Below are 138,110 nucleotides of genomic sequence, written 5' to 3'. Positions count from 1 at the left end.
GACATGTTAGTGGCTTTTGTACATACCAATTTTGATTAAAATCATCTATGATGTGTTTGATTGATTAACCTACTTTTACAAATTGAGGTTGACCGTTTTTGATGTAAATTAGAATACAAACATCTTAAAATATAAAAAAAAATGTTCGATAAAAAGAATCAAAGGTATTTTAAACTAGTTATAAATACAGTGTTTATTTGAACAATCGCATAACTATATTCGAACATGAATTTCATCTTTTTATAGTTGTATGAGAGTTATTGTCAAACAAACAAAATACCATGTTAACAATTCAACAATTTCACACATTAAGTTTGTTTGCAAAGAAACAGTAGTCAGAAACAGCTTCTTTTAAGTTTTGAATTATGTACCGCGGTTAACCGTGTTACTTATTTTATATTTGGCATTTGCGCGTTTCACATTTAGATTTATTAATGCATTTGAATGCGTTTGCCAGACATTATTATTTTTGTTGTTATTATAATTATTTATGTATATGAATATATAATCATGACTGTTGAATTGTTAAAGAGAAACATTGTCATTTTATCATGATATAAAACATGACATTTTAACAACTGCTTAATTGATTCCTACTTAAACATTTATAGATGTAATAATATCCGATTATTACATGGCATTTTTCATATCGCATATATTATCAGCCCTAGGTTTAATATCAGCCCAAGAGCCGCATGTCTCGAGGGCTTATATTGACCGAGGGCTGATAATACATGCGATATGAAAAATGACATGTTATGATCTTTTTATCATATGCTTCAATAGTAAAGAAAAATAACAGATAAATGTATTTATCCTTTTACGTAGTTCCCGACGTTTAAAGAGTAAAAACGTTCACGGACGTCGGGACCAAATTTTGATATATTCATAATGAAATTTTTCTATAATATGCCTCAACAGAGAGAAATAAAACAACAGTTTACCTATAATATAAACGAATCGACAAAAAAAAATATTTCCACAATATACATGTAATTGGAAAAGTCAATTTTTTTAAAGAAACTTTCTAAATGATGTTTCAGAAAAAAATAAAAAAATGCATTTATTTAATTATTTGTTTGTTTATGAATTATTTTTATTATTTTTTTTATTTTACACGAGATACTTTCCATTATAATTGTTTTGTACACCACTTTGTAATGTTTTTCACTGAAAACGTAGCATTGAGATGTATTTTCCGGAATCGGCCGAGTATCACCGGAATGCCATGCGATGACGTTACGGAAAGGCATGTGATAACAATCGAAGCATGTGATAAACTTTTCATATCAGCCCGCTAAGCACCAATTCGAAAAATATGAAATTTACGTCAATTAAATGCTATTATCATACAGTAAAATGTATATGTTATTTAGTCTAAGTATATGATAATATTATTAATTCGTATATTTTAACAAATTTGATTCGTTTAGGGATAGTCACATGTTAAACTATATTTTCGAAGGTAGAGAGAAAACGGCGGATAGCAAAAAGCATATTGACCTGCAAAAAGCATATCGCACGGTTATTTTTAGAATATCTAAAAACCGATATACTTTGTGACGTCATGTAATGATTTTCAGGATATTGTTTAACGTTTTGAAACAAATGATATCTGTGATCGATTATTTGACGAAAAAAAATCTTCAAATACATAAGATGTCCAAAAAAAAAGTAAATGAAATAACAACTAATATGTTGTTATTGTCAAGGAAATAATGTAATATCTATAAAGTTCCAATAAACCTAAATGACGATTTTGATACAAACATGTTCGGAAATTAATAATATAACAAATATAGCCTTTGTATGAGGTCAATACAGGATATATCGACCCAAAGAAGTATATCGACCTCGGACTTCGTCCTCAGTCAATATACTTCTTTCAGGTCAATATATCCTTGTATCGACCTCATACAAAGGCTGTATTTGTATAATATACATTTATGGCCCGTTGAAAAGGTGAATATCCAACATAGTCAACACGAAAAGGTTATTTCAGTGAGGGCACAGTCCGAGGTAAAATAACGTTTGAGGGTTGACAATTTTGGATATTCATCGATTCTAAGGGGCCACAATTGTTTTATTATACCGAACAAACAGTGGAAAGGCCTTTCGTACACTTTCTAAAATTTTAAAACTTTACATAAAAAAGTCATAGACAATCTGATGTGTGTGCTATAATTTCTAGAATGTACAACAAAGGTAAAATATTTTTGTAAAATATTGATGGCCCTGAGAAAGAACCGTTACTATAAAAAGAGCTATCATGAGCTGCTAGCACTATTTTCATGTCCGATGCCTTATTTCCTCGTCTATCGGTGGTCTTCTAGTGTAACGTAAACGCTGCCATTTTGTTTATTTACATCTGTGACGTCATTATTATGGGAGATAACTTAAATACAAATCCACAATCTAAAAAAAGTTATTCGCCGGTGAATAATAGGGTTATTCACCGCTGATGGAAATGTTGAGGGATAATTCGTCCTTCTTTGCAATTGAATTTAAAACAACTGAATTATTTCATGTCACGTGATAACGTTTCACCCAATAGTTTAAATTGTTTAAAATATATGTAAGGTATAATAATAAATGTTGTACTTCATTATAACACATAAGGCAAATATTTATGCTGTTGTTGTATTTCTTGCAAGAGTATATACGATTTTGTGTGAATGGAAGTAATTATAAAGCTATGGCCACGTTATGTAATGTTAAACATTAAACAGGGTTTTGTTTTATATATTTCGATGAATTGATGGTCAAATTTAATATCTTCTTTGTAATTAACTGCACTCTGTAGGTGTTTTGAATTCACTTGTCGCCTTTGTCCAAACATGTAAAGTCAGAATGTTCGATTTGTCTTTCATCATTTATTTTTTGCATTAATTTCGCTTTACGTTTCATCTTACGCATTACTTCGTCTGACAGACGACAAATCAAATTCACGTCAATACAAATTTATGTACACGTAACCTCAAACATTGATGTGTTCGCAAAAGTAAAAACATGATTGCATCCAAGCATGAAAATATAAAAACAATGCTAACTTTCAACCTATAGACTGATGATTTTAGTATTTCATTTACTGTTTAATCCATTCTATGATGAACACTTATTAGCTGAAACTGTAGATACATTTATTTTTGTCGGTATCATTTTCGCGTTTTCAGAGATATTTGATTCCATGGTTTTGCCAACGTTTGCAGACCAGCTTTTTATTAAACTTGTCATTTGTTGAACATTTAAATTCGTGGTTCATCTGTTCTTACGAAATCTACAAAAATATGTTTTCAACGAATATTAATTAATCAACAGTATGTAAATTTTATTACTTGAAAAGATGTAGTTTACAGTTTCTCGATAGAATTCTTTCGGTAAATAATGTTTTTTTTTATATATTTTGAGCATACATTATAAATTGTATGCTCAAAATATATAACAACAAAAAAAACATTTGATACAACGTTTCCGTACTTTTTACATAGCTGAAATGACTGACTCAAAGCTATAACGTATCAAGTTTCCGTCCTTGTTCGTGACTTCATTTTGTAGTGTTTATTCAATTTTGTAGTCCGTTTCGTAAGTTAAGGTTCCATTTCGCATCTATCCCATCGAATTGGAGATAACGGATACTACAGATACAGTTAAGTCGGCTTCATATCTTGACTTACATCTAGAAATTGACAATGAGGGTCGGTTGAAGACAAAACATTACGACAGAATAGATGATTTCAGCTTTCCAATTGTGAACTTTCCATTTCTAAGTAGCAACATTCCAGCAGCACCTGCATACGGGGTATATATCTCCCAATTGATACGATATTCCCGTGCTTGCATTTCCTATCATGATTTTTTTGATAGAGGGTTACTGCTCACAAAGAAGCTATTAAACCAAGAGTTTCAAATGGTGAAGTTGAAATCATCCCTTCGTAAATTTTACGGACGCCATCAATAGTTGGTTGACCGTTATGGAATAACCGTTTCAAAAATAATCGGATATGTTCCTTACGTCGTAACTACAATCCCCTTCCCTTTCATGAATTTGACCTACCGAATTAGACTATTTACCGGATTTGTAATCACATGAGCAACACGACGGGTGCCGCATGTGGAGCAGGATCTGCTTGCCCTTCCGGAGCACCTCAGATCACCCCTGGTTTTTGGTGGGGTTCGTGTTGTTTATTCTTTAGTTTTCTATGTTGTGTCATGTGTACTATTGTTTTTCTGTTTGTCTTTTTCATTTTTAGCCATGGCGTTGTCAGTTTGTTTTAGATTTACGAGTTTGACTGTCCCTTTGGTATCTTTCGTCCTCCTTTACATATCTATTTACGTTTCGTCTACAAAGAAAACACATTTTTATAAGAGGGCTGGCAACAACCATTCACTATGGATGCAATGACAAAATTAATGGTGTAAATATTTTCTCTAGGTGAAGTACTGCTAAAAAATTACGATTGTTTAACAATTCTGCAAGATGAAATAGAAGTCCTGGTCACCTAATTTATACACCGCTCGACGTCTGTTAGGGTTGTTCAAAAGCTGTTATACATACAGGCTACATTGAAGACCTGTTGGTGACCTTCTGCTGTTGTTTTTTTTATTTGGTCGGGTTGTTGTCTCTTTGACACATTCCCCATTTTCATTCTCAATTTTATGACATACACCATATCAGACATAAAATATATTCAACCAGGTTCAACCCACCATTTTAAGAATTATTTCTTTAAATGGTCTGTACCAAGTCAGAAAAAATGCCATTGTTGTATTATAGTTCGTTAATGTGTGTGCTACATTTTAACAATGTGTTTTTGTTGTGTACTTGTTCTCCTCTTATATTTGATACGTTTCTAAACTAAAGTTTTTCTATCCGATCAATTGTGAAAAGAACACCAGGTCACGTATGGATAATGTTGAGGACTTTGAAAGTAAATGGATTAAAGTACCAGCCAGACAAACTAAAACTGAAATGTTTTTAATAGACTAAAGCTATTCGACCATGAATACAGAAACGTAATCCGAAACTACGATTTACTATAAACTCAAGTATTTCTTATAGTTTAAGAACAAAGGTTGTGGAGGTTTTATCCTCTTTGCTTGACTAAAGTATCGTTTTTCCATCAGATGAGGCCTCCAATATTACTGTATGTGCAAAGAAACCCCATTATTTGCAATGAATATGGAGTAAACAGCGCAACTGATAATCTACATATTCTTTAACTTTACTTACAAAGAATGTATTTAGCAAAACACAAATCTTTCCTCTATATTTTTAATATTAACATCAAAGAAAACAAAGAAACACTATTGCCATTATACTGGATGCACCAAATTACTGAAAAAACGATGCATAACTGAATCATCGATATGCTCGTCTAAACATCTTTCTAAAGAGTTGACTACTAATCTTTCTACAGTAAAACATAAAAAAATAATGTGATGAGATGTATTCAATCCATCAGATTTGAATTTTAAAAATTTCTAAAAATCTACTGCTTAATCACTATCTCAGCTATATTGCGGCATCAGTTTTACCTTTGATAATGATACGTTATACATGTACACTACTTATCCCTATGCATGCTCAATTGAAAGATCGATTACACAATATCGTTAAACAGCGAATTTTCATTATAAATGGGAATCGTCGACATCTTTTTTTTTCTGTTTTAGGTTACGTTAATTCTTATTTTGTGAAGAACCGTATCGGTCTATCAGAAAATAAAATGAAGATGATTTTATCAATTACTGGACTTAATATTCAACAGTATATTTATATGATATAGTCTGGGAAATTGCTATTTCAACATATACATGGTATTGCAATGTGAACTAACTATGCAACCTTTACGTCCGACTTGTTTTTATACTCGTATGAAGCAGACTCATAACCTTCTTGGAGACAAAACAAAACCACTTAGAAAATTTCCTTTTTTTTATTAATTATGTCATATTAGTGAATAACCTATATCACAGTCAATATTTGTATCTTATATACCACAGTGAATTTCATTTTACGGATTCTAAATATTGACACATATTGACGACTTCACTCTAAAATCTATGACAAACGGGATGATTTCAACTTCCCTATTATCCTATCCCAATTCTCAGTGGTTACATACTCTCTGCTCTGTCGTGTAGTATTTATATATATATCGATTGATACGATATGCTGAAGTACGTTCCCACTACACATAAATGAACATCAATTTCAGGAGTGTGCTCCGTCGGTAGGAACTGCCCCAAAAAAGTTATAAGGGCGAACTATTAAATGTTACACTCCGTAAATTGTATGAATACCAGGACATTGGTTGATCTCTACGATGTGTCTGTGTCTTAACTAACTATTGATTTATAGCTTTTAAAGAAATATATACCTTACACAAATACAGCAATAAAAACATTTTTACCGCGTCTAAGATAGTGGTTTAACACCTACAAAAGTAAATGTGACACTCCGTAAATTGTATGAATACTATGACAATGGTTGATCTCTTCGATGTGTCTGTGTCTTAACTAACTATTGATTTATAGCTTTTAAAGAAATATATACTTTACAGAAATACAGCAATAAAAACATTTTTACCGCGTCTAAGATAGTGGGTTAACACCTACACAAGTAAAAGTGACACTCCGTAAATTGTATGAACAACATGACAATGGTTGATCTCTACGATGTGTCTGTGTCTTAACTAACTATTGATTTATAGCTTTTAAAGAAATATATATTTTTACCGCGTCTTAGATAGTGGTTTAACACCTACAAAAGTAAATGTGACACTCCGTAAATTGTATGAACAACATGACAATGGTTGATCTCTACGATGTGTCTGTGTCTTAACTAACTATTGATTTATAGCTTTTAAAGAAATATATATTTTTACCGCGTCTTAGATAGTGGTTTAACACCTACAAAAGTAAATGTGACACTCCGTAAATTGTATGAACAACATGACAATGGTTGATCTCTACGATGTGTCTGTGTCTTAACTAACTATTGATTTATAGCTTTTAAAGAAATATATATTTTTACCGCGTCTTAGATAGTGGTTTAACACCTACACAAGTAAAAGTGACACTCCGTAAATTGTATGAACAACATGACAATGGTTGATCTCTACGATGTGTCTGTGTCTTAACTAACTATTGATTTATAGCTTTTAAAGAAATATATATTTTTACCGCGTCTTAGATAGTGGTTTAACACCTACACAAGTAAAAGTGACACTCCGTAAATTGTATGAACAACATGACAATGGTTGATCTCGACGACGTGTCTGTGTCTTAACTAACTATTGACATTGTTACAGCGTCTAAGATCGTGCATTAACACCTGCAAATGTATGTTGTCTGTCTGCAAACAACAACACGGGACCTTTTCCCGAAAAAGGTTTGTATGTTGTGTTAACTTTTATATTTTCATATCTGTTTCATTTCTCTTTGATGCGCGTTTTTTCGTGAGTATGTGCTGTATTTCTGTCAGGTATATATTTCTGTATAAGCTATAAAACCAATAATTTATCATATAAATGTCAGGAATATGGCAGTTTTTATCAAATAGTTTGATTTTATGAAGGTTGGCATTTGCTTTATTGTATATTCAGTTTTCTTCTTAAAGGTGACGTGCTTTCGTTTGGTTTGTGTTTGCCTTTTAAGATACTGGAAATCAGCAAAGCCTCTAAATAATGTTTTGTTCGAAAAGTTTATGTGTTGGTGATTTTCACTTCCTTGTGGACTTGTATCAATGCTTTTAAAAGAGCATACAGTTATATCAGAAAATGTATGTGTATTTCACATTGCAAAGAGGCAAATTATCGACACATGTAACCGATTTATTCGTGTTAGCAATGGTTAACATAAAGAGATATAAGAGGTAAAATAAGCAGAAAAAATGTCATGATAAAAACATATCCAAATAAAGAAAAACAAATAATATCAAATGCAGATTATTTAATTCGTATCATCGCTAACATATTCGTTATCTGTCTGTTTGTTCTATGGCTGGTTTCTGTCTACAATAAACAAAAATATAATAAGATGTGTCTACAATAATAAAAAAATAACTGAAAGACCTAAATCAATGCTTCAAATACTTTTGGACTATTTATGAATCCTTTAGAATATTTTAATTTGAAACAAATGTGATCTCACCAATTTTAAAAAAAGATGATTGTTTAGGACCACGCTTGAACTGTTGTTCAACTTGTTTTACGAAATTTTCACTTAATTTTTTGGCTGCCAGCTTTTATTACGTCTTACTTCATAACTAACTTTTTACCGACACATTTAAATCTCTATGACTTAGACTGATATAGTTTCTTTTTTATTTTGTGATGTGTCTTTTGAAGGCAGATTGTTTTGTGCGTTTGTTTAGCTTTTATTATCGTCATGTTGCATATCCCGTTAACTTTAAGCACAGCAACTGAGATATGCTTCAAAAATTCCTCGATACGAGAAAGTTTCCTAAAAATGTCAATGTTGACAGACAAGTGAACAGCTATGACCACGTGGTCACCGAGGTTATTTTGACCAATCAGAATTCTTCGTCTGGTAACAAGAGCTTGTGACTGATATGATATCAATTCTACATTTAAATGGTGATTTTCTTTATCAAGATAGAGAATCGAACACATCAACTATATAGAGTGGAATACAAATCTTTAGTCTGCAACTCTTTCAGTGAGAATGAGTTCATAAATTATTTGCGTCTTTGGAGCCATTTGGGAAGGGGGTATACCATCACGTGGTGAAGATTGGTATATATCACGTGTTTGATTAATGTAAATATAGAACGACAAACAATGCATACTACGATGTTTGTTCTGTTCTGATCTATAATTTATTAGGATGTTTGTCGTTCAAATGTTTTAAGTTAGATCAATAATTATATTGAATTATAATCAGACCAACTCTGTAAAGTTATCAACTGTTGAACATATAAAAAATTTCATTTGTGTAATTGGAATGAACTTGATATTTAAAATTTTTTTTTTTTTTTTTGGCATTGCACATGTCTTCTTTGACTATTAATGACGTTAAAATACTAAATCCCTGTGATGTGTTTAGTCGATTTTAGTCTCTGATGCATGATTTTTTACTATTAAATGGTTTTGGCTTTTAACTAGCTGTCAGTAACTGCGAGTACTCTCAAATAGTATTTTCTTGTTAATTCGACCTAGCTGTTGATACTGTTTATAATGCTTTTTTGTTATTTTTTATTTATATGGATCTTGTCTGTACACCAGCTTTGATTATTTGTAATATCTTCAATTTTTCACTTATTCTTACAACATTTGTATAAACTTCAAGATTATAAAAAAACGGTTTTTTTCTATAGTGCGCATTGATTGGTTGAATATTTCTCAGTGATGTCCTGTGTTTGAATTTGTTTTTTAGCTTTTTGGTCATGAATGTTTGTCTCCAATATTTAATTAACTGTGCATTTGTATTCATATATCGCAGATCAAATTTATTCGTTCATTGTGTAATCATACGTTTTTTGATTGAGTTAAGTCTGCCAATTGATATTTTATCGTATGTTTTTCTATGTTGTGATGTTATGCTATTGTTTCAGAAAAAAGGGAGAAGGTTTGGATCCATTAAAACGTTTAATCCCGCTGCAAATGTTTGTACCTGTCCTAAGTAAGGAATCTGATGTACAGTAGTTGTCGTTTGTTTATGTAATATATACGTGTTTCTCGTTTCTCGTTTTGTTTATATAGATTAGACCGTTGGTTTTTCCGTTTGAATGGTTTTACACTAGTAATTTTGGGGCCCTTTATAGCTTATTGTTCGGTGTGAGCCAAGGCTCCGTGTTGAAGGCCGTACTTTAACCTATAATGGTTTACTTTTTAAATTGTTATTTGGATGGAGAGTTGTCTCACTGGCACTCACATCACATCTTCCTATATCTATTTAACGTTGTTTTTGTCAATTTCATTTGAATGGAGATAACAATATTGTATTTTAAGCTCCGACAGCATCAATTTGGGATTTGATGGTGTAAAATACCCGTTTACTGCTAACGCGTCGCCAGTAAACTTAATTTGCGACCATCAAATCCCAAATTGATGCCGTCGGAGCTTAAAATATAATACAGTTATCTCCAAATTCTCGCATGTACAAGTTTGAAAGTAAGATAATTATCAATATACCTAATATAAACAACTCTAACGCTACTCTTTATGCATGCAAAATGTAAATTTAAATATCAATTATTTGCTTAAATGCAGTCATGTGAGATTATCCATTTCGTTTCCGTCTGTGTATTTGTAAATCAGGCTTTTTTTAAATACATACGACCCCAATTTTTTTTAAATCGTGTTTCGTATATATGAGTTTCTTTATAGAAGTACATGATTGATGTTTTTAACAAGCATATGCACCAGCGAACAAGTATAAAAGTTACCAACACTTCAGATAATAACATACTTATTTTGTTATTCTTACCTTTCATATCTAAGCACCTTTTGGTGGAAGTCTACTTCGTCCCATACCGGGATATATAGGGTCTTGTTGGTAAGGCAATGCTCCACCGTACATAGATCCAGGGTCACTCATTTGGGGGTCTTGCTGGTAAGGTGATGTTCCACCGTACATAGACCCAGGATAACTTTGAGGGTACTGAGAATAAGGTGATCCTCCATAACCACGATACATAGATGATGTTTGATAATTTCTTAGATATTTACAACATGATCTCCAGTATCTGGGGTAAAATGGTAGCATACATGTGTATCTAAAAGTCCATTCACTATAACGACAGCTCCGACGACAAGTACACCATAGTCGCCCTAAAATGAACAGAAAGAGATTGAAGAAAGGTAATAATGAAAATAATGAATTATTTCATTTTTCCAAATACACATTATTGTGTTGCAAGAGTCATATCAACTTTTGAAAGGTAGTGAGCACATGTTTCAGGTTAATTAATCATTTGGAATAGTTTTGTCAATTCTAATATGAGGTGCTTTTTTAGCATTTTAAAAAATAACGTGCGATGAATCTCCATTTATCTCTCCTTTACGCAGATTCAGAGATTTGCATAATACAGGTAATACTGACTGAAGAAATTTACCTCTCACGTAAAAAGTATAATAACAAAAATACTGTACTCAGAGGAAAATCCTATCAGGAAGTCAATAATCAGATGGCAAATTCAAATGACAAAAAAATCTAAAATCGAATGGACAAGAACCGTCATATTCCTGACTTGGTACCTGCATTTGTAAATGTAGAAAATGATGGATTAAACCTGGTTTTATAGCGATTATCCTCTCACTTTGTTGTGTCTCGTCAACTTCCGTTCTATTTACATTGGTGCGTGAACTGAACAGACATAATAAATAATATAATCAAAACAAGGGTACAGCAGTCTCCATCGTGTAAATCCACTAGTATTGTTACCTATGTCCAAACGCTATAAAACAACTAAAAAAATTAATTCATAAATGTTTTTGGCGCATATGCATCATTCGATTAGCGGATGATTATTTCGTTACGTGTACACTCTTATATCGCCTCAAAATTCAGTTAATCGGTAGACGTTACATTTTTTATTCTTTCGCATTTTTCGCACGTTTATTATGGTTCACTCCTGCGTTCTGACATGTAAATATTTTTTTTATAGGAAACCTATTTAACTGAAAAACGATACATACCAGAGCTTGAGCCGTAGCTGGAACCATAACCTTGACTCTGTCCGCCTGTATAGTCCTCATTAGGATACATGCCAGCTCCGACTGGGTCACCACCAATACCCATGGATTGTCCCATGCGACTAAAGTACTCAGGTGTGGTACCTTGGATGATTGGTAAGACTGCAAAAACAAACAAAAGAAGAGTTGGGAGTCCCATGATGATTGCTACGTAAAGAGACTTGTTGATAACCCGAGTGAATATATGGCCAAGTGTACCGCAATTGGTCTACTTGTAACTGTATATATACCCAAAACTTCTCAACTTGATGGAGAACAGGCGTGTAAGTGAATTGAATATAATAATTTTGATGGAAATTGTCTCTGATCTACTTGATTGATTAACCTACTTTTACGAATTGAGGTTGACCAAATTTGATGTTAATCAAGATATGTACATAGTTTTATGTTAAAAAAAAAGTTCGATAAAAAGAATCAAAGGTATTTGAAACTATTGTTAAATACAGTGTTTATTTGAAATATAACATAACTTGAATCCAACATGAATTGTATGTTTCCATTGTTATGACACAGTCATTTATAATATTGTTACGATTTGAAAGTCGACAGTTTTACTAAAGTTTTACATATGTAAAGATTTGTTTACATTATCACTGTAGTCTCTGTTTTACCCTTGCGACATGCAGGTGTCTGTTGTTGTGTTCTGATTCGTATTTTACAGAGGAATTAAAAAAAAAAGCTTTCATTGACCCATATTTATATACTGACTCAATTTATCTATAGATCGACTTAAATTTATGTGTGTTATTGATAATGAGTAGGCAGATAACAAGGAATCAGTGGTACAAGTCGAGTAGGCAAAGTATTAGAAATCAGTGGTACATGTCGAGTAGGCAGAGTATTAGAAATCAGTGGTACATGTCGAGTAGGCAGAGTATTAGACATCAGTGGTACAAGTCGAGTAGGCAGAGTATTAGAAATCAGTGGTACATGTCGAGTAGGCAGAGTATTAGAAATCAGTGGTACAAGTCGAGTAGGCAAAGTATAAGAAATCAGTGGTACATGTCGAGTAGTCAGAGAATTAGAAATCAGTGGTACATGTCGAGTAGGCAGAGTATTAGAAATCAGTGGTACATGTCGAGTAGGCAGAGTATTAGAAATCATGGTACATGTCGAGTAGGCAAAGTATAAGAAATCAGTGGTACAAGTCGAGTAGGCAGAATATTAGAAGTTAGTGGTACAAGTCCAGTAGGCAGCGTATTAGAAATCAGTGGTACAAATCGATAGGCAGAGTATAAGAAATCAGTGGTACAAGGTGAGTAGGCAGAGTATTAGAAATCAGTGGTACAAGTCGAGTAGGCAGAGTATTAAAAATCAATGGTACAAGTCGAGTAGGCAGAGTTTAGGTACATGTCGAGTAGGCAGAGTATAAGAAATCAATGGTACATGTCGAGTAGGCAGAGTATTAGAAATCAGTGGTACGTATCGATAGGCAAAGTATTAGAAATCAGTGGTACAAGTCGAGTAGGCAGAGTATTAAAAATCAGTGGTACAAGTCGAGTAGGCAGATTATTAGAAATCAGTGGTACAAGTCGATAGGCAGAGTATTAAAAATCAGTGCTAAAAGTCGATAGGCAAAGTATAAGAAATCAGTGGTACAAGTCGAGTAGGCAGAATATAAGAAATCAGTGGTACAAGTTGAGTAGGCAGAGTATTAGAAGTCAGTGGTACAAGTCGAGTGGGCAGAATATTAGAACTCAGTGGTACAAGTCGAGTAGACAGAGTATTAGTATTTGATTGCCGTGTCTCAAGTAGATCTTCTTCAGAAATAATACATTTAATGAACTTTTATTTTGATTTGTATTAGTACTTCCTTCACCAGAGGCCAACATACGTAACGACAGGTATCCTGACGAGAACTGCCTGGATCATTAAGATTTTATGTCTATAATTCCAAACGTAGGACAAGAATTTTCCAGACTTTACTGGAAGGATCATAGCAGTAACCGTTATGAAGAGCAGTCATACAATACAAATTAAATAGTTATTTAGGAAATGACCATTGGCATAAATGCCCAGTACCAAGACACATATTGGTTTTTCGAATTCTTCCAAAAAACTATTGTTAAATCAATTGTTTCTCCCTTATTGCCAAGGGCCAAGTGCCAATAAGGTGATGCATTTTCAAGATATGAAAAAAAATATGTATTATTATAAAGATGTGACGACGGGGTCGAAGGTCGATCTCCTGGAAAATAATGGTATAGGAAAGATGATTGGCCTTGTACAATGAGTTGTTCATAAAATGCTTAAATTACAATGAGCGTGACGGAGGACAAAACTTATTAGAAATAAAACAGAACTGTCATGATTTTGATATGAGGACACACCTGGAATGACTTTTCAATATCTAGTCATTGGCATAAAAAAGCGGCCGAATAATTGTTATATCTGCCTATGCAGTCACTTACGGATCATACACAAAATTGCTTCAGAGTCTATAAATTTTGAAAGATACCACCAGAAATATTTCGTTATGTTCTTGCAAACCAAAATCATTGTAGCTGACTTTTAAGATATGTGGTCTGGAATTTGCTCATTGTTGAAGGTTCTGCAGTAACCTATCGTTGAAAATATCTGCTTCATTTGCTTTCTTGTGAAGAGTTGTTCCATTGGCAATCATACCACATCTTACTGTTATAAACACCAATGTCTGATGTAAGGGAAGATTGGGCGCCCGCCCCATTCTGTATGTGGCAGACTTAAGTCAGGAGCCTGTTATTCAGTGGTTATCATTTGTTGCTTTTACATTTTTGTTGATTGTTTATTTTTTTTACATTAACTAGGCCGTTGTTTTTCTCGTTTGAATTGTTTTCAGTCGTCAATTCGGGCCCTTTATTGCTGGTTATAAAGTAAGGGCTTTGCTGATTGTTGAAGGCTGTACGGTTTTATTAATGTATGTGTTATTTGTGGTCTTTTTGTGGAGGTTTGTCTAATTGGCAATCATACCACATATTTTTTGGATAATAGTTTTAAGGCAGTCATCAGCCAAATCTCAATAACTGTTGTACTATTTGACATAAACATGATAAAGACTTTGGACAATACCAATACAATCTATCTGATCAGGGGTGTACTGGTTTTTCATTAAGGAATATCACACACTCAGCTAGAGTTTACAGTTTTGTTGACTTTCAAATGAGAGTGCATTGTAATCATTATCCATTTGAAAAAAAAATGTTATCTTCTTACCAGGCAAAATATTTATCATAGAGGTTGGAAAACATTGTAAAGATAGAAATAATTTGAAATTTTGAACGATCGTAAACAGCTTTTCACATGGTTTTTTTCCGCAAAATACCATATATGTAAACAAATGTGACTGGCAAACTATACGACAACGAAAATGCTTTTTTCTTCCTTCGAAACAGATCATCATGTATACTTTCTATTAGTATTTGAAAACATTATTTAATAAATTTGAAGTACTGATCTGAAGCAAATTATTCTTAATTTCATCCAGTAGTTAACAATAAATGTTGAATGCTGAAGCGGCTTATCCTTGAAGTTATTTATGAAAAGTAAACCCACCGCTGGATGGTCTGCCTGATCATTTGCGTCATTTAAAACAATGTCGGCACGCTTAAATGACTTATCATGCCTTAATTGCTTAGCTTGTTTGTATGACTTTTGTCTTCAGAATAGACATTTTTACCAGTCATGTTAATGCCATGAAGCTTGTTCAAAATAGTGTTGATTCATCATTATACGCATGTTTTTTTTTCTCACAAATTAAAATGCTTGAAAATGTTTTCTTCTGGAAATGTAAAGGTTAGATAAAACGATCTAAGCAACAACTTGGCGCGTTCTTATTATTTAATGGATTTACCGCTGACAATTATTTTCCGATTTTTTTCTGATGTGTTCCAAAGTGGTTTGAAATAAGTATTTTCGAAAAACAAGAATAAAGCACCTCAAAAATTATAAACCTTAGCAACTGTACTTTTTCAAGCATACAGACACAACTATTGATACAAATATATATTCCCTTTTAAAATTGAAGAACAAGCATTTTTAATTCATTGCAGTTCATATGACAGGGGAGAATAGAAAAGTGGAACGTTACATGACTTATCGAGGTGACAATTGAGTAGTAATACTGCTATATGATGAGTTTTATTATAATACTTGTTGAGGTTGATTTGTATGGTCTATCATACTTTTATTTATCAAAACGTCTTAACTATTGGTTGTTCTACTTTCTTTTTTGGTGAGCATTTACTTTTGGTGATATATACAAGAGATGTAATATACTTTGACAGACGATAAGATTGGAAAAAATGTTACATACATTTGAAAATCGTACAATTTAGTCAAATTATATGTTCACATGATATTAAAGTTTGCTGTCAAATATAAGCTGATATATTACTCTTTCATCTGATACCAATTTGTGGATGATATCTTTATTCGGAAATTTATTATAAGCGTTCCCGTATTTGAAAATGAAATAAAAAACGAAAATCACACTTTAACGCGATTTTACAAAAAAAAATGCACCGTGGAAAAAACTTTACGACAGGGCTTAAATGGAAGTATAATGTTTACTTTATCTTCATGTGAATTTTCAACCGTGAGGTATTCCGGTCCATTAAATTCGTTAAATAAACGACGTTTTTCCGATTTGTCACACCACTAATTGTAATTGACTGCTTTTGAAAATGTTCGATAGAACCATCTAAGTTTTAAATTTACTTTGCACTTTTGTGGGTTTTGTGAATGCACATGCCACCGTTATCCATACATGTATAGTTAAAAGCAGGTAATTTATTGCATAACTCCCGCCTCCGTTTTGTCATACGCATTACAACGTCGGACTAAGACGTACGACAGTTGGTCCGAGAACACCATTGTCGTCCCTTGATTTTCGTTGTTCACAAATATAGTGCCTAGTGTTAACAGTGGGTTACTTGCCATTAATTGTTATACCCCTTACAAATTTATTTCTCCATGTGTAATGCCTCAAATTGCAAGTAGGGGGATGAAATTACACTATAAAAAAATTCGGGTCCAGAATTTTAAAGGAAAGTAGTGATTTGGTCCAGCTGAAAAATGTTAAAAATGAGCACTTCGGAAGCTGTCAGAAGATTTCAAGACGCTCTAAACATAAAATTGTCCATATTTCTATAATTTTGATATAATTTGTCCCAAAAGTAGTACAGCACACTGTAATGGTTTCTTTGAGAAAGCGCAGGTGGGATTTTTTTAATTTTCATTTATGTTCTACAAGAAATGCACTACGAATTAACTGTGTTCTCGGACTAGTTCAAATTCACGTCACTACAAATTTATGTAAACGTAATCACAAACATTGATGTGTTCGCTACAGTAAAAACATGATTACATCCTCGCATGAAAATACGAAGTCATTGTTAACATACGCACTTTCGACCGATTTTTTTAGTATTTTACTTCCTGCTTAATCACCTTACATGATGTACACTTACTACAGTTTGTAGCTGAAACAATAATTACAGGAACTATATATTGTAACATATGGTTTGCGATAAACTCGCGTTTTCAAAGAAATTTAATTCCATGATTTTGCCGATGTTTGTAGACGAGCTTTTTGTTGACTCTTTAATTCTTGGTACATATGTTCTCACGAAACCCACAAAAATATGTATCCAACGAATTTTAATTAATCCACAGTATAAACATTCTATTACTAGAAAAGGTATAATGTACAGTTTCCCGATAGAACTTAGTTCAGTAAATAGTATATGCATCAATTTATCATGTATATGTCGTGTACAAGTTGCGATTTTGTACAGGTTATAACATGTACAAAAATATTGTACATGTTATAACTTGTATAATGCAAAAATACAAGTTATAACATGTACAAAAGTACCTCGTACATGTTATAACCTGTACAAAATATTGCTTAAAAATGGTTAGTATTATACTCAAAATATTTAAAAAGATTCGATACAACGTTTCCTAACTTTTTACAAAGCTGACTGACTTAAAGCTATAAAGTATTAATCATTCCCTATGGATGCAATGACAAAATTGGTGTAAATATTTTCCCAAGGCCCTGGTGAAGTACTGTCAATTAATTACAATTGTTTAACTATTCTGCTAGATGAAATAGAAGTCCTGGTCACAGAAATTAAACACCGCCCGTCGTCTGTTATGGTTTTTCAAAAGCTTGTATACATACACCATATCAGAAATAAAGTATTTCCAACCAGGTTCAACCCACCATTTTAAGAATTATTTTTTTAAACATGTTAAATGTCTTGTACCAAGTCAGGAAAATGACATTGTTTTTTATAGTTTGTTTCTGTGTGTGCTACATTTTAATGTTGTGTTTTTGTAGTGTAGTTGTTCTCCTCTTATATTTGATGCGTTTCCAAACTAACCAAAACTATCCAAACTATAGATTTCTCCAGCCGATCAATTACACAACTAACCACAGGCTACGTATTGATAAAAATGTGGAATTCGCTAGAAAAGGGGTAAAGTACCAACCAGACAGTCAGAACTGGACATTTTTGAAAGGATCAAAGCTATTCGATCATGAATGCAGAAACGCAATCCGAAACTACGATTTACTATGAGCTCAAGTGTTTCGAACCCATTCAAGAACAAAGATTGTTAATGTTTTATACTCTGTGCCTGACTAATGTATCGTTTTTCTACAGATGGAGCCTCCAATATTATTGTCTGTGTATGCAAAACCCATTATTTGCAATGTCTAACAAATGAACTTTAAATAAACAGCACAACTGGTTATCAGAAAATATATTCTTCAACTTTATTTACAAATGATGATATTTTAGTATTAACATCAAAGCAAACGAAGGGAATCTAGTGTAATACTGGATGCCAAAACTGCACAAAATTCCGGATTTCAACGATAAATAGCTGGACCATTGATATGCTAGTTTAAACCTCTTTCTAAAGTGTTGACTTCTATTCTTTCTACAGTAAAAGATGACCTTAAAAAAATGTGAGGAGATATATTCAATCAATGGTGTCAATCAGATTTGAATTTTAAAAATTTCTAAAGATCTACCGCTTACTCTTGGATCACGATCTCAGCTATATTGCAGCAACATTTGGTCCTTTGATAATGCTACGCTCTACATGTACACTACCGTCTCCGTGCTCAATTGAAAAATTGGAAAATTGCTATTTCAACATGTAATCGGTATTCCAATGTGTACTTACTATGCAACCCCTTTTTTATACTCGTATGAAGCAGACTTCACTCAAAACCTTCTTGGAGACAAAACAAAAGCATCTAGCAATTTTCATTTTTTATTGATTATGTCCTATTACTGAATAACCAATATGTCAGTCAGTATTTGCATCTTATGTATCACAGTGAACTTGAAATTAAGGATTTTGAATATTAACACAGATTGACGACTTCACACTAAAATCTATGACAAACGGGCTGATTTCAACTTACCTATTATTATATCCCAATTCTCAGTAGTTACATACTCTCTGTTCTGTCGTGTGGTATTTACAGATCTCAATTCATATGATATGCTGACGTATGTTTCCACTATACATACATTAATTTCAAGCGTGTGCTTCTTCGGCTGGAACTGCTCCAACAAAGCTATAAGGGACCCCTGCTAAATGTGTCATGTGTTCGTAAATTGTATGAAAACCATGACAATGGTTGATCTCTACGAAGTATTTGTGTCTAAACTAATTATTGACATTTTCACCGCATCTAAAATTGTGGTTTAACAACCAAGTATGTTGTCTGTCACAAAAAATACGTGATCTATCCTTGAATATGGTTTGCATGTTGTGTTAACTATTAAATTGATTATTTGTTCATTTCTCAGTGATGGGTGGGTTTTTTTCTTGAGTTCGTGCTGTATATCTGTCATGTATGTATATATTTTCTAAAAAGCTATAAAACCAACAATTTATCATATAAATGTCGGTAATATGGCAGTTTTTATCAAATAATTTGATTTTGTGTATGTTGGCCTTTGCTTTGTTGTATATTCAATTTTCCTCTTCAAGGTGACGTGCTTCCTTTGATTTCTGTTTGCCTCTATAGATACTGAATATTATCAAGGCCTCTAAATAATGTTTCATTCCATTAATTTGTGCTGTTTGGGATCTTCATTTCCTTTTGGACTTTTATCAATGCTTTCAGCACACACAATTATATCAGAACATTTATGTGTAAATCACATTGCAAACAGACACATGTTAACGATGTATGCGTGTTAGCAACAGTTAACATTTAGATATATACTAGTAATAGGTAAAATAAGCAGAAAAAATGTCATGATACAAGCATATCCAAATAAAGAGAAACAAATAATATAGAATGCAGATTATTTAATTGGTATCATCACACTAATATATTCTTATCTGTCTGTTCGTTCTATGGCTGGTTTCTGCCTACAATGAAACAAATAATAATTAGTATCGGCTTAAATTAATGTTTGAAATAGCTTTGAACTATTTATAAATCCTTTATGATATGTTTATTTGACACACACGTGCTCTTATCAATTTTATTGTACAGAATGGTTTTAGGACAATGGTTGTACTGGTGCATGGTGAACGTGTTTCACTACATTTTCACTAATATGTTTGGCTAAACCATTCCTTAGGTCTTAATTCATGCCAAACATTTTACAAACACATTTCAATAGCTATGTCTTAGTTGGCTATAGCTTTTGTTTTATTGTATAATGTTGCTTTTTATGGCCAATTATTTTGTACGATCATGTTGTTGTAATTATCGTCACGTTGAATATCCCGTTGACTTCAAGAAAAAAAAAGAAAATGGTTCCAAAGTTCCTCGATACGAGAAAGTGTCCTCAAAATGTAAAAGTTGAATTACAAATGATAATTTATGACCACGTGGTTACTGGGGTTCATTTTGTCCAATCAGTTTCTTTGTATGGTAGCAAGAGTTTGTAACTGATACGATATCATTTCTACACTAAAATTGTGATTTTCTTTATTACGATAGACAATGAAACACATCAACTATATAGAGCGCAATTTTAATCATATGTCTGCAACTCTATCAGGAAGAATGATTTTATAAATTGTTTACTTCTTTGGAGACATTTTGGGGAGGGCGTATGGCATCACATGGTGAAGATTGGTAGCTATCACGTGTTGGATTAATGTAAAATTAGGACGACAAGTGATGCATACTGAGATATTGATTCATGTTCTCATCTTTAATTTATTAGGGAGTTAATACTTTAAATAATTACAACGTACACCTATGTTTAGTTACTAATTCAAATTCTCACATGTGCAAGTTTGAAAGTAAGATAGTAATCAATATACTTTATATAACCAACTTTAACGCTACTCGTTATGCATCCTAATGTAAGTTTTAATAGGAATTATTTGCTTAAATGCAGTAATGTGAGATTAACCATTCCATTTCCGTCTGTTTATGTTTAAATAATGCATCAGCGAACAACTATCAAAATAAACAACAATTCTGATAAGAACATACTTAATGTGTAAGTATTCTTACCTTTTATATCTAAACACCTTTTGGTGGAAGTCTACCTCGTTCCATATCGGGATATATAGGGTCTTGTTGGTAAGGCAAAGCTCCACCGTACATAGATCCAGGATCACTCATTTTGGGGTCTTGTTGGTAAGGTGATGTTCTACGGTAACTTTGAGGGTACTGAGAATAAGGTGATCCACCATAACCACGGTACATAGATGATGTTTGATAATTTCTTAGATATTTACAGCATGTTCTCCAGTATCTGGGGTTAAATGGCACCGTACATGTGTATCTGAAAGTCCATTCACTGTAACGACAGCGTCGACGACAAGTACACCATATTCGCCCTAAAACGAACAGGAACTGATTTTAGAAGTTCCGTATATACTGTTTATAGGTAGCGAGTCCATATTTGAGGTTAATTACTCACTTTGAATAGCTTTTCAATTCTGATATGAGGTGCGTCTTTTGCTTTTTAAAATACAGAGTGCTATGATTCTCCGTATATCTCTACTTTACGCAGACTTAGAGATTTACATAGTAATGACTGTAATAATGTACCTCTAACGTATTGTTACCTTTGTGCAAACACTATGAAACAACTGAAAATTTAAAACAAAATCCGCAATATTTCATGAATGATCTTGGCGCATCAGTTGAATAGCTGAAGATTATTTCGTTACGTGTACTATCTGTATTCGGATAATATCACATCAAAATTCAGTTATCCAGTAGATATTGTTACATTTTTTATTTTTTCGCATTTTTTGCAAGTTCATTGAGGCTCGCTCCTGCCTTAGGACAAAAAATATTTAACTGAAAACGATACATACCAGAGCTTGAGCCGTAGCTGGAGCCATAACCTTGACTGTTACTGCCAGTATAATCATCACTAGGATACATGCCAGCTCCCGCTGGGTCACCACCAATACCCATCTGTTGTCCTATGCTTCTAAAGTATTCAGGTGTGGTACCTTGAATGAATGGTAAGACAACAATGACAAACAAAACAAGAAGAGATGGAAGTCCCATGTTGAAGGCTACGTCAAGTGACTTAAGGTGCAAATATGGCCAAGTGTAACGTTCTTGGATTACTAGTAATTGTATATATACCATAAACTATTTATCTTGATGGAGAACAGACATGTAAGAAGCCAATTTATATAATAATTTTGATGGAAATCATCTTTGATCAGCTTGATTGATTAACCTACTTTTACGAATTGAGGTTGACCATATTTGATGTAAATTAAAATACAAACATATTAATAAGTACAAAAACAATGTTCGGTAAAAAGAATCAAAGGTATTTGAAAATATTTAACTACAGTCACTGTGTTTATTTGAAGAATCACATGAACATATTCGAACATGAATTTTATGTTTGCGTATTTGAATGAGAGGTATAGTCACACAAAAATACCATGTTAACAATTCAAAATTGTCAGACGTTACGATCGTATGCAAAGGAACAGAAGTCAGAAGGCGAAACGATTTTTAGAATTAAAGGCTTCTTTTAATGTGGTATGGGAGTCTAAAACAGAAATGATAGAATTTGTTCATACTTTGCCAAAACGTAGAATCTATTGATATATTATGTTACAAAATATAATAAAAAGGATAGGTCACCGTGCATTTTTTTCAAGCTACAGGCGGTGACAAAATGACACAGTTTGTATAGATCATACAGGAAAATGCACCATTTTTTTATATGAAACTAAACTAAATTAGCAAAAGATAGCTTGCATACAATGCTTTGAGAAAATCAAAAGAAAAAATAGGGTCACCATACGTTTTTTTCCGGCTAAAATACTAAATGGGAAAATTCGATGTAGAATCCTTCAGAAACTGTACTGTTTAAGAGTTACCTCCCCTGAAAAATGCCAATATAAAAACATTTAAATAACAACTAAAAATAATCAACACTTGTAATAATACTAATAGTTTTAAGTTATATTCTTATTAATTGGTTCTTTTAAACAAAAATTCACCATAAATACTTGCATTCTGCTCATTTTTTACAAAATCTAGACCTTAGATTCTCTTTTTTTAAAATACAAGATGGCGGAAGACACCCATACCACCTTAAGTTTTGATTTATGTAATTTGCTTAACCATGTTACTTTTTTCATATTTGGCATTTGCGCGTGTCACATTCAAAATTTATATTATTAATGCATTTGAATGCGTTTGCCAGAAATTATTTTCTGTTATTATTATAATTATATTATTATTATAAACATATAACCATTATTGTTAAATTGTTAAAGAGATATTATGATATAAAACATGACAATTGAACAACTGTGTGATTGATTCCAACTTAAACAACTATAATAAATGTAATAATGATTTGTTTAATTCATTATAACACATTAGTGCAATACGTATATTGTTCTTGTGTTTCTTGCAATAGTATATACAGTTATATTTTGGCAATTGTTGTGTGAATCAAAGTAATTGAAAAACTATGACCACCTAATGTTTTGTTTAATATTGAAAAAGGTTTTGTTTTATATATTATGATCAATCGGTGGTCACTTTAATATATTTTTTGTAATTAACGGCACTCTGTTAGTTTTTTGAAAGCACATATCACCGTTGTCCAAACATGTATAATTAAAATGTTCGATTTGTCTTCCATCAGTTTATTTATTGCACAACTTCCGCTTTACGTTTCATCATACGCATAACTACGTCGGACTAAGACGGACGACAGCTCAAATGCACGTCACTACAAATGTGTGAACACGTAATCTCAAACATTGATGTGTTAGTTTAAGTATAAACATGACTGCATGCACGCATGAAAATATAAAACCAAAGTTAATATACGCACTATAGACCGATGATTTTAGTATTCCATTTACTGCATAATCACCTAACATGATGTACTCTTACTAGCGGAAACAATAATGATAGGATCTTTATATTCATTTATTGTTGTCGGTAGCATGTTTGTGGTTTGGGAAAAACTCGCGTTTTCAGAGATATTCAATTCCATGGTTTTGCCAACGTTTGCATTATTAACTTTTTATTTAATTTGTCATTTTTTTAATATTTAAATTCGTGGTTCATCTGTTCTAACGAAACCCACAAAAAATATGCATCCAACGAATATAAATTAATCCACAGCATGTAAATTTTATTACTTGAAAAGATATAGTTTACAGTTTCCCGATAGAAATTCGTTCAGTAAATATTATATGCATCAATTTATCATGTATACATAATAGTATTATACTCAAAATATATAAAAAGATACAATACAACGTACCATGGATTTTGGTTTATGAGAAGAAAGATGTATAACGTTTCCGTACTTTTTACAATGCTCAAATGACTGACCAACAGCTATGAAGTATCAAATGTTTTTCCTTGTTCTTGACTTGATTTTGTAGTGTTTATTCAATCTTGTAGTCCGTTAGTTAAAGTTCCTTTTTACGTATCAATAAAAGTTATGGAAAGAGTTGTGTTTAAGCACTTATACAATCGTTTAAAAGCTAACAAAATAATTGATGCGTATCTATCATGATTTCTCCCTAAAAATTCAACTGTCCATCAACACTTAGAAATATATAATTGCATATTAAACTCCTTGGAAAAAAGGATATAAATTGTGTTGTATTCTGTGACCTCTGTATAGCTTTCAACAAAGTTTGGCATAGGGGCCTTATATGTAAAATGAAAGCTTATGGTATTGACGGAAACGGTTTCAGGACTATCTACACGACAGAAAACAGAGAGTAGTATAACATAACTCGTCTTCTTCCTTCTGTAATGTTTCAGCTGGTGTTTCCTAGGTTTCAGTTCTGGGCCATCTTCTCTTTGTCTTATATATTAATGGTATTGCTGATAAGCTTACTTCAGTGTGTCGACTATTTGCGGACGACATCATTCAATTATTCTGGAAACGACGGAGATTAGATTACATCTCTTATCGATCGCAACCTGAAATAGCTGGATATTTGGTTTCCTAAGTGGCTATTGTGTCATTTAACCCCGATAAAACCGAAATTATGTTTTGTTTTCAAATATTAAGACTCCAGACCTTAGCTTTTCCTTAAACGGTAAGAACATACATTTAAGCACCATACCTTGAATTTCATTGGTGACACAAAATGGAACAATCACATTGAAAGTATAATTACAAGTATAAAGAAACACTTAAAAGTTTTACGTAAACTTTAAATATCAATTATCTTGAAAAAATTAAGAAAAGTTATACTTAGTTTTTATTTCAAATATCCCACGGAGGTGTTGGGTAATTATGGAAAGGGCTACTCACATGAATTAGAAAATCAGCAATTAGAGGCCGCACGAATAGTAACAGGTCTATCAATATTTACAAAAAAATGAAACTTAATATTATGAGGTTGGCTTAGAAGAATGAGAAGAAAATTACAGATGTTTTATAACATGAACCAAAAGCATGCACCAGAGTACCTATACAATCTTGTAGGCCGTACATTGACCTATAATGGTTTTATTTTTAATTGTTGTTTTCGATGGAGAGTTGTCTCATTGGCACTCACACCACATATTCCTATATCTATTGTATCTCCTTGTGTACAAAGTACAACCAACTTCCCGTTGCAAAATGGCCATGCTATTATTGTTCCATTTTGTAGACATTCGCTAACTACTGAATCGTAAATTCCCTCTAAAATACGTGAATGGAATAAACTTGAACCAAAAGATCGCAGTGTTGACTCTATTTATAAATTAAAGAAATAATTAACTTAAACTATTAATTTACGTATCGTCTACAAAGAAAAAAACTTTTGGATAAAACAGTTGGTAACAATCATTCACTACGGATGCAATGAGAAAAATTGATGGTGTAAAGTACTGTGAATAAATTACAATTGTTTAACAATTCTGCTCGATGCAATAGAAGTCATGGACACAGAAAAAATAAAAACACAAGAATACTGAACTCCGAGGAAAATTCAAAAAGGAAAGTCCAAAATCAAAAGGCAAAATCAAAAGTCCGAACACATCAAACGAATGGATAACAACTGTCATATTCCTGACTTGGTACAGGCATTTTCTAATGAATATTCATTATATAAATTATACACCATTGCCTGTTATGATCCTATCAAAAACATTCACCATATCAGAAATAAATGATACTTCATTATATTATCTAAACTCTATTTATCAAATTTATTGATTCAAGATGCCCATTATTTTTCCTTTATTGATGCTAATTCTGCTTCGTAAATATTATTTGTAATATTAAATTAAAATATGAATAACCATGGTCATTGCTATTAGCAGCCAAAGAGAATTCCAACCCGTAACAGCTATTTCTAAAACTGAGGAAAAACGTTTTGTTTTTTTTTAAAGTAGAATTCGCCAAGGAAGTTTTAGATGCCTTCAATCTGAACAATATATTTCATCGGAAAGCTGTTCTAAAAACTAGAAAATAAAGAACACTCTTACTTCATACGATACGAGAGTTTTGGGTTTCTTTAACTTTATAGATGTGAAATCCAAACCTTTGGATTGCTCATATGAATCGTCAAATACAGTTTAAGTCTAGCTGGGGATGTTATTACTAATGATCTCGGCATTGTTTCTATTAATCAACTATGAAAATTGTTAGCCAATGAACCAATCTATAGAAATCTGCAGCCGATCAATTGTAAAAAAGAACAACAGGTTACGTATGTATAAAGTTGATGACTTTGCTAGAAATATGTAAAGTACCTCCCAGGTAAACTAGAACTGGACATATTTTGAATGGAACAAAGCTATTCGATCATGAATGCAGAAACGTTATCCGAAACTACGATTTATTATAACTCGAACATTTCTTACAGTTTAAGAACAAAGATTGTTTTAAATGTTTTATACTCTGTGCTTAACTATCAAATGTATCGTTGTTCCACAGATGGAGCCTCCAATAATATTGTCTGTGCATGCAAATCCCATTATTAGCAATCTCTTACAAATGAATTTTGAATAAACAGCACAACTGGTTATCAGAAAATATATTCTTCAACTTTACTTACAAAGATACTATTTAACAAAATCACAAATCTGTCCTTCTTTCTTTTTGGTATTTATATCAAAGAAAACGAAGAATATCTATTGTAATACTGGATGCCAAAACTGCACAAACTTCCGGATAAAAGCGATAAAAAAACTAGATTATCGTTATGCTCGACTAACATCTTTCTAAAGTGTTGACTACTATTCTTTCTACAGTAAAAGATGACCTTTAAATAATGTGATGAACTTTATTCAATCAATGGTGTCAATCAGATATTGATTTTAAAAATTTCTAAAGATCTACCGCTTACTCTTGGATCACGATCTCAGCTATATTGCAGCAACATTTGGTCCTTTGATAATGCTACGCTCTACATGTACACTACTATTCCCCATGTACAATTGAAAGATCGACTACATGATATCGTTAAACAGATGTTTTTATGCCCAGCCTACGATAGTAGAGGGGCATTATGCGTTCTAGTCTGTGCGTCTGTTCGTTCGTTTGTCTGTCCCGCTTCAGTTTAAAGTTTTTGGTCGAGGTAGTTTTTGATGAAGTTGAAGTCCAATCCACCTGAAACTTATTATACATGTTCCTTATGGTATGATCTTTCTAATTTTAATGCCAAATTAGAGTTTTTATCAAAATTTCACGGTCAACTGAACATAAAAAATGATAGTGCGATAGGGCATCTGTGTACTGGGGACACATTCTTGTTCAACATTAATAGGAATCGCAGACTTATTTTTGTTTTGTTTTGGGTTATGTTTATTCTTATTTTGTGAAAAACTGTATAGGTCTATCAGAAAATAAAATGAAACTGGTATTAACAAAATGCAGGACTTTAAAATAAACGGTATATGCATATGGTATAGTTTGGAAAAATGCTATTTCAACATGTAGTCGGTATTCCAATGTGTACTTACTATGGAACCCTAATGTCAGACTTGATTATACTCGTATGAAGCGGACTTCAATCGAAACCTTCTTGGGGACAAAGCAAAAGCACCTAGCAATTTTCCTTTATCTATTTTTTAAGATATATTGAGTATGTCCTACTACTGGATAACCCATATTACAGTCATTATTTGCATCTCATATATCACGATGAACTCAATATTGACATAAATTGACGACTTCACACTACATTATATGACAAACAGGATGATTTCAACTTCTCTGTTATCATATCCCAATTATCAGTGGTATCATAATCTCTGCTCTGTCGTGTGGTATTTACATTTATCATATATTTAGTATAAAATACAGCTATTTTGTATATCTAATAAAGGTTCGTTTTTCCAGTCTGTATCACCTACCCTGTATCGCATACCCCGTATCGCATGGCTAAACCCGTATCGCATACCCCGTATCGCATGGTAAAACCCGTATCGCATACCTTTTTTTTTTTTTTTTTTTTTTAATTTTTAATACATGAAGTAATTTTTTGGGGTGGGGTTTTTTTTTTTTGGCTAAAGAATTTTTTTTCTCAAAATAGGTCAATTTTTTTAATGACGTCATTGTTTGGTATGTAACGTCACGAACGTCGAGTTTTCATATTATATGTGACGTCAAATTTTCACAACATATTTTTTGGCACACATAATTCAACTATTTAAAATACAAAACACTCAAATAAATACAATAATAAACAAAATATTTTTAAAACAACAGATTGTAAGGTAACCCAGTTGCTTCGTATAAATAATTGAGCAGTTATTTTAAGGCTTTGAAACAATACAAAAGCAGAACTGAAGGTAACCCAGTGCTATGGATCAGAAAACAGTTCATAAAATATAATACTCTTCTGTTGAAATATATGATAAAGCGTATAATACATGGCAAAATCCGTATCACATGCCGTATCACCCTCGACCAATATCATCCCTCGGGCCTAAGGGCCCTTGGGCTGATATTGATGTCTCGGGATGATACGACATATGATACGGATTTTGCCATGTATTATTCTCTATATATCGATTGATACGATATGCTGGCAAATGTTCCCACTATGCATACGTCAATTTAAGGAGTATGCTCCTTCGGCAGGAACTGCTCCAACAGAGTTATAAGGGGAACTATTAAATTGGACACTTCGTAAATTGTATGAACACCATGACAATGGTTGATCTCTACAATTTTTCTGTGTCTAAACTAATTATTGTCATGTTTATCGCGTCTAAGATTGTGTTTACACCTACTAATGTATTTTGTCCGTCTGCAAAGAACAAAACATGACCTATTCCCGAACACCTACAAATGTATTTTGTCCGTCTGAAAGAACAAAACATGACCTATTCCCGAATATGGTTTGCATGTTGTTATATTATATTGTATATTTGTTCATAACTCTGTGATGAGGTTTTTTTTCGTGAGTGTGTGCTATATTTCTGTCACGTATATATTTATTAAACAGCTATAAAACCAACAATTTATCATATAAATGTCAGGAATATGGCAGTTTGTATCAAATAGTTTGATTTTATGTATGTAGGCATGTGCTTTATTGTATATTCAGTTTTCCTCTTAAAGGTGACGTGCTTCCTTTGGTTTGTGTTTGCCACTATAGATACTGAAAATCATCAAGGAATTATATCAGAACATTTATGTGTAATTCACATTGCAAAGAGACACATGTAAACGATGTATTCGTGTTAGCAACAGCTAACATCAAGAGAAATAAGAGGTAAAATAAGCAGAAAAATGTCATGATAAAAGCATATCCAAATAACGAAAAATAAATAATATCAAATGCAGATTATTTAATTCGTATCATCACTAATATATATTTGTTATATGTCTGTTCATTCCAGGGCTGGTTTCTGTCTGTCTATATATAATAAGATGTGTCTATAATAGAAAAAAAATACCTGTAAGACCTAAATCAATGTTTCAAATACTTTTGAACTATTTCTAAATTCATTAGAATATGTTAATTTGACACAAATGTGATCTCACCAATTTCCTTAGAGACGATTGTTTAGGACCACGGTTGTACTAATGTTCAACTTGTTTCATGAAATTTTCACTTACATTTTTGGCTTACAGCTTTTATTACGTCTAACTTCATAACTATTTTTTTACCGACACATTTACATCTCTATGATTGACTGGATTAGTTTCTGTTTTATTTTGTGATGTTGCATTTGATGGCAAATTGTTGTGTTCGTTTGTTTAGCTTGAACTTTTGTCATGTTGAATATCCCATTGACTTTAAGCACAAAAACTGAAACCTGGTTCAAAAGTTCCACAATACGAGAAAGTTTCCTAAAAATGTCAACATTGACAGACAAGCGAACAATTATGACCACGTTATTACCAAGGTTATTTTGTCCAATCTGAATTCCTTGTCTGGTAACAAGAGTCTGTGACTGATATGCTATCAATTCTACATTTAAATTGTAATTTTCTTTATCAAAATAGAGAATCGAACACATCAAATATATAGAGAGCAATTTAAATCATTAGTCTGCAATTCTATTAGGCAGAATGAGTTTATAAATTGTTTGCTTCTTTAGAGACATTTTGGAGAGGGGGTAAGCCATCATATGGTAAAATTAGTGGCTATCACGTGTTAGATTAATGTAAACATAGAACGACAAACAATGCATACTACGATGTTTAATCTATAATGTATTAGGATGTTTGTCGTTCAAATGTTTACTCACATTCTAATAGAACAATGTTTGTAACGTTCTGTTTGATTGGATTACGTCACTTTTTTACATGGCATCAATTGACAATTGATGATAAGGGACGTACGCGCAAGCGCAAACGGCATTTGACAGATTTTAATTACATGTTTTAACGTTGTTTTTGTCAATTTCATTAGAATGGAGATAACAATATTGTATGTTAAGCTCCGACGGCATCAAATGAGGATTTGATGGTGGCAAATACCCGTTTATTGTCTCCGCTAACGCGTCGCCAGTAAACTTAATTTGCGACCATCAAATCGCAAATTGATGTAGTCGGAGCTTAACATACAATACAGTTATCTCCCAATTCTCACATGTGCAAGTTTGAAAGTAAGATAATTATCAATATACTTAATATAAACAACTCTAACGCTACTCTTTATGCATGTAAAATGTAAATTTAAATATCAATTATTTGCTCAAATGCAGTCATGTGAGATTATCCACTTCATGTCCGTCTGTGTATGTTTAAATAAGGATTATTTGAAATGCATACCACGCCAACTTTTTTTAAATCGAGTTTTGTATATATTACATTCTATTTAGAAGTACATTATTGATGTTTTTATTAAGTATATGCACCAGCGAACAACTATCAAAATTATCATATCTAAGCACCTTTTGGTGGAAGTCTACCTCGTCCCATACCGGCATATATAGGGTCTTGAAGGTAAGGCAAAGTTCCAGCGTACATAGATCCAGGGGCACTCATTTGAGGGTCTTGTTGGTAAGGTGATGTTCCACGGTACATAGATCTAGGATAATTTTGAGGGTACTGAGAATAAGGTGATCTTCCATAACCACGATACATAGATGACGTTTGATAATTTCTTAGATATTTACAACATGTTCTCCAGTATCTAGGATTAAATGGCACCGCACATGTGTATCTGAAAGTCCATTCACTATAACGACATCGCCGACGACAAGTACACCATATTCGAGTGTGTTTGGGATAGACAAGTACCATTGCACGTCTTATCGCAATGTGAATTTACACTCAAAAATAAGAGAAAACAAACTACGCAACGTTTAAATGTAACACACACAGAAACGGGTAATGTTATTTTTAAAAAAAATATTTAACTGAAAAAATAATACATACCAGAACTTGAGCCGTATCTGGAGCCGTAACCTTGACTTTGTCCGCCTGTATAGTCCTCATTAGGATCCATGCCAGCTCCGGCTGGGTCACCATCAATACCCATGGGTTGTCCAATGCGACTAAAGTATTCAGGTGTGGTACCTTGGACAAATGGTAAGACTGCAAAAGCACACAAAAGAAGAAGAGTTGGAAGTCCCATTCTGAAGGCTACGTAAAGTGACTTGTTGATGACCCGATTGAATATATGGCCAAGTGTATCGTAATTGGTCTACTTGTAACGGTATATATACCCAAAACTTATTAACTTGACGGAGAACAGGCGTGTACGTGGCCAATGTATATAATAATTTTGATGGAAACCATCTCTGATCAGCTTGATTGATTAACCTACTTTTACGAACTGAGGTTGAACAAATTTGATGTTAATCAATATATGTACATTTGTATATGTACAAAAAAAAATGTTCGGTTAAAAGAATCAAAGGTATTTGAAACTATTGTTAAATACAGTTTTAATTTGAAATATAACATAACTTGATTCGAACAAGAATTGTATGTTCTCATTGTTATTACACATTCATTTATAATATTGTTAAGATTTGAAAGTCAACATTTTACTAAGTTTAACTTGTGTAAATAAGATAGATTTATTTACATTATCACTGTAGTCTCTGTTTTACCCTTGCTACATGCAGGTGTCTGTTGTTGTGGTCTGGTTCGTATTTTACAGAGGAATTAAAAAAATAGCTTTCATTGACCCATATTTATATACTGACTCAATTTGTCTATAGATCTACTTAAATGTATGTGTGTAATTGATAATGAGTAGGCAGATAATAAGAAATCAGTGGTACAAGTCGAGTAGGCAGAGTATTAGAAATCAGTGGTACAAGTCGAGTAGGCAGAATATTAGAAATCAGTGGATCCAATCGTTTAGGCAGAGTATTAGAAATCAGTGGTACATGTCGAGTAGGCAGAATATTAGAACTCAGTGGTACAAGTCGAGTAGGCAGCATATAAGAAATCAGTGGTACAAGTCGAGTCGGCAGAGTATTAGAAGTCAGTGGCACAAGTCGAGTAGGAAGAATATTAGAACTCAGTGGTACAAGTCGAGTAGGCAGCATATAAGAAATCAGTGGTACAAGTCGAGTAGGCAGAATATTAGAACTCAGTGGTACAAGTCGAGTAGGCAGCATATAAGAAATCAGTGGTACAAGTCGAGTAGGCAGAGTATTAGAAATCAGTGGTACAAGTCGAGTAGGCAGAGTATAAGAAATCAGTGGATCAAATCGAGTATGCGGCGTATTAGAAATCAGTGGTACATGTCGATAGGCAATGTATAAGAAATCAGTGGTACAAGTCGAGTAGGAAGAATATTAGAAATCAGTGGTACAAGTCGAGTAGGCAGAGTATTAGAAATCAGTGGTACAAGTCGAGTAGGCAGAGTATTAGAAATCAGTTGTACAAGTCGAGTAGGTAGAGTATTAGAACTCAGTGGGACAAGTCGAGTAGGCAGAGTATTAGAAATCAGTGGTACAAGACGAGTAGGCAGAGTATAAGAAATCTGTGGATCAAATCGTTGAGGCAGAGTATTAGAAATCAGTGGTACAAGTCGAGTAGGCAGATAATAAGAAATCAGTGGTACAAGTCGAGTAGGCAGAGTATAAGAAATCAGTGGATCAAATCGTTGAGGCAGAGTATTAGAAATCAGTGGTACAAGTCGAGTAGGCAGATAATAAGAAATCAGTGGTACAAGTCGAGTAGGCAGATAATAAGAAATCAGTGGTACAAGTCGAGTATGCGGCGTATTAGAAATCAGTGGTACATGTCGATAGGCAAAGTATAAGAAATCAGTGGTACAAGTCGAGTAGGCAGCATATAAGAAATCAGTGGTACGAGTCGAGTAGGCAGAGTATTAGAAGTCAGTGGTACAAGTCGAGTAGGCAGAATATTAGAAATCAGTGGTACAAGTCGAGTAGGCAGAGTATTAAAAATCAGTGGTACACGTCACTTCAAATTCACGTCACTACAAATTTATGTAAACGTAATTACAAACATTGATGTCTTCGCTACAGTAAAAACATGATTACATCCTCGCATGAAAATATGAAACCGAATGTTAACATACGCACTTTCGACCGAAGATTTTAGTATTTTACTTACTGCGTTACTGCGTAATCACCTTACATGATGTACACTTACTACAATTTGTAGCTGAACCAATAATTACAGGAGCTATGTATTGCAACATATGGTTTGCGATAAACTCGCGTTTTCAGAGAAATTTAATTCCATGGTTTTGCCGATGTTCGTAGACGAGCTTTTTATTGACTCTTTAATTCGTGGTTCATATGTTCTTACGAAACCCAAAAAAATATGTATCCAACGAATATAAATTAATCCACACTATGTAAATTCTATTACTAGAAAAGTTATAGTGTACAGTTTCCCGATAGAACTTCGTTCAGTAAATATTATGTGCATCAATTTATCATGTATACATAATAGTATTATACTCAACATATTTAAAAAGATTCGATACAATGTTTCCTAACTTCTTACAAAGCTGACTGACTTAAAGCTATAAAGTATTAATCATTTACTATGGATGCAATGACAAATTTTTTTCCCAAGGCCCTGGTGAAGTACTGTCAATTAATTACAATTGTTTAACTATTCTGCTAAATGAAATAGAAGTCCTGGTCACAGAAATTAAACACCGCCCGTCGTCTGTTATGGTTTTTCAAAAGCTTGTATGCATGCACCATATCAAAAATAAAGTATTTCCAACCAGGTTCAACCCACCATTTTAAGAAGTATTTTTTTAAACATGTTAAATGTCTTGTACCAAGTCAGGAAAATGACATTGTTTTTTATAGTTTGTTTCTGTGTGTGCTACATTGTAATGTTTTGTTTGTGTAGTGTAGTTGTTCTCCTCTTATATTTGATGCGTTTCCAAACTAACCAAAATTATCCAAACTATAGAATTCTCCAGCCGATCAATTACGCAACTAACCACAGGCTACGTATTGATAAAAATGTGGATTTTGCTAGAAAAGGGATAAAGTACCAACCAGACAGTCAGAACTGGACATTTTTGAAAGGATCAAAGCCATTCGATCATGAATGCAGAAACGCAATCCGAAACTACGATTTACTATGCGCTCAAGTATTTCGAACCCATTCAAGAACAAAGATTGTTAATGTTTTATATTATATGCCTGACTAATGTATCGTTTTTCTACAGATGGAGCCTCCAATATTATTGTCTGTGTATGCAAAACCAATTATTTGCAATGTCTAACAAATGAACTTTAAATAAACAGCACAACTGGTTATCAGAAAATATATTCTTTTTAATTTTATTTACAAATGATGATATTTTGGTATTAACATCAAAGCAAACGAAGAGAATCTAGTGTAATACTGGATGCCAAAACTGCACAAAATTCCGGATTTCAACGATAAATAGCTGGACCATTGATATGCTAGTTTAAACATTTTTCTAAAGTGTTGACTTCTATTCTTTCTACAGTAAAAGATGACCTTAAAAAAATGTGATGAGATATATTCAATCAATGGTGTCAATCAGATTTGAATTTTAAAAATTTCTAAAGATCTACCGCTTACTCTTGGATCACGATCTCAGCTATATTGCAGCAACATTTGGTCCTTTGATAATGAAACGCTTTACATGTACACTACCGTCTCCGTGCTCAATTGAAAGATTGGGAAATTGCTATTTCAACATGTAATCGGTATTCCAATGTGTACTTACTATGCAACCCCCTTTTTTTTCTCGTATGAAGCAGACTTCACTCAAAACCTTCTTGGAGACAAAACAAAAGCATCTAGCAATTTTCATTTTTTTATTGATTATGTCCTATTACTGAATAACCAATATGTCAGTCAGTATTTGCATCTTATGTATCACAGGGAACTTGAAATTAAGGATTTTGAATATTAACACAGATTGACGACTTCACACTAAAATCTATGACAAACGAGCTGATTTCAACTTACCTCCCAATTCTCAGTAGTTATATACTCTCTGTTCTGTCGTGTGGTATTTACAGATCTCGATTCATATGATATGCTGACGTATGTTTCCACTATACATACATTAATTTCAAGAGTGTGCTCCTTCGGCTGGAACTGCTCCAACAAAGCTATAAGGGACCCCTGCTAAATGTGACATTTGTTCGTAAATTGTATGAAAACCATGACAATGGTTGATCTCTACGAAGTATTTGTGTCTAAACTAATTATTGACATTTTCACCGCATCTAAAATTGAGGTTTAACACCCAAGTATGTTGTCTGTCACAAAAAAATACGTGATCTATCCTTGAATATGGTTTGCATGCTGAGTTAACTATTATATTGATTATTTGTTCATTTCTCAGTGATGGGTGGTTTTTTTTCTTGAGTTCGTGCTGTATTTCTGTCATGTATGTATATATTTTCTTAAAAGCTATAAAACCAATTTATCATATAAATGTCGGTTATATGGCAGTTTTTATCAAATAATTTGATTTTGTGTATGTTGGCCTTTGCTTTGTTGTTTATTCAATTTTCCTTTTCAAGGTGACGTGCTTCCTTTGATTTCTGTTTGCCTCTATATATACTGAATATTATCAAGGCCTCTAAATAATGTTTTATTCCATTAATTTGTGCTGTTGGGGATCTTCACTTCCTTTTGGACTTTTATCAATGCTTTCAGCACACACAATTATATCAGAACATTTATGTGTAAATCAAATTGCAAACAGACACATGTTAACGATGTATGCGTGTTAGCAGCAGTTAACATTAAGATATATACTAGTAATAGGTAAAGTAAGCAGAAAAAATGTCATGATAAAAGCATATCCAAATAAAGAGAAACAAATAATATAGAATGCAGATTATTTAATTGGTATCATCACTAATATATTCGTTATCTGTCTGTTCGTTCTATGGCTGGTTTCTGTCTACAATGAAACAAATAATAATAATTATCGGCTTAAATTAATGTTTGAAATAGTTTTGAACTATTTATAAATCCTTTATGATATGTTTATTTGACACACACGTGCTATTATCAATTTTATTGTACAGAATGGTTTTAGGACAATGGCTGTACTGGTGCATGGTGAACGTGTTTCACTACATTTTCACTACTATGTTTGGCTAAACCATTCCTTAGGTCCTAATTCATGCCAAACATTTTACAAACACATTTCAATAGCTATGTCTTAGTTGGCTATAGCTTTTGTTTTATTGTATAATGTTGCTTTTTATGGCCAATTATTTTGTACGATCATGTTGTTGTAATTATCGTCACGTTGAATATCCCGTTGACTTCAAGAAAAAAAACAAAATGGTTCCAAAGTTCCTCGATAAGAGAAAGTTTCCTCAAAATGTAAAAGTTGAATTACAAATGATAATTTATGACCACGTGGATACTGAGGTTCATTTTGTCCAATCAGTTTCTTTGTATGGTAGCAAGAGTTTGTAACTGATACGATATCATTTCTACACTAAAATTGTGATTTTCTTTATTACGATAAACACTGAAACACATCAACTATATAGAGCGCAATTTTAATCATATGTCTGCAACTCTATCAGGAAGAATGATTTTATAAATTGTTTACTTCTTTGGAGACATTTTGGGGAGGGCGTATGGCATCACATGGTGAAGATTGGTAGCTATCACGTGTTGGATTAATGTAAAATTAGGACGACAAGTGATGCATACTGAGATATTGATTCATGTTTTCATCTTTAATTTATTAGGGAGTTAATACTTTAAATGTTTACAACGTACACCTATGTTTAGTTACTAATTCAAATTCTCACATGTGCAAGTTTGAAAGTAAGATAGTAATCAATATACTTTATATAACCAACTTTAACGCTACTCGTTATGCATCCTGATGTAAGTTTTAATAGGAATTATTTGCTTAAATGCAGTAATGTGATATTAACCATTCCATTTCCGTCTGTTTATGTTTAAATAATGCATCAGCAAACAACTATCAAAATTACCAACAATCCTGATAAGAACATACTTAATGTGTAAGTATTCTTACCTTTTATATCTAAACACCTTTTGGTGGAAGTCTACCTCGTTCCATACCGGGATATATAGGGTCTTGTTGGTAAGGCAAAGCTCCACCGTACATAGATCCAGGATCACTAATTTGGGGGTCTTGTTGGTAAGGTGATGTTCCACGGTAACTTTGAGGGTACTGAGAATAAGGTGATCCACCATAACCACGGTACATAGATGATGTTTGATAATTTCTTAGATATTTACAACATGTTCTCCAGTATCTGGGGTTAAATGGCACCGTACATGTGTATCTGAAAGTCCATTCACTGTAACGACAGCGTCGACGACAAGTACACCATATTCGCCCTAAAACGAACAGGAACTGATTTTAGAAGTTCCGTATATACTGTTTATAGGTAGCGAGTCCATATTTCAGGTTAATAACTCACTTTGAATAGCTTTTCAATTCTGATATGAGGTGCGTCTTTTGCTTTTTTAAATACAGAGTGCTATGATTCTCCGTATATCTCTACTTTACGCAGACTTAGAGATTTACATAGTAATGACTGTAATAATGTACCTCTAACGTAAATCCAAATGTATTGTTACCTTTGTGCAAACACTATGAAACAACTGAAAATTAAAAACAAAATCCGCAATATTTCATGAATGATCTTGGCGCATCAGTTGAATAGCTGAAGATTATTTCGTTACGTGCATTATCTGTATTTGGATAATATCACATAAAAATTCAGTTATCCGGTAGATATTGTTACATTTTTTATTCTTTCGCCTTTTTTGCAAGTTCATTGAGGCTCGCTCCTGCCTTAGGACAAAAAATATTTAACTGAAAACGATACATACCAGAGCTTGAGCCGTAGCTGGAGCCATAACCTTGACTGTTACTGCCAGTATAATCATCACTAGGATACATGCCAGCTCCCGCTGGGTCACCACCAATACCCATCTGTTGTCCCATGCTTCTAAAGTACTCAGGTGTGGTACCTTGAATGAATGGTAAGACAACAATGACAAACAAAACAAGAAGAGATGGAAGTCCCATGTTGAAGGCTACGTCAAGTGACTTAAGGTTAACCTTAGTGCAAATATGGCCAAGTGTAACGTTCTTGGATTACTAGTAATTGTATATATACCCTAAACTATTTATCTTGATGGAGAACAGACATGTAAGAAGTCAATTTATATAATAATTTTGATGGAAATCATCTTCGATCAGCTTGATTGATTAACCTACTTTTACGAATTGAGGTTGACCATATTTGATGTAAATTAAAATACAAACATCTTAATAAGTACAAAAAAAATGTTCGGTAAAAAGAATCAAAGGTATTTGAAAATATTTAACTACAGTCACTGTGTTTATTTGAAGGATCACATGAACATATTCGAACATGAATTTTATGTTTGCGTAGTTGTATGAGAGGTATAGTCATACAAAAATACCATGTTAAAATTCATAATTGTCAGACGTTACGATCGTATGCAAAGGAACAGAAGTCAGAAGGCGAAACGATTTTTAGAATTAAAGGCTTCTTTTAATGTGGTATGGGAGTCTAAAACAGAAATGATAGAATTTGTTCATACTTTGCCAAAACGTAGAATCTATTGATATATTATGTTACAAAATATAATAAAAAGGATAGGTCACCGTGCATTTTTTTCAAGCTACAGGCGGTGACAAAATGACACAGTTTGTATAGATCATACAGGAAAATGCACCATTTTTTGATATGAAACTATACTAAATTAGCAAAAGATAGCTTGCATACAATGCTTTGAGAAAATCAAAAGAAAAAATAGGGCCACCATACGTTTTTTCCGGCTAAAATACTAAATGTAAAAATTCGATGTAGAATCCTTTAGAAACTGTACTGTTTAAGAGTTACCTCCCCTGAAAAATGCCAATATAAAAACATTTAAATAACAACTGAAAATAATCAACACTTGTAATAATACTAATAGTTTTAAGTTATATTCTTATTAATTGGTTCTTTTAAACAAAAATTCACCATAAATACTTGCATTCTGCTCATTTGTTATAAAATCTAGACCTTAGATTCTCTTTTTTTAAAATACAAGATGGCGGAAGACACCCATACCACCTTAAGTTTTGATTTATGTAACTTGGTTAACCATGTTACTTTTTTCATAATTGGCATTTGCGCTTGTCACATTCAAATTTATTAATGCATTTGAATGCGTTTGCCAGAAATTATTTTCTGTTTTTATTAAAATTATATTATTATTATAAATATATCATTATTGTTAAATTGTTAAAGAGATATTATGATATAAAACATGACAATTGAACAACTGTGTGATTGATTCCAACTTAAACAACTATAATAGATGTAATAATGATTTTTTTAATTCATTATAACACATTAGGGCAATACGTATATTGTTCTTGTGTTTCTTGCAATAGTATATACAGTTATATTTTGGCAATTTTTGTGTGAATCAAAGTAATTGAAAAACTATGACCAACTAATGTTTTGTTTAACATTGAAAAGGTTTTGTTTTATATATTTTGATCAATCGGTGGTCAATTTAATATATTCTTTGTAATTAACGGCACTCTGTTGGTTTTTTGAAAGCACATATCACCGTTGTCCAAACGTGTATAGTTAAAATGTCCGATTTGTCTTCCATCAGTTTATTTATTGCATAAATTCCGCTTTACGTTTCATCATACGCATAATTACGTCGGACTAAGACGGACGACAGCTCAAATGCACGTCACTACAAATTTGTGTACACGTAATCTCAAACATTGATGTGTTAGTTTAAGTATAAACATGACTGCATGCACGCATGAAAATATAAAACCAAAGTTAGTATACGCACTATAGACCGATGATTTTAGTATTCCATTTACTGCATTATCACCTAACATGATGTACTCTTACTAGCGGAAACAATAATAATAGGATCTTTATATTCATTTATTGTTGTCGGTAGCATGTTTGTGGTTTGGGAAAAACGTTTTCAGAGATATTCAATTCCATGGTTTTGCCAACGTTTGCATTATTAACTTTTTATTGAATTTGTCATTTTTTTAATATTTAAATTCGAGGTTCATCTGTTCTAACGAAACCCACAAAAATATGCATCCAACGAATATTAATTAATCCACAGTATGTAAATTTTATTACTTGAAAAGATATAGTTTACAGTTTCCCGATCGAAATTCGTTCAATCCATGCTACCTTTGATTTAGATTTTCTATTCCTTTTTAAAATTATTAATAATATCAATATACGTTTATAGAAGGATTCAAAATATCAACTTTATGTACTTGTCTCGATTTTGCTGATGTACTATGAACTTATTTACTATAAACAAGGTATTAAATAAAACTGGAAATCAACATCAATTCTAGAAAACCTCCATTTCTTCTTACCTCTTAATTTCATGGTGTTAGTTCAATTTTTTTTAAATTTGATGTAATTACATTTTTTTTCTGTTTAGTTGGTTTTTTTCATTTTCAACCTATTAATTATGTTTTACATACATATTGTGCATTATAACTTACCTTAGGAAATAAATTGCAAAACTTGATAGTATGGCTAAACCTTTTCATGATTTGTAAACATGAAAACTTAGAAACTAAGCTTACTCCATGCATGCATGGACGAAGGTAACTAACGTTAACTTAGTCCATACATGCATGGACTAACACAACAGACTTAGTCCATGCATGCATGCACTAAGGCAACTAACCCTAACTAAGTCCATGCTTGAATGGACTAACACAACAGACTTAGTCCATGCATGCATGGACGAAGGCAACCAAGGCTAACTTAGTCCATGCTTGCATGGACGAAGGCAACTGAAATTAACCTTTTTAAAGTTTAAAAAATCTATAAATGCAAAATATTTCAAAAAAATCAAATTTTTCAAAATTAAAAAAAAAAAAAAATATTTAAAAAAAAAATTCTTTTCAAATTTAATTCATATAAAAATAAATGAAAAAAACATGAAAAATTTACAAAATTATTTTTTTCCAAAATGCTGAAAAAAGTTTAAATTCCATTTTTTTATTTTATTTTTCAAAATTAAACAAAAAGAAGAAAAAAATGGTTAATTATCACCACCAGATATAGGTACCCTTGGATATAGGTATAAATGCCACATGAGAATATTCACGTCTGCCAAAAGATTGGAATGTGTTCACATTTCATTTCAATGGTAAAAACTCCTCACTGAACAGATCAGTTGGAGACGGTCAGTTGGAGGTGATTTGTTTAACATAACCTGGACAGTAGCTGCAATTAGTTCCTGAAAGTTCCTAATCATTTAGTAGTGGTAAGTGTTATTTTAGTTTGTTGTTATTATATCTGAAATAAACATGTTTTGTTGCACTATGATTTTTGCCTTTGTCTCAATAGCAGCTAACTTTTTGTATATATTGTACATGTACATGCATTTAGTCGTCAAATCATCAACCAAAAAATATGTAAGATCTGTAAATTTGCTTTCACAATTTTTTTGTTCTTCCCATGCCGGGATTCTAATCCATGCTACTGAGATATTGTGACACCAAATCTGTACAATTTTTAAACACCAGAGAAGAGCAGATGATTTAAACACTTTTGTGTAATCCAGCATTATATAAGATGTTTTTGTGTCTAATGTTATTATTGCAGTTTGAGCATTCAAAAACATGTTCATTATGTCCACTGGTTGTGTTTGGTTGCTGTCTGCCATATTAAATGGATTTCCTTTTTTTGTTATTTGCTTCAATTTGTCTATTAGCTTTCTCTTTTGAAATTAAATAAAAACAGTTCACAAATTAAGTGTGCTGGGCTTATTTTAATTAACCTTCATCAGAAACATACTAACAAAAATTTGAAAGCAAAGGATGTAGATACCATTATCTTGGGACTTAATAAGCCCAAGTATAACGATCTTTAAATTCAGGATTTTGCTCATTGTTAAAGACTTCAGGTGACCTGTTCTTGTTTACATCAGTGCCCTACTATGCAGGGCTAGTAGTTGTCTCAATTGCAATCATTCAATGTATCCTTGCTTTTGTATCATTTAAAGACTTCAATTCTTTAATCATTTCAGTTAACACATTTTAATTTCAAAACATTCAACAGATATTTCCAAACAACAAATTTTGTAAACAACAAATATAATTGGTAACTGGTAATTATTTTACAGTCAATATGTTTTTATATTTATCAAGAGGCATCATAATCATGTTCATTAAATTCTTTCCTTGTCAGACTGTTACTGATCTCAAAACCAGTGAAAATTGCAAGTAGCTTTTAGTTTCTAGTAGTATTATTTTGATAAGATTTGTAATTTTTCGTCATTTCTTTTGATGTTCTGTTATATTCAGTCAGACTATTTCACATGTTGAACTTTACTCACAATTATATTTCATCTGTAAATGCTAAATTATGCAACTTCTAATGCAGGGAGACATGAGGGTTACTAATTTTTTAAATGTATAACTAGTTTTTATCTAATACAGTATATTTTTTAATATCAAAATAAAAATAACTAAAACTGAGTATTTAATAACAATATTTATTTGCAATTTTTTCGTTTTCCGTTATCTAACTTTAGTTTGCCTCAACTAAATGTTATGAAACTTATAAATCTAGGAAATTTGTAGAACATATTGTTGTTAATTGACCATGTTGATTTGCCATAATTTATCACATTCACACATATTCATTGCAAAAACATCTTCTTTTTCATAAGTGTCTACAGGAGCTTGTGTTTCTGTATCTTTTTTTTAAAGAATCATCATGATAGCTTCTGTTCCCTTCACATTCGAGACATAAATAAGATCTTCAGGAAAATATCTACTCCTTATATCTTAATCTGAAAAAACACAGTGATATTGTTGGCTTTTTTCAAAACTACCGCTACCCTTTTTTATTGGGAAAATATGCGTCGTTTTCATCAAATTGGGAAATTTAAATATACCATGAATTTGACTGAAACTTCAATATACAGACCCATTTTCAAAAGTCAACCCTGCTATAAAATAAGACCCCATTTTATCAGTGATGATACATAAAAGACCCTCAAATCTGCACCTATAGTCATTTTAGGCATGAACAATCTTTAAATGAGTGTTTTCAGTTTGTATTCATGCACAATTACTACTGAGACTTCACTGATTGGGAAAAAAAGTTGTCTTTTTGGGAATAATTTAAGCCATTTTTTTCTTCAAATTGGGATTCTTCTCCAGGGGAAAAAGCCTGTATTCTCCACTAATTTAAGGCAAACAATATCACTGAAACATAACAAAAAATATGCTTTGACATATTTTTACAAGATTGTACATACTGAAATGTCTTGCCTGCTTTATGGTCATGATTGAACTTTCTGTTGCATGTTTCAATCTGAAGAATATACCACAATTAGTCCCTAAAACATATACACATGACTAAATTTTTCTTCCAACATGATTTTTATTTATTTACTAATCAAGTTGAGAGTAGACAATGAAAAGTAGATAAATATATATAGATTACCGTAGCTTCTCAACTTTTATATGATATCAACAAAATGTATTGTGGCAATTTCTCAAATATCAGTGGTGGATCCAAGGGGAGGGTTCTGGTGGTTGGAACCCCCCTTTTTTTGAGACAATCAATGCACTTGAATGGAAACATATAGTTTGACCCCCCCCCTTTAGAAATGTCTGAATTCACCCCTGAATATAATACAGGTTACCCAATCATCACAGTTGGTTGACCAGTATGGATAAACCATTTCACAGATGATATCGGATGTTTCTTACTTCGTACCTACAATCCCCTTTCCTTTTCATGAATGTGACTTACTGAAATAGACTATATACCAAGTTTGTAATAACATGTGCAACATAAAGGGTGCCACATGTGGAGCAGGATCTGCTTATCCTTATGGAGACCCTGAGATCACCCCGTTTTTGGTGGGGTTTGTGTGGCTCAGTTTTTAGTTTTTAATGTTGTTTCTAGTGTACTTTTAATTGTCTGTTTGTCTTTTTCATTTTTAGACATGGCGTTGTCAGTTTATTTTCGATTTATGAGTTTGAATGTTGCTATGGTATATTTCACCCCTCTTTTTTTTAACAGGAGGTTAATAAGCTGTAATTAGCAATGGATGTTAGTAGCCATTTAATTCTTTTAAATTAAAACTAGTCTGAAGTACTGAACCATGTTTGATTGAAATATTTGTAGATGCTATAATGACACATTTCTTCAAACATCAGTAACAGTTATAATCATACCTTTGCTGACTTCAGCATTTGGTTATGTCTTCAGTTTCTTTTCTCATCTGTCATAGTATCAATATTATATATGTAGCATACCACCATCTTGATGCATTCTGTATTACAAATAGTTACTCAACAGTTTTATCGTAGCAATCTTTTGGTGTTATTTTTTATCAGGAACTACATGATCTATATTCTGGAAATCTTACAATGCATGGAAAAGCTGAAATTATAAATTAGGTAAATAAATTTTAATTAATATGAAACGACACAATCAGCTTTTTTAATGATAAATGTGTACTAAGTTTCAAATTGATTGGACTTTAACTTCATCAAAAACTACCTTGACTAAAAAAACTTTAACCTAAAACTGAGGGAACACTTTTAATTTCTATGTTCAGTGAACCATAAAAATGGGGTCAAAAGTCTTTAATTTTGTTTTAAAATAAGAAAGATCATATCATAAGGAACATTTGTACTAAGTTTCAAGTTGATTGGACTTCAGCTTCATCAAAAACTATCTTGACCAAAAAACATTAACCTGAAGTGGGAAGAATGGATGGACAGACAAACAAACAGACGAAAGGACGCACAGACTAGAAAACATAATGCTTCTCTACTATTGTAGGTAGAGCATAAAAATTCATAAAATAACTTGCAAAAAAAGGCACCAACAAAAAGAAACAAATCTAAAGTAATTGTCCATTAACCAGGAAACCCTTGTTTTTCCCCTTTTGTTGCTCCTAATTCATAAATAGATTGAGTCATAACTCCAATATTCCAACCCTTACTTTCCTTTGGAGTTTTGTGGTGTGGAAACTTCAGGCAATTCTATAAACTATTCTACAAATTATTATCTGGACAATAGAAAATTGATTATTTGGGCCCCTTTTATACCCCTTTTTCCTACACCAAAGGGACCATAAATTAACCCCAAAATCAATCCAAACCTTCCTTTTTGTGGTTTCATCCGTCTTCAAACGATGCTCAGCTGACCACAAAGACGATGTGATACCATTATAATTATATGATTGCAAAAATTTTATGGTTGTATAAAAAGGTATTCTAGACTATAAACTAGAGGCTCTAAAAAAACTTGTGTCGCTCACCTTGGTCTACATGTATGTGAATATTAAACAAAGGAAGCAGATGGATTCATGACAAAATTGTGTTTTGGTGATGGTGATGTGTTTGTACATCTTACTTTTATACTGAACATTCTTGCTGCTTAAAATTATCGCTATATATAATGAACTATACCCAGTAGTTTTAGTGGAAAATGTTAGTAAAAATTTACAAATTTTATGAAAATTGTTAAAAATTGACTATTAAAGGACAATAAGTAATAACTCCATAGGGGATTAATTGACCTTGTTGACCATTTCGGTCATGTTGACTTATTTGTAAATCTTTCTTTTCTGAACGTTATTGCTGTTTACAGTTTATCTCTATCTATAACAAGAGGCTCTCAAGAGCCTGAATCGCTCACCTTAATTCTTTTGGTTAAATCTCTCATCAATGATTATTTTGGCTTTTCAATTTATTTAAATGTTTTTTGGATCGTCCTATTTTCTTCAAAAGCCAAAAAAAATAATCATTTTCTCCTATGTTCTATTTTAGCCATAGTAGCTATGTTTCTTGACATATAAGGAAATAAAATATAAAATTTATACTAAATACTCTGAAACTCATTTAGCCTAAGTTTGGCTGAAATTGATACAGCAGTTTCAAAGCAGAAGATTTTTTAAAGTAAGTCAACATGATGAACAAATTGCGAAAAAAGTCCTTAAAGGGCAATAACTCCTTAAGGGGTCAATTGACAATTTTGGTCAAATTGACTTAATTGAAGATCTTACTTTGCTGAACATCATTGCTGTTTACAGTTTATTTCTATCTATAATTATATTCAAGATAATAAACAAAAACAGCAAAATTTCCTTAAAATTATCAATTCAGGGGCAGCAACCCAACAACAGGTTGTCTGATTCATCTGAAAATTTCAGGGCAGATACATTGTAGATCTTGACCTGATAAACATTGTAACCCCAGGTCAGATTTGCTCTAAATGCTTTGGTTTTTGAGTTATAAGCCAAAAACTGCATTTGACCCCTATGTTCTATTTTTAGCAATGGCGACCATGTTTGTTGATAGATCATAACTTCGGATACAATTTACAAACTAGATACCCTAAGGAACATTCAGTTAAAGTTTGAAAGTATTTTGCCCAGTAGTTTCAGAGGAGAAGATTTTTGTAAAAGATTACTAAGATTTACGAAAAATGGTTAAAAATTTACTATAAAGGGCAATAACTCCTAAAGGGGTCAACTGACCATTTCCGTCATATTGACTTATTTGTAAATCTTACTTTGCTGAACATTATTCCTGTTTACAGTTTATCTCTATCTATAATAATATTCAAGATAATAACCAAAAACAGCAAAATTTCCTTAAAATTACCAATTCAGGGGCAGCAACCCAACAACGGATTGTCTGATTCATCTGAAAATTTCAGGGCAGATAGATCTTGACCTGATAAACAATATTACCCCATGTTAGATTTGCTCTAAATGCTTTGGTTTTTGAGTTATTTGACCCCTATGTTCTATTTTTAGCAATGGCGACCATGTTTGTTGATAGATCAAAACTTCGGATACAATTTATAAATAAGATACCCTAAGGAACATTCAGTTAAAGTTTGAAAGTATTTGGCCCAGTAGTTTCAGAGGAGAAGATTCTTGAAATAGTTTACGACGACAGACGACGGACACCAAGTGATGGCATAAGCTCACTTGTCCCTTCGGGACAGGTGAGCTAATAATATTAAAGATAAAAACCAAAAACAGCAAAATTTCCTTAAAATTACTAAATCAGGGGCAGCAACCCAACATTGGGTTGTCTGATTCATCTGAAAATTTCAGGTCAGATAGATCTTCACCTGTTAAACAATTATACCAATTATACCCTTGTCAGATATATATATGCTCTAAATGCTTTGGTTTTTGAGTTATAAGCCAAAAACTGTATTTTAACCCTATGTTCTATTTTTAGCCATGGCGGCCATCTTGGCTGGTTGGCTTGGTCATCTGACATATTTTTTTAACAAGATACCACAATGATGATTGTGGCCAGGTTTGGTTTAATTTGGCCCAGTAGTTTCAGAGTTCTAGAAGATTTTTGTAAAGGTAACAACGCCGGATGATAAGTGATGGGAAAAGCTCAGTAGGCCCTTTGGGCTAGGTGAGCTAAACATTACTTTTTTTCTAGTTTATAACTGAGTGAAGGCAATATATATACCCAATAAATCATCAAATTCGAAACATATTTCTATGTTGATTAAAATGAAGCTTTTTATTATTTGATGCAAATTTTATGTTCGGAGAGCATTCTACAGCTATTTTCCAGTATTCATTTAGGAATTACTTGATCATCAAAAAAGCGGTGTTTAAAATATAATACAGGGGACTCATATTCATTTTAACTTTATTTCGTGCTGCTACTTTTGATTTTACACAGTTAAGATGGCTCAGACTTATTCAAAGTCTCTATCAGAATGCCGTATTATTTTAATCTTTACAAAGAGTACCTCAAATTTGTCGAAAAAAATAGGGGTTCCAGACCATTTAAGCTCAAAATTTTACTTTAAATAGGTACAAGCATGTTAAAGGGACCATTTTCAATGAAATGATAGGGAAAATAGAGGTGCTGACATATTTTTATGGGATATCAAACAAAAACTGTCTGTGACACCTCAGGTGTGACCTGGTCCAAATCTGTAATGTACAAAGCTGAAATATAGCTTCAAATATTAAGCAAATACAAGGACTTTCCCTGGCAAATACAAGGGTCACCAATAAGGAAAAATAAAATTTTTGCCTTAAAACCCAAATTTTGGAGGGAAAATGGTGAAATTGGGTGAAATGTCAATTTGAGCCTTTAGCAGACCTGTACAGAAATTGCTAACAAAACCACATAGAAGCACATTTCAGAGATGCAAGTAAGAATTGTATAGCTTATTGTCTTAAAATTTATAAAAAAAAAACATAAATATTTAAAAGTTTTTAGGAAAGTTAATTGTTCAATAACATGTAAATTATTCTCACTGATTTATGGATCAATAATAAAAAAAAAAACTTTTTGTTTTGATTTATAAGCTAGTAGTCAGCTTGGAATTAATAAATACAATGATGTCATGGATGTACGAACTGTAAATCATGAAAACAGGAATTTAAAGGATTTACAAGTTCATTTAAAATTACATTTTGTATATATATTCTGAGACTTGTAAAAACAAATTATTTTGTTAAAAAGTAGCAATGAAGATAAATTAATACATTGTACTTCAGTGTTCTACTATCATGACAGTGACTAAGCAAATAGGGGAAATAATAAATTGGTTGTGGCAATACAAAAATTCAGCAAATTTTTCAACAAACTTTAACATGTAATGTTCAAATAAAACATTATGCAACTGGAGTACAAAAAAAAAATCAGAGCAAATTGATCCAGGGCGAACAAGTACAAGTGTGAGTGATAAATTTGTCCTGGTAAAATATGTCAGGGCGGACAAATATTACTATATATATATAGTATAAAAAGTCCATGGTTACAGAATTTACTAGTATATATTTAGTATATATGTCCCCAGACAAATTTTCCTAGGTAATCATGTCCTATAAAATCCTATAAAAGATTCAATTACTTGCATTTGCAAATTTAAATCTTATGTTTTAGTAATGTTTAAGAGTCACATAGTTAAATTTTTGATAAAATTTATGTCCCCAGACTATTAATTTTCCCACAAAGTCATGTCCATGTCATTAGAAGTCCTAGGTTTACATTGTTATAGACAAAACGAAAGAGTTGTGTATCAATCTGTTACAGCTAATTTCCTAAAGCATGTAGAGCAAGACTTAAGTTAGCTTGCTTGCTTTGTATCTAAATTGTACACTCATTAGGATAATATCCAATTAAATTCAAATATTAAATATACAGGTTAAACTATGCCTATATATATATTATATAAAGATGACCATCATGTCAATCTTATTAACAAAGCTTGTATAAACAATTATACAAACAAAGAAGGCAAGCCAACCAAAGTTTTGCATTACATGCATTAGGAAATTAGCTGTAAATAAAATTTGTCTCCAGACTAATTTTCCTAGGAAATCATGTCCATGTCATTAGTATTGAATTCCTAGGTAAAATGTCCTAGTCCAAATAATTATGACAGCTTGAAAGGCTATTATATTTTTTTTCTTTGAAGCCTTACTTCGACGAACTAAGTAAGGCATCAAAGAAAAAAAATATAAAAGCCTTTCAACTTACAAGACGTCATAATTTGACGAAGTAAGGCGTCAAAGAAAAAAAATATAATAGCCTATCAAGACGTAATAATTATTTGGACTAAAAATGTCCATGTCTTTTATTATAAAAAATGTTATAAGCATAGAAACTGAATATTTATGTTTTTAATAATTAGGTTATTAAGGAAATATTCTTCATTTTTATTGGAAAAAAAAATTCTTCTATTTTCCAATCTTATCTATAAAAAACAAATCTTCTATTTTAAACATATTTTATGATACCAAAAAACTATTAGAAAAACAAGTCTTGTGACATATTTTCCTAGGAAAACAAGTTACAAACATAAATTACTAGCTATGGACTGATTTTCCTAGAAACATTTGTCCTGGGCCTTTTATTCCTAGTAAAATCATGGACATGGACTTAATTAACTAGGGCAAAAAGTCTGGAGAACAAATTTTACAACCGGACCAAATTTACTGTTACACTATTCCAACTAATTATGACGTCTGGCAAGGCTATTTTTATTTTTTTTCCCAATGTCATAATTATTTGGACTACTGTTACACTAGGACCACAGGCACTAGACGTTCCCCCTTTTATTAATTTCTTGATTAGCTACTGTCACACTGTATTTGTATATACAGAAGAATTCTAGAGTAAAATGTCCTAGTCCAAATAATTATGACAGCTTGAAAGGCTATTATATTTATGACATATATGCTGAACTACATCGTTGCCTAGCTGAAAGCACCCCAAAAATGAAAACTAAAAAGAATCCAGATAAGGAAATTAAAAAACTATGGGGAAAATTTGAAAATCAAGAAAAATTCAACGACAAAATCATTAAATTGACCTCTGCGCTTCAAAAACAATTTTGTGAAATAACAGTAATGCAATCAAAAACCAACCCACCCCATATGAAAGAAAACACTGAAGCATTAGAACATTTTAATACAGAGAAAAACAATATTATATCAGAACTAAAAACCTGCCTCTCTGATGTTAGTGCACTCAGAAAGACATCAATAAGTTTTAATGCTTTAATAATTATTAGCACATGTTACACAATTCACCATTGACAGGAAGAGGATAACTTCAACAGGAAACCAGTTAGTGTTCAAACATAATATTGAGTTATCTCTCTTTATATAGTCCAAATGACATTAGATTAACATTCCCTCTACTTTCTTTTGTTTTATACAATTACAAGATCTTCACAGGGTTTAGACTACCCTCAGATCTTAGGGGATTATTCTGCCCCGTTAGAAAACATAAAAGTTGCTAAATTAAAATTACAAGATCGTCACAGGGTTTAGACTACCCTCAGATCTAGGGGATTATTCTGCCCCATGTGACAAACATAAAATGATAAAATGTTATGAGTTATTTCACAATTTTAAACAAAGTCCTTCAACATTTTTCCTGTTTGAATAACTTGCAAAAGTTCATAAGATGAAGCTCCAAACTTTGTCATGCAGTTTGCTAATTGTTTGTCTCCTGGACACCATTTAATATTATCTACTTCTTTTGATGCCAATGATTCAGCTATTGCTGCAATGTCAATTCTTAAACGCTTGTCATCTACAAGTTTAGTCGAATAAACAGCTTCAACTACACTTTTATTGTCAATGTAAGCTTCAATTGGTATAGTCTTATGTTTTAATCCTAAAATGTCTTCAATTATTCGACGGTGATAAAAACTAGACTCTAACCCATCTTGTAAGCTTAAGGCTTCTGCTGCAATTGTTGATCTTACTACACGTTTGATTTTGTTTGCTTGCCAACTTATCGGACAGCTATTACTGTCATTATCAACTATCCAAATTACATGAGACTCTGTACTTCCAGTTCCATTACTAATATTTCCCAGAGAGGCGTCTGTTAAAACGATAATTTTCCATTCTTTTATATCTTTATTCATTTTTGGAAATGAAACTATTGATTTAATTTCCTTAAGTCTATTACTTGCTTTGATTGCTCTTATCAAATGTGCCACTGTCCCTTCTTTCAGTTTAGTACTCATGTCTATCATTTCAAAAGCCATATCAGGTCTTGAAACTTGAACAGCCCAATTTATTTGGCCAATTAACTTCCTATACAAGGTTTGCTCACTTGTATTAAGTACATCCTGTTTCATAGCAGCTCTTGATGGTTCTATAGTTGTATTATCTATTTTCTCCATATATGCAGAATGATCCAGAATTATGCCTTTTTTGTCCTGATGAATTTGAAATCCTACATATGAAAATGTTTTCTCTTCAATTTTTCCAGCAACAAATCTTGTCCGCAGTTTTCTCATAACTTCCTCAAAATTTTCATCCCCAGAATGAAGAAAGTCATCTACATGACAACAAATTATTCCACTTAAACGTTGGTCAGTATGTTTGACAAACACTGCCGGGTCCAGATTACATTGTTTACATCCCAAACTTAGAAGCTCTTCCCTTACACTTAACATTTGCTTAAATAGAATTGTCTAGCTCCATCTTTAAGTCCATACAAACAGTGCTTTAATCTCCATATTTTTCCTTTCTCAGAATTGCTTTCTTTTGGGGGCTTCAGAAAAACATCTCTATCTAATAACTTCCCTTGAAGAAAAGCTGACTTTATATCCGTTGTTTTAACGATCCAATTCATGCTAGCAGTAATTGAAAGGAATATTTTAATCATTCCTTTTCCTACTGTTGGACTGTCTCTTTGCATAGAAAATTCTTCTTCAAAACCTCGCACAACAAGTCTTGCTTTTGTTTGATTATCTTTCGTTGTAATAACCCATCTTGTAGAAAGAACATTCTGACCTATGTCATCACATTCTTCATAAGTGTCAAAATTATGGAGTTTTGAAAGTTCTGTTTGTTTAGCAATTTCCTCATCATTTAAAAAGGAACTCTTTGTCATATTTACACCAATTTCATTCTCATCACTGTCACCTGTGACCTTTTCCCACTCAACTTTATCTAAATCTACACTTTTCTTATCTTCATCAACATCATCTTGAACATTATACCAATGTTTATTTTTCCCAGTTGTTTTTCCTGCTTTACTTAGTACAGTAGCTTTAGTCCATGTGTTCGAATTAGGCAGTTTGTACTGAATTTTGTCATTTTCTTTTAGATTAGGGATTATTTTAGCCTGAATGTTCTCCATCTGAGGAATTGTTTCTTTTGATGTTGATAATAACTCAGAAAAACAATTCTTCTTTTCTTTACGGGAAACTTCATTATTTTTATTGGTATATCTAGTTTCATGAATGTTTGTTTCATTTGTATCAGGTGTTTCAATATTGTCATATTGTTCTCGAAAATTAATATCTTTAGTTTTAGTTAATCTGTTTGGTGAAACCCTCACAAATACTCCTCCATGTCGAACAAAAATTACTTTTCCATCCTGGAAAACTACTTTTCCCGGTCCTAGCCAGCGATCTTTTCCCTCTCGCTTATAAAAAACGCTGTCACCGTGATTAAATATCTGCTCTGATGCTCTTATTTTGCCACGTAGTGCTCGTCTAATGCGTTCATCAGATTCTGATTGAATGTAAGCTTTTCGAGAATCATGTAAAATATTCAAATGTTTTGCAAATTCTTCACTTGAAGTTCTTCCTTCTAAAGCGGGCAAAGTGTCTTTCAAAATGTTCGGAAGGTTAGGATTAAGTCCAAAAACAAGTTGATGACTACTGAAACCATTCCACATCTGTAAAGAATTTCTTGCCATATTTGCCCAACAAAGAAGGCTCTGATTATTCACCTGTCTATAATCTGCTTCTAGCTTCATAAGCATAGTATCAGTAATTGCATGGACTCTCTCACATAGTCCGTTTTGGAAAGGACTTTCACCAGCTGTGGTATAAACTTTAACATTTAGTATTGATGCAACCTCTCTCATTTCATCTGAGCTGAACTCACCGCCATTATCTGTTAATATAGTTCCCATAACACCAAATATTCCGATCCAATTAGTCATCATTTTCTCAATAACACCTGTTGTCTTTTTCCTATCAATAAAAACAGATACAGTGTACCGTGACCACATGTCGATCATGTGCAAAATCCACCGTCCATTCCATTGTTTTAGGTCCATTGCCACTTTTTCATTAAATTGAGATGCCATAGGTAGGGACACTACTGGTCTTGGTGGGGTTTTTGCATATCGCTTACAAATTTCACATTGTTCCTCTATAGTCAACAATTCTTGTTCATATTCCTCTTTCCATACCCCAGCATCTTTCAAAAGGGCAATTAAACGCTTCATTGGTGGGTGTGCAAATTGTCTGTGCAACTTCAGTAAGGTTGCATATCTCTTTTTCGAGTCTAACTCTTCAAGTCTCACAGCACATACATCTGCGACTGGAATTTCTTCAGTTTTATCTATTGGAATGCAGTAGTGGCCTGATGAAGTTAAATTCAATGATATATGTTGACCAAATATCTCTGCAGTATCATTTTCCAGGTCCATTTTCACACCTGCCTTTTTCATTGCTGTTCGAGACAATAAAAGTGGTATGTCCGAATCTACAACATCAGTTTTTATTGTGACATCTTTACCTGCGATAACTGCTGGCAGACTATACTCTCCAATTGATTTTAACCGTGTTCCACCTCCAAATTTAAATACCTTGTTACCATCCTCCTTAAAAATCTTCGCTTTATCTGTTTCATTTAAAGAGTCAACATAACTTCTCATCCATAATTGTCCACAAACAGTGCTACTACATGCACTATCAAGAACAGCACAGTTTCGTGCATCTATCCCAAGACGAGTGATATCCTCACGCACATTCCCTGTAAACATGACTACTTCTTCTTCCTCTGTTATATTTACTCTCTCCTGCATATTCTCCCAGCTATGTGGACAGTTTGCCATCATATGTCGAAAAGATCCACAAGAACTACATGTCAATAATGTGCCGTCTGAACCTTTTGGATTTATACTCTTCTTTACTGTAGAGCTGCCTCCTTTTGTCCAATTTGTTTGTCCACCCCGTTGACTTTTATTAAATCCTCTATAAAAATTGCCTCTACCTCTTGAAAAGTCCCCCTTACCATTATATTGAAATGGTTTTTGTCTATTTCTAGAATACCCTGCTGCCATGAGGGCTTCTTCATTTTCAGCCAAAAAAGCAGGTTCAAGTTTAATGCTACTTATTGAGGCAGAAATTTTGTCCGAATCACACATTTCACCCTTAAATTTCTTTAGAGATCTCTTTGCTTCATCATACAATGTTGGTTTGTTTTCATAATTCATGCCTGTAAGGACTAACATTTTTTCTTCTTTTGTAATTTTTGCTCTTCTCAGTAATTTAAATGCCAATATTTCAGAGGGCAACTTCATGTTTTTCTTTTCGATTTTTCGATATTTAGCATCAAATGTTTCTACATAATCTTGAATTGATTGATTAGGACCCCTTTGAAAATCTTCAAAATCTTCGAATTTTGCAAGACTGTCAGCTAAATCATCTTTTGCAAGATGCTTGTCCATAAAAGTAATTAGTGTGGTCAAACCTGTGTCTTCCTTTAAATCATCTAAACTTATCTGATCAAACACTTTTTCTCTTATTTTTGATTCATCATCTTCAGGTAGGGATAAGGCAATTACAACACCCTGTTTTTTCTTATCTAAATCAGTTATTTCTTTCCAGGCCAAAAGTTCTTGCTTGTAAAGTTCGTATGATTTCAGTTTTGCATTGTAATTGGGGGGGTTTATTTTTGTTGACATTTTGTCCACCTTTGAATTTTCTCTCCACTTTAAACTCTTTTATTATACACTCTGATGTCTTTTCTTTTCAACCACGCTCTGCTACCATTTGTTAGTGCACTCAGAAAGACATCAATAAGTTTTAATGCTTTAATAATTATTAGCACATGTTACACAATTCACCATTGACAGGAAGAGGATAACTTCAACAGGAAACCAGTTAGTGTTCAAACATAATATTGAGTTATCTCTCTTTATATAGTCCAAATGACATTAGATTAACATCTGAGAAAAACAAAATTATTGCAAATCTTCAGGAACAATTAAAAATTCAGGAACAAACTATTTTAGGCATGAAAGTTGAACAAAGCACTCTTACTGGTCAGTTTCAAGAAGAACAAGCTGTCTCAGAGACCAGAAAAGAAACTATAAATAAACTAGAACTTGAATTAAATCAAGTCACCGACACAATCTCAAAATGCAAAAAAGTCAAACCAACACCTGAGAAGGATAAATCAAAATCAGTTGTAAGTGAAAATGTGAAAGTCAATGTGTCAACACACAACAGATTTAGTGCATTAGAAGATCAAAATACAGAAGAGACCAGAAATATAGTTAATCACAAATTGCTAGACGCATTAATTATAACTCTCATGGAAGAGATCTAGATCCATCCAAACTTTATAGGTACAGAAAAGTAAATGTACACGTTCTCCCAAGAGGTAAAAAGACTATTCAAGGTGCCCATGAATATATTGAACAAACTGATATTCAAGCCAAAAACATTCTTGTCATGGTTGGTAGCAATGATCTTTCACAGAATAAATCACCAGATATCACAGCAGAACACCTCAGTAATCTCAAGAATATAGTCAACAACAGATTTCCAAATACTAACATTCATGTTTTTCCTTTATTTCATCGTCTCAATGAAGAACTTTTTAACCAAGATGTAGATATAGTGAACACGAGGCTCGAACGCCTAATTTCAAACTCTCTATCCCTAGTCCGAAACGACAACATCAATGTTAGAAACCACCGTTACTATCATACTGATGGAGTACACCTATCGATCAGTGGAAATTTTGAACTTGTGCGTGCAATAAAATCCCACATGAATCCAGTTCTTGGACTAAAAGACTACCATAACTACAATCAATCTGAAAATATTCATCAATTAACAACTCCACGCAAAAACCACTTACCACCTCAACATACCATGCCGAACAGACTTTTCTCGCCAGATAACTTTGAACATTCATTTTATGATCGTCCAAATGCGAATGCTTTCCGTGAGCAACGACCACTAGTCCCTCCAGAATCTAGTCAACCCAACTGGTTCAGAGACCGTGAACTGATTATGAGGCTTTTGAATATATAATTTGTTAACAACATTGTAGTTTATAGATGTTAGAGTGTACATATAAAATTTTGAGATACTCAGTAATTAATTACTCGATCAAATATCATTTTTGAACTGTTTTATATATTTTTCTCTTATTCTGTTTGTAAAATTTTTACTACAGTTACCATGTATGTAATGAACGTTATAGATAAATACCTAATACAAAAAATATTTTCTATCTGCACAGATAAATATGATGCAAGTAGCATCTTATCTTTTCTTTTGAAGATCTTATGTATAAAATCTAATTATTTGACCAAACATGTATTTGAAGTCTGAGTTTATTGAGTGTATATACCTGTATTTTTCACTTACATATATAATTATCATCATGCTAAATCTAGCCTGCTGGAATATCAATGGGTTTCGTATTGAAAAATTAAATGATATTGTTGCTGATAACAAATATGATATCTTTAGTATTGTAGAATCTTGGACATCTGGGGAGTCAAACATTTCTCTGCCTGGCTTATACTCACATATTACAGTTCATGCAACTAAAGCTATGGGTAAAAGAGGTAGACGATCAGGCGGAATTATAGTATATTATAAAAAAGAACTTTCAACTTTAAAAATCATAGATAAAGTTATATCTACTAAAGACTATATATGGATAAAATTAAATAAAACTCAACTGGGTTTACCCCATGACATTTATATTTGCACTGTTTATATTAAACCAAGAATGGCTTCAGTTTCCCCTGATCATGATTCTTTATTTGAAAATTTGAAAAACTCTATAGACAACTTCTCTCAAAAAGGGAAAGTTGTTTTAATGGGAGATTTTAATGCCCGGACTGGAGATTTGTTTGATTATATTGAACTAGACCACATTTCACATATAGATAATAATTATCTTCCAACAAACTACTCTGTAGATGACCCATTAACCATAAGACAAAACATGGATACAATTGTAAATGAACAAGGCAAAAATATTATTGATCTTTGTATTGAATCAAAAATGAGAATTCTTAATGGCAGAGCGATGGGTGACTCCCTAGGTAACTTCACCTATTTTTGTCCAAATGGTAGAAGTAATATAGATTATGTTATTGTCAGTGAAGACATTGTAAATATTTTTCCTTTTCTACATGTACTTCCCCCTAATGAACTATCAGATCATTGCATTGTATGGTTTAGTCTGAAAACTTTTAATTATCTAAACAATAACTCCAAACAAGATTACAATTTTACTTTTCCAATCCCAGGAAAATTTTGTGTTGAAGATGGAAAAAATGAATACATATCTCTGCTAGAAAATGATGAAGAGAAAGATATTCAATCTTTTCTCCTCCAAGTCAATGATCCAGAAAAAGATATTAATACTTTAACTGAACATTTAACTAATATCATGATTAAAGCTGCAAAGAAATCTTTTAAATTCAAATTATTCAAAAAGAAAAAAAAGAAAAAGAAGCATAACTGGTATAATGGTAATTGTTTTATTATGAAAAAAGAACTTCGCAATTTAGGCAAGAAAATGCAACAGTATCCAAATAATGCATATATACGAAGTAATTTTCATAGACTTCGCAAAGAATATAACAAATCTTTGAAATTAGCAAGACAAAAGTTTGTCAACGATTTAGTTGCAAAACTTGATACTCTACATGAAAATAATCCAAAATTGTTTTGGGAAACTATTGATAAATTAAAAAATAATACTGTTAAAACTAATCCAATTAGTATCTCTGATTGGCACAAATATATGAAAGACTTATATGCAGCAGATAAACATGAAAACCCCAATTTTATACCTACAGCTCAAGATTTTTCAGATACAGGCCCTCTAGATTTTCCCTTTACTTGTGGAGAGGTCCGTAAAGGTATTCATAAGTTAAAAAACAATAAACAACCAGGCATTGATCTGATTCCTAACGAATTTATAAAATATGGTAAAAATAAGTTATTACCTTCCTTTGTCAATTTATTTAATAGGATTTTGTCATCTGGTGTATTTCCAGATTGCTGGAATATCTCATGTACCACATTTATACATAAAAATGGTGATATTAATTGTTGTGATAATTACAGATGCCTAGGTCTAACAAGCTGCTTCGGAAAACTTTTCACTTCCTTATTACAAACTAGACTTAATGGATACCTAGATGATCATAATCTATATAACAAATTTCAAGCTGGATTCAGACCAGATTACCGTACAACTGATCATATATTTACAATAAAGACAATACTAAACAAATATATCTTTAAAAATAAAAAACAGATATATGCCTGTTTTGTAGATTTTTCCAAGGCATTTGATTCAATTTGGCATGATGGATTATTTGAAAAACTTTTAAAACTTGGAGTAAAAGGACATTTTTTCCAATTACTTCACCATATGTATAATAATGCAAAATTTGTTGTAAAAAAAGATAACACTATTACTGAGCCATCTAAATTAGGAAAAGGTGTGCGACAAGGTGATGGCTTAAGCCCCCTCTTATTTAATATATATGTCAATGACATTGATTCAATTTTCCCCCAAGAATCATGTTTTCCGGTGCAGCTTATAGACACTAGAATGAATTGCTTATTATATGCTGACGATTTACTGTTACTATCTGAAAGCAAAGAAGGTCTTCAATCCTGTTTAAATTCTCTAAAAACATACTGTGATAGATGGAAGCTAAATGTCAATTTAAATAAAACAAAAATTATGATCTTCAGTAAAGGTAAAAAAGATTTAAAAAAAATTAATTTTTTTTATGATAACAAAGAAATTGAAATTGTTGAGAAATATAAATATCTGGGTATTATCATTTACTTTAATGGAAATTTTAAACATGCAGCAGAACACTTATACAAACAAAGCCTAAAGGCACTTTTTTCTCTGCATTCTAAGACATTTGGATTCAATACTATAGATCATAAACTAAAATTAAAACTTTTTGATACTCTTATAAAACCCATAAGTACTTATGGATCTGAAATATGGATTAGTGACTACAATATAAAAGACTCAAATATTGATAAATTACCTTTTGAAAAAATTCATAATAAATTTTGTAAAAATATTTTAGGAGTTCACAAGAGAAGTTCAAATATGGCAGTGAAGTGTGAATTAGGAAGACAACCTACTTTGAATCATATACTAACCCTAGCCCTTAAATATTATGATCGACTTAAACAGCTTCCATCTGACAGATTGCTTAGTGAAACATATAAATTAGATCATTCATTATATACTGATGGACACAGATCTTGGCACAAATTTATCTCTAACTCTATTGAAAAATATAATTTAACAGACAATAATCTCAATTTAAAGAACTTAAAGGAAAATATTAATAACCAACATTCTAATAACACTTTGCATAATCTAGAAAAATTACGTTCAATTGAACAAGACAATAAATTACATTTCTATGCCAATATTTATTCAGAAGAATTTAAATTGCAAAATTATCTATCTTATAAATGTTCTCCTAATATAACAAGAAATCTTACAAAATTAAGAATTAGTTCCCACCCTCTTTTGATTGAGAAGGGTAGATATTTCAGACCAAAAATTAAGAGAGAAAACAGAATATGCTCTAACTGCAATCAAATAGAAGATGAAAAACATTTCCTTATTTATTGCAAAAAATTTGAAAATAATAGAAAACAACTATTTAATAAACTAAATTTTAATTCACAAGATCTGTGCCCTGAAAAAGTTATGGAAACCATTATTAGTTTACTTAACCCACAAAATATTGATGATACAAAAAATATATGCCATTACATACAATTATGCTTTGAATCTTTGTAATTTTATTCATTTAACCTTGATTTGATATTTTGTCATACATAATATATATTTATTCATGTGATGTAATATCATGTTAATGTGGGGGAAGACATCATTATACTTGTATTGATTTTCCTGATTTAATAAAAACTTGAAAACTTGAGTTTTGTATCACTTTGACAGACAAATCCTGACACAGCAGCCCAACTGATCAGACCAGATATACCATTTTTATTCATGAGTTATGATCAGTATCAGATATAAATGAGGGGGAGAACAGGGAGACAGGGAGAAAGGGGTGGGAGAAAGGGGTAGGAGAAAGGAGAGGAAGGTTGGGAAAAAGGAGAAGTTGGAGAAAAAAATAAAATATGAAGAAATAAAATATCTCTCTTTTTCCGGTAAATTAAAAAAAATAAAATATAGAGAAGAGGGGTAGGAGAAAGGAGACAAAGGGTGAGAGAAGGAAAAAGAGTACCCCCCCCCCCCCCTCTAATCCTCACCCTCATAAATGCATTTTCAGATCCTTTTTTTGCTTGTTCTATTAAAATCTTACCACGTAAATTCCTTAACTCGCTTTTTTATTTAATTGAATGTTGATTTTGTTTGCCTCAAAACAAACTGTTTTTCCTGTGAATAATTTTCAATCTCCTTGCTTCTAGTATGAAAAATTTGCAAATCATCTTTGACAGACGACGCGAGCACGAATCGCAATCTGTCAACAAAGTTTTAAATGCACATAAAAATAGTCCGCTGTCGAGTTTTAATTTGATTTAGAATGACAAGACATTTCATCGTTCTTTGTAGAAAAAAACATGATATCAATACACATTTGTATTTTATTGATCTTTCTAGGGATGTTACGACTTTAATAATAAATATTCGTGTAGTAATATGTCCTAACTCTTCTGTACGAAAGGAGACCATGAAGACGGAGCAAACGAAACTTGAGGATGAAGATGAAGATGTGTTGATAAGATCGGATACGTAAAATGCATAAAACTTAAATTTTCTCGGTAAAAAGTCACTTACTATTATTTCTCTTTCAAAACTGCCATTAAGGAAACACGCATTAAAATACCCGTTTGGAAAATAAAGGGGGGGGGGGGTGTCTCAACGGGAGATTCCGGGAACTTTCGGCCTGATATATATATTTAGCCGTCATGTTAAGACTGTAAATTATTTGAATTAATATGGGGAAGTTTGTTGAAATGTTCGCCGATTATGGCCAGATAATTGTTTTCCATTGATTTGTGACTATAAAAAACTGCAAAAAAAAACCCCAGTTTCTTTTAACGGTGCTCATCCATTTGATTTTTATGGGGGGGGGTCTAGGATAAAATTTGAAAAATAGGCAGGACAGGAGTTTTGAGTAAAAAAAAAGGCAGGATGACACACTTGCAAAAAAAATAAGACAATTTTGGTAAAAAAGTCAGGATAAAAAAAAAAAAGGCAGGACCAGAGACATATAATACAATGTATTATATGTCTCTGGCAGGACGGAACACAGTGAAAAATAAAAAGGCAGGACAAAATTTACATCCTAGCCCCCCCCCCCCCCCCCCCCCCCCCCCCCCCCCCCATAAAAATCAAATGGTAGCTAAATGGAGCTACCATTTGATTTTTATGGGGAGGCTGGGATGAAAAATTTTGTCCTGCCTTTTTGTTTTAGTTGTAATCTCTGTCCTGTATTTTTATTTTTCAGTCTATTTGGTCCTGCCTTTTTTATTTCTTAGCTTATCCTGACTTTTTTACAATAATTGTCATCCTGCCATTTTTTTTTGCCAAGTTACTCATCCTGCCTTTTTTTTTTACTCAAAATCCTGTCCTGCCTTTTTTTTCAAATTTCACCCCCCCCCCCCCCCCCCCCCCCCCTAAAAATCAAATGGTAGCTCCCTAAAGCAATTTTTAAAAATCCATATTGCAAAGACACACAAAAAAAAGAAAAACCTAAAGAAAGTATGGATGTCAAATGATTGCTTACTCCTTAGAAAAGAAGTGCGTTCCCTTGGAAATAAATTAGGTAAAGCCTCTAATTATGATTGACTTATTGCAACTGTAAAAGAGAGTACAATAAATTGAAAAATGAATTAAAAAAGGATTTTTTTCATTCCTTAATAAAACAAATAAATGAGATAAACCCAAAGAACACCAAAAATTTTTGGGGAAGCATTAATAATTACAAAATAAAGAATAATAATTGTGAGCCTGCTATTTCTGCCAAAGAATGGGAGATTCACTATAGAAATTTGCTTGCTTCAAGTAATAATGATACAACTGATACAAATCAAAATATAGAGAACAAAAATCACAACTTTTCTAATACATCTCTTAATGTCCCTATTACACGTAAAGAAATCAAAGACTGTATTAAGAAGTTAAAAAATGGAAAATCTGGAGGTCCTGATTTGATAATTAATGAATTTCTAAAGGTGTGGTCAAACACTCTAGTTTTACTTTTGACCAAACTTTTTAATAAGATACGTAACTCAGAAAAATTCCCCAAAATTTGGAACATTTCTCAATTGACATCAATTTATAAATCTGGTGACCCATCCAATTGTGGGAACTATAGAGGTATAAGCATAACGTCTTGGTAAAGTCTTTACATCCATTTTACAAAAACGACTTAGTGATTTTCTTGAAACACATAATTTATTATTTTCAAATCAAGGTGGTTTTAGAAAAAAATTACAGAACTGTAGATCATGTCTTTATTTTAAAACAATAATAAACAAATATTTGTTTAAATGTAAAAAGAAACTATATGTGTGTTTTGTAGATTTTAAAAAGGCTTTTGACAGTGTCTGGAGATCAGCTCTGTTCTTAAAATTACAAAATAAAGAAATACAAGGCAAATTTTATAATATACTGCATGACATGTACTCTAATACCTTATATTCATGTAAATATCAAAATATGTTTACCAAGCCTTTTCTTGGTAATCAGGGTGTCAAACAAGGTGACAGTTTAAGTCCAACTTTATTTACTGTAAATTCAGAAATTATTGCGAGGTTTTGATTATTGCGAAAAATGCAACAGACTTGTAAACGCAATAATTTTAACTCGCATTTTAAAATCATTGATATGAATTAAACAGGATTTTTCTCAAAATCTTTATAATTAAAATCGCAATTAAGTCTAAAATGACAAAATCGCAATAATAAAAAAATGCACTCAATAATTTCTGAATTTACAGTAATATATTTGTTGATGACATAGAAAAATACTTAGATACAAACTTAAATTTAAGTGGTCAAAAAGTGAACCATTTATTGTATGCTGATGATTTATTATTGATATCGGAATATGCAGATGGTCTCCAGAACTCTCTTGATTCTTTACAAAAACATAGTACTGAATGGAAACTGGACTTGAACCTTAAGAAAACAAAAATTATAATTTTCTCTAAAACTAAAAGTAAATTAAAAAAACATTTACTTTTATTACAGTTCTAATGCAATTGAAATTGTTGATTGTTATAAATACTTAGGAGTTGATTTTCATAGCTCTGGAAAATTTATACAAGCAGTGTCAAGCCTCTCAGATAAAGCTAAAACAGCATATTTTGCATTGAAGTCAAAACTACCATATAGTGAAAATTTGTCTGTTAAGACTTGGCTCCAGCTTTTTAATTCAATGATAACTCCTATTTTAACTTATGGATCAGAAGTATGGTTATCAGAATTCAAACCAAATTTTGAAGCATTTATAGACAAAACACAAAACTCCATATTTAAAAACATACTTGTGGTTCATGGAAAGTCTTCCAATCTAGCAGTGCGGTGTGAATTTGGCACTTTACCCATTCATATTAAATGTTATCAACTTATGTATAAATATTATGAGCGTCTCAGTCTGGTGGTCCGCATGAAATTTTCAAGGCTGCTTTTGAAGTGGACAAAACTCTCACAAATAGAGAAAATTCATGGTCTTATAAACTATCTGAATTAATGAAATATATTGCAATACCCTTTAAAAAGCATTGTAATAGTAATTTCAAACAGAAACTAGAAGATTTCTACAAAAATAGAATTATATTTGAACTTTCTAAAATAAAAGATGGACACTGTGGTAAACTTTTATTTTTTAGTAAAATTTAAACAACAAGAATATTTAAATTTTAATATTCCTAAATACCTTTAACCCTTTCCTCCATAATGACGCCTTTTGACGCCACCCCCCTTACTCAATAATGACGCCTTTGTAGTACCTCAGTTGAAACACTTTGACTACAAAGTGTCTGCAGTTGACTTAATAAAATTGGTATCCATTATGAAAAGGAATATCATAGGAATATATATATATCCGACTCAAATTTATTTAATGAAATAGTTGTTTTTCGCAATGCCTTCATACTTTAAAGCATATTTTTCAGCATTTTATCAAAAAAATCCTATGCGAATCAAGTATGCAAAAAAAAAAAATCAATGGAGGAAAGGGTTAATTGAAAAAAACTCACTAAATTAAGAATAATGCACACTCATTAGCAATAGAAACTGGGAGGTATGCAAGACCAAAAATACCATCTAATGATAGATTTTGTAAATTTTGCACAGGAAAAATTGAAAATGAGATTCATTTCTTGATTGAATGTCTGCAATATAACAAAATTAGATCTAAATATAAAATTAATGATATAAATTTAAATAATTTGGATGAAAATTTTACCAAAATGTTAAATCCTATGTCTGAAAAGGAATTTAAATCTATTTGTATGAAGCGTGACTGGAGCGGCCCCCTCTTAGGTCAGTCAGTGGGCCCCACTTATGAAAATTTTTGGATCCGCCACTGTTTATATATAGGGAATCATTGAAGCATGACTGTAGCTTAAATTTCACATTATTATACAGTTTTCTATCAGAGGCCTTATTGTGGCTAGCATACCAATTGCTAATATATTTAGTGTGAATTAATTTGCTAGATATGTTCAAAAATTTATATTGTCCGAAATGTTTTACTTCTTGTTTAATTTCAAAAACTTTTTCTACTAGCAAATGAGAACTGGCAGAATATGGAAAGCCAACGGGGTCAAAATTCTTACTACGTATCTTGTCAATTTGTAACTTGTAACTGTGTGATTTGTCAATTTGTATATATTGCTGTTTTGTAACTTGTCGATTTGTTAAATGTCGATTTGTATATTGATGTTTTGTAACTTGTCGATTCGTAAATTGTCAATTTGTATGTTGATGTTTTGTTACTTGTCGATTCGTTAAATGTCAATGTGTGAAATGTCAATGTGTGAAATGTCATCGTTGTATTATGCTAACGATCATTATGACGACAGATGGCGCTCCGTTTCTTCTACGGTGTATAAGCCTCCTGTAAGTAGGAGCACCGGCATGGAATATATACCAATGTAATTTAAATCAATTATGTAAAGCACATTTATATAAAAGAAAACAAATAGATAAATACATTGTTTGTTTTATATAGCATGTATATCAGGGTCTCGCTTTTAGTTAGAGTTTACTGTACTGGTAACCAAACCTGGGATGGGATATCATAGATGTGCCGCTGTCCTCGAACGGGCTTCCTTATCAACTTCGCAAATATATTACTGTCACTTGGCAGGAAATTTATACTTAATATTTAACCGGCTCAAAATAAGACTAAATACATGAAATATAAGACGGTGCTGGAAAATTTATACTATAGTGTCCTGGGCATCAAATTTTGAACTATATGTATCATGAATGGGAGAAATGGTTTGACACTAATTATTCCTTAATATTATAATCTCAATATAAAAATTTCAGAAAAGAATGCAATTCTCTAATGATGTTTTAATACAAGAAGCAAATAGACGAACAATCTTTATTTATTTGGCTCCTGAGTAATGAAGATAAAAGATGTCACAGTTTATTATATCATATTTGAACTTTGCAAAGACAAACTGAATGGTTTTTTTTTTTAATGAGTTACTTGATTAATGTATACTATATATATATTAAAACTGTATTGAAAATGCACTATTTTGTAATAAAATCTAAAGGAACCAGAAAACTAAACGAGGACCTAAATTGGACTACCAATATTTCCAAAAATGCAACGTAGTCAAGAAGTCAAAATTAACACTAGAATTCCTGATAAGAAAGTTTTTCAAAAAAGGACAATCAATTGCTGCCAAGTGCCCGATTGAACAATTATCAGTCAAGAAACGTATTGAAAAAATTGCATATCAAGAACTTCAAAAAGTGTTTTGAGATCTCAACGAGCAAAATACCACTATATTCCAACTTATTTTTCGTAAAAACAGTATTCGAGTGGAACCACCTTGAAGAAACTGTAGTGCGCAAACCGCGAGCGTTGACAGTCGTTCAGAAACTACTCTCTTGCATCGTCAATACATCGACGGCGCTCTGTCTATCGTTGTATTAAAGCCGTTTTTTTTTTAATCCACAACGTTTTCCTACAGATACAGATACAAATCTAGAATGATCATGGTACTAGATCGAAATATATTAGGAGGTTTTTCCTCTGGATAGTTTGTTAATGACCATGATCGTAAAACTATGAAACTGTTTATTTTTTTACTACACGCGTCACCTACTTAAAATTGAAAATGGAAATGGGGAATGTGTCAAAGGGACAACAACCCGACCTGGGATCACGGTTGACTGCTGGACAGAAGAACCAGGTGGAATACAGCATGGTTTGTCAATTGAGTTAGGATTATATTGTTACGAATTCATTGCAAATGATTTTTTATTTTATATGACATGCACATTTAAAATCTTTTAGCTTTATTGATTAACATAGTGAATCATTTCGGTTAATTAACGATCCGATCGACAAAATATAAGATTTGGTAAGGTTGCCGGGCTATAAGGAGGTGTGTCACCGGGTGGGGATTATATCGGGAATACTAGGCGTTAATAAGCAGCTGTTGCGATCGAGGGACTCGTGAATATTTTGATCTTTTTAGTTGTAATTTTTTATAGAACGGGAATCTGGTAGCGGCAATTTTTAAGCTTCTTGACCAGAAAAAATTCAGTAGGCATGTGCATCAATATATATATGTCAGTCCTTTCCCCTCCTGTCAGAATAAAATGAACCGATAATAGCATTTTAGGATTTATAGATACGTTTATTACTAGAACCTGGGTTTTCCAGTAATGATGTAGCCTTTTATAGCCGACTATTTTGTATTATGTTTTCACATTGTTGAAGGCCGTAGGTTGCCTATACTTGCTTACATCGACTTTATTCTCCCCCCCCCCCCCCCCGGGTGACTGGGGTATGGAAATATGGTCACTTGGTCTTCTCCCGACCGGCAGTAAAACGCTTGCTGAAGTGGGGCGTCCGTTTGGCTGTGCGGGATGTACCAAGTTTGCAGTCACGTCCGGTCAGAAGGGGACGTTAAATCCGATGCCTCGTGTAAAGAGAGGCAAAATTTCTGTCCCTATCCAAAATACCCTCATTTTCCAGTGGTAGTCCAAATTTCCCCGACCATCATCCCAAATGGCCTCTATCGTATCAACCTACCTATTGTATTTATTGTGAAGTTGTTCTCGTCCTGAATATGCATGAAATATTTGCCACTGGACGTTAAGCAACCAACAATCAATCAATCGACTTTATTTGAACTTCGCTTTGGTGGATAGTTATCTCATTGTCAATCATACGGTTTATTACCACATCTCCTTATTGTATTTACCTGAATAATCCAGTCGTTATATTCCACGGACCAACGACTATTTCAATTACCTCGCAATTAGGAGAGATCGATTACGTCGCGGGACTTGACTAGTCGGGATGTATGTTTATAGTTTCCGTTCTCGAACGAAAGTCCACATCAGTAAATAAAATAAAACTGGCGTCCTGTAAACATGCAATTTTTTAATCAATCAATTACAGCAAATGCGTAAAAGAAAGCAAATTAAAAAATTGCATGTTTACAGGACCCCAGTTTTATTTTATTTTGCTATTCCATATATTCAATATGGAGGTGCTCCTAATTACAGGAGGCTTATACACCGTAGAAGAAACGGAGCGCCATCTGTCGTCATAATGATTGTTAGCATAATACAACGATTTTAAGATGTATAGTGTACATACAAGTTCCTGTTTTTAACTAATTTTTAGTTATATCCTATTCTAACTCTGTTACTATTATTTTAAATTTTAACTAGTAGATAAGATTTTAAATAACGCAATTTTAAAAATAAACAAAATTTTTAAATGCGGTGACCCTGCAGATAGGGTGGACTTCCTGAAGAAGAAGAAGAAGAAGAAGAAGATGACATTTCACACATTGACAAATCACGCATTGACATTTAACGAATCGACAAGTTACAAAACATCAATATACAATTTGACAATTTACGAATCGACAAGTTACAAAACATTAATATACAAATAGACAATATACATACAAATCGACATTTAACAAATCGACAAGTTACAAAACAGCTATATACAAATTGACACTTAACGAATGGACAAGTTACAAAACATCAATATACAAATAGACAATATACAAATTGACTTTTAACAAATTGACAAGTTACAAAACAGCAATATACAAATTGACAAATCACACAGTTACAAATTGACAAGTTACGAAGTAAGAATTTTGACCCCGTTGGCTTTCCATAGCAGAAGAAGTTATGTTAGATTTGTTAAGCTCTTGGCTGCATTTATAAGCATCTTTCAATAGACTGAATTCATTTGTAAGATTTTCAAATCTATACCAGTATTTTACAATTGACTTTACAATATCATAATGTAAGGGGAAAAGACTGAAGTGGAGACCCCCTCTTAGGCAGTCTATGGGCCCCCTCTTATGAAAATTTCTAGATCCGCCATTGTTTTCTAGTTTAAAAGTATGTGAATAGGTGTTGAAAATATTAAGAAATATATTAAGTCAACAAATTAAAAAGAAAATATGGTATACTGTATGATTGCCAATGAGACAAATCTCGTCTCAAGACAATAGACACAATTACATTAGAAATTAACAACTTTAGGTCACTGTATGGCCTTCAACAATGATAAAACCAGAAACTACTATAAGTTACAATAAGAAGGCTCGAGGGTACATGTATGAAAATTTAAGAGAAAAATAAACATTTATTTTTTCATTACAAAGGAGTAGATTCAGTAAGACCCCTTTTTGGCCCCAAAATATAGCAGTTTTACAAAATTGTGAAAATGTAATCCTTAAGCTATTTATTGGAAAGTAGCATGCTTCTGCTAAATAAATATAGGATGTTTTTGACAATACAATGCATATATCAGGTACTAGCATCATTAAGTTATGCTAAATTACTGAAATCTTCAAAATTTTAGATTTTTTGGTAAATTTTAGATGGTTTCTGTCTTAAATGAAAGTGTAAATTTTCCCCTTACATTATGATATTGTAATTATTCGTGTTCATTTATAATATTGAAATGTTAATTATACCCTATGCAACAAGTTGCGGAGGGTATAATGTTTTTGACCCGTTCGTCCGTCCGTCAGTCCTGTTTCTTGTCATCACAACTCCTTTCAAACCATGCATCAGAATTTCATGAAACCTTTTCAGATAATAAGGACATACTATGTAGTTGTGCATATTGACGGGAAATTGCGATTCAATTTTTTTTCTTGGAGTTACGCCCCTTTGAACCTATTTACTTTAATGTACTACTGCAACAGTTTGTCATCGCAACTCCTCTCAAACCACACAACAGAATTTCATGAAACCTTTTCAGATAATAAGGATATACTATGTAGTTGTGCATATCGACGGGAAATTGCGATTCAATTTATTTTCTAGGAGTTGCGCCCCTTTGAACTTATTTACTTTAATGTACTACTGCAACAGTTTGTCATCTCATCTACTCTCAAACCACACAACAGAATTTCACAAAACCTTTTCAGATAATAAGGACATACGATGTAGTTCTGCATATCGACGGGAAATTGTGATTCAATTTTTTTTCTAGGAGTTACGCCCCTTTGAACTTATTTGCTTCAATGTACTTCTGCAACAGTTTGTCATCTCAACTCCTCTGAAACCACACAACAGAATTTCATGAAATTTTGTAGATAATAAGGACATACTATTTAGATGTGCATATTGGCAGGAAATTAATTTTTCTTATACAATTTTTTTTTCTTACACTAATTTAATTGTTCCAATGACAATGTGGGGACGTGGGGTATGTGAGTGTGCTCACTAAGGTTCTTTAATTGTATTTAATGATAATACATAATATATATATATACATGTAAAGGTTGAGGATGAACACAGATGCGGCCACTTTCATTTTTTGACAAAAACCATCAGAAAAGTGACATTTTTTGGCAAATTAAATAGATTTTTCATACGAAAGCTTGAATCTGAGCGTTTTTAATGACTAAGTCAGTCAAAATCTTTCACATTAACTAATTGAATCAATTGAAATAGACAGTTAAGAGTTTAAAAAGTGTCCAATATCTTTCGTTAGATGAATTTGAAATTTGAGGCCAAAATCGGAACCTTACCTACTCCTTTTATTTGTTACCTTAAGTAGTTGTTACTTTATCATATGGTACAAAAAATAATTTTAAAAAATCAATTTTTGATGGCCTCAGATGAATTGTAAAATGTAGATATCATTAAAATTGCTCAAAATTATCTCCCTTTGGTATAAAAATGCCATTTTTGGAACTCATCCGTGACCTTAACTTTTTATTATTATTTTTAATTACAGCTAATACATTAATGCTAGCAAGACAAATCTTTGTTTGGCTTGCTTGCTTTGCTTGTATCAATGTTTGCTCAAGCATGGCAATTAAGATAGGCGGGGCTTCAGCTTGTATACATCATACTTAAATTTTATTGGACGTTATGTTTGAAGTTAAGGACAGTCACACTAAATTTTAAAACATCACAAGATGAAATATATAAAGCGCAATCGTAAAAATGGAAGCCAAAAATTATATTTGTTTTTTTCTCGAAATTATGCATTTTTGTATCATCCAACTGAAAAGACTGTCGTCAAGTACTTTAGTAAACAAAAAACCTATTCGAACACACCTGCTTTGATTTAGTGAGTAGAGTGATTCATTAAATAGGTATTTCATTTGACCAATATATTGCATCTTTTAGTACTGTGATTTTATTTATGTTATAACGTCAACCTGAAGCTTTGCTATATAAAAATGATAGAATCTTAAGCGAGATGATGTATCAAATATTCTTTCTTTGTACGTTTTCAACACAAAATATTCATCTCAAACACACCCTTATAAAGAAGGTGCGCTTGATTTTCTAATCAAAGGGATGAATTAATCAGGGGGATGACTTAATTATTTTATTTCTTATGTCTATTGTTATTGAATATTGTGCACTTTGGATTAATTTTTGCTTGTAAACCTTCAAACTGATTATTATTTATAGAGAAGGCGATAAGTGCTTTCTGTTATGTTTACTTTAGTGTGAAATATTTTAAAAGTGAATAGAAACAAATAAAATAACAATTTTCTTCTCAAATACGACAGTTTTATTGTAAAAAAAACCCAACCATTTGCATAAGTTTTTAATTTATCTATTACATAGTTAAGCAGAACAGTTAGATATCAAGTTGACGACATGGTTATCTATCAAGTTGGATGAAGAAAATACTTCCCTTTTTTTAATTAATACGGACGGAGAACATATCAATCTATAAGTTTACTTATTTCCGTGTCTGTCCTTCCATTACGTGACTCAAGAAAAAAAAATCCAAAGATTGGTAACAATTGTAACAAAAAAATAAAATCGAGCGAACCGTCTTATGTTAAGGTGTGTTTGAGATGAAGAATTTGTCTAAAAAACGCACAAAGGAAGAACATTTGATACATCATCTCGCTTCAGATTCTATCATTTTTATATAGCAAAGCTACTGGTTGACTTTATAACATAAAAAATCACATTACTACTGAAACGATGAAATATATAGGTCAAATGAAATACCTATGCAATGCATCACTAAATCAGAGTAGGTGTGTTTGAATAGTTATTTTGCTTTACTAAAAGTACTTGACGATAGTCTTTTCAGTTGGATAATGAAAATGCATATCTTCCAGAAAAAAACATACATTTTTTTGGCTTCCATTTCTATGATTGCGCTTTATATTTGTCATCCTGTGATGTTTTAAAGTTTAGTGTCCTTAACTTCAAACATAACCGTCCAATAAAATTTAAGTATGATGTATACAAGCTGAAGCCCCGCCTATCTTAATTGCCATGCTTGAGCAAACATTGATACAAGCAAAGCAAGCAAGCCAAACAAAGATTTGTCTTGCTAGCATTAATGTATTAGCTGTAAGCTGTTCTTAAACTAAACTATTGTAAAATTTGAGCGATTTCTGTAATTAAGTTCTCTTATTTCGGTATTACCTCTATTTCTGCTATTAGTTCAACAGAAAAAAGGTACCTTTACAAAAATGTATGCTTCTTTCGAAGGCAGGTTGTGAACGGTGACCCCATTTTTTTTTATTAAGTATAAGATTTAAGTACGTTTATCATTTTTACAGAAACAATTTTTCCTTGTAGATGTTGCAGATACATTCATACAAATGATGTTGAAGAAACAAAGTGAAAAGGAACTTGGACTGTACCAGTTTGTTTGCAGCTTCTAAGATGAAGTATACTTATTTAAATGTTTTGTAAAAATAAGAAGATGTGGTATGATTGTAAATGAAACAACTCTCCATGAGACCAGTGAGACAAAAATTAACAACCATAGGTAACTGTACATCCTTCAACAATGAGCTATACAACGTCAAGGACTTGAAATTACCAATGAACAACTTAGGGCCTGATTTATTAACAAAACATTGAACGATAAACTGTTATGATATACAGCAACAAACCACTGAATTACAAGCTCCTGAATTAAGACAGACACATGGAGTTTGTAAAACATTAAAAATGGTTGCTGGCACGAAACCCTCCTTCTAACCTATGACAGTGGTGCAACATTTCAACTAGCAAACTATAAAAATCATTTGAAAAGGGCTTAATTCTAAGATCAATACAAAGTCAAAGCACAATAAAAAATCCTAAAACAAAAACACATGAAATACACATCTGAGATTTATAGCAGTTACTGAAAGCATGTTCTAATAATCAATATTTTATCCTTGTCCTTACACAATGGGCTGAATTTCTCTTAAGGGCATACCGTACAGTTTTGATCCTGTATTTACAAGTTCGTGAAAATTTGCATATAGGCTATTTTTTACCTGATTAAATCAAATATGTAATAAAAAATATACCTTCATGTGCTACTTTTTGAGAAAAATGAGGTCGAAATTTTGAAAATTTGCTCAAAATTCAGATATGTGGCCGTATTTTCTTTTTTCGAAAAAAAGACATAATTTTTTTGTTATAAAAGATAAACACAAATTGTTTTTTGTTAAAGTCATATGAAACAATGAGTGGTGAAAAATAATGTTTGTCCAATTCTTGAACCAATGGATGTATACATTCATAAACTTAGTCCTATGTGCAGGATTTTATCATTATTTTCGCAAATATATCATATAATCGCCAATTTTTTTCTCTCTCTGTTTGTTATAATTGAACAAATATGGCTGCTCATTAAATGCCGTGATTTGAAGCCGAGTTTAACCGATTGTCACCTTATAGTAAACAAATCACAAAAAGCATGGGTATTGAGCACGTGTTTAACATGTATAATCAGATATTTGTTTATTTCAATGACAGATCTATGCGTATTGTGGTCACCGGATTTTTACAAGGAGGGTTACGCTCGGGTCACTATGCATACTGAAAATATGTCAGCAAATTGCTTGCTGGCAGCAAGCAATTAAAAATAAGTACTCTTCTTCTAAATGTGGACAAATTAAAGAATTTTCATCAGAAAAAAGTATATGAACATAAGTTGTTTAATGAAAATCAACCATTTAGTTATAAAAAACATATGCATATTTTTTTTTAATTTGAGGTTTCTTATGACTTTAAATAATCGGTAATTTCTGTATTTTATAAGTATCCTAAAAAATTATGCATTTTTTATTCCGAAATAACAAGTATTTATCAAATGTTCATGAATTGAGGAAAAATATGTCATTTTTGGCTTTATGTTTATCAAAATTAAAAAAAATCCTTTATTTACAGTTTTATAAAATTTGGGTCACATAATCTCCCTGCAAATTGAAAGTCAAACAAATTGCTGTTTTGAAAAATGGGGTTCCATGAACTCGTTTTCAAATAAATTCAGTTTGAATGATAAAAATCAGTCGAAAAATGCATTTTTCTCTGGTATGTTAAAGTTTGATGTCGCGAAAATAACATTTTGCATTAGCAACGTCATTACCTCCTCTGTAACTGTATCGTATGCCTTTAAAGCTAACCTAGACCTATAAATGAATGATTATAGCCATCACTTGATGTCATCTAAACAAATAACATATAGATCTGTGGAGAGAAATTTTAGTTTAAGTCGCAAAAATGATCAACAAGAAAAGATCGTCAAATAAGTATCATGAATGGTTGAAATTGTCAGTCAACTCCTAATTATTTAATAAATTAGCCACAGAGTTTTTTGTAAGGTCTAGTTTTAATTGGGATTTTATTGTAGATAAAGGAGGTAAATTTCCTCTGTTGACAAAAAAATGGTTGAGGAGTCGGAAAGTTTGACTGAAGATTAAGGATATCAAATGAAGGTAAACATAAATTTAAAGTAATGTTTATATTTGTATTAATACATGTACCTCGAGTATGCATTAAAGATGTATTGGGTAAGATGGTAATAACTGTATGTGAAACAATAAAATTTGTTTAAAGTGGGCAGTACATGTATATTAAAACATACCATCAACATTAGCACAACTAAAAATGCAATCATAAAAGCATCTGCAAAGTTTCATAAAAATCTGTGAAAGTATGACACAGTATCCATGGTATCATTTATTTGATGTCCATGTCATTCAAGGTGGATATTGTGTCATTGGCAATAGACAAATTTCCTATTTACATGTACCCACTTTAATTGGAACAAATTTGAGGGAAGTTAACTGTTTAATGCATATGCCATTATGTTTTCTATACATGACTAAATCATCAGAAAACAGTAAACCTTCCGCCAAAATTGCACCATTTATATTTTTGAATTTACTTCTTTCGGGTGTTTGTAGTGACAGAGTACCAAGATGTCTTACCACAGAGAAGGTATTAAAACCTGTTGAAAAAACATAGAATCCGAGTCAAAAGTTGATAATGTGAAAATAGACTATTATACCACATCATCTTATTGTCGACCCTGCAACTTTTGTTGCAGAAAGCTCGACATATATATAATGTTCTGGGGGCCAGCAGCGGAGTTAGATGAATTCTTAAAAGCTTTATATTTTAGAAGGATGAAGACCTGGATGCTTCATACTTTGAATATATACCAAAATGCCTCAGGTTACCAAGTTTCTCTTAGTCACATGTCTAATGTCCTTGACCTAATTTTCATGGTTGAGTGTCTACTTGAAAAAAAAGTTAAGATTTTTATACGACTGCAAAAATTCAAAATTTTGGTCGTATATTGGTATGAGGTTGGCGTCGTTGTCATCCGAAGACATTTGGTTTTCACACTATAACTAGTATAAGTAAATAGAAACCTATGAAATTTAAACACAAGGTTAAAGACTAGAAAAGGAAGTTTCAAATTGATTTTGGGAGTTTTGGTCTCAACAGATTAGGAGCTAGGGGCCAAAAAAGGCCCAAATAAGCATTTTTCTTGGTTTTTGCACAATAACTTTAATAGTATAAGTGAATAGAAATCTATGAAATTTTAACACAAAGTTTATGACCACAAAAGGAAGGTTGTTATTGATTTTGGGAGTTTTGGTCCCAAACAGTTAAGGAATGAGGGTCCAAAGGGTCCAAAATTAAACTTTGTTTGATTTCATCAAAAAATGAATTATTTGGGTTCTTGTATATATGTCAAATCTAACCGTGTATTTAGGGTGCAATCAACAGTTTTTTTCTATGACGTCATATTTTGAGGGACCATCTATTATTGACCCTTAGTGGTGTTAATGTTAATGAAGATACTTGTATAAAACTAGATATCATTAGAATCAGAATTTTCTCTAGTTTATAATGAAATAAAAATAAATTGTACTTTTAATAGTACCAAAAAGTTTTATCCAGAGAAAATGGGAAAAACATTACCTAATCTATGCATAAAAAACATGAAATCAGGCCATGTGCACACCCATGCAGACATGATACATGCACATTTTTCATATTCAAAACAGTATGAATTTCATAGGTTTTTACCTGGTCTTTCTAAAAATTTATGCTTCAGGATACGTTCGCCTGCTTCGAAAAGAGATACAGTGGGTGCAAATAAGTTTTGCACTTTTCACTGCCAAAAAAACAGGATGTTTACAGTTTGTCTCCCCTTAAAACATGTGTATTTAATCTAATTTTTAAAAATTATTTTAATCATTCAACCTGTTTTAATTGAAGCTAATTAACTTAATTTTACAATTAAATATAAAAAAACATGATACTTTTTTACCAATTAGTTGACAAAAAGGGACTTCCCTCCAAGTCTATTTTTAGTCGGGGAATTACCCCTAGTTTTTTTATACGAAACTGTTTATAGCACCCTTAGATTTTTAATTTTTGGTCCTGTTTTCAAATTGGTCTACATTAAGGTACAAAGGGTCCAAAATTAAACTTTGTTTGATTTTAACAAAAGTTGAATTCTTGGACTTCTTTGATGCTGAATCTAAACATGTACTTAGATTTTTGATTATGGACTGTTGGTCCAAATCGGGGTTCAAATTAAACTTTGTTTGATTTCAACAAAAAAGGGGTTCTTTAATATGCTGAATCCAACCGTGTATTTAGATTTTTAATATTTGGGCCCGGTTATCAAATTGATTCACATTGATATGCTTGAGGTCTAAAGGGTCTAAAATTGCACATTATTTGATTTCATCAAAAATTGAATTCTTGGGGTTCTATGATCATGATGATAGGCTGAATCTAACCATGTATTTATATTTTGGATGTTTGACCATAATAGGTAAATGTCCAATTTAAAATTTATAAGTTTTTTTCTCGCCTTGACGGAGTAAAAAAATGAGACAGGTATGGTGTTCCCCGCGGCGGCAGCATCAACAATGTATTAGTTTGTGATTAGGTCAGTTTATGGTGAACCACTAGTGGTAGGTCAATGATATTTGGTATGCAGTTGTATAAGCATTGGCATATCTCATTTTCATGGAGATTTTTCGACTCCGCCTCCTTAGTCATGGTCTATAGACTTTGATAATTTTGCTAAGTTAATATGTATTAGTTTGTGATAAGGTCAGTTCAAGGGGAACCATTAGTGGTAGGCCAATGTTAATTGGTGTTCAGTTTTATAAACATTAGTACATCTCATTTCCATGGAGAATATTTGGCCCTGCCCCCTCAGTCATGGTCTATTGACTTTGAAACTTTTGCTTAGTTTACATGTATTAGTTTGTGATAATATCAGTTTAAGATGAACTGTTAATGTTAAGTCAATGATATTTGGTATGCAAATTTATTGTCATTTGAAAGTGTTGTTTTCATGGAGATTATATAGCCCCACCCCTGATCATGGTTCATTGACTTTGAAACTTTTACATAGTTTAAAAGTTAATGTTTGTGTTTAGGTTCGTTTTAAGGGAACTACTTATTATGAGTCAATGGTAATTGGTATGCAGTTGTATTATATTTATCATTGGCACATCTCATTCCATGGAGATTGTTTAGCCATGTACCTTCAGTCATTGTTCATAGACTTTGAATATTTGCATAACTTACATGCTAAAATATTGCTATTAAATTTCAACATTGCATTATCAAAATTACATGAATATTTGCATAACTTACATGTTAAAATATTGCTATTTAATTTCAACATTGCATAATCAAAATTACATGAATATTTGCATAACTTACATGTTAAAATATTGCTATTTAATTTCAACATTGCATAATCAAAATTACAAAAAGGGGATACATATCTCTGTGATAACAGTTTGTTAAGTGTAAGTTCTTAGACCACATTCATTCTGTGTCAGAAACCTATCTTGTGTCAACTATTTAATCACAATCCAAATTCAGAGCTGTATCAAGCATAAATGTTGCCCCAACTGTTCATGGTTCGACCTCTGTGGTCCTATAAAGCTGTGCCCTGCGGAGCATCTGGTTTGTAAAGTGAAATTCTCTCTTATTATAAGTAATGGGATAACTATAGTTGGTATGTGAGTACCTTGCAAGGTCCTCATGGCTGTCATACAGTTTTCACTTGACCTCGACCTCCTTGCATGGATCAGTGAACAAGGTTAAGTTTTGGTGGTCATTGATTGTCAAGTCCATATCTCAGATACTAAAAGCAATATGTCTAGTATATTTGGTGTATGGAGGACTTTAAGGTGTACATGTCCAACTGGCAGGTGTCATCTGACCTTGACCTCATTTCCATGGTTCAGCGATTATAGTTGAGTTTTTGTGGGTTTTTTTTCTGTTTTTCATATACTATTTGCAATAGGTCTAATATATTTGGTGTATGGAAATAATAACAGAATGATTGTTAGGTGTACATTTCTAGCTGGTATGTGCCATCTGCCCTTGGCCTCATTTTCATGGTCAGTGGTCAAAGTTAAGTTTTTGAGTTTTTGTCTTTTTATCTAATACTACATTTTTTGTATATGCAATAAGTCTACCGCTATAATAACTATATTAGGTGTATGGAAATATATTAGTTGTATGGAAGAATTATTAGCTGTATAGATGTGTGCCTTGTATGGTTCATCTCACCTTGCCTGTCCTTGGTCTCATTTTCAGTTTAGTGGTCAATTTTTATTTTTTTTGGTTAATGTTAAGGTTATGTTTCAATTGTAATAAAGCTTTATTTTAAGGACTACAAAAGAAGGCGAGACATTTCAGCGTGTGCACTCTTGATTTTTTATTTAAACCCTAGAAAGAAGCTACAGATTAATGTTAACTGCAAAAATACTAAAATCCTTTATTAATTAGATCATGTAGATACAGGAAATGAAAATATTTTGAAATTTTTTATCATAAAAATGGTTATGCTTATACATTTTGTACTAGAAACTAAAAGCTTCTTGCAATTTTCACTGGTTTTGAGATCAGTAACAGTCTGACAAGGAAAGAATTTAATGAACATGATTATGATGACTCTTGATAAATATAAAAACATATTGACTGTAAAATAATTACCAGTGTTGTTTACAAAATTTGTTATTTGGAAATATCTGTTGAAATTAAAATGTGTTAACTTAAATGATTTAAGAATTGAAGTCTTTAAATGATACAAAAGCAAGGATATATGGAATGATTGCAATTGAGACAACTACTAGCCCTGCATAATAGGGCACTGATGTAAGCAAGTACAGGTCACCTGAAGTCTTCAACAATAAGCAAAAGCCTTAATTGAAAGATCGTTATACATGGGCTTATTAAGTCCCAAGATAATGGTATCTACATCATTTGCTGTCAAATTTTTGTTTGTATGTTTCTGATGAAGGTTAATTAAAATAAGCCCAGCACACCTAATTTTTGAACTGTTTTCTTTTAATTTCAAAAGAGAAAGCTAAGAGACAAATTTAAGCAAAAAACAAAAAAAAAGGAAATCCATTTAATATGGCAGACAGCAACCAAACACAACCAGTTGACATAATGAACATGTTTTTGAGTGTTTAAATCATCTGCTCTTCTCTGGTGTTTAAAAATTGTACAGATTTGGTGTCACAATATCTCAGTAACATGGGTTAGAATTCAGGCATGGGAAGAACAACAAAATTGCGAAAGCAAACTTACAGATCTTACATTTTTGGGTTGATGTTTTGACGACTTGCATGTACATGTACAATATATACAAAAAGTTAGCTGCTATTGAGACAAAGGCAAAAATCATAGTGCAACAAATAAAATTGAGAAAGGAAATGGTGAATATGTCAAAGCGACAACCACCCGACCATAGAGCAAACAACAGCCGAAGGCAACCAATGGGTCTTCAATGTAGCGAGAATTCCCGCACCTGTAGGTGTCCTTCAGCTGGCCCCTAAAATATGCATAATAGTACAGTGATAATGGATGTCATACTAAACTCCGAATTATACACAAGAAACTAAAATTTAAAATCATACAAGACTAACAAAGGCCAGAGGCTCCTGACTTGGGACAGGCGCAAAATTGCGGCGGGGTTAAACATGTTTATGAGATCTCAACCCTCCCCCTATACCTCTAGCCAATGTAGAAAAGTAAAAGAATAACAATACGCACATTAAAATTCAGTTCAAGAGAAGTCTGAGTCCGATGTCAAAAGATGTAACAAAAGAAAATAAATAAAATGATAATAATACATAAATAACAGCAGACTACTAGCAGTTAACTGACATGCCAGCTCCAGACCTCAATTAAACTGATTAAACATGTTTATTACAGATATAATAACAATAAACTTAATAACACTTACCACTACTAAATGATTAGGAACTTTCAGGAACTAATTGCAGCTACTGTCCAGGTTATGTTAAACAAATTTTCAGCTCCAACTGATCTGTTCAGTGAAGAGTTTTTATCATTTAAATAAAATGTGAACACATTCCAATCTTTTGGCAGACGTGAATATTCTCATGTGGCATTTATACCTATATGCAAGGGTACCTATATCTGGTGGTGATGATACACAGTGATAATTTACCATTTTTTTTCTTCTTTCTGTTTAATTTTGAAAAAAAAATGGAATTTAAACTTTTTTCAGCATTTTGGAAAAAAATAGTTTTGTAAATTTTTCATGTTTTTTCATAAGAATTAAATTTTAAAAGAAAATTTTTTTTAAATATTTTTTTTTTTTTTTTTTAATTTTGAAAAAATTGATTTTTTTGAAATATTTTCGTTTATAAATGTTTTAAACTTTAAAAAGTAAATTTTAGTTGCCTTCGTCCATGCAAGCATGGACTAAGTTAGCCTTGGTTGCCTTCGTCCATGCATGCATGGACTAAGTCTGTAGTGTTAGTCCATGCAAGCATGGACTAAGTTAGGGTTAGTTGCCTTAGTGCATGCATGCATGGACTAAGTCTGTTGTGTTAGTCCATGCATGCATGGACTAAGTTAACGTTAGTTACCTTCGTCCATGCATGCATGCATGGAGTAAGCTTAGTTTCTAAGTTTTCATGTTTACAAATCATGAAAAGGTTTAGCCATACTATCAAGTTTTGCAATTTATTTCCTAAGGTAAGTTATAATGCACAATATGTATGTAAAACATAATTAATAGGATGAATATGAAAAAAACCAACTAAACAGAAAAAAAATGTAATTACATCAAATTAAAAAATAATTGAACTAACACCATGAAATTAAGAGGTAAGAAGAAATGGAGGTTTTCTAGAATTGATGTTGATTTCCAGTTTTATTTAATACCTTGTTTATAATTAAATTGCATATATGAAGTTCTTTGCCAATAAACACATTACAAAAAAAAAAGAAATTCGTTCAGTAAATATTATATGCATCAATTTATCATGTATACATAATAGTATTATACTCAAAATATATAAAAAGAAACAATACAACGTACCATGGATTTTGGTTTATGAGAATAAAGATGTATAACGTTTCCGTCCTTTTTACAATGCTCAAATGACTGACCAACAGCTATGAAGTATCAAATGTTCTTCCTTGTTCTTGACTTGATTTTGTAGTGTTTATTCAATCTTGTAGTCCGTTAGTTAAAGTTCCTTTTTACGTATCAATAAAATTTATGGAAAGAGTTATGTTTAAGCACTTAAACAATCGTTTAAAAGCTAACAAAATAATTGATGCCTATCTATCATGATTTCTCCCTAAAAATTTAACTGTCCATCAACACTTAGAAATATATAATTGCATATTAAACTCCTTGGAAAAAAGGATATAAATTGTGTTGTATTCTGTGACCTCTGTATAGCTTTCGACAAAGTTTGGCATAGGGGCCTTATATGTAAAATGAAAGCTTATGGTATTAACGGAAACGGTTTCAGGACTATCTACACGACAGAAAACAGAGAGTAGTATAACATAACTCGTCTTCTTCCTTCTGTAATGTTTCAGCTGGTGTTTCCTAGGTTTCAGTTCTGGGCCATCTTCTCTTTGTCTTATATATTAATGGTATTGCTGATAAGCTTACTTCAGTGTGTCGACTATTTGCGGACGACATCATTCAATTATTATGGAAACGACGGAGATTAGATTACATCTCTTATCGATCGCAACCTTAAATAGCTGGATATTTGGTTTCCTAAGTGGCTATTGTGTCATTTAACCCCGATAAAACCGAAATTATGTTTTGTTTTCAAATATTGAGACTCCAGGCCTTAGTTTTTCCTTAAACGGTAAGAACATACATTTAAGCACCATACCTTGAATTTCATTGGTGACACAAAATGGAACAATCACATTGAAAGTATAATTACAAGTATAAAGAAACACTTAAAAGTTTTACATAAACTTTAAATACCAATTATCTCGAAAAAATTAAGAAAAGTTATACTCAGTTTTTATTTCAAATATCCCACGGAGGTGTGGGGTAATTATGGAAAAGGCTACTCACATGAATTAGAAAATCAGCAATAAGGGGCCGCAGGAATAGTAACATGTCTACCAATATTTACAAAAAACTGAAACTTAATATTCTGAGGTTGGCTTGGAATCTCTTTTTGAAAGAAGAATGAGAAGAAAATTACAGATGTTTTATAACATGAACCAAAAGCATGCACCAGAGTACCTATACAATCTTGTAGGCCGTACATTGACCTATAATGATTTTATTTTTAATTGTTGTTTTTGTTGGAGAGTTGTCTCATTGGCACTCACACCACATATTCCTATATCTATTGTACCTCCTTGTGTACAAAGTACAACCAACTTCCCGTTGCAAAATGGCCATGTTATTATTGTTCCATTTTGTAGACATTCGCTTACTCCTGAATCGTAAATTCCCTCTAAAATACGTGAATGGAATAAACTTGAACCAAAAAATCGCAGTGCTGACTCTATTTTTAAATTGAAGAAATAATTAACTTAAACTATTAATTTACGTATCGTCTACAAAGAAAAAACTTTTGGATAAGACAGTTGGTAACAATCATTCACTACGGATGCAATGAGAAAAATTGATGGTGTAAAGTACTGTGAATAAATTACAATTGTTTAACAATTCTGCTCGATGCAATAGAAGTCATGGACACAGAAAAAAGTAAAAACACAAGAATACTGAACTCCGAGGAAAATTCAAAAAGGAAAGTCCAAAATCAAAAGGCAAAATTAAAAGTCCGAACACATCAAACGAATGGATAACAACTGTCATATTTCTGACTTGGTACAGGCATTTTCTAATGAACATACATTATTTAAATTATACATCATTGCCTGTTATGATCCTATCAAAAGCTTGTATACATTCACCATATCAGAAATAAATGATACTTCATTATATTATCTAAACTCTATTTATCAAATTTATTGATTCAAGATGCCCATTAAATTTCCGTTATTGATGCTAATTCTGCTTCGTTTATTACCTACTAATGTATTTTGTCCGTCTGCAAAGAACAAAACATGACCTATTCCCGAACACCTACAAATGTATTTTGTCCGTCTGAAAAAACAAAACATGACCTATTCCCGAACACCTGCAAATGTATGTTGTCTGATTGCAAAGAACAAAACGTGACATATTCCCGAATATGGTTTGCATGTTGTTATATAATATTGTATATTTGTTCATAACTCTGTGATGAGGTCTCTTTTTGTGAGTTTGTGCTGTATTTCTGTCTCGTATATATTTCTTTAAAAGCTATAAAACCAACAATTTACTATGCATGTTATATAAATGTCAGGAATATGGCAGTTTTTATCAAATAGTGGCATTTGCTTTGTTGTATATTCAGGTTTTTTTTTTCTAAAAGGTGACGTGCTTCCTTTTGTTTCTGTTTACCTCTGAAAATCATCAAGGCCTATAGATAATGCTTTAATCGAAGTTTGTGTTTTTTAAGATCTTCATTTCCTTGTGGACTTTTATCAATGCTTTCAAAGGAGCATGTAGTTATACCATATAAATGTCAGGAATATGGTAGTTTTTATCAAATATTTTGATTTTATGTATGTTGGCATTTGTTTTATGGTATATTCAGTTGTCCTCTTAAAGGTGACGTACTTCCTTTGGTTTCTATTTTGCCTCTATAGATACTGAAAATCATCAAGGCCTTTAAATAATGTTTCACTCCATTAGTTTGTGCTTTTTGGGATCTTCACTTCCTTATAGACTTTTATCAGTGCTTTCAAAGGAGCATCATATACGATTATATCAGAACACTGATGTGTAATTCTCAATGCAAAGAGACACATATAAACGATGTATTCGTGTTAACAACAGCTAATATTGAGAGATGAAATAAGCGGAAACAAATTCCAGATAAAAGCATGTCCAAATAAAGAAAAACAAATAATATCAAATGCAGATTATTTAATTCGTATCATAACTAATATAGTCGTTATCTGTCTGTTCATTCTATGGCTGGTTTCTGTCTACAATAATAAAAATATATATATAATAAGATGTCTCTACAATAGAAAAAAAATAACTTTAAGACCTAAATCAGTTTCAAATACTCTTGAACTATTTCTAAATCCTTTGGAATATGTTCATTTGACACAAATGTGATCTTATCAATTTTATTGTACAGAATTGTTTTAGGACAATAAGTGTAATGTTGCATGGTCAATGTGTTTCACGACACTTTCGCTTAAATCTTTGGCTAAAAGCATTCCTTAGGTCTTAACTCATGATTCATATTTTACCATCACATTTCAATAGTCATTAGATTATGACTTAGTCTGCTTTAGCAATTGTTTTATTGTGTGATGTTGCTTTAAATGGTCAATTGTTTTGTACGATCGTTTTGCTGTAATTATCGTCACGATGAATATCCCGTTGACTTTAAGCACAAAAGCTGAGACATGGTTCCAAAGTGTCTCGATAAAAGAAAGGTTTCGCAAAATGTAAATGTTGAATGACAATTGATAAATTATGACCACGTGGTTACTGAGGTTCTGTTTGTCCAATCAGTCTTCTTTGTCTGGGAGCAAGAGCTTGTGATTTTCTTTATTAAGATAGAGAATCGAACACATAAAATATATAGAGTGCAATTTTAATCATAAGTCTACAACTTTGTTAGGATGAATAAGGTTATTAATTGTTTGCTTTTATGAAGACTTTTTAGGGGGAAGGGTATGCCAACACATGGTGAATAATTGGAAGCTATCACGCGTAATGTCAAAAGGAACCACTAGTAATGCATACTACAATGATTGTTTTGTTCTGATCTATGATTTAGGATTTTTATACTTCAAATTTTTACAACGTAAACCAATGTTAAGTTACTAATTCACATTCTTTCATGTGCAAGTTTTAAAGTAAGATAATTATCAATATACTTAATATAATGAACTTTAACGCTACTCTTTGTGCATACAAAATGTAAATTTAAGTAGCAATTATTTGCTAATATTCAGTAATGTGAGATTATCCATTTCATTTCCGGTGTGTATGTTAAAATAACTCTTATTTGAAATACCTACAACGCCAACTTTTTTTCTAAATCCAGTTGTGTATACATTATATTCTATATAAAAGAACATGATTGAAGTTTTTATTAAGTATATGCACCAGCGAACAACTATCAAAATTACCTACAATTCAGATAAGAACATACTTATTTTGTAAGTATTCTTACCTTTCATATCTAAGCACCTTTTGGTGGAAGTCTACCTCGTCCCATACCGGGATATATAGGGTCTTGTTGGTAAGGCAAAGCTCCACCGTACATAGATCTAGGGTCGCTCATTTGGGGATCTTGTTGGTAAGGTGATGTTCCACGGTACATAGACCCTGGATAACTTTGAGGGTACTGAGAATAAGGTGATCCTCCATAACCACGGTACATAGATGATGTTTGATAATTTCTTAGATATTTACAACATGTTCTGTAGTATCTAGGGTTAAATGGCACCGTACATGTATATCTGAAAGTCCATTCACTATACCGACAGCTCCGACGACAAGTACACCATATTCGCCCTAAAATGAACAGAAACTGATTTAAGAAAGGTAATAATGAAAACATTTTTTTTCCAAAGACACAAAATTATATAACCAAAAGCAGCAGTAGTATACCGCTGTTCAAAACTCATTAATCCATGGACAAAAAACAAAATGGGGGTAACAAACTAAAACCGAGGGAACGCATTAAATATAAGAGGAGAACAACGACACAACACTTAAATGTAACACACACGGACACGGACCAAGCATCAGACAAATATAACATCAAAACCAAAAACATGAGTTTGGGATAGACAAGTACCTCGCCACGTCTTATCGCAATGTGAATTTACACTCAAAAATAAAATAAAACAAACGACGCAACGTTAAAATGTAACACACACAGAAACGGATAATGTTATTTTAAAAAAAATATTAAACTGAAAAAATGATACATACCAGAACTTGAGCCGTATCTGGAGCCATAACCTTGACTTTGTCCGCCTGTATAGTCCTCATTTGGATACATGCCTGCTCCGGCTGGGTCACCACCAATACCCATTGATTGTCCCATGCGACTAAAGTATTCAGGTGTGGTACCTTGGACAAATGGTAAGACTGTAAAAGCACACAAAAGAAGAAGAGTTGGAAGTCCCATTCTGACGGCTGCGTAAAGTGACTTGTTGATGACCCGATTGAATATATGGCCAAGTGTATCGTAATTGGTCTACTTGTAACGGTATATATACCTAAAACTTATTAACTTGATGGAGAACAGGCGTATACGTGGCCATTGTATATAATAATTTTGATGGAAACCATCTCTGATCAGCTTGATTGATTAACCTACTTTTACGAATTGAGGTTGACCAAATTTGATGTTAATCAATATATGTACATATGTATATGTACAAAAAAAAATGTTCGGTTAAAAGAATCAAAGGTATTTGAAATTATTGTAAAGTACAGTGTTAATTTGAAATATAACATAACTTGATTCGAACATGAACTGTATGTTTCCATTGTTATTACACAGTCATTTATAATATTGTTAAGATTTGAAAGTCAACATTTTACTAAGTTTAACTTGTGTAAATAAGGTAGATTTGTTTACATTATCACTGTAGTCTCTGTTTTACCCTTGCTTCATGCATGTGTCCGTTGTTGTGTTCTGATTTGTATTTTACATAGATTTAAATAGATTTTATTTGAAAATCATATTCTCTTTTTTTGTCATTAACAAATAACTTATATTGTTTTTTTTTTTTTTAATTAAGATTCTAGATCAACACTGATATAGTATAGCACGTGACAAATATATAAATTGATATTTATTAATTTTCATATTTTCCATGACCATGGATCTGTTTTTTATGAAGACGAAACGCCCGTCTAGAGTATTGAATTAAAACCCTGGTACCTTTGAGAACTTTCTGTTTGTTAATTGATTCTTTTTTAACATGTTTTACATGATTGTTGTATTATTTATTTCCTAATAATAAGCACGTTCGGGTCCATGGCTGTTAACATTCTTTCATCATTGTTTACTTTATACTTGCGATGTGCCCTAGTTAAATTAGTTTACAGGAGGTCAATATTTAGTTACAAGTACATTCATGAAGATTTTCATAATATATTGTATTTTCATTTACGTTAAGGAGACTGTACATTTGTTTTAAACTTAGTCATTCAAGTATGAAAAACATGTTCAATTTAGCTTTGCAGTTTTATGGGATTTTAATGCTAAAACATTGAAGTCAGATTATATCTTAGCTGGTTCATTTTTATCTATCATTATTATTATTGTAGATTTGCCATAGCCTTATCATTACATTTCCATGGTTGGAAGTTTTATTTTATAGGGAATTAAAAACATGACATTTCAACATCCCTGTGATTTTTTGGTTGTTAATAAGAGTTATTGATCATATTTCAAACATGTTTGTAATTTAACTAATACAATAGACGTGTAAACACCTTTTATGTACAAAGGAGTACGTAATAATATTACAATAGGTGATCATATCTAAAACTTTTATATTTCATGCTAGACACCGAATACATATATACCACCTTTGTATGCATGAAATAAATTAAATTTCCACGAAAACTCACTCATGTAAAAGTAATGTTTGACATTCTATGTAAACTTTGTTTTTGACTTATATGTTTTGATTTTCTGTTTGAATTATTATACACTAGTCATTTTATTTAGCCCTTGGTAGCTTTCTGTTTAGTGAGAACAAGGGCTACTTGTTTCATTTTACAAATTGTTAGTTGGACGGATAGTTGTCTCATACCACATCTTCGTATGTCTATTGAATGTCTCTCTGATATCTTTCGACTTTTTTTCAGATATATACATCTTCCAATCACTCAACTTTCAATATAATGTGGTATTGGTATCACGAATATTAATAACATGTTGTGTTAGTAACCTAATACGATATATACGGGGTCAGTATATGCCATATGGGTTGAGAGTTCGCTTGAACCCAATATGGAATTTACTAACCCGTTTATATCGTATAAGGTTACTAGCACAATGTGTAACGAATTTATCTGACCAATTTTTGTTATTTGTTGAATTTAGACTACAGTTGTCTCATTTGCAATCATTCACCATATTCGTCATATTTATATTAAGGTAAGGTTTGCATGAAACCTTGATTTTTTTCTTAGTGATATTATATCAATATGATACATTATCTTGTTCAGGGAGGACTTCCCAATCATTTAATGAAAAAAAATCGAACATCGCCTGTTCCGTTTTTTTTCAGGTGAAAACTTAAAATTTCGATTTTTTACGATTTTTAGGGGGAATTATATTTGAATTCTTCTGAAATAATAATGTTTGCGAGTGACTATAATAAAATAAAAATAAAACATGTATAAATAATTGTGGTCCACTCATTAATAATACATTTTAATTAAAAATATCATAAAAAAAATCCTAAAAACAAGTTTTTTTTATTTTTGGGTTAAAAAACCCCGTTGCCATGGCAACAAAAAGCCAAAAATATCCTTTTTCCGGGTCCACCTTTATTGTAAAAAACTGTGAACTTAAGGAACTAACTATTTGCATTATAATGAGCTAATATAATTGGTATGTCCCCGAACTCGTTTTTACGGAAATGGCCGTTATATGTGTTTATCTGTCATTTCTGTAAAACACAAAAATATTTTTTCTGTTGATCTGCAAAGAACCAAGTCATCTTTAGTAGCATCTTTTTATAATTTAATTTTGGATGTAACGCGTCTTCTGGTTTGCTGACGTCATTTTGTTATAAGCCCATAGACATAATTTAGTCAAGTGACCGAAATGACATACAAAATGTGGTGCCGGTGTTAAATAACCCGCTATGCACGTTATTCAGTGTGCACCAAATATTTTATGTTATTTCTACATAGACAGAAAAAAATATTACAGTCATTCCTTAAATAAAGAATCATTTTGTCTTGTAACCTTTTGGGATTGGCCATAATCAATGAGAGAAAAATAAAGGCAACAGTAGTATACCGCTGTTCAAAACTCATAAATCCATGGACAAAAAACAAAATCGGGGCAACAAACCAAAACTGAGGGAAACGCATTAAATATAAGAGGAGAACAACGACACAACACCGAAACGCAACAGCACACAGAAACGGACCAAGCAACAGACAGTACACCACGAGAATAACAAACATAACAACAAAACCAAATACATGAATATGGGATAGACAAGTACCGTGCCACGTCTTATCTCAAAAATAAGAGAAAACAGAAACGAACAATATTATAACAATGGCCATCTTCCTGACTTGGTACAGGACACTTTTAAAGGGGAATAAAAGTCGTGGGTTGAACCTGGTTTTAAGACATGCCAAACCTCGCACTTTAATGGCACAGTTAAATATAACATTGAAATGAAAACAAAAAATTACAGGACTACAATACAAATAAAAAGCAGAACATATTAGACAAAGAAAAGCATGATTAATAGATAACAAAAAGCATCAGGTTTAAAATTCAATACGCCAAAAACGCGTCTAGTCCACACGAGACTCACCAGTGACGAAAAAAATACAAAATTGTACAGCACTGAAGATCAAAAGTTGAAAAGGTTTTGCCAAATACGGCATTGTTTGTATGCCCGGGATAAGAACATTCATATTATATAAAACAATTCACACTATTGCAAACAGTAAATTTTAACAAATGAAAACAGTGATTAACTTAGGGATGACATCAAAAGATCAATGAAGGATAAAAAACTTAATTCAAATAGTTTGGGGGTGGAGGTTAAAGTTGCTGCAAATTTCGTTAATTTGACATCGATTTTACATATAGCCATATCGGTTAATCAATTTTCCCAAATTAAGTTATAAGGGGGAGGGGGTCAGTGAACAAGCTATGTCAATTACGTTTGTTCTTTTATCCTACATTAAACTTTTGATGTCGTCTCTTAACTTTTATGCCCACAACTATCAGTCGGAAGGGGAGGTGTTTAACTTTGGTCATACTTGTGTATTACTACATGTACAAGAAAACACTTATATTCTTTCAGTGCTTCAAACTGTAATATTTTAAATCTTAGAAAAGCATTCAAATTGCCATTAAAAGTAATGAAAAGTGCTTCATTGCCCCATGTTTGGTAAATTGTTTGTATGCAGAAATTAAATGAAAAGACATCAGCTTTGACTATAGTAAAGTTATTTACAGCATCCGTGTTTATTACATTCATTTAAATCTAGTCATCAACAAATGCTATTCAAATATGATCAAACATTTATGACTAAGTAGGGGAGAAAGCCTTGCGGGAGAAATATAAGATTACTGGTATTATTTGTCCAATTGTTACACATGATGTTCGGATTTGGGGTCTTTGACCAAACACACAAACGACGTGCTCCTTATACATGATGAAAGACGAATGGCCTTGGAAAACAAATCACCAGCCGTTATTGTATTGTTGATATTGAAAATAAGAAATGCAGTTTTGTAGACCTGTATTATGAAAATCTTCCACATTTCAATACATTAAGATCAGTGCAATAAAGTTCACAGGAGTAACGGCACTGTAGTTGAGGAATCCCATCGTCCATTGCCGATTTGATGTTCGCAAATTCAGTTGTACTGTCCACGCGTAGGGGAGACAGTAAAACGGAAATTTGCGATCGTCAAATCAAAATTGACTGTGTCTACTATTCAACCACAGTTATGTTATATACACAAAGAAATAATATGTTAGAGCTTGGAATAAATGGATAATTTGGCCACTGGACACTGATTATGCCCCCTCTTACATAAACGTGAAACATTATAAAGCATAACGTATAAATCTTATGACATTTGGTAAAAGCAAAATAAAACTTGGAGAATAGAAATGAAAAATTCAGAAAGCCACCTCAATAAAATACTCCGAGCGTCGTCACTACTTTATTATGATCTCTTATATACGGAGAAATACTAAAAACTAACAATTTCCTGGATTTTATAGTGAGTCCGTGTGTAGAGACACATATTACCATTCTTCTTTTTAGATAAATTGATTCAAAGTTGACTGATATGCAAGTTTGTTTGATTAGAGGTTGTAAAATGTCCAGTAGCAAATACTTCAGGCATGTTCAGGACGACACAATACAAGAGTTGTGTCTTAATGCATCCATTAAAAACTACTATTAGAACACTTTGTCAGTTGTAAAAGTGATTGATAAAAATAAAATAAATTTCGAAATGATGTAAACGTGTGGGTTGTGTGCGCAGTTGCGGAAAAGACCAAGTTCAACATTCTGTCATTCGTAAAAATTATGCAATAAAAATATCTGAGAATATATATATGCATCCTCTATTAGTAAAACACATGGCGCATTGTGTACATTTTTATACTAAATTGATTAAAAGTTTCAGAAAAATGTGCCGTTTTCATTCCATCTTGCGTGTCTATAATTTGTGTTTATACTGTATAAAAATTCGGAAACGGCGTGCATCAGACTTACAAATTCAATAAAAAGAAAGCTTAACAGTCAGTGGAAACGTTACTGGGGTCCTTGAAGCAAAATAAACAGCACTTCTATCTTGTGAAAGGACAAGACGGGGACAAGCAATAAAACACAAGAAATTAGACCGATTTCTATTGAAATTAGCTTCCCATACATTAGGGTTTTTCTTTTTAGGTTTTATGGTGGAAGACAAGAGAAAGCGGGGGGGCAGCAGAATGGAGAAAGGTCACATGATTATCTGTCCGACCATTCATTAATCTAGAAGTGTAAAAGGGACGACATCAACATTCAAATTTATTCTGTGGTTGTGTGGCAAAAAGCATTGTGCATAAGTTTTATATCAGTTGGTTGAGGAATACTTAGTTTATAGAGAATGGAAACAAATTTTGTAAAAACGGACGTACAATATGATACGTACATTCGGATCAACGTACAAACATACAAGGATATAGCACAATGCTCCCTTTGCTACGATTAGGGCATAAAAATGCATATTTATGAAATAAAATAAAAGTCCGCGAAACTTCATGAATTGTTTTTGTACAAAGTCGTTATGGCTAAACGTGACGTCATATAAATGAAAACTAACAAACTGAAGGTCGTAACATTACTTGTACGATTAAAATTTTGATAAAATTACATCAAAACGACGATTACGAGGTGGGTGTTGTTTTATTTTCGATAATATTGTAGTTGTCGAACATTGTTTAATCAAAGCAATTCAAAATGGCGGGTCCCTCCTTTTTTTATTATTTGAATTCGAGTTATCTCCCTGTGTACGCAAATCTTACCTTAAAGTGTTCAAGTGTTCAATTTTAAGAACCTACTTCCATTGGTCTGCACAAATCAAAAGTGATGTCAGCAATAATTTAATATCAGCAACATTCATATAACAATATTAAACATAACTTTCGATCGCGAGTTAGTTGAATAATCAAAATGTATCTTTGTCGTATTTCTAATACTTACTAATATTTGTATTGAAATAAGCCCTACCTCCCTACTGACCCAATATGGAATATACAAAGTCTTCACGCGGACGTTGTTAACCAATCATATACCTAGAAAAGTATACGAGGTAAAATAACTAAATATTTTTCATATGTTCAGAATCATGGTTAATGTTAAACACCTTGACATTTGTTTGTAATGCATATCAAAGGAATATTCAAGACTATTTTGTGTATCCTGTAAATTAATATTTATTTATCTCCCTTTGATTGGCTTGTCTTAATAATTTTTTTTTTTTCACTTTGAAACCTATATTTGTTTTGAATTTTGTGAATGTAATTTTAAATTGATTATCAACGCCTTGACAAAAGCATCTAATAACGTACACTCAAAATATAAGTAAAGACATTAAGGTATACCTTCACGTTTTATCTGTTATTCAACTTCCTTTAAAAGGTGAACGAGAACACCTTTTGTTTGAAAAAGGCATCGACTGTAGAACTGTACTTCAATTTGGATTTATACATTTTCTTACGAAATAAGTTTAACTGTACTACATTAGTTCGTGTACTGACAACGATGATAACAGGGTTAAGAAAATGTTCACCTAAAAACGTATGTTAACTATTAACATACACCAAGTTCTAGAAAAGGGTGGATCGTAATAATATTATTTTTTTATACCAAATGGATGACGCTTTCAAAAATTGTCCAGTTTGCTTCTCTTTGGTTGTCACATTTAAAGATCTGTGATGGTATCAACAGCTCTTCGTTTGAAATGCTTAAAGAAACATATCTCAGGGGTCAGTCATTCATACTCACTTTTATTTCTTTGATTATAGTTGAAGTGTCGCAATTGTGATCCAGTTCACGGCAATAGAAGATATATAGTATTTTGGCCGATCAAGTCAACCATTTAATAACAACTAGAAGTTCAAATGTTGCACAATCTGACGTCATCGACGTTTCGATGTAAATAAACAAGCAAACTTCTTTTTTATCAGATAAGAACGTAGTTCTCGCTTGTTTCTCTCGACATTTTAAAGCAGAGTTAAAATCTGAATCATTAAACCAAGGGTTAAATTCATCCACATGATAAAAAACGGAAAATAACCCATATTGGATGAAAATATAACCAGGAAATGAACAAACGGGTCTAAAAGCGTACTTGGGGAGACTAAAACAATAGATATTTACCCAGAGACAATCAAATAAACAAACTAAAAGAAGAATCGGTAGTATGGTAGTATACCTTGCTAAACATGGGACGACTCTTGTTTCACAGTGATAATTCATAACTAAATTATTCCACATTATTTTTGATCAGGTTTACTGATGTCAAGAAATATGGTCATTTTGACGCGGCCAGTTTAACAAAAAAAAAACACTCTTCTTTTACTTAATAAACGTGCAGTAAAGGATTAAAATAAATGTTTTGTTTGTGTAAGCTTTAACTATATGTGACCTTAACATTCTTGGTGAACTTTAATTTATCAATCCTAGGTGAAACGCTTATAATAAAATAAACGGTACCAATTTTCTTGCACCAGATGCGCATTTCGACAATACATGTCTCTTCAGTGATGCTCGTGGCCAAAATATTTAAAATCCAGAGCTTACATTAAAGATAAAGAGCTATAATCCAAAAGTTACAAAAAGTATAGCCAAATCTGTGAAAGCAATCAGAACTTTGCATGAGGGAGATACATTCCTTAATTTATAACAATTTCTATCATATTGTAACAGCAAATTTTAATAACACAAAAAATCCGTATTTTCATGCCATTACTGAAGTACTGGCTACTGGGCTGGTGATGCCCTCGGGGACTAATAGTACACCAGCAGTGGCATCGACCCAGAAGTAGTAATAAAATAAACTGTACCAATTTTCTTGCACCAGATGCGCATTTCGACAATACATGTCTCTTCAGTAATGCTCGTGGCCAAAATATTTGAAATCCAAAGCTTATATAAAAGATGAAGAGCTATAATCCAAAAGGCTATAATAGAGCTAATGCATTACATATGTGTTTATATCCTATCACATTAACGATATATGTGAATAAGTGCATGTTCTTCTTTGTATAGGTATACCATTAGTAGCGTTAAGATATTATGGATAAAAGCATCAAATAATTGATCTACACCAAATGTCGTAGTAAAAAGAGAAATTAACAATAAATTCAAGTGCAGATTATTTAATTCGCCTAATCTAAAAATAAATCAGTTATATGTCTGTTCTTCCTATGTCTGGGTTCTCTCTACAATAGAAAATATTAACATAAGCTTACTATAAGAAATATACCATTTATAACAATAATGGGCATACATTTTCCATTTAAGCTTTTAAAGATCTCAAATAAGAAAAACCATAATAACTCTATAATGAGATTTATTAAGAATGTTTAATCGGTACAAACATAAATTGTCTTATGATACTTTAAAACATAGCTAAACATAATTGCAATTTAACAGGCGGAATTGTTAACATGTTTTTCATTCTTATAATTTGACATTGCTCAAGATCAATCTTTTTTAATCTGCCTTTATATTGCGTGTTAACATTAAATATATTGGATTTGCACTGATCGATATAGTTTTTTAATAAGTTGACTTTAAATAAAAAGAGATCGATTTTATTTTCTTCTTTTCGTTTATACATCTGTTGTGCTCTTGTTGTTGGTATGATGTGTTTATACAAATACAAACTAGGTGTCATTGCACGGCTTTCATATGTCATGATATATTTCTATTATGAATTACTATATACGTTGAACCACAAACGTCAAAATCAATCAATGGCGTAGTGGAATTAACAATTTTTGGATTCTCATAAATTCTATGTATATTAAACTTTTGAACTAGTTTGAATCTCGGTCTATTTCTGTAATTTATTCTTGCATACTTTTGATTTTTTAACCCTGTATGCGTACATTGCCTATGTTAATTTTAAAATTGTTTGTATGCACATTGAACGACAAATTTATGTGACGTATATAATTTTTCTGACGTCAGACACTCAAATCAATCCATGTGTTCGTAGAAAGTAGACGTTTTGTGTCCTGTTAAATTGTTCCTTTTAAAACTTTTGGATTATCATAAATTCTATGTATAACTTTTGGACTAGTTTGAATCTCGGTCTGTTTCTGTAATTTATTTTTACATACTTTTGATTTTTTAACCCTGTATGCATACATTGACTATGTAAATTTTAAAATTGTTTGTATGCATATTGAACGACAAATTTATGTGACGTATATAATTTTTCTGACGTCAGACACTCAAATCAATCCATGTGTTCGTAGATAGTAGATGTTTTTGTGTCCTGTTAAATTGCTCCTTTTAAAATTGTTATACGATGATGTCTGATGTACCCATATTTTGACTATTTTATTAATTGTGACTGTTTATTTAACGCATCATGTAAATGTAGCGGAATTTGATGAGACTGTTATTAAAGTGAGAGGGTTAGCGCTATAGAACCATGTTTAATCCACCATTTTCTACATTTGAAAATGTCTGTACCAAGTCAGGAATATGACAGTTCTTGTCCATTCGTTTTTGATGCGTTTTGTTTTTTGATTTTGCCATGTGATTATGGACTTTCAAAATTGATTTTCCTCTGAGTTCAGTATTTTTGTGATTTTACTTTTTTTTCAATACAAAGAAAAACAATACTGCAAAGAAAACAACAGTTAGACCTTACATGTTAAATTTAAAAACAAGGCAAACGTAAATACAAACGCATGCTTAATGAAAATATCAATAAACGAGCAAGGAATGTGATATACGACAGATAATAAACAACAGGCTCCTGACTTAGAAAAGAGAAGTTGAAGGTCGTACATTGATCTATACTGGTTTACTTTTATGAATTGTTACTTGGATGGAGAGTTTTCTCATACTATATCTTCCTATATCTATTGTTTTGTACGATTTATGTTCAGACAAATTTGAACCACCACCAGTCAAGTATACACCATAGACAGCACAGATTATGACATCTGTACCAATCGTCGAAAAATGACAATCTGTCGGAAGGGGACGATAAATGGCTGACCCGTGTTAAGTGAGAATCATCTCTTGCAAGTTGAATAAACCCTTGTAGATTTCGAAAAATAAAAGACTAATGCAGCTACAAGGCAGTACTTGCACCCGCAAAGTGAAAAGAAATATAAGTTGCAAAACTTGTTTCCAAATTCATTATAAATAGATATGTTAAAACTTATCAATCATCGAAACTATTCCATCGATGTCTTACCTTCAGTTCTTACATTCCTTTTGGTGGCATGCTACCTCCTCCAATTCCCGGATATGTAGGGTAACTCATTTGAGGGTACATAGATCCAGGGTAAGTTGGTGGGTACATAGATCCAGGGTAAGTTGGTGGGTATGTAGATCCAGGATAAGTTGGAGGGTATGTTGAACCTCCAAGGCCACCATACATAGAAGAGGTTTGATAATTTCTCAAATATTTACAACATGTGTTCCAGTATCTTGGTAAGAATGGTAGTATACAAGAGTTTCTAAAACTCCATTCACTATAACGACATCGCCGACGACAAGTACACCATATTCTTCCTGTACAAGAAAGAAATTAAGTTTGTAAATATATAACACTGTAAATAAGGCAATATATTATTTCAAATACTACAAAATGAGTTAACCAATTGCTTAATAAACAGTCTAACAGTTAACTTTGTAAAGCTTGCATTGATCATATCATCGTTTTCATAGTAGGCTATGTGTGGATAAAGGTCTGCTTTCACTTTCAGGTTCTGATTATCCTTAATTTTCTATGAATAGTCCTGTAGAAATCGCTTTTTCTTTTCTTTCTTGTCTTGCCATGTTTTTTTGACGTTTCTGTTCGACTAACTTATTTAGATTGTTCTAATTGTATTTTTTACATGATCAAATTATGAAACTATCAGAATCGGGCGACAATGTCGAAATCTATTGACTATGAATTCGCATCAGCCGACATTTCATTGATTTTAGCAATTCAAAATGGCGGTTCACTCCTGTCAACTGCAAATGTGACAGTAAATAGGAATTAAGTAAACTATTGGCTGAGAATTATTCGCTTCAAACGCGTGAAAAAGAATGATATCCATACACACCAACATGTTACCTTCACTTCATTTTCCCCCTGAAAAAACGTGTTCGTCATTAGAATCGATTATCACTAACTGTATGAGTCGATTTTGAAATATTACTTTGAAATGGCGAAAAGAAACATCAGAATAATATAGATACATGTACAGATATCAACTTTAAGGAAGTTTGCTACTTAGTTTGAAAATAAAAAGCTTTTCATAAAATTAGTTTATATTGATAGGGGAATAGTAAAGGAACCAAAATAGAAAAGCAAAAAAAATATATAAAGGTCAATGTGCTTGTTTTCAAAATATTAGTTTTTTTAAATATTGGCGGGAAAATATTATCTCTTGTCTTATCACATCTTTATCATAGACAAGTAAAATTTCTCAAAAGCTATCCAAACATAACAAGGATTTTATAAGACTTTTACAGATGGCTTATAATAATACATAAAACAGGAAAATGGGGGTCAATTGGCCAAATTAAACTAAATATGCTACAAACCTGAGCTTGATCCATAGATTGGATTAAGGCCTTGACCTTGTCCAGCTGCAGGATAAATGCCACTACCGAGTTGGTCACTGCCCATTCCCCATGGTTGTTGTTCATAGTATTCAGGTGTAGTACATTCGATGAATGGTAAGACAGCAAATACAAACAAAAGAAGAAGAGTTGGTAGTCCCATTTTGATGGCAACGTCCAGTGACTTGATGTAAACCTAAGTGAATCAACGGTCAAGTGTACCTAGCTTGGTCTACTAGTAACGGTATATATACCCCTTACTTAAAATCATGATGAAAAACATACGTGTACGGCATCCATGTTTTTTTTACATTTTACATGAACTTAATCTTTGATCTGTATGATGTATTGCATTAATCATGATGTTTTGCGGTTGGACAAATTTAATTTTAATTCAAAAGTGTCATTTTGAAAAAAAACAAAAACATGTCAGGTAAAGGTCATCAAAATACAATAAACCACGTGTTAATTTGAAGAACAACAGAACAACCGAACATCACTCGAACCTGATTTCCATGTTTTGATCAATACTGTTAAATAGTTTATGTTCATGTTTTGGTAGATATATTGGTACTAATAGTCACCTTGCATTTAGTAATTCCATGTTTATTTAGTTCTGTCTTATTAACTGAAAGTGACGTGATCGTTAATATGACAATTATTACGATCGATTTACCATATATGATTTAAAAAACCCATATTACAAAAATGCATAATTGACAATGCAACTGACTAAAGCACAAATTACACATTGGAATTAGTATAACAAAGTTTTCAACAAAACGATATGCGATATCAGTGCGTTACATCCGTTCTTCATTTTACGTTTTTTAAAATAAGTTTATTCTAATTTTAATTTTATCGAAATTTTATTTTCTTTCAAATTTATGGATAAATACTATACCAAGTCCGGTATGCACGTGTTTATTTTTATTCAATATGAGTCTATAGCGTATTACTGGAAGTGATTTTTGATCGCAAACTAACTAATTTTATAACTTGATATCACCATTTACTGACACATAACACAACCAATCAACACAGATCACGTGTAGCAAGTCACAAATAAGTTACTTGAAAAAGAGCTGATATCTGTTTTGTGGTGGTTTTTTTCAAAAGCTTTTCCTTTTGTTAGCTGATACAAAAAATATGTGTGATCAATGCTTTTCACAAAGGACCTAATAGCACAGCAATTACTAATATATGCCACACATCGGAGAGTACCCACAGTTTCCTACTGCTTGTTCTAAGCTAATAACAACTATTATTATATTTTCTGCAACGAATTACATTGATTTCCTAGTTAAATAAAAACCAAAAGTTTAACATGTGAAATAAACGTGGTTATTTCAATCTCTGATGTCATACAACAATAGGCGTTGTCAACACATCGATAGCGGCGGATCAGAACAAATTGTGAATGCATAGAAAAAAGATATAGTTCCTGACACTTTTTACATTAATTTCTTTACAAAAAGACAATTGCCAATGTAATAAAAAGAATAACTAATTGTAGAATTCAAATATCGAAAAATATTCAGATCGTGCATTTGTGAATAAATGTGTTGTTCGGTCCCTCGTTGAATATTTTTCGCTATTTGAATTCTTCCATTTCTTATTCTATAAGTATAACAATCATCAATGTAGGACTAGATTATCATGTATCAAACATCCTGGGGATTTAGATAAAAGACGTTATAAACAGCCAGAGAATATAAGTATATGCAATGCCAAGATAAAGATAGCGAAATAATTTAAATCCATTAATATATGTATATAACCTTTCTATTTAGAATGCTTTTAATTTAATGAAAAAAAATATAATACTAATTTATGTTAAACAATATTCAAAGATATAATTTTCTGACGTCAGACATAGAAATCAATGAATGTGTTGGTAGATAGTAGATGTTAAATTGTTCCTTTTAAAATTGATATACGATGATGACTGATGCACTCATATTTTAACTATTTTGTTTAGTGTGTCTGTTTAGTTTACGCATCAATGTAAATATAACGGAATTTGATGAGACTGTTGACAAATTTAGAGGGTTAGTGCTCTCAGACTAACAAATTCAATAAAAAGAAAGCTTAACAGTCAGTGGAAAAGTTACTGGGGTCCTTGAAGCAAAATAAACAGCATTTCTATCTTGTGAAAGGACAAGACGGGGACAAGCCATAAAAACACAAGAAATTAGACCGATTTCTATTGAAATTAGCTTCCCATACATTAGGGTTTTTCTTTTTAGGTTTTATGGTGGAAGACAAGAGAAATTGGGGGGGGAGGGGGCAGCAGAATGGAGAAAGGTCACATGATTATCTGTCCGACCATTCATTAATCTAGAAGTGTAAAAGGGACGACATCAAAATTCAAATTTATTCTGTGGTTGTGTGGCAAAAAGCATTGTGCATAAGTTTTATATCAGTTGGTTGAGGAATACTTAGTTTATAGAGAATGGAAACCAATTTTGTAAAAACGGACGTACAATATGATACGTAAATTCGTATCAACGTAAAAACAGACAAGGATATAACACAATGCTCCCTTTGCTACGATTGGGGCATAAAAATGCATATTTATGAAATAAAATAAAAATCCGCGAAACATCATGAATTGTTTTTGCACAAAGTCGTTATGGCTAAACGTGACGTCATATAAATGAAAACTAACAAACTGAAGGTCGTAACATTACTTGTACGATTAAAATTTTGATAAAATTACATCAAAACGACGATTACGAGGTGGGTGTTGTTTTATTTTCGATAATATTGTAGTTGTCGAACATTGTTTAATCAAAGCAATTCAAAATGGCGGGTCCCTCCTTTTTTTATTATTTGAATTCGAGTTGTCTCCCTGTGTACGCAAATCTTACCTTAAAGTGTTCAAGTGTTCAATTTTAAGAACCTACTTCCATTGGTCTGCACAAATCAAAAGTGATGTCAGCAATAATTTAATATCAGCAACATTCATATAACAATATTAAACATAACTTTCGATCGCGAGTTAGTTGAATAATCAAAATGTATCTTTGTCGTTTTTCTAATACTTACTAATATTTGTATTGAAATAAGCCCTACCTCCCTACTGACCCAATATGGAATATACAAAGTCTTCACGCGGACGTTGTTAACCAATCATATACCTAGAAAAGTATACGAGGTAAAATAACTACATATATTGCATATGTTCAGAATCATGGTTAATGTCAAATACCTTGACATTTGTTTGTAATGCATATTATAGGAATATTCAAGACTATTTTGTGTATCCTGTAAATTAATATTGATTTATCTCCCTTTGATTGACTTGTCTTAATAATTATTATTTTTTTTTTTTTTCACTTTGAAACCCATATTTGTTTTGAATTTTGTGAATGTAATTTTAAATTAATTATCAACGCCTTGTCAAAAGCATATAATAACGTACACTTACATAAAGGCAACAGTAGTATACCGCTGTTTAAAACTCATAAATCCATGGACAAAAAACAAAATCGGGGCAACAAACCAAAACCGAGGGAAACGCATTAAATATAAGAGGAGAACAACGACACAACACCGAAACGCAACAGCACACACTTAAAATATAGGTAAAGACATTAAGGTATACCTTCACGTTTTATCTGTTATTCAACTTCCTTTAAAAGGTGAACGAGAACACCTTTTGTTTGAAAAGTGGCATCGACTGTAGAACTGTACTTCAATTTTGATTTATACATTTTCTTACAAAATAAGTTTAGCTGTACATGTACTACATTAGTTCGTGTACTGACAACGATGATAACAAGGTTAAGAAAATGTTCACATAAAAACGTATGTTAACTATTAACATACACCAAGTTCTAGAAAATAGTGAATCGTAATAATATTATTTTTTATAACAAATGGATGACGCTTTCAAAAATTGTCCAGTTTGTTTCTCTTAGGTTGTCACATTTAAAGATCTGTGATGGTATCAAAAGCTCTTCGTTTGAAATGCTTGAAGAAACATATCTCAGGGGTCAGTCATGCATAATCACTTTTATTTCTTTTATTATAGTTGAAGTGTCGCAATTGTGATCCAGTTCACGGCAATAGAAGATATATAGTATTTTGGCCGATCAAGTCAACCATTTAATAACAACTAGAAGTTCAAATTCTGCACAATCTGACGTCATCGACGTTTCGATGTAGATAAACAAGCAAACTTCTTTTTTATCAGATAAGAACGTAGTTCTCGCTTGTTTCTCTCGACATTTTAAAGCAGAGTTTAAATCTGAATCATTAACATGATTAAACCAAGGGTTAAATTCATCCAAATGATAAAAAACGGAAAATAACCCATATTGGATGAAAATATAACCAGGAAATGAACAAACGGGTCTAAAAGGGAACTATGGGAGACTAAACAATAGCTATTTACCCAGAGACAACCAAATAAGCAAACTAAAGTAAGAATCGGTAATATGATAGTATACCTTAACATAGGACGACTCTTGCTTCACAGTGATAATTCATAACTAAATTAGTCCACATTATTTTTGATAAGGTTTACTGATGTCAAGAAATATGGTCATTTTGACGCGGCCAGTTTAAAAAAAAAACACTCTTCTATTACTTAATAAACGTGCAGTAAAGGATTAAAATATTTTTTTTGTTTGTGTAAGCTTTAACTATATGTGACTTTAACATTCTTGGTGAACTTTAATTAATCAATCCTAGGTGAAAAGCTTATAATAAAATAAACGGTACCAAATGTCTTGCACCAGATGCGCATTTCGACAATACATGTCTCTTCAGTGATGCTCGTGGCCAAAATATTTGAAATCCAGAGCTTACATTAAAGATAAAGAGCTATAATCCAAAAGTTCCAAAAAGTATAGCCAAATCTGTGAAAGGAATCAGAGCTTTGCATGAGGGAGATACATTCCTTAATTTATAACAATTTCTATCATATTGTAACAGCAATTTTTAATAACACAAAAAATCCGTATTTTCATGCCATTACCGAAGTACTGGCTACTGGGCTGGTGATGCCCTCGGGGACTAATAGTACACCAGCAGTGGCATCGACCCAGTAGTAGTAATAAAATAAACGGTACCAATTTTCTTGCACCAGATGCGCATTTCGACAATACATGTCTCTTCAGTAATGCTCGTGGCCAAAATATTTGAAATCCAAAGCTTATATAAAAGATGAAGAGCTATAATCCAAAAGGCTATAATAGAGCTAATGCATTACATATGTGTTTATATCCTATCACATTAACGATATATGTGAATAAGTGCATGTTCTTCTTTGTATAGGTATACCATTAGTAGCGTTAAGATATTATGGATAAAAGCATCAAATAATTGATCTACACCAAATGTCGTAGTAAAAAGAGAAATTAACAATAAATTCAAGTGCAGATTATTTAATTCGCCTAATCTAAAATAAATCAGTTATATGTCTGTTCTTCCTATGTCTGGGTTCTCTCTTCAATAGAAAATATTAACATAAGCTTACTATAAGAAATATACCATTTATAACAATAATGGGCATACATTTGTTTGTCATGATAAAAAACCATTTAAGCCTTTAAAGATCTCAAATAAGAAAAACCATAATAACTCTATAATGAGATTTATTAAGAATGTTTAATCGGTACAAACATAAATTTTCTTATGATACTTTAAAACATAGCTAAACATAATTGCAATTTAACAGGCGGAATTGTTAACATGTTTTCCATTCTTATAATTTGACATTGCTCAAGATCAATCTTTTTTAATCTGCCTTTATATTGCGTGTTAACATTAAATATATTGGATTTGCACTGATCGATATAGCTTTTTAATAAGTTGACTTTAAATAAAAAGAGATCGATTTTATTTTCTTCTTTTCGTTTATACATCTTTTGTGCTCTTGTTGTTGGTATGATGTGTTTATACAAAAACAAACTAGGTGTCATTGCACGGCTTTCATATGTCATGATATATTTCTATTATGAATTATTATATACAAACGTCAAAATCAATCAATGGCGTAGTGGAATTAACAATTTTTGGATTCTCATAAATTCTATGTATAACTTTTGGACTAGTTTGAATCTCGGTCTATTTCTGTAATTTATTCTTGCATACTTTTGATTTTTTAACCCTGTATGCGTACATTGCCTATGTTAATTTTAAAATTGTTTGTATGCACATTGAACGACAAATTTATGTGACGTATATAATTTTTCTGACGTCAGACACTCAAATCAATCCATGTGTTCGTAGAAAGTAGACGTTTTGTGTCCTGTTAAATTGTTCCTTTTAACAGTTTTGGATTATGATAAATTCTATGTATAACTTTTGGACTAGTTTGAATCTCGGTCTGTTTCTGTAATTTATTTTTACATACTTTTGATTTTCTAACCCTGTATGCGTACATTGCCTATGTAAATTAAAAATTATTTGTATGCATATTGAACGACAAATTTATGTGACGTATATAATTTGTCTGACGTCAGACACTCAAATCAATCCATGTGTTCGTAGATAGTAGATGCTTTTGTGTCCTGTTAAATTGCTCTTTTTAAAATTGTTATACGATGATGACTGATGTACCCATATTTTGACTATTTTATTAATTGTGACTGTTTATTTAACGCATCATGAAAATGTAGCGGAATTTGATGAGACTGTTATTAAAGTGAGAGGGTTAGCGCTATAGAACCAGGTTTAATCCACCATTTTCTAAATTTGAAAATGCCTGTACCAAGTCAGGAATATGACAGTTCTTGTCCATTCGTTTTTGATGCGTTTTGTTTTTTGATTTTGCCATGTGATTATGGACTTTCCAAATTGATTTTCCTCTGAGTTCAGTATTTTTGTGATTTTACTTTTTTTTCAATACAAAGAAAAACAATACTGCAAAGAAAACAACAGTTAGACCTTACATGTTAAATTTAAAAACAAGGCAAACGTAAATACAAACGCATGCTTTATGAAAATATCAATAAACGAGCAAGGAATGTGATATACGACAGATAAAAAACATCAGGCTCCTGACTTAGAAAAGAGAAGTTGAAGGCCGTACATTGATCTATACTGGTTTACTTTAATGAATTGTTACTTGGATGGAGAGTTTTCTCATACTATATCTTCCTATATCTATTGTTTTGTACGATTTATGTTCAGACAAATTTGAAGCACCACCAGTCAAGTATACACCATAGACAGCACAGATTATGACATCTGTATCAATCGTCGAAAAATGACAATCTGTCGGAAGGGGGCGATAAATGGCTGACCCGTGTTAAGTGAGAATCATATCTCTTGCAAGTTAAATAAACCCTTGTAGATTTCGAAAAATAAAAGACTAATGCCGCTACAAGGCAGTACTTGCACCCGCAAAGTGAAAAGAAATATAAGTTGCAAAACTTGTTTCCAAATTCATTATAAATAAATATGTTTAAACTTATCAATCATCGAAACTATTCCATCACGTCTTACCTTCAGTTCTTACATTCCTTTTGGTGGCATGCTACCTCCTCCCATTCCAGGATATGTAGGGTAACTCATTTGTGGGTACATAGATCCCGGGTAAGTTGGTGGGTACGTAGATCCAGGGTAAGTTGGTGGGTATGTTCCGGGGTACGTACTTCCAGGGTATGTTTGAGGATAAGTTGAACCTCCAAGACCACCGTACAAGGATGATGTTTGATAATCTCTCAAATATTTACAACATGTTCTCCAGTATCTTGGTAAAAATGGTAGTATACAAGACCTTCTAAAACTCCATTCACTATAACGACATCGCCGACGACAAGTACACCATATTCTTCCTGTACAAGAAAGAAATAATGTTTGTGAATATATAACAATGTAGATAATGCAATACATTATTTCAAATTCTACAAAATGTATTAACAAATGCTTTATAAACAGAATAACAGTTAACTTTTTAAAGCTTGCATTGATTAATTCATCGTGTCCATAGTGTGCCATGTGTGCATGAAGGTCTGCTTTCACTTTCGGATAAATAGGTTCTGATCAGCCTTAATTTTCTATGAACAGTCCTGTTGTTTTTGCTTTTGCTTTTATTTTTTTCTTCTTGCAATGTTTTTGACGTTTCTGTTCGATTGTTCGATTGTTCTTTTTTTTTACATGATCAACTTTTGAAGCTATCGGAATAGGGAGAAAATGTCGAAATCTACTGACTATTAGCGGTACAATTGTTGTACGTTTATAAATGAAATTGTTCAAAAAAACTATTCCAATGTTTTATATCTGAGTACAAATAACCACGTGTTGCTTTGCTTTCATTTTATCAACAAGGTATTGTTCGAAATGTTTTGTCACAATAGAAAACAATTAGAGGTTTGATAAATACGTTGAAACGTTCTACTCTTTTAGCGTTGTATACGAGATACAATAAAAAAGTTTTCCGGTAGGTTTAATTTTCTATTAAATTGCATAACCCGATTTTATCAAGTCAACACGGCGGCTCATTCCTGTCAACTTTAAATGTGACTGCTATTAGAATTAAACTGGTAACAAAGTATAATTATTATATTGGTTGAGAATGCTTGATTATATTTTTCTTTTTCTTTTTTCTTTTTTACACTTATACATTTCAGTGGTGTGTCGTTGTTCTCTTCTTATAACATTTCAGTGTTGTGTCGTTGTTCTCCTCTTATAATATTTCAGTGTTGTGTCGTTGTTCCATGGATTTATGAGTTTTGAACAGTGGTATACTACTGTTGCCTTTATATAGCTTTATAATTTTAGGTGTGACATAGAATAATATCCATACACATAACTGAATGCATGTAAATCTTAAATTAGATTAAATATAAATACAGCTACAGATATCAACTTTAGTTATAAAGACGGAACATTTAACTGGAAAAGGTACAAACCTGAGCTTGAGCTTGAGCCGTAGATTGGATTAAGACCTTGACCTTGTCCAGCTGAAGGATAAATGCCACTACCCAGTTGGTCACCGCCTATATCCCATGGTTGATCTATGCTTGGATAGGTACTTTGGACAAATGGTAAGACACCAATGACAAACAAAAGAAGAAGAGTTGGAAGTCCCATGTTGATGGCTACGTCCACGGTCTTGATGTAAACCTTAGTGACTCAAAGGCCAAGTGTACCTTGTTTGGTTTACTAGAAATGGTATATATACCCTATACTGAATATCGTGATGGAAAACACATTGTAAGGTATCCATCTTATTGTTTAATTTGAGATAAATGTAATCTTTGATCTGTATGATGTATTACATAAATTATGATGTTTAGAGGTTTGACAAATTTAAAATTCAAAAGTGTTATTTTGAAATAATACAAAAAACATGTAATGTTAAAGTCATCATTAAACAAGGAACCACGTGTTAATTTGAAGAACAACAGAACAACTGAACATCATTCGAACCTGATTCTCATGTTTTGATCGATACTGTTAAACAACTTATTCACATGTTTTAGTATATATACATATATCAACATACATTCAGTTATTTCGTGTTCATATAGTACTGTAGTATTTACTTATCCAGACGTTATCGGTAATGATACAATTATTTGGATCGATTTACCATATATACTTTCAAAAACCTTATATTACAAAAAAAAATTACAATGTTATTGACTAAATTACCAAACACATATTCAAATTAGTATAATAACGTTTTCAACAAAACAATATGCAATATCAGCGCTTTAAATCCGTTCTTCATTTTACATTTAAAATAAGTTCTCCTCTATATATCGAATTGGCGTTCGAATGTATGGATGCATTATATATTTAGTCATGTATGCAAGTCTTTATTTTTACTTATTTCTTTCAGTTTTTAATGATCGCAAACTAACTATCTTTTAACTCGATTCCAGTTTACTGGATGGTGACACAAGCAATCAACACGGATCACGTGTAGCAAGTCACAAATGAGTGACTTAAAAGAGAGATTATAGTTTTCATGGTGTTTTTTTCGAGGCTTTCCCGTTTTCTAGTTGGTATAATAAGAATAAATGCGTGGTGATTGCCATTTGGACAACTCTTCACAAAAGACCACATGACACATAAATATCAGTCACCGTCGGGCCTTAACCTGTAAGCAAGGCCAATACATCATAGACAGCCTTAGAAGGCACGGAAAAACAAATGTAAAACGATAAAACGATAAAATTAACGACTTATTGCATGTACAAAAAAGAACGAAAAAGAAATATGTAACACAGCAACAACCGACAACCTCTGAATTACAGGTTCCTGACTTTGGACTGGCACAAACATACATAATGAGGCAAGAGAAACATATGACGGGATTTCAATTACTCCCCCAACCTCGAATAATGGTGTAATAAAATAAGATAACTAGAGGCTCTAAAGAGCCTGTGTCGCTCACTTTGGTCTATGTTAATATTAAACAAAGGTCGCATTTGGATTCAAGACAAAATTGTGGTTTGGTGATGGTGATGTGTTTGTAGATCTTACTTTACTGCACATTCTTGCTGCTTACAATCTATCATGAACTTGGCCGTTCTTGTGCATGTTGTGTTGCAATATTGGCTTCAATAAGAAAACGTTTCCATCCCCTATCACGCAATATATCACCTAGAGTTTTATAAAAGTCATTTCAATGTGCAATTCACCAAACATGACGATAAACTTATCTTTTCCGTAAAAATCAGGCCATTCCCATTGAATTTGCTTGGGCATTTCAAAAAGTGGCTGATGTGCAGTTACAATTTATGTTTTTTCGGGATTCACCACATTTTCGACTTATTCATCGAATACATGAAAATGCCTGGTTGTGCTTACAAATCGCTCTTAATGTCTATAAATAGTTTGCACATGCGCAAAAGTGTTCAACACACGTGTATCATAACCTTGAAAAATGTTATTTAACCAATTCATAATATTATTAGAAATCCAAAAATTCTAAATATATGGTAATTAGTTCAAATGTTTTTGAAATAATTTTGTAACATTTTCGCGCATGCGCAAATACTGGATATGTCAAATATTCATTTTTGATAAATATGTGATGTAAGGAAGGTAGCCGTCAAACCTGATAAATGTTTTTTACTAAAAGAAGTTCAAAAAAAAGTTTTTCAGAAAAATCAGTTTTTTTTTCAAACTGAAGAAAACAGCCATTTTAGACAATGGCCGTGGCCATCTTGAAAAAAAAAAATTTTTTAATGGCAAGCAGTTATTTCTTAAAGAGTATATAATAATGATGCTTTGTGGTAATTTTCATGCTTGTATCATCATTTGCACAATTCCCTCGATTTTGCTTGCTAATATCTTCCACTATAAAACATGTAACCAGATTTAATATGAGGAAGGCGCTACCTTAAATGCCAGCTTTATAATGTCCTAGATATTGATTGGTTGTTGGTTGTTTAACGTTCAGTGGCAAATATTTCATGCATGTTCAGAACGAATGTCCAAGGCTACAATAACGTTTTGTTTATGTCTAAAATAAAATTATAAGTTCAGATGGAAAATGCTATTTTTCTTGAAAAAAATATTCTGATTCCCAAATTGATGAATAAAAAAGCATAGGACAAAAAAATATTTTGAATCCAGATCTTTGCCAAAAATGATTTTATCTTTCAGATATGCAAAATAAATTTAACTTTTATATATCTAAATACATAAAAACTTCCCAAACCGCACATGTCAGTCTGTACACAGTATTTTTTAGGTGATATTAAGACTGTATTTGCCAATTTGTTATGATAAACCTTAATATTAGTGTTAAATTTTGACTAAATAATTTTAAATGATAGCGCTGAAGGGCTTCGGTAAAAAAAAATCTGACTCGAATAAAAAAAACATTTGTATATCTGATCATCTTCAGTTTGTGAGTTCTACATCAATATCATGTACTATTAAATTAGTCGGTTTTATGTCATTTCTTGCATATATTTTTTTTGTTACATGTACATAATGTAGCTTACTTTTCAAGTTCTTATATGACAGCAAAAACAAAAATTGAGAATGGAAATGGGAAATACAAGCATGTTAAAAAAAAACACATTTGGTTTCAGACAATAACTTGAGTACAGTAAATGGATATCCATGAAATTTTACACAAAACTCAAAAGGAAGATAAGAATTGATTTTGGGGTTATAGTACATTATTGGGGGTATTTTTATTTTTTCATTTTGGGTTTTTCTTCCAAAAATTACCTTATTTACATGAATTATACTCATCTAGTACAGATTCGACAGGAGATGCACTCAAAATAGGTTGTTTTAAACATTTTATCTGTAGTCTGTGCATTTTTCCTATGATGTACATGTACTTCTTGATAATGTTGATGTGAGTATCATGATAAAGAAAATATATTTGGTAACCGTAAGTATATATTCACAATTTACATGCACCAAAGCGAGAAAAGGATCTTCTTTCCCTTTAATTCCAAAAATTGCACATGATTTTTTTTCTCTCACAGAAACACATGAGTTATTTGGTAAATAAAACATTTGTCAATGTTTGAAACTTTCAGTAATAAAAATTCAGTTTAGCTTGTTTGAATGATTCACTGATTGTGTGAAAATTTTAACAGCAATGTACAAAACACTTGAATAAATTGCATTATCCGCAGAATTATTGATAAATTTCCTCACAATAAATTCACAAGGACATAAAACGAACATATTGTCCATGCTATTCTGATCTGAGTTTTATACATACATATACTGGCATGGCTGTGCTGTTTCAAGGTGTCTTCTTTTTTTTATTTCTTGAGAAGTATTTTGTTAACCTGTTCAGTCACTATAAAGTGTAACAATTCTTATTTAGACGCAACACATTAATAGTGACCAATAAGGTACTGCTTTCACATGAGAGAAGCTAGAAAAAAATTAAATGTACACATTTTCAATATTTTTAAAGGACTTGCTATCATATGAAATTAAGGAGATATGTAGTTAGAGACTTCTGCTGAATAGAAATATGTGGGTCTACCTGCTACCTGTTTCAAATTAGTCCATATTGAAGTTTAAAGGATCCAAAATTAAAATATGTTTGATTTCAACTGACAAAAAAAATTGTGTTATTTATATGCTCAATATACATCTGCGGTAGTATCAGGCTGCGCATGGCAAAGCATTTTATTGCCTTTAGGTTTGTACTTTTTTGTTTGTTTTGGTCATGAAAATAAATTTGTAGTTCTGTTGTGAAGTTGGTAACATGAGAGTACACAAATTGCACCTATATTGTTAGTTTTTTTCACCAACTTTTTCTATGAACCAGACAAAAGTTTATTCTGTGCTTATTTTTTAGACTATCCTTGTTTACAATATAGTTACACGGTCACCAATTTAATTTTGAGTTCATCCAGAGTCATAGAAAAATGAGGTCAGTACCCAAATTTCATACATCATTACATTTTATTTCAAATCCTTAAAACTGGAATTAAACAAATGTTATGTTTTATTTCTTCAAATATTTCAATAAATTTGACATTATACCATGCTTAAACTTTATGTTTTGAAGAAAAGGATGCTGGTAACAAATTTAATTTACTAATTTTAAAAAGATGATAATTAGATAACTTCACATGGTGAAAGAAAACCTGTAAGATTTCCAGGTTTTTTTGTTGAATAGGTGCAATTTTTGTTACTGAGACATCTCCCAAGTAATGTATGCCCTGTACATGTATATACCTATCAAAGTCATGGTATTATCATGGGTTATACTATGAAATTAACTCCCATCTTCCCATAAATCCTATTTTGGACAATATGAGAGCATACAATATATAGTTTGTACTTAAATGTACTACTCAGACACAAGTCTCCAAGTCTCTTTTTATGATTGATTTAGAGAGAGAAAATAAAACAGTTTCCATCTCCTGGGACGGTATATATTAAAGGGATCTATGTGACATAATCAGTGAAAAGATTTGTTGAAAGTTTGCCAAAGGAAGTCATGAAAATAAATTTGTAGCTGTGAAGTTGCTAACATGAGAGTACCCAAATTGCACATTTATTGTCAGTTTTTTAACCAACTTAAAAAAAACCAGACAGATTGTGAATTATGGAGGGGGGGGGGAATCATAAGTTTTGAATTAGTCTGTGGGTTTCATGACTTACCGTGATCACATTCAACAGTATAACCAACGTCACTATCACTGTTCTTTGGTATGGGGAATTATGTGGCTGGCAGGTGAACATAAGTAGTCATGGTCAACCACAACCGGTGCACCGGAGTTTACCCCGCATGCCGCATGGCCATTATAAAAAAAATCCGAAACGTATAACTTGCAGAGTTTTTTACTGTGTTCACATGACTGGACGGAACTTTTACACTAAATATGTTATCAATTACTATGATTGTGTGACCTTTAAATGCAGTACCTGTGATTATTTAGGTGATTTGTTTTGACCTCACTGATAATGGAATGTTGTAGCAGACGAAACATGGCGTCAGATGTTGTTGTCCTAACTTCGGTAATTTCCGTGGTACGATAAAATTTAAATAAACTACACAAGTTACCAAAATTTCTGAATTCTTGTTTTTGCAAAAAAATAAGAATTCATGACGTATTTAACATTGAAATTATTCCGATCTGTCCCGTTTTTTCAAGATCGCGTTGAAACGATAATTTTGGCAGCCATTAAAAAAAAATAATCGTACGAGATTTTACGAGAGTGACGAAACTTTTCAGATGGGTCGTCTAGAAAGAGTTATCGTTCTTTGTCCGAAAACGATGCTTCTACCATAAGTGCCAGCATAGCTGGCATATTACGAATGTATATAGTAACGATATTAATTTTGTCAGGTCATTAAAGAATGCATATATTGACTTTAGTTTTGTTAATCTTATAATAAGGTTTTTGTATCGGAAAACAAACACATTTATTCTAAAAACTTATGTTGGCATGACACTGGTTATGTTCTCCTTTTTTTATTTTATGATGGTAAACTACTAAACTGCTAAAGGAACGGACTGTGCTTAATATTTGTATGATGAAGACATAGTCTTTCATTCAGTTTAATTTGGTATGTTGCTTGCATGTCAGTAACTGCTAATAGTTTTGTTAACTTATGTATTTTTGTCATTTTAAGTATTTGTTTATTTTTAACAAAGATACAGTTTGTACATTTTTTTTAAAGTGCAAAATAAACAAATTCTGATACGGGAAATTCAATGGCGGTCTTACACCATAACGTTCAGCTATCGTTTCACTGTGATTATTTAATTTGAATGTTGGCGGGTTTGTTTAAGCAGTTGAGTGTTCCGGTTGTTCTGTTATTGTTTTTTTTTTTTTTTTTTTTTAGTTGATGTGTGTCCTTCGCTGTTGAATTATGATCAATATTTGTTTCAGTTTTATCGATATATGACCTTGACCAGCGCTCTGCTTCTATTCATTCTAGACATTTTTTTATGTAGAATATGGTGGACCTGGGCAACAAATTTAAAATGATATTAGTAAAGTCTAATAGTACTCTATCCATAAGGGATCCTTTGACGAGTTTAATTTCGATTTGTTTCTTTGTACGTTGGCATTTTTGTCTGTAGCTGATCAATGTTAACGCGTTTCCGGTATTTAGTTTTGTGTTTGGTTGGGGATGTGTTACCTGATGGATTTCCTTCAACTAAGAATTTTGACTTAGATTTGTTTCAGTTTAATCGATGTATGACCTTGATCAGCGGTCTAATTATATTTTCTTTATGCATTTCAAATATTGTTCATCTATGATATGTTTTGCTTTTTCCTGTTTAACTGATATCTAGAAAACTGGTGATTTTGGCAACGCTTGTCTAACATAAAGAACCTTTCCGTTTGATTTTACGTGATGCACAAATTTGCAGCCAAGTCTTCAGCGAAATGTTTAATTTGGGTAGTGTTGTTGTTTGTAAATCCACAAGCTTTCACCCTAAGAGTTTAGGAGCACCATATCAGTATATAATTCGTCTGACAATTAACCAATGTCAACACATGTGAACAACGGTATTACCTCATATGTACATATGGATAATGAGTAGGTTAATTTCTTAGAGTGGTTAGAGCCGACAGCAGATTGAAGAACTACACAAAGTGCCATCATTAAGTCCAACAACGAAAAGATAAAAACAAATAATTTCAAATGCAGAATATTTATTTTGTATTATATAAGGTATATCTTTGGTACCTCTGTTCTTTCAATGTCTGGTTTCTGTCTTCAAAAGAAAAAAATATTCAATTGTCTACAATAGAAAATTATAAAACTTAAAGCTTAAATCAATGTATGATTTTTTATATTTGATACCGAAATGAAAAAAACAAATTGTATTGAAGATGCAAACACTTAAAGAATTACTTTACAGAAGTTATATCTGTAGAAATGAATCGCACATCAAAAATGTTTTAAAATTTTGGGAATGTGACAACATCGCCAGCTAGTATATATACATGTAGATATAAACCTTCAATCACTGTATTGAATACCTAAGTGTTCTTACAAAAACCCGTATTTTGCTTGGTTTTCCAAGTGCTTAAGGAAACCTGTATTTAAATTCTAAACATCTATTTTATCAGCAATCAAAGACGGGCTTCAAAGTTATTGTGAAACTCCCTATTCTAGAAGTGGTGTTAATCAGATGTGGATAATTAAAAATTCCAAAGACCTTTTTTAATTACTAACACTCTTACTCTCTTTCATCTTGTAATAGTATTAAAACATTTACACTTTATACCACATTCCAACCTAAAAGAAAAAAACAAGATAAAAACGAATGGCCATGGAAGATACAAGTATCTTGTCTTATGAAAGAATATATCCAACTTTGCAAAAGGAAAAACACAAAAATACTAAACCTCGAGGAAAATTCAAAAAGGAAAGTCCCAAATCAAATGGCAAATTCAAAAGGTCAAACACATCAAATGAATGAATAACAACTGTCATATTCCTGACTTGGTACAGACATTTTCTTATGTAGAGGATCACTCTGATTCTAACAAAAAATATCTGAAACTGTCATTATCAAGATGCTTGATTGACAACATATTTGTTACGTTCGGAGGACGTGTTTTTCAAAAGAATATCGGCATTCCGATGGAAACGAATTGTGCCCCTCTTCTTGCCGAGATCGGTACTTGTTTCCTTCACTTTGTGTTCACATCTCTCTGTGTTCTTGTTGTAGATTTGATATGTCAATATTATATAAACCATATATCATTGCACGGCTTTCAACAAAGAGATAGAAAAAACAAAAGTGAAAAATCAAGAAACAAACAATGAATAAGAAACAACAACAACAACATTACAGACTCCTTACTTAGAAAGGAAGCCAGTGTTTGTGTCTTAAAACATGTATTCACTTCAGACAAGTATAACGACCATAGAAAATAGAGCCATGCAGTCACTACTATAACAAAGACTTCGTACCTTTTATTCGAAGGCACCTTTTGGTGGCATACTACATCCTCGCATTCCAGGATATGTAGGGTAACTCATTTAAGGGTACATTGATCCTGGGTAAGTTGGTGGGTACATAGATCCCGGGTAAGATAATGGGTACATAGATCCCGGGTAAGATGGTGGGTTAGTTGATCCAGGGTATGTTTGAGGGTAAGTTGAACCTCTCATGCCACCATACAAAGGTCAACAACAATAAATAGCACATATCATTACTTCTTTGCCAACCACCAAGAACTATTACATCGATGTCTTACCTTCAGTTCTTACATTCCTTTTGGTGGCATGCTACCTGCTCCCATTCCAGGGTATGTAGGATAACTCATTGGAGGGTACATAGATCCCCGGTAAGTTGGTGGGTATGTAGATCCAGGGTAAGTTCCAGGGTACGTACTTCCAGGGTATGTTTGAGGGTATGATGAACCTCCAAGGCCACCATACACAGATGAGGTTTGATAATCTCTCAAATATTTACAACATGTTCTCCAGTATCTTGGTAAAAATGGTAGTATACAAGAGTTTCTAAAACTCCATTCACTATAACGACATCGCCGACGACAAGTACACCATATTCTTCCTGTGCAAGAAAGAAATAATGTTTGGAAATATACAACAATGTAGATAAGGCAATACATTATTTCAAATACTACAAAATGAGTTAACCAATGCTTTATAAACAGTCTAACAGTTAACTTTGTAAAGCTTGCATTGATCATATCATCGTTTTCATAGTGGGCTATGTGTGGATAAAGGTCTGCTTTCACTTTCGGATGATTAGGTTCTGATTATCCTTAATTTTCTATGAATAGTCCTGTAGAAATTGCTTTTTCTTTTCTTTCTTGTCTTCCCATTTTTTTGACGTTTCTGTTCGACTAACTTATTTAGATTGTTCTAATTGTATTTTTTACATGATCAAATTATGAAACTATCGGATTCGGGCGAAAATGTCGAAATCTATTGACTATGAGATCGCATCAGCCGACATTTCATTGATTTTAGCAATTCAAAATGGCGGCTCACTCTTGTCAACTGCAAATGTGACAGTAAATAGAAATTAAGTAAACTATTGGCTGAGAATTATTGGCTTCAAACGCGTGACAAAGAATAATATCCATACACACCAACATGTTACCTTCACTTCATTTTCCCCCAGAAAAAACGTGTTCGTCATTAGAATCGATTATTACTAACTGTATGAGTCGATTTTGAAATATTACTTTGAAATGGCGAAAAAAAAATCAGAATAATATAGATACATGTACAGATATCAACTTTAAGGAAGTTTGCTACTTAGTTTGAAAATAAAAAGCTTTTCATAAAATTAGTTTATATTGATGGGGGAATAGTAAAGGAACCAAAATAGAAAAGCAAAACAAATATATAAAGGTCAATGTGCTTGTTTTCAAAATATTAGTTTTTTTAAATATTGGCGGGAAAATATTATCTCTTGATTTTTCACATCTTTATCATAAACAAGTAACATTTCTCAAAAACTATCCAAACGTAACAAGGATTTTATAAGACTTTTACAGATGGCTTATAATAATACATATAACAGATTTATAAAAAGGAAAATGGGGTCAATTGGCCAAATTAAACTAAATATGCTACAAACCTGAGCTTGATCCATAGATCGGATTAAGGCCTTGACCTTGTCCAGCTGCAGGATAAATGCCACTACCGAGTTGGTCACTGCCCATTCCCCATGGTTGTTGTTCATAGTATTCAGGTGTAGTACATTGGATGAATGGTAAGACAGCAAATACAAACAAAAGAAGAAGAGTTGGTAGACCCATTTTGATGGCGACGTCCAGTGACTTGATGTAAACCTAAGTGAAACAATGGCCAAGTGTACCTAGCTTGGTCTACTAGTAACAGTATATATACCCCTTACTTAATATCATGATGGAAAACATACGTGTACGGCATCCATGGTTTTTTTTTTTATTTTACATCAACTTAATCTTTGATCTGTATGATGTATTGCATTAATCATGATGTTTTGCGGTTGAACAAATTTAATTTTAATTCAAAAGTGTCATTTTGAAGAAGAAAAAAAAACATGTCAAGTAAAGGTCATCAAAATACAATAAACCACGTGTTAATTTGAAGAACAACAGAACAACCGAACATCACTCGAACCTGATTTTCATGTTTTGATCAATACTGTTAAATAGTTTATGTTCATGTTTTGGTAGATATATTGGTACAAATAGTCACCTTGCATTTAGTAATTCCATGTTAATTAGTTCTGTCTTATTAACTGAAAGTGACGTGATCATTAATAAGACAATTATTGTGATCGATTTACCATATATGATTTAAAAAACCCATATTAAAAAAAATCATAATTGACAATGCAACTGACTGAAACACAATACAAACATTTGAATTAGTATAACAAAGTTTTCAACAAAACGAGATGCGATATCAGCGCGTTACATCCGTTCATCATTTTACATTTTAAACAAGTGTCGTCTAATTTTAATTTTATCGAAATTTTATTTTCGTTCAAATTCATGGATACATACTTTACCTAGTTTGGTATGCATGTGCTTATTTTTATTCAATATGAGTCTACAATGTATTACCGGCAGCTAATATTTCTTTCTGTTATTGTTGACTGCAAACTAACAAATTTTGAAACTTGATATCACAATTTACTGGCACGTGACACAAGCAATCAACACAGATCACGTGTAGCAAGTCACAAATAAGTTACTTGAAAAAGAGATGATAGCTGTTTTCTGGTTGGTTTTTCCAAGACTTTTCCGTTTGTCAGCTGATACAAAAAACCTAATTACACAGAAATATAAACTTGATGTTTCGACTGATGATTTTGAAAGTTTTTCTGGTCAAAGTGATATCATTGGCATCTATTTTGTTTGTATATATATATATATTGCTCTTCCAATCATTTACTGATGTTCAACTTTCATTAAAGTATATTATTAATTTATTATATTAATTTGAGTTGCTTGTGTACAATTTGGAAATTAGTATGGCATTCATTACCACTGAACTAGTATATATGTGTTTAGGGGCCAGCTGAAGGACACCTCCAGGTGCCGGGATTTCTCGTTAAATTGAAGACATGTGGGTGACCTTCCGCTGTTGTTTTTTCTGTGGTCGGGTTGTTGTCTCTTTGATACATTTCCCATTTCCAATCTCAATTTTATTGCTTCAAAGAAAGGAAAAGTCTTCTTGAATCATAGTTAACGGGAGAAAACATGACAAAGTTGTTAAACGCATATCAAAAGTGTATTGTATAAGTTGTTGTGTTTACTGTGTAAACTATGAATTATTATTGAGTTATCTCCCTTTGTGTGTCTTTTCTGAATGAACTTACTGTTAATGTAGGTAAACATATTTGGGGAGAGAAACATGTTTGATGTTCGATGGATGAAGTCACGTTTTATATGTTGCTCATCTTTTTGGTTTTAGTATTGTTTAACGATAATAAATAAAAGTTATATACAATCAAAAATATGCAAGCATTGAAAATGTTTCATTTTTTTATTTGTCATCATTCAATAGCTTACAAAATTACAAAAATATAACCATATAATCCTACTAAGAGAAATATGAAGTCTAAGATCGTTATCGATTTTCAGTGGTTTTTGTTTCAGATTAGCTTATTCAAGAAGGTTTTTCTTATCAATGCAATGCTTTGCAATCGCCTGTTTTACTGAGGATATGAAATACGGCCTTTTTTATACGTATTACAGAAAAAAAACTAAGATTTTTTGGGAGGCACAAATATGCTGCCACGTCTTTAGAGAAATGTTTTCTTTTCATTTATAATACTTTCACCCTGAATGTTTTTTTGTGAATCGTAATTAATTCTAGGAAAAAAATTCAATTATATTTATATCAATGAATATGTGCTCATTTCACATTTGTAATGGTATAGATGTGTTTCACTCTTCAAATAAATAGATTATCGACAAATATGAACGAACATATTTTCCCATTTGAACATGTTTTAAAATAATAACTGTACCTTATAGTGATATTTATGAATCTTCTCTATAACTATGAAATTGAAGTTTTATGAGAAAGAAAGTGTTGCTATTCGACAATATCTTATAGATACTAGAAATAAAAGACATACACTCGATGTCATTATTAAAATCCATCAACGAAAAGATGAGAACACCTTATTTAAAATGTATACTTTTTTAATACTTTTATTTTATAATAAATCCGTTATCTAGATATCAGAAGATTTTCAATGAGTGCCAATGAGACAACATTTCATCCAAATCACAATTTAGAAAAGATAAACTAGTGTATGTCAAATTACTGACTTCAACACTAAGATAGGCCCACTACGAACCTATAAAGGGCCCATATAATAACAAGTATAACATCATATAACGTTAAAACCAACAGTGTATATATAAAGGAAGATATGGTATGATTGCCAATGAGACAACTATCAACAAAAGACCAAAATGACACAAACATTAACATCTATAGGTCACCGAACGGCCTCCAACAATGAGCAAACCCATACCACATAGTCAGCTATAAAAGGCCCTGATAAGACAATGTAAAACAATTCAAACGAGAAATCTAACGGCCTTATTTATGTAAAAAAATGATATAATCTATATAAAACACAAGAAACCAGTAACAATCAACAAGGAAATATTAATGTTTGATAAATATCAACATAAGTTCGTTTCAAGAAGAGGTTGGATTGCCAATGTGAAAACTCTCTATAAGAAACCAAATCACATACAAATTGTCAACTAATAGTCTCAGTTAGGTCTTCTATAATGAGTAAAATCCGTACCGCATGGTCAGCTTTTAATTTGCAGGATCCTGTTGATAGCTGTTTCCATTTAACAATTTTATTTACTCACCACTTGCATGCGTTTAGATTTCGTCATTGTGTAATGGTCTAAGATAATTTTTGTATTCTTGTCTTTCATTTTGGCTAATGTGATTTGTCTATATGCCTCTTTGTATTTTGTTTTACACATATGACGTGGCTCTATACTTATACATCCCCTCATTCGTTATTGTTCTATGATAATTTTTGTAGTCTTGTCTTTCATTTTTTGCTTATATGATTTTCTATCTTAATAAAGGAAGCAGTAGCATACCGCTTTTTAAAACTCATGTATCCATGGACAAAAAAACAAAATCGAGGTAACAAACTAAAACCGAGGGAAACGCATTAATTATAAGAGGAAAACAACGACATAACACTAAAATGTAACACACACAGAATAGAACCGAGCATCAGCCAAAACCCTTCGGGAATAACAAATATAACATCAAAACCAAATACATGAATTTGGGATAGACAGGTACCGTGACACGTCTTATCGCAATGTGAATTTACACTAAAAAATTAGAGAAAACAAACGACAAAACGTTAAAATGTAACACACACATAAACGAACTATGATATAACAATGGCCATATTCCTGACTTGGTATAGGACATTTTTAAAGGAAAAAATGGTGGGTTGAACCTGGTTTTGTGGAATGCCAAACCTCGCTTTTTATGCCCGTATCTTGTTTATATGTTTCTTTGATACACATGACGTGGCTCTGTACTTAATTGAACATCATGTCATTGTGTTATTGTTCTATGATAGATTTTGTATTTTGTTTTTTTAGTTTTGCTAAAATGATTTTTTCGAAATGCCTTTATATATTTCTTTATATCAAATAACGTGTCTCTTTATACATCATATCATTGTGATATTGTTCTATGATAATTTGTGTATCCTTTTCATTCAATTTTGCTAATGGGAGTGTCTATATATCTTTTTTGTTGCTTATTTTATTTTGCCATGTGATTATGGACTTTCTATTTTTATTTTCCTCTGAGTTCAGTATTTTTTTTATTTTAATTTTTATACACAATTGTTTGTTTTTGTCCTCCAAGTGTTCCGTGACACCTCTTTCTAAATCAATCAAAGTTATTATGGTCAAATATGCGGCCATGTCCTCAGGAAAATGTCTTCTCTCCTTTTTTTTTTAAACATGAAGAATATTTTCCCCTTTAAATTCTTGGTAAATAGTAGGCAATCTTATTAAAAAAAAGCTTCTTATAAAACCAAATCAGTTTATCTGTGTTTAGTTCATTTAACAGATAAGCAAATGATCGACTCATGTGAACAAAGTTTCAAAAATGATATCGGATATTTTCCTTACGTCGGAACTACAATCCCCTCCTCTTTCATGAATGTTACCTACCGAATTAGATTATTTACCGAATTTGTTATCATATAAGCAACACAACTGGTGCAACATGTGGAGCAGGATCTGCTTACCATTCCGAAGCACCTAAGATTACCCCTAGTTTTTTGTGGGGTTGGGATTGCTTATTCTTTAGTTTTCTATGTTGTGTCTTTTTTTCATTTTTAGCCATGGCGTTGTCAGTTTATTTTCGATTTATGAGTTTGACTGTCCCTCTGGTATCTTTCGTCCCTCTTTTGTTAACTGTTTTATACGTGTGGATAATAGTTTACTACCTAAGAAAAAGTCAGAATTGACAGCAGCAAGTAACATAACAAACAAAATGTCATCAAAAAAATCTCCAACAAAATGATAAAAACAAATCATGTCAAATGCAGAATATTTATTTCATATTATATAAAATAAATCCGTTATACGTCTGTTCTTTCTATGTGAGGTGTCTGTCTACTTGGCTACAATAGAAAATAATACCATTGTATGCTTACATCAATTATTTTTAAGTTTATTTCTAATGGATTAAAATGAAAATCTTTAACTTAATCAATGCGATAAGATGACCTTACCGAAAGGTATGTGATGCCACAATGGAAAAAAACAAAATTTGACGATTCTGAATTTTTTTCATCTATAAGTAAGAAAAAGTAATGCAGATTGTTAGGCATAGCAATACACATCAACCAAGCAAAACGAATGTATCAGAAAAAGATAAACAATTTAAGAATTTGACAATACTGTATGTTATTATATATAGATATGACACCAGGTTTACATTTATGAATACAAAATGCATGGTCATATTACAATTTACATGCATATATATTATGCTTTAATCAATTGAAATTGCTTTAAAAAAGATAAATATTACTCGACTAAGGTTTGTCTAATTTATGTATACATCTCTTTGTGTTTTTGTTGTCGACTTGATGTGTGAATACAAATATAAACTGTGTGACATTGTACGGTCTCTTACAAAGAGAGTGAAAAACATTCTAAATTTAAAAGAGAAAACACACGGTGTGATTTCTCAAAATAAGTAAACAGGGAATTTGATAAACGACAAAAACTAAATTACATGATCCTGATTTGTAAAGAGACACAGTTTTTGTATGATTTGTGTCTTGTGACCAACAAAACTATTACATTTATGTCTCACCTTCAGTTCTTACATTCCTTTTGGTGGCATGCTACCTGCTCCCATTCCAGGATATGTGGGGTAACTCATTTGAGGATACATAGATCCAGGGTAAGTTGGTGGGTATGTAGATCCAGGGTAAGTTCCGGGGTACGTACTTCCAGGGTATGTTTGAGGATAAGTTGAACCTCCAAGACCACCGTACAAAGATGATGTTTGATAATTTCTCAAATATTTACAACATGTGTTCCAGTATCTTGGTAAAAATGGTAGTATACAAGACCTTCTCAAACTCCATTCACTATAACGACATCGACGACGACAAGTACACCATATTCTTCCTGTACAGGAAAGAAATTAAGTTAGGAAATATATAACAATGTAGATAAGGCAGTACATTATTTCAAATACTACAAAATGAGTTAACCAATGCTTTATAAACAGTCTAACAGTTAACTTTGTAAAGCTTGCATTGATCATATCATCGTTTGCATAGTGGACTATGTGTGGATAAAGGTCTGCTTTCACTTTCGGATGATTAGGTTCTGATTATCCTAAATTTTCTATGAATAGTCCTTTTCTTTCTTGTCTTGCCATGTTTTTTTGACGTTTCTGTTCGGCTAACTTATTTAGATTGTTCTAATTGTATTTTTCACATGATCAAATTATGAAACTATCGGAATCGGGCGAAAATGTCGAAATCTATTGACTATGAGATCGCATCAGCCGACATATCATTGATTGTAGCAATTCAAAATGGCGGCTCACTCCTGTCAACTGCAAATGTGACAGTAAATAGGAATTAAGTAAACTATTGGCTGAGAATTATTGGCTTCAAACGCGTGACAAAGAATGATATCCATACACACCAACATGTTACCTTCAATTCATTTCCCCCCTGAAAAAACGTGTTCGTCATTAGAATCGATTATTACTAACTGTATGAGTCGATTTTGAAATATTACTTTGAAATGGCGAAAAGAAAAATCAGAATAATATAGATACATGTACAGATATCAACTTTAAGGAAGTTTGCTACTTAGTTTGAAAATAAAAAGCTTTTCATAAAATTAGTTTATATTGATAGGGGAATAGAAACCAAAATAGAAAAGCAAAAAAAATATATAAAGGTCAATGTGCTTGTTTTCAAAATATTAGTTTTTTTAAATATTGGCGGGAAAATTTTATCTCTTGATTTTTCACATCTTTATCATAGACAAGTAAAATTTCTCAAAATCTATTCAAACATAACAAGGATTTTATAAGACTTTTACAGATGGCTCATAATAATACATAAAACAGATTTATAAAAAGGAAAATGGGGGTCAATTGGCCAAATTAAACTAAATATGCTACAAACCTGAGCTTGATCCATAGATTGGATTAAGGCCTTGACCTTGTCCAGCTGCAGGATAAATGCCACTACCGAGTTGGTCACTGCCCATTCCCCATGGTTGTTGTTCATAGTATTCAGGTGTAGTACATTGGATGAATGGTAATACAGCAAATACAAACAAAAGAAGAAGAGTTGGTAGTCCCATTTTAATGGCAACGTTCAGTGACTTGATGTAAACCTAAGTGAATCAACGGCCAAGTGTACCTAGCTTGGTCTACTAGTAACGGTATATATACCCCTTACTTAATACCATGATGAAAAACATACGTGTACGGCATCCATGTTTTTTTCCATTTTACATCAACTTAATCTTTGATCTGTATGATGTATTGCATTAATCATGATGTTTTGCGGTTGGACAAATTTAATTTTAATTCAAAAGTGTCATTTTGAAAGAAAAAAAAAAGACATGTCAAGTAAAGGTCATCAAAATACAATAAACCACGTGTTAATTTGAAGAACAACAGAACAACCGAACATCACTCGAACCTGATTTCCATGTTTTGATCAATACTGTTAAATAGTTTATGTTCATGTTTTGGTAGATATATTGGTACAAATAGTCACCTTGCATTTAGTAATTCCAGGTTTATTTAGTTCTGTCTTATTAACAGAAAGTAACGTGATTGTTAATATGACAATTATTGTGATCGATTTACCATATATGATTTAAAAACCCCATATTACAAAAATGCATAATTGACAATGCAACTGACTAAAGCACAAATTACACATTGGAACAAAGTTTTCAACAAAACAATATTCGATATCAGAGCGTTACATCCGTTCTTCATTTTACGTTTTTAAAAATAAGTTTATTCTAATTTTAATTTTATCGAATTTTTATTTTCTTTCAAATTTATGGATAAATACTATACCAAGTCCGGTATGCACGTGTTTATTTTTATTCAATATGAGTCTATAGTGTATTACTGGAAGTGATTTTTGATCGCAAACTAACTAATTTTATAACTTGATATCACCATTTAATGACACATAACACAAACAATCAACACAGATCACGTGTAGCAAGTCACAAATAAGTTACTTGAAAAAGAGCTGATATCTGTTTTGTGGTGGGTTTTTTCAAAAGCTTTTCCTTTTGTTAGCTGATACAAAAAATATGTGTGATCAATGCTTTTCACAAAGGACCTAATAGCACAGCAATTACTAATATATGCCACACATCGGAGAGTACCCACAGTTTCCTACTGCTTGTTCTAAGCTAATAACAACTATTATTATATTTTCTGCAACGAATTACATTGATTTCCTAGTTAAATAAAAACCAAAAGTTTTACATGTGAAATAAACGTGGTTATTTCAATCTATGACGTCATACAACAATAGGCGTTGTCAACACATCGATAACGGCGGATCAGAACAAATTGTGAATGCATAGAAAACATATATAGTTCCTGACACTTTTTACATTGATTTCTTTACAAAAAGACAATTGCCAATGTAATAAAAAGAATAACTAATTGAAGAATTCAAATATCGAAAAATATTCAGGTCGTGCATTTGTGAATAAATGTGTTGTTCAGTCCCTCGTTGAATATTTTTCGCTATTTGAATTCTTCCATTTCTTATTCTATAAGTATAACAATCATGAATGTAGGACTAGATTATCATGTATCAAACATCCCGGGGATTTAGATAAAAGACGTTATAAACAGCCAGAGAATATAACTCTATGCAATGTCAAGATAAAGATAGCGAAATAATTTAAATATATATATATATGTATATAACCTTTCTATTTTGAATGCTTTCAATTTAATGAAAAAAAAATATAATACTAATTTATGTTAAACAATATTCAAAGATATAATTTTCTGACGTCAGACATAGAAATCAATGAATGTGTTGGTAGATAGTAGATGTTAAATTGTTCCTTTTAAAATTGATTTACGATGATGACTGATGCACTCATATTTTAACCATTTTATTTATTGTGTCTGTTTAGTTTACGCATCAATGTAAATATAACGGAATTTGATGAGACTTGACAAATTTAGAGGGTTAGTGCTATAAAAACAGGCATTATCCACCATTTTCAACATTTGAAAATGCCTGTACCAAGTCAGGAATATGACAATTCTTGTCCATTCGTTTTTGATGCGTTTTGTTATTTGATTTTGCATTAAGTTCAGTATTTTTGTAATTTTACTTTTTACATTGTTAAAAGAGTGTCCTTTTTTGAAAAAAGTTTGTTTAAATGATCCATAAGTTTACCAGGATCGTTTCTAAATTTCTGGACAGGGTAAACAACTTCTCCGTAAAAATAGGGATGTAATATCCTTTTGTATATATGTATTAGACAGACACAAAAAAACTTCTGAACCAAATCTGTACACCTAAAGAAGAATCAATTAAAGCATAGCGAACACGTTATCATAAATAAACACCGTAAAATGGTGTAAAAAGAAAGTTGTAATCCGAAAAATAAAAATTAACAATATGGAACGCCGACTTTGTAGTAAATTTCATTACGAAGTTTCAAGTGTAGAATTTAAACTGAATCTTTTTCCTAACAGTAGTTGCATGATTAGTTGAATTAGATTTTTTATAAGAATACGGTATTATTATTTGATTATATTTAATCATGTTAATTGCACGTTTGTTTTATCTTCTATCATCGCGGTTTTTTCTTGGGCTGTACTTGGCTAACGATTCAATGAATGTTCTCCTAGTTTAGGTCTCGAAAGCAATCGGTCAGTGAGTGAACGGTAAGAATTTGATTAAACAGCAGTATTTTTATGACCATTTCCAAAAAAAATCTGAATTTTCTTTTAAAAGAACTTTCACGTACTCTTGTTGAAAAGCAGATTTTATGTCAGCTTTCTCATTATATCTCTAACGGGTTTTTTTTCCAAATTATTATTATTTATTGTTATTTTTGGAAATATTCATTTTGTTTACAAACAAAACACAAAAAATTTAAACACCGTGCAATATTTGTTTGCTAATGAAAATAATAATAAAAAAAAAAGAAGATTTGTTTTCATCAAAAAGAGGCAAACATTTTTAACTTTTCCTCACAAGACAACGTATACAGTTATGTCAGACCTTGTTAAACAAAAATAAGTTAAATGTTCCATGAAAACTTATGTATATAAAAAATATCACAAAACTACTGAACTCAGAGGAAAGTTCAAAACGGTAAGTCCCTTATCACATGGCAACATTAAAGCACAAACACATCAAACGAATGGATTACAGCAATGGATATAATACTGTAATGATTAATTTTCAATATAATCTTAATGTTTTGATTTAAGATTTTGAAACTCCATCTGGTCATGCTGGTATCATTGGCCTCTCCTTTTTAATTAATTTCTATTCCAATACCTCATAGATGCTTAACTTTCATTAAAGCATATTATTGTTTCATAGTAAGGTTTTCTGGAATTATGATTGCCGTCAGAAACCATGACATAATTATTTATCGCATATCTTAAGTGTATTGTATAAGTTGTTAAGTTTACTGTGTAAACTATAAATTATTATTGAGTTATTTCCCTTTGTGTGTTTTTTTCTGAATGAACTATAGTGTATTTGGTCTACATCATAATTGTATTTCTTCAATTTGAAACTATACTTGGCTGTATTTCATCTTGTTTGTAGGTTCATTTTTTAGTTTAAATATGTGACTGATTCTACATGAAGGGGGCCGGATGTGGTGCCGCTTGTCTATACATAGAAGAACTAGTCCATATCGTACAGTATGCCAAGCAATACCTCTGGACGACTGACATCACGAGATTCTCTTCTACTTCCGCTTACTATATGATCAACACATGTTTTGTATTTATGCTGTCTGCTGACTAAATATATTCATCAGATTTACAGATATTAAAGGTATTCTGTTTATAACACACACACCTTACTTATTTGTACCATATCGGCACCAAACTATTTACACACGACCCTATAACACAGCAATTACTAATATTTGTCACACATCTGAGAGTACCCGCAGTGTCTGACTGCTTGTTCTAAGTCAATAACAAATAGTATTTCATTGACTGCAATGAATTACAAGACAAGACAAGACAAGACAAACAGTTATGAATGCGTAGAAAAAAGATATAGTTCCTTACATTGTTTACATTATTTTTTTCAAAAAATACAATTGCCAATAGAATAAAAAGAATAACAAACTAAAGAATTCAAATAGCGAAAAATATTCAAGTCGTGACCGAACAACACTTATATTTAACTCATGTGCTACTCGTATTTGTGAATCAATATGTCGTTCGGTTACCCGTTGAATATTCTTCGCTATTTGAATTCTTCCATTAGTTATTCTATAAATAAAACAATCACGCATGTAAGACTAGATTAACATGCATCAAACATCCTGGGGATTAAGTTAAAAGACGTTATAAACAGCCAGAGAACATAACCCTATGAATGCCAATTAAGAAATATCAGTACTGTAGTTGAAGATTTGCCACCGTCAATTGTAGATTTGACGGTCGAAAATGCAGGTTTACTGGCGACGCGTAGCGGAGAGAGTAAAACGGAGATTTGCGACGGTCAAATAAAAATTGACGGTGGCAACTCTTCAACTACAGTACTGTTATTCCGATTCTAATGCATTTCAAAAAGAAATTTTACGATAAAACTTGGAAAAATGTCTAAATTTGACAAATAAAAAAAAATCCGCGAAACATCATGAATGATTTTGGCGCAAAGACATCATGCATACACGTCACGTCATACAAATGAAAACTGAAGGTTATTACGTTACCTATACGCTTCAAATTCGGATAAAATAACATTAAAACGGCGAATTCGAGGTAGGTGTTGTTTTATCTATGATTATATAGTAGTAATCGAACATTTGTTGATTCAATCATTTCAAAATGGTTGTTCCTCCTTAGTTACGCCTGGTCAACTGGGGATTTGATGGCAACTTTTAGCCAATGAAAAAAATTGTTACATATAAATTGCATAAGAATTCATTATTGTGTCATAGAAAGGTCCTCTGGAATAATGATTAACGTCAGAAAACATGACTTAATTATCGCATATTTTAAGTGTATTGTATAAGTTGTTGTGTTTACTGTGTAAACTACGAATTATTATTGAATTGTCTCCCTTTGTGTGTCTGTTCTGAATGAACTTACTGTTAATGTAGGTAAACATATTTGGGGGAGACACTTTTTTGCCTTCAATGGATGTAGTCACGTGTTATATGTTGCTCATCTTCTTTGCAGTGGTTAAAAGTAAAATCACAAAAATACTGAACTCAGAGGAAAATCAATTTGGAAAGTCCATAATCACATGGCAAAATCAAAAAACAAAACGCATCAAAAACGAATGGACAAGAACTGTCATATTCCTGACTTGGTACAGGCATTTTCAAATGTAGAAAATGGTGGATTAAACCTGGTTCTATAGCGCTAACCCTCTCACTTTAATAACAGTCCGTTACATTTACATGATGCGTTAAATAAACAGTCACAATCAATAAAATAGTCAAAATATGGGAACATCAGTCATCATCGTATAACAATTTAACAGGACACAACAAAAACTACTATCTACGAACACATGGATTGATTTGAGTGTATGACGTCAGAAAAATTATATACCTCACATAAATTTGTCGTTCAATGTGCATACAATAGTTATCCAAAGTACCTGGATTATAAACAATTTTAAATTTTACATAGGCAATGAGCGCAGACAGGGTTAAAAAATCAAAAGTATGTAAGAATAAATTACAGAAATCAAACTAGTCCAAAAGTTATACATAGAATTTATGAGAATCCAAAACTTTTAAAAGAAACAATTTAACAGGACACAAAAACCTATCCACGAACACATGGATCTAATTGAGTGTCCGACGTCAGAAAAATTATATACGTCACATAAATTTGTCGTTCAATGTGCATACAATAGTTATCCAATAAAGTATTGATTAACGATAAAAAATTAAAGTTACATAAAATCAAAAATATGCAAGCATTGAAAATGTTTTTTTTTTTTTTATTTGTCATCATTCAAAAGGTTACAAAATTCAGGGATCGGCAATATATGGATAGCTTACCGCTACTAGTATTCACATCGAACGGTGACATTTATAAAATTCAGTATAAACAATAAGTTTTTAGTCCAAAAAATATAAACATCTATACCGAGTAATAATTTTCAATATTTTTTTTTTAATTATACAATTGAGAATGGAAATAGGGAATGTGTCAAAGAAACAACAACCCGACCATAGAAAAAACAACAGTAGAAAGTCACAAACAGGTTTTCAATGAAGCGAGAAATTCCCGCACCCGGGGTGATTTAAAATTTTAACAAATTACAAAAATACAACCATATAACCATACAAGGAGAAATATGAGGTCAAATATCGCTTTCGATTTTCAGTGGTTTTTGTTTTTGATTAGATTTCAAAACGGTTTTTTCTCAATGCAATGGTTTGCAATCGCCTGTTTTACTGAGGATATGAAATACGGCCATTTTTTAATACGTATAACAACAAAAAACTGTAATTTTTTTAGGAAGCACAAATATGCTGCCACATCTTTAGAGAAATGTGTTCTTTTCATTTTTCATACCCTGAATGTTTTTTTGTGAATCGTAGTTAATCCTAGGACACAGTTTTAAATATATCTTTATCAATGAATATGTGCTCATTTCACATAAATATTGTAATTGTTTAGATGTGTTTCACTTTTCAATTAAATAGATTATCGACAAATGTGAACGAGCGTATTTTCCCATTTGAACATGTTAATCATAACTGCACATCTATAATACTAAAAACACGAGGCCTTATTTGTCAGCCGTCATCAGGTAAAAACGACAAATCAAAGAATTCAACTTTTTATAAAGCTAATATAGGACAATGGTGTAGATTAAAATTTACACCAATCCTGAACCTTTTGTTTTCCACATAATTAATATTGCCAATAATTACCAATTTAAGTTCCGGGGCGAATCCGATACCGATACCAATAGTTTATTATTATACCTATTATCTTGTCTGTACGTTTAGTATCTGACAGGCGACAGGTTCACACAGAAAGAGTTTGAAAGCAGAGAAAACTGTATCTTATAATCGACATGACTTTATCAGATGACAATACCAATACTGAAATAAGCGATTTACGCATAGTTATAAACTTTAATTCAGTCACGGACCCGCGATATCACGAGTGTGTTCTAGTTATAGTTATATTTATGTATGTTCTTTATAACTATGTAAATGTAGTTTTATGAGAAATAAAGTATTCGTATTCGACAATATCTTATAGATATTAGAAATAAAAGACATACACGGATGTCATAATTAAAATCCATCAACGAAAATATGAAAATACCTTTTTAAAATGCATACGTTTTAATTCATTTATTTTATAATAAATATGTTATCTAGATCTGAAGATGTTATATGAGTGCCAATGAGACAACATTCCATCCAAATCACAATTGAGAAAAAATTAACTAGTGTATGTCAAAGTACTGACTTTAACACTAATATAGGCCCACTACGAACCTATAAAGGGCCCATAGAATTACAAGTATAACAGTATTAAACGTTAAAACCAACAGTATATATAAAAAGGAAGATGTTGTGTGATTGCCAATGAGACAACTATCCACAAAAGACCAAAATGACACAAAAATTAACATCTATGGGTCACCGTACAGCCTTCAACAATGAGTAAATCCCGATAAGACAATAATAAACAATTCAAACGAGAAATCAAGGGCCTTATTTATGTAAAAAACTGATATAATATATATAAAACACAAGAAACCAGTAACAATCAACAGTGAAATATTAATGTTTGATAAATATCAACATAAGTTCGTTTCAAGAAGAGGTTGGATTGCCAATGTGAAAAATCTCTATAAGAAACCAAATCACATACAAATTATCAACTAATAGTATCAGTTAGGTCTTCTATAATGAGTAACAAGTAACATAACAAACAAAATGTCATAAAAAAAATCTCCAACAAAAAGATAAAAACAAATCATTTCAAATGCAGTATATTTATTTCATATTATATAAAATAAATCCGTTATACGTCTGTTCGTTCTATGTGAGGTGTCTGTCTACTTGGCTACAATAGAAAATAATAACATTGTATGCTTACATCAATTGTTTATTTCTTATGGATTAAAATGAAAATCTTTAGCTTAAAAAATGCGATAAGATGACCTTACCTAAAGGTATGCGATGCCACAATGGAAAAAAACAAAATTTGACGATTCTGAATTTTTTTTCATCTATAAGTAAGAAAGTAAGATACACAATTTAAGAATGTGGCAATACTGTCTGTAATTATATAAAGATATGACACCAGATTTACATTTCTGCATACAAAATGTATGGTCATATAACAATTTATATGCATATATATTATGCTTTAATCAATTGAAATTGCTTTTAAAAAATAAGTATTGCTGGATTTAGTTTCTTTGATTCGTGTTAACCTTTTCTTGTGTATTTGTTGTCGACTTGATGTGTACGGCCTCCTACATAGAGAAGGAATAAAACACCACAATGCGATAAACATTTTAAATTTAAACGTAAAAACAAACGGTGTGATTTATGAAAAATAAGTAAACAGATAATTTGATAAACGACAAAAACTAAATAACACGATTCTGACTTTGAAAAGAGAGCCAGTTTTTGTATGATTTGTGTTTGGCAAGTAGTTTATTTGCACTGCAGACAAGTATAACAACCAGAAATATCACATATCATTACTTCTTTGCCAATCACCAAAACTATAAAATCGATGTATTACCTTCAATTCTTACATTCCTTTTGGTGGCATGCTACCTCCTCCCATTCCCATTCCAGGATATGTAGGGTAACTCATTTGAGGGTACATAGATCCAGGGTAAGTTGGTGGGTATGTAGATCCAGGGTAAGTTCCGGGGTAAGTACTTCCTGGGTATGGTTGAGGGTAAGTTGAACCAGCAGAACCACCGTACAGAGATGAAGTTTGATAATTTCTCAGATATTTACAACATGTTCTCCAGTATCTTGGTAAAAATGGAAGTATACAAGAGTTTCTGTAATTCCATTCCCTATAACGACATCGACGACGACAAGTACACCATATTCGTCCTGTACAAAAAAGGAATCGATTTAAAAAGATATAAATACCAATATGAAATAAGGCAATGTTTTTTTTAAATAGTATATATATAGACTATACCACGGAAATTTTTCATATCGGAACCCTTACCAGTCCTATGTCAAGATATCAGCTCGAAAGCCGACATGGTCGAGTGATGATTTTGATCATCGGCTGATAAGGGGTCTGATATGAAAACGACATGTTTTGATCTTAGAAATTACTTCAGCAGCAGACTTGTAGACAAAAACTATTTTAATTTTTTTTTTAAATGAATGTTTGATCGTATATGTCACTGATTCCTAATAATTTTGTTATCCAACTTTGTTATATGTTACACCAAAATGCAAGTACCATATAGGTGTATTTTCCAGAATTTGTCGAATGACTTCAAAATGTCATCGAAAACGTAACAGAACAGCATGCAATAATAGCCGGAAGTAGTTGATAAAAAACGAAAGCAGTTGCTATAAACCGAAAGTAGTTGATAACAAAAGTCAAACGGCTTCAAATTTAATCAATAAATACATGTACAAATTAGTTTTATTATCGTACAATTATACCTTTATTAAATTTATAAAAAAGAGTTTTAAAATATCTGCTGTGTCAAAGTTAGCCTGTTCATTTTTCAGATCAAAATCTAAATTTGAATACTTTTCGTTAAACATAACATATCATTTATAGTGGGCCACATGTGGAGCGGGGTTTGCTTACTCTCTAGGATAATTACGTTCTGATCAGTCTTAGTGTTTATGTAAATTATGTAGAGTGTTTTTCGAGGACAAATAAGTACGTGTGTCTTTCTTTTTTGACATTAAATTAATCCAGTGTCGTTCGATGCACGTAATGTAATGTGTAAAGATGTAAAGATGTAATTTGAATAATATTAACAGTGTACAAATTCAATTTTAATATTCAGTGCTTCTTTTACTTTGTTTAAAACATCGTGATAGTAAAATTCTTGATACTGCGCAGACTCAGAGATGTACAAATTATTGCTGTTCCTGTTAATCTCGAACGTTATTCAAGGGGTAAGGAAGAATAACAGATATGCATACTTAAATCTTTACTGACATTATTTTTTTAAATTACAGTCTTCCCATGACAATCATTCAAAGTAAATAGTTATCAAAGGTACCAGGATTATAATTTAATAGTTATTCATTAAAATCCTATAGTTTATGACATTATCGACTAATTATATATATATGTATAATCACTACCTGTTTGTTTACGATATTAAAATCATTATCAATGATGCTTTAAAATACGAAAAGTATATCTAAAGTTAGACTAAATTTTAAAATAAATATCGATTTTAATTATTATGGCTATTTAAGGGATATTTTATGCAAGTCTAAGATTTTATTAAATTGTGAACCTTACATGGAGTAAGGAAGAATAACAGATATGCATACTGAAATTCTAACTGACATTCAGTTTTCAAAGTACAGACTTCCCATTAAATCGAAGTAAATAGTTATCAAAGGTACCAGGATTATAATTTTATAGTAATTCATTAAATTTCAATAGTTTATGACATTATCGACTAATTATATAAATAATCACTATGATTTTAAAATTATTATCAATGATGCTATAAAACACGAAAAGTATATCAAAAAATAGACTAAATTTTGAAAAAAATACCAATTTTAATTATAATGGCCAAACATTTACTTAAAATTGGCACAAACCTGAGCTTGAGCCGTAAATTGGACTAACACTTCGACCTTGTCCGCCTGCAGGATAAATATCACCTCCTCCGATTATGTCATCGCCCATTCCTCCCCAAGGTTGATCTATGCTTGGATAGGTACCTTGGACGAATGGTAAGACAGCAATGGCAAACAAAAGAAGAAGAGTTGGAAGTCCCATGTTGATGGCTACGTCCAGTGACTTGATGTAAACCTTAGTTAATCAAAGGCCAAGTGTACCTTCCTTGGTCTATTAGTAACAGTATATATACCTCTTATTTAATATCGTGATGGAGAACATACTTGCATGGTATCCATTTTTATTTTTATTTTAGATAACTTAATCTTTGATCTGTTTGATTAATTACATTATTCATGATGTTTTGAGGTTGGACAAATTTAATTTCAATTCAAAGGTGTTATTTTGAAATAATACAAAAACAGAAATGTTAAAGTCATCATTAAACAATGGACCACGTGTTAATTTGAAGAACTACAGAACAAGAGAAAATCTTTCGAACCTGATTTTCATGTTTTGATCGATACTGTTAATCAACTTATTATCATGTTTTGGTAAATATTTATATGGAAACAAATAATGATCTTTCATTCTGTTAATTCATGTTTATTCTAAAACAGATGTTATCGGTAATGTGACAATTATTGTGATCGATTTACCATGTATATTTTACAAAAATACATAATTTACAATGCAATTGATTAAAAAACCAAACACACATTTAAATTAGTATAAAACAAAATCATCACAACGATATGCAGTATCAGCGCTTTAAATCCATTCTTCATTTTACATCTTAAACAATTTTCGTTTAGTTTTAATTTTATCGAAATTTTATTTTCGTTCAAATTCATGGATACATACTTTACCTAGTTCGGTATGCATGTGCTTATTTTTTTTCAATATGAGTCTATAGTGTATTACCGGCAGCTAATATTTCTTTCAGTTATTGTTGATCGCAAACTAACTAATTTTGTATCTTGATATCATAGTTTACTGGCACCTAATACTAGCAATCAACACAGATCACGTGTAGCAAGTCACAAGTATGTTGCCTTGAAAAAGAGACGATAGCTGTTTTGTGGT

The 138,110-nt window shown here is 32.0% G+C and overlaps 3 protein-coding genes and 1 long non-coding RNA gene across 4 annotated transcripts; all 4 read right to left on the bottom strand.

Annotated features, from left to right (window-relative positions):
- Window positions 1-43,586: 43,586 nt before the first annotated feature.
- Window positions 43,587-77,806, bottom strand: LOC134719362 (uncharacterized). The gene is made up of 3 exons (XR_010107563.1): window positions 77,683-77,806; window positions 45,300-45,507; window positions 43,587-43,900 (listed from the first exon to the last, which is right to left on the bottom strand). It is a non-coding gene; the product is annotated as an uncharacterized LOC134719362 (long non-coding RNA).
- Window positions 77,807-98,705: 20,899 nt separating this feature from the next.
- On the bottom strand, window positions 98,706-100,252 carry LOC134719317 (uncharacterized). The gene is made up of 2 exons (XM_063582326.1): window positions 100,040-100,252; window positions 98,706-99,016 (listed from the first exon to the last, which is right to left on the bottom strand). The coding sequence occupies exons 1-2, from the start codon at window positions 100,218-100,220 to the stop codon at window positions 98,706-98,708; spliced, it is 492 nt and encodes a 163-aa protein (XP_063438396.1). The 5' UTR covers window positions 100,221-100,252.
- A 23,778-nt stretch (window positions 100,253-124,030) lies between these two features.
- On the bottom strand, window positions 124,031-126,365 carry LOC134719361 (uncharacterized). Its single transcript, XM_063582367.1, has 3 exons — window positions 126,148-126,365; window positions 124,809-125,128; window positions 124,031-124,107 (listed from the first exon to the last, which is right to left on the bottom strand). Exons 1-2 carry the CDS (start codon window positions 126,326-126,328, stop codon window positions 124,818-124,820), a joined length of 492 nt encoding a protein of 163 aa, XP_063438437.1. The 5' UTR covers window positions 126,329-126,365; the 3' UTR covers window positions 124,031-124,107; window positions 124,809-124,817.
- Window positions 126,366-134,981: 8,616 nt separating this feature from the next.
- Window positions 134,982-137,224, bottom strand: LOC134719316 (uncharacterized). The gene is made up of 2 exons (XM_063582324.1): window positions 137,006-137,224; window positions 134,982-135,298 (listed from the first exon to the last, which is right to left on the bottom strand). The coding sequence occupies exons 1-2, from the start codon at window positions 137,184-137,186 to the stop codon at window positions 134,982-134,984; spliced, it is 498 nt and encodes a 165-aa protein (XP_063438394.1). The 5' UTR covers window positions 137,187-137,224.
- Between the last annotated feature and the right edge of the window lie 886 nt (window positions 137,225-138,110).

The sequence above is a fragment of the Mytilus trossulus genome, chromosome 5 (genome assembly GCF_036588685.1).
Source record: "Mytilus trossulus isolate FHL-02 chromosome 5, PNRI_Mtr1.1.1.hap1, whole genome shotgun sequence".
In the NCBI taxonomy this organism is placed as follows: Eukaryota; Metazoa; Mollusca; class Bivalvia; order Mytilida; family Mytilidae; genus Mytilus; species Mytilus trossulus.
The sequence above is the reverse complement of the archived record's forward strand: the minus strand, read 5'-3'. Positions and strand labels throughout refer to the sequence as shown.

Coding starts and splice junctions, on each gene's coding strand:
- LOC134719317 (XM_063582326.1), bottom strand. CDS start 100,220: ATGGGACTACCAACTCTTCTTCTTTTGTTTGTATTTGCTGTCTTACCA. Junction 99,017..100,039: donor AATCTATGGATCAAGCTCAG/GTTTGTAGCATA, acceptor TTTCTTGTACAG/GAAGAATATGGTGTACTTGT.
- LOC134719361 (XM_063582367.1), bottom strand. CDS start 126,328: ATGGGACTACCAACTCTTCTTCTTTTGTTTGTATTTGCTGTATTACCA. Junction 125,129..126,147: donor AATCTATGGATCAAGCTCAG/GTTTGTAGCATA, acceptor TTTCCTGTACAG/GAAGAATATGGTGTACTTGT.
- LOC134719316 (XM_063582324.1), bottom strand. CDS start 137,186: ATGGGACTTCCAACTCTTCTTCTTTTGTTTGCCATTGCTGTCTTACCA. Junction 135,299..137,005: donor AATTTACGGCTCAAGCTCAG/GTTTGTGCCAAT, acceptor TTTTTTGTACAG/GACGAATATGGTGTACTTGT.